The following is a 109,131-nucleotide window of genomic DNA, read 5'->3' on the forward strand; positions in this document are numbered from 1 at the left end:
CCAATATACTAAGGTCTTTTGGACCCGAACCTGCCACTGTACCCATCGATTAAGATGGGATATGTTCACCAAAATAGCAAAGCTTATTACTCTTATATTTGGGGTAACATGTCTTTTTGGTTCTCGAACATTAATATTTTTGGTTTGCAGAATTTTTTCATGTCTGCTGTTTTCTGCAGACTTCAACCGTGTCTGGTTGGAATAATTACTCCAATGTAACAATATTGGCAAGAAATTGGAATATTATTTAGAATACTATTTTCGTTTTCTAATTTGATGGATATGAAGTCATTTTTTTTTCCACTTCCTGTATGTCATCATGATCATATGTAGATCTCACAAGCCTAGCAATAAGAAAAGGATTTCGATGCATTAGTATCCTTATAACAGTAAAATTTAAGTTAATAATGAATTATATCTTTAGATAGAATATAGTGAAAATATTATAATTAAGAAAATTAAATTTAAATTTATGTAAAATATAAAATTTTAATTATTTCACTTATAAGAATTTAATAAATTATTAAAAATTAAAAGTATTTTTATATCAAATAACAATTTAGTTAATAAATAATTAAAAATTAATAAAAATGATATAATATTTCAAATTATTTTTTAAAAATTTGCTAAATAAATATTTACACTAATTGATGATAATTTAAAAGATAATTATTATTTTGTATATCAAAATAATAATTATTTTTAATTCAAAATAAAAATTTTAAAAATAAAAAGATGAACAAAATGAACCTATAAAAGCTTGAGTGCACTATAATTTTAGAAGTAAAAAAAAGTAGGATATTTATAAAAAATAAAAAAAAAGATGAAAAATCTCGTCAAATCTCCTTCCCATGGGTGAAAAATTTTTTCCCAATCACGCTGGTATCATTGGCATCGGAACGACTGGTCACGATGCAATTGCACTAAATAAAGACATGTGCACTGAAACAGGATCTCAATCATATCCATGCGCTGCCTTAAGCTTGTAGGGTTTGCATGAGAGGGTATTAGGAGGGTCATAATCAAGTCAAATCAAATCAAATCCGAAATCAAAATTATAAACTTCAGAATTAGTATCAAATTAAACCTGATGGAGAAAACTTACGGTGAGAGCAAATTATTTTATTCTTTGTTTGCTGTTTGAACATGCCACCGAATTTCAACTTGTCGGACCACAATGTCGGGGCGTATTGCTCAATTCCATGGCACCTTTTTTGATTTGGGGTGAAATTGATGTTGTGATTTTTGTTGAAAGTTGAACCAAGAGCTAGTTCGAAGCCCAAACAAAAATGCCAAGAGATTTTTGTATAATCAGGCAGGTTCATATGAAAGATAAAAGATCAAGGCAAGGCTTATATTGGCCCGCGACAGAACGGTGAAAAAATTTGAGCAAGCCACATGACCCTAGTCAAGTTAGTTTGATTGATTAGGCCAGAATAAGGGTACATTTGGTTTTGTTGAGATTAAAAATAATAATAATTATAATTGTAATTAAAAAATTATAAAAAAATTTTAGTAAAATTTATTCGATATATATTTTTTTTCAAAACCTGCACTCAGACTAGCTAGAACTAATACACCCTCTTGATACAATGGAACAATTGCACAACACAGCCCGCATGCAAGGAATTCACCATTTCAATCAGCATTAAACATGAAGAACGAGATACCATATGCCCAATTGCCCATTTCATATATCATTTTCTGACAGTTTTTTCAGAAATAATAAGGAAGAGAAATGATGAGAAAGACACTGCCATAATTTAAAGAGTAACAATTAATACAAGATTTTTTTTTTTTTTTTTGGAACAAGTGCTCAATGCCAAGAGATCACACCCAAGGCTTACAATGAAGAATTATACAAATATTCAAGACCAAGGCCAGCTCCCTCCTCACTCTAAAGGGTCTGATTAATATTCCAGGCAGCCTCTCCTATACATATCTCACAGGTCATTCTACTAGTTTAGCAACCATGAGGAGCTCTTATTCATGTGGCTGCTTCTTCACATTCTTGTTATTGTGCATCCAAACCTTGAAAACCTGCCTTTTCACCCCAACCTCAGCACAAACCTTCTCCACTTCTTCCTCATCTTGTTTATTGATCCTCCAACCCAATTTCTCCGCAAACTCCAACATCTTATCCTTCTGCTCCTGCGTAAATTTTGTCCTGAACCTCTTCTTTGACAAAACATATGGAGGCGGCGGCCGTATTCCCTCAGCGTTAGACTGGAATACATTAAGATCCTCGCTTGAAGACTCGGTCCCACCGCCACTGCCAAAGGCCACATTCATTGGTGCAATCATTGCACTTGAAGGACTTGCATGAACTGAATACTTTTGATGGTGGTGCAGCATGGTTGGAGATGGCAACGGTGGAGGCAACTGAAGAGGGTTAAGCATCAAGCTTCTTCTACTGGAATTAGCCCCGAATTGGGTCTCTCCATTAACCTCTTTGCGGTGGAAATTGCGGTGACAGTCACAGGCAGCACATTTCAAGGCCTCGAGAGTTCCTTCTTCTCCACTAGGCATGAACTCACCACAGCCATCGTAAACGTTTCCACCGATGCTGGCTGCGTGGTTCTTGAGACACTCTCGATATCTGATGACGCTTGATGGCTTTGTGTTTGAACTAATTGAAACGGGTGTAACAGCTGCACCACTGGCAGTGACCCGATCCGGGTGGGCAGATCTTCCTTGGCCAAGTGATTGCGGTCTCTGCAGGCGATGAACATGATCTAGGGTTTGAGTGCAAGTTAGAACAGAAATACCGTTATGATTCCCATCTCTCCTCTCTACTCCAGGCGAGTGATGACCAAAGCCTGAAGAACCTGGCGTTTTAACATCGTGTTCTTGACCTCTAACTTCCATAATTTAAGAGGTAATTGATGAAAAAAGAAAACTTTTTATGATCTTTTTATGCAAGCTAAACGAAGCTCACTATTCAACTAATCTTGAATCTTTTTCGGTGCTTTAGTGCGTAGCTTGAAAACTTGAAACGTTTCAAAAGAGATGATGCAAGTTGCTTATATATCTTGTTGTTTTCCCCTATCCTCTCGACATTCAGCATTATGCTGCCAAAATCCACCGACCCATACCGCTAATTTCAACCGTTACACGATCCGTAAGCTGAGATAAAAGAAGAGAGAGACTGAGAGAGAGTTGTTATGGTAACGAAAAGATATGAGAACTAACCCTCAAATAACAAATACATTAAAGTTGAAATGGGACCAAACTCACAGACCTAAACAAGAGAGAGAAAGAGATGAGCAAACAGCAGCAAACAGCAGCAAACAACAGCTAACGGCAGCAGGAACAGGCCACCAGCTTTTGCGCCTTTAGCACACCATCAAGGGGCCTAAAACATCTGTGATTAGCAAGAAAGAAAAGAGGAAATAGATTTGCGTTTGGGTTTTTGAGGTTTTGGGGTTTGGATTTGAGTTTTAGGAAAAGGATTTGTGTGCTTCTGTGCTTCCAACAAGCCAACTACATATCCAACACGAGACAGTTTGGTTGCTTGTGGTGAGGCCGGAAAGATAACAGTCAATCTCTAGAGATAGAAAAACAAAAAGAAGAAAGAGATTCTGATGAGATTAAGGGGTCTTTCTCTGTACAAAACAACCGACAATGTCATGTTCATCCCCCTCCCACGCCCTGCCACGTTTGGGTCCCACTCTTACCCTTCATTATTGCCCCTCCCCTCCCTATTTTCTTATCTCAAGTTTTAATCCACTAGACCCGCATCTCCCCAAAATGACCAAGCAGATAAGTTGTAGTACTCTTGGCTCTGATGCGACGTAGCTTTGCTTCTGCCATAAACCTCAACTTTTCTTAATAAAAAAGGTTTCCATATACTAATAAAGACTCCATTACAGGCTAAAGAAAGATCTTTAAAAACTGCTACAGATCTTCAAAACTCAAAATAGAAAAGAGTAAGAATGGAGTGAAAAAGTGAAAAAAGAGAAAATTAGGGATGGTCCACAGTGGAGTTGTTGTCCTGTTGCTGAGTGTATGGATCTGAAGCATCAAAGCCTAATGTGCGCATTCTGCAACTCTCTGGCAACACCACACCTGCCCCCAAGCAATGTCTTTACCTTTCCGTGATGCAACCGAAGGCTTTATTTGTCTCTCTGCACTTTTCCACGTTGTTTGCTTAGGTACTTGGTTGCTGATCACTGTTCTTTTTTTTTTTTTGGGGTGCAGTACAGCTTCAACCAATGGCATTTCCAACTCAAGAATCCTCACCAGGACTTTTATCACATATTTGTTTCATCACGTCAGCCGCTTTACCAGTCTGAAAATTTCCCCTTATGCTTCATATCATATCATAATTTCCCAATTCAATCACCCCTCCAGCTCCTTCATTTATGTCTACTCTTGTCACTCACTCACTCACTCCCCCATCCACCCATATTTTGAACTGCTTGTAGCTTTCTTTGGCAAGCTTTAGCAGAAGAGTCACTCTTTTATAGTATTTTAAGCCAATGTTGCCATGCAGGTTAACATAAGCTTTCATCATATTCGGAAAATGTGCATTCATAAAATGTGTACAAAGAGTAAAACAAATTCATCTTTCTTTTAAGTTACTTAAACTGCTGGTTATAATAATATTTTTTGTGTTAAAATGCAATGTTTCAGGGTCAATTTGATCAATTTTAAAACATTGAGAAAAATATTACCTTTTTTGTCTCAAAATTAATTTTTTAATCAAATAAATCAAATTTGACCATTATTTTTAAAAATAAAAAAATAAAATAAAATTTTCAAAAATTTGTAAATTTTAAGTGTTAAATTTTTTTAAAATTTTAATTCAATATACTATTTTTAAAAAATTATGTTCGTTCCAAAAAAAAAAAAAAAAAAAGCGCAAACACATAAAGTAAGATAGAGGGAATACTTAATATAACAACTTTAAACAATGTTTTTAAGGTAATTGTTAGCAAAATTTTTCTTTTAACTTGATTAACCAACAGTGTTTTTAACAAGTAATCCAAACTTATTTTTTATACAGTGAAGTTTACATACTTTTTATTACAAATAAATCATAAAATTCTTTTTTCCCTTAATAAGATAATAGTAGTTATATTTTTTTATTGGTTCCTTCATTAATAAAATTAATTGGTTCGAATCATTATTTCTTCTGAATAGTACAGCCATGAGCCAATGACTCGAATTAGTCAACAATTTGCTTATACCTTCATTAATTGCAAAGTTGAATCGGGCCTCAAGAACCTCGTAGCTTATCTGAACATAGATCATGTTATGTTGCGTTCATATTTGACTCCTAATCCTAAAAAATAAATATTGGGGGTGGAGAGCATAGGAAAAGAAATTAAATTAAGTTAAATAAGTGTTTTTCTTTCATACTTGGAATAATTGAATTTGAAAAAAAAAAAAATACAAATCTAGTAGTTTTATTTTTCTCCTCTTATTTCCTTTCAATCAATAGAAGGAAAAAATGAAAAAAAAAATTTTTTTTCTTCCATACTCTTTCATGATTAGGGCAAGAAAGGTAAGTGTGGTGTTTTATTTTTCTTCTGAAAGCGCAATTTTCAGAAAAATAAATATGATGATGCAAATATAATTTTGGTTCAAAAATCAATAAAAAAAATGATAATATAATGACAAAATTCAACCAAAATTAAAAATATAAAAACAAAATCCAATCAAATCAAAATACAGTAATAAAATTCAAGACCGGTAAAATTGCTCTTTATCACTAATAACTAGGATATACTTTCAGTTAGACCCCCACTGCTGGTCCTGGTAGACCTAGTTACTCTGACCCAGCAAAAATGGGCCGGGCTGACGCAGCAACCTCTTTTGGTTTCTTGTGTTTGTTATATGTGTAAATAATCTATAAGACTTGTGTATTCATAGCTTGTCCTCTATCCATTTAAATAGATGGTAAGATTAATTTTAATAAGATTAAAAATAGTAATAAAAATTATCATAACTGTAATTGAAAAAAATTTCATTAAAAATTTATGCTAGATCAATCTTACTCGAGTTAGTATTTGGATTCAATAGGTGATACGATGAGCTCAATTGCACTACAATTAATGTGAGGTTAGCGTGGTAGAATCCAAATCCCCAACTTATGATTCATTTGGATGGGAGATGAGATTGATTTTAGTAAAATTGAAAATAATTGTACAAATAAGATTAGTAACTATAGCGATAAGATTAAATATTGTAACGGTAAAATTAAAATCAGTGATAAAATAATTATTTGAATGTAAAAACAGTGATGACGGTGAAGTGAAAAGAAAAAATGACTATTAAAGATATTTGAATAAAACTTATATTAACAAAAATTTTAAATTATTTAATATTTATAAAATTAATTAAAATTTTATATTATTTATTAATTTATTATTAATAAATAAAACTTATTATAATAAATTAATAAATTTATTTTATAATTTTTTTTAAAAAAATAAAAATTTAAAGTATAAAGATAATTTTATCTTTGTAATATAAAATGAAAGATAAAAAAAAAAAATAAAGTCCAATGCATTTTTTTAACCGGAGCTAAATCCTCCAATAAAGAAAAGCAGATAAACGTGAGGAAGCTTTGATGTCCAAACGGATATTAAACATCAATGAGTACAAATTTGGTTAGTAACTATACCTCGCTGGAGGTACGGTTGAAACCAAATGAAGCCTTAGTCTAGTATAGCCGTCGGTTCTTCCCATTGTTTCTAGAGCTTATTACAACAGCTAATTGCCAGTTTCTTGATGACTGATCTTCAGGGTATGTTTTAATCTAAAACTTTGCTTCATGTTATATATGCTCCTGCTTACAGGCCAAGAGTTGCCACTTAATCACTTGCCTATAATAATTTATTTATTCTATATTAGAAGTTGAACTGCATCTAGTTGAGATTTGGAATGCAAATTTGAGAATCTTACAAAGGAGTTGTTCCTTTTAATGATGATTTGCAGAAGCTGTTTTCAGACGTCAGATTCATCCATTTCTATCATAACTTAGATGCTGGAAAATCGACTTCCTACAATTAGCAATGACAAATATATGTATATTTTTATTACACAGACCATAGATACTATTATTCACTCCTTAATTCTCTCCCTTGTCGACGATCTCAACGAAAAGGATGCAAAAGGGCCTAAAGCACATTTCTTTGTTACACTATTTTGGAGCACAAGCAAAGCATAACATCCTTGTCGTAGATAGATTTTTAATGCTCTCACAATCGAGACAGCCATGGGCGACCAATTGAAGCACTTGAGTGTGAAAAAAGAACCTCATCTTTCTCTTCAGCTGTCATGGCTCTTCCCTCTTCATCTTCTCTACCTCTTCCATTACGTGCAAGTATCATTACACTGGGGCATGGTAATAATCCCCCATTGTTATCAAACTTCATGTCCATTAAAATATTCATTTTACCTCTTAGAAAATTGTCCTTAGCTGCCCATCTTTGAATTTTACCTGAAGTGGTTTTCGGAACACTTCCACTCTTTACAAGAACTACCATCCCTATTTCGACTTCTTCTTGATTCAAAACAGCTTCTCTGATTCTTTGACATATGTTCCTCAAAATCTTATTATCTTTTTCACTCCTCTGCATCTCTGCAACAAGAACGATCATTCTTGAAATATCGAATGCAGCGAGACAACCTCCTCTAATAAACTGTAGGCAACTATTATAAGCTGCGGTCTCTATGTAATGAGGGTGCATATCTTGACCGTTTGTGAGCTTAATGACGTCAAGGCAACGACCTGTCACGAAGAGAAATCTTTCTTCCCCTTTCACAATTCCTCTATCTCCTGTTCGGACATAACACCGGCTAACCTTGTTGCTCAATCTACCTTTAAATATATCTTGAGTTAAGGAAGGATGGCCTAGGTAGCCAGAGGCATTGCTTGGAGATGAAACCCAAATCTCACCCTCAATTCCATCCTCAACAGGCTCATGGGTGTCCTCATTTACGACTATAATTTGCATGTCCTCTTCTTCTTCATTAGCAAGTAGTGCACTTGGTAAGAGCCTGTTATGAGAAGGAAAATTAGGTAAACTGGAGTTTCCAGAGTTGTCATTGTTTCTCCACGCTGTGGAAACAAATGTGCAGCTCTCTGCTAAGCCATAAGATGGAGAGATTGACAATGAGTTTAGTCCAAAAGGCTTAAACACAAGTAGAAATTCTTCAACTGATGCCTTGTAAATCGGCTCATTGATGATAATGAGATTTCTCAAGCTCCATAAATTAATAGGTGACTTCCTTTTTCAACTCCACCACGCTTCACGACTAGTGGCAGGGTGAATGATGGAACTGGAGTACAAGTGGCCTTGAACTCTGTAATTAGCTCGAGCCATAGCCTAGGCCGGTTAACAAAAGCTCCAGGTGATGTTAACACGCATGTTGCACCAGAGACAATGGTCAATAACAGAAACATTAGGCCACAATCATGGTACTGAGGTAACCAAGAGACAATAACACTATTTGGATGCAAATCATAAGCTTTCCTGGCTGTCCTAACATTGTGAGCTGCTGATCCAGCTGTCAGAAGTACTGGCTTTGGGATCCCTGTTGCACCTGAGGTGTATTGAATCAAGCAAATTTCATCAGGTTTGCAACCATTATAAAACATACAACCCACTCTTGGATCTAAATTTTTATGTTTGACATCTCCAGTAGAAGTCCACCTCATGTTTTGTAACATCTCTGCAAGCCTCTTGTCTTTAGAGGGCAAAGAGAGATATTGCTGAACCCTTGTGATATAATCATGGTGAGCAATGGCAGCTTTTGGCTTTGTCTGGGAGAGAACTCTGACTAGGTGGTGATAGTTTTCTTGGCCAAAAGAAGGGTCTGGTGGGAATATGGGCACGCTCAAAAGGCCAGCTCTTTGACACCCAAAAATGATCTCAACAAGCTCTAGCCCAGGTGAGCATAAAATGATTACGGTGTCACCTCTTTGTAATGAAAGGAGTAGCTGAAAAGAAATGGACTGCACTGAATCATTGAGTTGAGCATAGGTAAGTGTTGAGCCGTTGCTTACATTGGTCGAGCCATCTTCAGGCCAAATGAAGGCTGGCTTCGACCTAAAGGCTGGTAGGCTAGCCCATATGGGAAGGTATTGGTCAACAACTGGTAGGTCTGGGAGAGAGGGATCGTAGTTTTCATAATTCATATTTTTCTTGTTCTGTGTTTCATTGATAGTTTGTCTACCTATTAATCCCACTTTTATAGTGAGGCATGCTAGGTCAGCGTTGGGGATAATGTGTCAATTTTGTCCCCAGTGAAGAACATGAATACTAAAAGAGAAAAGAAGAAAATATTCTGCGAGAATATCCCAGTATGATCCTCCCACCTTTCACTGTCAATTAGTAAAAGAATTTCACCTTATCGACGTTTGTTTGTACATCATTGTCATTGTGAATTCATCACATTCCAGGTGGCTGTTTCTTAACTATAATGCGAGCTTCTGGCCTTCTCCAAGCCGTCCTGGACATATGTGGATTAAGAATGGAATATTAGGAGCAATAATGCGGCTGGTGATGGATACTAGAACAATTTAAAAACATATGAAGAGCTAATGATTGGTTCTTAAAAAATCTCCTTAAAGGTTTTACCAGGTAATATGGACTAGGTCAGGAATACACTTTGCGGAAATCCCCAGAGCTTGATAATTGCGAGGAAAATGCGGCAAATAGATAATGAAAAAACAAAAGCCTAAAGGAATCATTTTGCTAGTTCAGATCTTGTTGGCCACGGCATCATGCCGCGAACAAAGTTCTTACACGATAGAGTTCCAAAGGGTAGCCGAGAGAAATGAAATGTAGAGAATTGTTTATAGCTCCATAGATGACTAAGGTGATGGTAGAGCACCTGCTCGCATAAGTGAACCCATCTTGGGTCCCAAATGAAGAGTGGCTTGGACTTAGAGCTGGTTCGCCCATATGAGAAGATATTGTCCATAACTTCTTGTTTTACCATGATTGAAAACAGTGGTAACTTCTTGTACCATCAGCACTTGGAGTTACATCGGCTCACCATCTAATTAGAAGACATGGATTTGCTGCAACCTTGTCTCACAGTTCAAAACTTCCATGTCAAATTGACCAAGGCACCCCCATAAAAAGCAGCTCCTGAATATCATGTCCCATACAAATATCAACGTCATCCAATCATAGGAATGACAATCAAACTTCGGGTGCCAACGGTACCAGTTACCAAGTGTCCATGGTTGTCCCTGCTATATTAAACTTGGAATTTCAGGTAATCATTCTTCGTCTAGATTTTCCATCTTTCCGGTGTCAATATCATAAAGCAGTATTCCATATAGCTCTAAAGGGAGTAAGACAGGCTTTAGCATAGATGGTCATTGATTAAGAGAAGAAGACTCTGACTTAAAACATGTGCAGCAGTTAAGAAAATTTACAAACATGCAGCCAGAAATCAGACAGTTCAAGAGACGCAAAGCCACAACAGCAGTGAATTGCACTCTATTAATGTCCTATATGAGACAGTTGACAACTAAAACTGGTGTCCTTCTACAAAGACCAAAGAACTGGGCAGCATGTTTATTCAATCTCAAAGAAGATTTACGAGGCCAAGTTAATAGCTTTCAGAACAGTAATTTCACACGAACATTTTCCTTTGAAGTGCCTGCCCTTCAAGTTGATCAATGGATTGTAACAAATGCCAATCATTGCCCCCAAGCACAGGCCCTAATAACATAACAGACAGAAAAATCATTACAAAAGCATTGTAAAGAATTGTTAAAACCGACAAAGTCCAAACTTCAATTATGTAAAAGGTAAAGCGCCCACAAAAAAATAGAAAAAAGAAATAGATTGCATCCAGGGATCATGAGCATGCACTTTCAGAGAGGTAAGTGTAAGAAACACAAGATCATGGATATAATCTCGTGGTGATTTTTGTAGCTTACCATGTAAATCTGGATCATAATTGACTCCACAGAGAATCCCAATCTACTAATTTATAAGTAAGTGGAGGGTATGACTTAGGTAGATTACCCATATATGTGAACTACTTGGCAGAAGAATTTCATATTATCCATTTGCCAAAATCAAACCATTTAAGAGTCCTTGCTATAAGGTGAGGGTGGGTGTTTGGATCAATATAAACATGAATGAGAGAGAATACTAAAAAACAGCAAGCATAAGCTTACCATCATACCATAAGACAATGATGAATGTAAACTCGGGGTCATTTTTGGAGTTCACCGATAAACCCAAAAGAATCCCAAGAAAATGCTACTGGGCCACACATGTTTACATTTTCTCCACTGAGTCTTTTGGTCACAAATTTTTTAGTATGGTAGGAGTATCAAACATAAGGAATAATCTATCTCTATTCATATCTCAATATCAATTAGGTCAATGGTGAAAATTACTTCTTTAACTAGGATTCCACATGGAAATTTAACTGAACTTCTTTAAACAGAGGTTAACAACAATTTAAAAAGTATAGAAAGTTTATGACATTTGGAAACCAGTACCTTGTTCAAAAGTAAAGAAGCAAGATAAGAAAATTTCCTTAGACTAATCCTTATTCAGGGTTTTTTAACTTAAACTAGTGAAAGAGATGCACCTTCACAACAATCTAAGAATATAATTAAAGGAAAGGTGCTAAAGTGTAGACTATCAATCAGCAACAAGATTCTCTAAACTTTGCATGAAATTCTATCAAGTAGAATGGGAATCCAAATCCTGAAGATTCCAAAATGAACAACGTTAGAGAGCTAAAGCAATGGGCAATATCACACTTGCATTGAAGATTCTACTACAATTCCCAGCAATGTAACAAAAGAGTTTCAGGCACATAAAACATAGAAGGCCGAAAAGCATATAAAGATAGAAAGGCTCCACGTGCCATTTATCTCCAACATAAACCTTGACTTATACCATTCAGTACACAAGAGGACCACCCACATGGGATCAAGGCTAGATATGGCACAAGAGATCCATGTTAATTAACACTCGTAATATAAACTTCTACGATGAAATGATCGTGGACACAAAAATATTTAATCATAAAACACTGGTTAGTTTGAACATGGAATCTAGAGTATCACAATGATCCCAATTTCACACCCCAAACAGATCCTCCTCAAAGGTGATGCAACTTGCACGTTCCACTTTTAGGCAAACTAATATCTACTGGTACTTCCGTTTAACTCTATGTGCAATGATGGCCAAATTCTTTCAAAGTAGAGGCTAGGTCTACCACATGCAGTCCAAACATCTATTCACATTGTCTTGTTTCAAATGCAAAAAATTGACTAAATTATCTTCAAGGTGTTTTCCTCCCAACATGACCATATATCTACACATGCTCTCCCTATTACTATCTCCATATTTGATATCCAGATTTGACTCTTTTAAATAGATAATATATAAACTATTACTCAAGTTCCAAGCTAAAAAATAAACAAGTTAACTGGATTGCCATAGCATGCACATTGAAGGAATATATGGATGAGAATGAAAATAGAATTGGCTTTACTTGCATAACATTCTACTCAATGTTAGTAAAACTATACCATCAGCATCCTTTTAATGTTCAATAAAAAACATATATCCTTTTTCTTCTCGATGGAAGGATCCACCCGTTTGTTGTCTTTCTAACTTTCTTTATGAAGTGCTCTACAAATTAATATCACATTTCAGAACGCTTTTCAGATGTTGACGCAAATCCTGTAAGTTTCCTAGAGTTAAAAGAGGCTAGTTCCCTTTTTCTCAATTTATTTCCCCCAGGTCATGATATCACATTGCAAGGTATGTATAATACCCAAGTGTGTAAAATTTAGTCCCTTAACAGGAGTTCAGATTCTATGACTTCAATAACTCTTTTAAGAGCTAAAGACAGCAAAGTAATAAATTTCAAGTCTAACAGATAGCACTTCAAATAAATGCCTTTTAGTCACTATCAATCCTACTTCAAAAGCACAATGTTAAAATGAATCTTCTACAGGGCACAAAAAGTAACAACAGGTAAGCCGTTAAAATAGATAATGTCATATGTCTCCTAATTGGCATCAACCCATCAACCCAGCTCCTAAAAAGCAAGGAAAAACAAATTTTTTTAATGAAATGCAACTAATACTAATAACACCAAAATATGCAAAGAAAACTTTTTGTTCCAAGAAAAAAGATCATACCCAAGGTTGAGAATGCTATTAATGGGGTCGAGAAGCTGGGGTTGCTGTTGATGTTGTTGCTGCTCCTCCTGCTGAGGCGGAGGAAGACTAGCACCAGCAGCAACCACGGTAGCACTAGAAGGCGCTCCTTTGGCCTCCACAAACCTCCAAAGATACCATGAAGCAACTGACCTGTACGGCCTCCACTTCTCACACAACTGATCCATCTGCGAAGGCCTCGGCAACTCCTCCAAATTGTAGAGCAATTGAACCCCTTTCCGAACCCCGAGATCATTAATCGGCAAAACATCGGGTCTATGAAGCGAGAAAATCATAAACATATGAACCGACCAAGAACCGATCCCATTTACCATTGTAAGCATGGTAAAAAGTGATTTGTCATCCATATTTACAATCGCCGGATCCGATAATATCCCCGTCTGGTATTTTCTCGCGAGATCATGAAGGTAACTCGCTTTTCGTCCCGAGACACCAATTTGTCGGAGTTGTTGAGGGGTTAAGGAAAGAACAGTTTCGGGAGCGACACCGTTTTCGCCCCCGCAGAGAGCGATGAAGCGACTGTAGATGGAAGTGCCGGCTTTGAAAGCCAGCTGTTGGTAGAGAATGCTTCGAGTGAGAGCGAGGAAAGGGGTTTGGAAAGTATCAAAGGTTGGAGGTGGATGGAGATCGATTAAGGAGGCGAGAAGGGGATCGGCGTTGCGGAGGTGGTGGATGGCGTTTTCGACCTCACCTTCGCAAGAGAGGGACCGGGCCACGATTCTTGGAACCACCGCTAGGGCTCGATGTTGAGTGAGTTTTGTTTTGGGAGTTTTGGCGACGGTTTTAGGCGGTTCCGTTACGGATGTTGAGGGAGTCGTTGCTTGTTGGGAGGCATTAGGGTCAGAGTTCGGGTCTGGGGAGAGCTTCCGGATCTTTCTAGGACGCAAAGGGATTTTCGAAGCAGGGGACGAGGTTGGGGGAGGAACGTTGGAGAGTTCCGTTGGAGCAGGGGCTACGACCGCGGAGGTGACGGTGGTAACGGCGGCGATGGAGGTATTATTCGGATTTTGAGTTTGGGTTTGAGCTTGCGTTTGGGCGGAGGAAGAGTCGTTAGAGGGCTGAGATTGAGCCTGTGGTTGAGACTGTGCCGGGGTTTGTTCGCCCATGTGAGATCGATCAAAATCTGAGTTACAATTAGAAATCAGTGATTGACTCTGTTAATGACGACGGTGTTGAAGTTGGCAGTTGGCTGCGGGGCTAGGGTTACGGGGAGAAGTAGTGGGAAGAAGACACCGGCGAATGGAGTGATTATATGGAGTGGAAAGACTCGAAACAGAGAAAATTGGAGTGACTGACTCTTTTTTTATTTAATGTATAAAAAATCTGCACCTGTCAATCTAAACTGTGTTTTATTCGCTTCTCAGTTTCGTCCCAACAAGTGCGAAAAGTTTGATCATTTATTTATATTCCACGCTCGGTTACAGCGCGTGTGTAGCATCTTATAAAAGGTGTATTGAAAGATTAGTGTATTTATATAAAATATTAAATTTGGTATTTATATTATTTTTATATAAAAATTATATTTTTTATTTTATATTAATATAAAATATACAATTTTTTTTTTTAATTTTTTAAATTTATATATAATTATTATTAAAATTTTAAATTTTATTTATTTTTATATTGTATTCGTATGTATCATTATGTTGTACTTTAAATATTATATCGTGCTTTATATTATTAAATGTTAAAAAAGTCTATCCTCTAGCTCAATTAAAGCAGGCCAACTGGTAGCCCTACTTCAGCACCGTCCGACGGGTCATAGTTCAGCAAAAGGGTCTACCAGTCTAGCCCAACCAAAGCAGGCCAAGGGGTAGCCTTAATCCAAGGTCCCAAAAAAAACTACCTGCAATTAAGGCAGCGGTCCTCATTTTGGATCCTCTTCAGCTAACTAGGAAAAAGGAGCAAGTCGATACTTTCAGAATGGACTGACCAGTAATGGAACGTTTGGTGTACACATGTCCCACATCGAAACTAGCAGTAGTTTCGTTACCAACAGCGGCCTCGTTTCCTCGTCAGCTTTCTTCATTCATATTTTTCACGTGGACCGATTTAAATTTCTGGTGCAAAGATTTCAAAATCAGACAACCTTACCTCAAACAATGCCAACTCCTTAGTTTCTGTTGATTCGCTTTTACAGCGAGGACTGTTAGTTGGAGTTCCAATCAAACAATTACTCTTTCGGAACCCATGTTTTTCACTTTTCACTTATAAACATGGAATGGAGGTACATGCGAGTCCAGACATTTACAAAGAAAAGTTACAGACAACTGGGATTTTTATTTTATTCTATTTTATTGGTTGATAGGATTTCCTTTGTTGGATATAATTATTTGGCAAGACAAAGCTGAAAGCGTTAGTCTATAAATGTATGGCTTATATATGCTACTGATACATCATCACGATAATATATTAGAATCTGATTAGTTTAATTTAACAAGCAAGCAAATTGTTGTTTAACTTGCTTTCAATGATTGAACTTGGGCTTCCACCTCATAAAAATACTAACAAAAGGGCTCCTTCTTTTCTGTCTGGGTGATCAGAGAGTTTTTTTGTTCATCGAAAGAGACTGTTGGTACAGAGAAAAGAGGGACAGATGAGTTTCAGGGATGATTCTGAAGATGCGAGGGATCTACGGAAGCCGTTTCTACATACCGGAAGCTGGTATCGAATGGGTTCCACGATGGGCTCCAGTATGATGAGTTCATCTCAGGTTATACGCGATAGCTCCATCTCTGTTGTAGCTTGCGTTTTGATTGTTGCTTTGGGTCCTATTCAATTCGGTTTCACTGTAAGTTAACTTCCTTTTCGCTTGCGTTGCTTCTTTTCTGATTTGGCTTTAAGTTTGCTATCATTTGAAATGACAAATGGAAGTTCTGAATTGGGTTTAATTTGTTTGTAGTCTGGCTACTCTTCTCCTACACAATCTGCAATCATCAAGGATCTTGGACTAACAGTCTCAGAGGTAAAATTATTATTATTATTATTTGGTTTCGTTAACTGGCTGTTCTCTTTGACTTAACTCAGCTAATAAGTCCTATTTTTGGGACAGTTTTCTCTATTTGGTTCTTTATCAAATGTGGGTGCGATGGTTGGAGCAATAGCCAGTGGTCAGATAGCGGAATATATTGGAAGAAAAGGGGTACTCCAGTCACTGATTTAGCTTCACAATTTTGTTTCTTGTTTTGATTTGGATTACTAAGTTTAGTATCTTATTTTCATTGCAGTCTTTAATAATTGCTGCTATTCCTAATATAATTGGATGGCTTTCTATATCCTTTGCAAGAGTGAGTTTCTAATGATTATATTATCCAAGTTTCATGTGGCTACTTTGGTATAAGATAACTTGATCATTTACACCTACAATAAAGCCTTCTGCATTTTGCAGGATTCATCTTTTCTTTACATGGGAAGGTTGTTGGAAGGTTTTGGTGTGGGAATAATCTCTTATACGGTAATGGGGAACTATGCTTTGGTTACTAAGATCAAATTTTGTTGCAAAGCAATGCTGAGAGTATTGATTGTGTTTATCATGTATAGGTGCCTGTGTATATTGCTGAGATAGCACCTCAAGACTTGAGGGGGAGGCTGGGTTCAGTGAATCAGGTTGGCTCTTGCTCTGTTTACCTTTAGTGTTGTTGATGAATAATTGAATATTTATAGAAGGGTTTAATCACTTGTTAGACTGCTCAAATATACATGTTATACTGTGTAGCTGTCTGTCACACTTGGAATAATGCTGGCCTATCTGCTGGGGCTTTTTGTTGAGTGGAGGATACTTGCAGTTTTAGGTAATCATCTAACTGCTTAATTCTCATGACTGCATCATTTGTTGAAAACGGTTTCTTCTTCTTCTTTTTTAAAGATTGGTGATCTGTTATTGTTGGAAAAATGGATTTCTCATGTACATCAATCCTGGTAGACAGTTAGCAGCGTAGCAGAGCAGTTCTGGACCCTATCCCATTTGTCGAAAAATTCATTCCAGTTCAGACCTGGTAGAAGTTGAAAATTTAAGTGTTTTGACTTAAGAACGGAAAGAATTCCAGTTGTTTGCTCACTTGTTTCATTTATGAGTTCTTAGGAAGGATTTCAATTTCAAAGAATGTTCTCATATGGCTTCACTATAATATAACTTCTCCAGCCACTTCTTTTGTTGTGATGATCAACTTTCTCCTCAATGCTGCTGAAACCAACAAAATTTATGAGATTTGAGCATTCTAATCCTATTACCATTCATTTTCAGTCTACTTGAAGTCATTACTTCCTCTAAGAATGGGGAAAAGAGAAAAACAAAACTTCGGACTTTTAAAGTTACTACTTACTGGATGATGGCAATAGGAAACTATTCAAAATTAACTATTTTTACCGATGGAAATTGCTAATTTTGTCCTTGGGCAGGAATACTTCCTTGTACAATTTTGATACCTGGTCTATTTTTCATTCCAGAATCGCCTCGATGGCTGGTAAGCTTGAGAAGTAGGTTTTACTCAAGCATGCTTACATAGATAGTTATGATCACTGGATTCAAGTTTCCTTCCCTATTCTAGGCTAAAATGGGTATGACAGAAGATTTTGAAACTTCTTTGCAAGTTATCAGGGGTTTTGATGTTGATATTTCTATTGAAGTGAATGAAATCAAGGTAATAATAAGCAGTTAAAAAGCTTTTCTTCAATCTATGTTTGCAAGTTCTTGTTCAAAACTTCTAATTTATTTGTAGGTTATTCTTCCCCCTCCCCTCCCCTCCCCTCTCTGTCCTAAAAGTACTATTTCAGTTATTTATATTATTGTTTTTTAAATTCACAGAGGTCTGTAGCATCAACAACTAGAAGAACTACAATTCGGTTTGCAGAACTCAAACAAAGGAGATATTGGTTTCCGTTGATGGTATTTTTAATTGCTCACAAGTTTTATTCTGTCTTTCCATTCATCTGAACTGTTCTAGGTCTTGATAGAACCAGGAAGAAAAGGAACCTAATTGGTTTCATGGGCCAATATCTTTCAGGTTGGAATTGGACTACTTATGCTGCAACAGCTTTGTGGCATTAATGGTGTTATATTCTATTCCAGTACCATTTTTGAAGATGCCGGTAAGCTTAAGCTTGTTTTACACATTATGGAAACATTTGCCAGACAAGAATTCTTGAATTCTTTCTATCATTATTGTTGGTTATTTTCTATGTACTGATTAGAAGTATGTTAGTATGCTTCCTCTTTTTCATTTATGTTACACAAACTCAGACAACCTAAGATTGCTCCTGTCTCTGCCTGTGTTGCAATATTAATATGCTTTGTTTTACTATATTGTTTCCTTGGTGTGTTGTCATACAAGCTTTCCGCAGTTTGCTGATGCTTTTAAACTTCTAATCCTTATGTCAGTCATATTTGTTGGCTCTACCTGACTATTCTAGTCCTCTTCTTTTTATATCACAGTACATACCTTGAGTTTGATATTCAATTTAAAAGGCTTAACTAGATGATTTTAACCTTGAGCAGGGCTTAAATCAAGCAATGCAGCTACCTTTGGAGTTGGTGCCATTCAGGTATATCTTGAAGAGATGCCACAGCCTTTTCTTTTCATCAAACTTTTCTGTCAACAATGAGAACTTTTGAAATTTTGTGATCATTGGAATTATGCACTGTTAGGTCATTGCTACTGCTGTAGCCACATGGTTGGTGGACAAAGCAGGGCGCCGGCTTCTGCTTATAGTAAGTTTACTCTAATTTTATTTGCCCTATTTCTTGGTAATGACTTTTCAGCAAAAGAGATTATTGTTTGCCCTTTACTTATTTCAGGTCTCCTCTACTGGAATGACTATCAGCCTCCTAGTTGCTGCAGTCTCATTCTTTATAAAGGTAATAATATTGTGGATTCTGTTGACAATACCCCCTGCGTAAAAAAAAGGGAAAAAAACAGAAGTAAACTGAAATCTGTATATGATTCAATTATATTGAAGTTTCTATTTCTTTATCACGATTTTGATAATTGATCCAGGATGTTGTATCAACTGACTCGACCCTTTATAGCATTATGGGCATCTTCTCTGTAGTTGGAGTTGTGGTATGTTACTTTTCCTTCTCTAATTCTGAGTTATTGCTTTGAATCTTTGTTGGAGTAATTGTCTAACTTGTTCTTCTTTCAGGCCATGGTGGTTGCCTTCTCTCTTGGAATGGGGCCCATTCCTTGGGTTATAATGTCAGAGGTATCAAACATGTTAAATTATTCAGTATCATCTTTCATCCACTGAGTTGATGGGCTATGCTTACTTTTGTCAAATCTGCAAGCTTTTGCATAGGTGATAACTTCTTTATTTATCGAACCCAACCCAATCGTTTTCCAGCAAAATTTTGGTTTCTGATGTTTTCACTCAATGTCCAGTGATCTAGAATTTGAGACGAAGGAGATTGTTTACAAAAGAGTCATTACTCTTCAACCCTTGCTAGTTTTCTATGGTTGAGCTCCAAAAGAATGGTCATTGTTAGACCAGACTGCTGTCCCTAACATTGACTGCTAAAAATGATCTTAATAAAATGCTGGTTTTTAAATGACTGTCAATCCATTTCAATCATTTTACTGCTTGAACTTGCTCTTTTAGGAAAATCTTCGCTATGGAGTGCTGATTCTTACAGCATAACCTCCAGTATGGTAGAAAATGATAACCATGATCTCCCTTTAAAATTTGCACCTTGTAATTTGCTCGTGTCCCATTGCAGATTCTTCCAATAAATATCAAGGGTCTTGCTGGAAGCATAGCAACACTTTCCAACTGGTTCATTGCTTGGGTGGTTACAATGACTGCCAACCTGCTTCTGGATTGGAGCAGTGGAGGTACCTTTCCTTCTCTCTCGTCATGCACGCATGCATCCACATCTATATCCCCATCATATGAAGTTGATAGTATGACAAAAAGCAAAAGCCAGAATATCAAAATTAGGCAGTCATGTTTAGAAGATTATTAAATCTCACATAACTGACATGGACACCCTAACAGGAGCCACGTTATTATTGTTTTGGCTTCCTTATTAACTCAAGCTCCCTTGACCTTCAACAGGAACCTTTACGATTTACATGCTTGTGAGCGCTTTCACCATCTTATTTGTGAGCCTTTGGGTCCCCGAGACAAAGGGAAGAACACTGGAAGAAATCCAAAGGTCTTTCAGATGAACTTTTCTTCTCCTTGTTTCATTGTTGTTTAGAAGAATCCAATTCCTGCAATTTCCATTTTGTAATGATCTCACAGATCACTAGGTGTAAAATTTTTGTTTGCGATTATCTTCCTTTGGCATAGAAAACGCATATTCTCTGGTCAGCATCTTTTTGTACCTGGCTTGAATTTCTGTATGTCTCAAATTTCATCCTCAAACAAATATCTGTATTGTCTGCTTATTCGAGTGATGAATTGATTTATATTCTTTCGATGGGGCAAATCGCTTTGGCTTTTATTTTGACACTTCATGAGAACAGATTAAGCTGTTAGAATACAAGAAAAGGTTTAGAAACAGTCTTTAAACAAAAGGATATGATTCATCTGCTGCAAAGTGATCGTATTTGGATTCATTCATGAAGGTTAGCCGGTGCTTTTGCTATGCCACAAACAAGCGGTCAGTGATTACAGTAAGTTATTTTCCTTTTTGTGGCATTGTAACATTGACCTCAGATCAAGACCAGAAAGATCAGTGCTACGATCACGCTCATGCGTAGAATCCGAATGCAAAAAGGAACTCAAACTATTACTCCATGATTAGATTTTTCAGTTTCAAGAAATGATATCATTGAACAATTCCCGTGATTGTTTGTCTCCATCTTTTGATATGCAATGTTGAGTAAGAGAGTGGTTGTCTGATAGCAGACCGATGTGAAAAGACTGAGCAAGAATACGGGAAGCATTCCTTGAAGAAAACTGTTGCGAAATGGAGATGCTAGATACCCTTCACCCTAAGGCAGGAAGCATTAGACTTTAGTAAAGAGTAACTATTATGCTTTTAATATAAAACCTAGACGGTGATGCCAGATACCAATACCATTGGCTGGTCAAATTTTCTGCTATTAAGACAGACATAGATCGCTGGCCAGATGAGTACCTCACTCATTATTGCTTCACGAAGAAAACATGTTTTGACCCAAAAAGAAACTGCAGGAAAGCAAGGACCACTAATCAAGTCTTGACATTTCGGTGCTTATCACTTTTAGCGGCAGCACAAAGATCTTATACATAAATGATATCTGTAAAAAACTAATGTCCACTCAACAATAATTTCAATAAATATTTGTTTCCACAGTAAAAAAAAAAAAAGGAAAAAGAACTCAAGGGAAAAGAAAGATGAAATGCTATGATGGCACATTGATGAAAATTTCAATCAATAATAGTCTCAAACAGGTTAAAGACTAGTAAATAAATGGAGAATTATTGTACAAAATAAGCAAGTTTCACATGATAGTACTCCAGACATACATGCAAGTGCAAAAAAAAAAAAATGAAACACAAAGGTAATTAAATTTGACAACATGCTGAGACTAAAGAACACATCAAGAATTAGATAAAGCAAGTTCTAGCGGTCTGCCTTCCAATGAAATACTCTGTCTGAATGTAGAATCTAACTAAAAATGTTGCTCAGTTAGGTACTTATTTTCACAGGATAGTTATCAATGCAATCTTCCCAAGGACCATTACAAGATGGCTTTACATTTCGAAGTGCTTGCCAGACTGCACTATTACATTTGAAACCACTTCCAAATGCAATTTGCCAGACACGGTTGCGCTTCCGCATCCTACCCTTAGCCTCAATGTACGCCAATTCATACCAAATGGAGCTTGAAGAAGTATTTCCAAAACGATGGAGAGTCATTCTAGAAGCCTCCACATGTATCGGTAGCAGCTGCAGATTCTTCTCCAGCTCATCAATCACAGCCCTCCCACCAGCATGTATACAGAAATGATCAAATGCCAACTTGAAATCTGGAATATAAGGCTTGACACTTGCATTGAACAATTTCTTCACTAACAAAGTTGAGAAAAACAAAAGCTGCTCACTGATTGGTAGCACAAGAGGACCCAACGTAGTGATATTGGTCTTTAGCGCACCTCCAGCAATTGCCATCAAATCTTTAGACAGCGAAACACCCGTCTTCCCTGCATCATCCTGTTCCTGATACACACACCTAAACGCCTTATCATCTGCTCCACGATGAGTCCTCACCACATGAATAAGCTTATATTTAGCTCGCCTCCTATCCTTAGACTTATTCGAAAGCAAAACAGCCGAACCCCCAACTCGAAACAAACAATTGGGTATCAACATAGACTTCTTATTCCCAAAATACCAATTCTGAGTAATATTCTCAGTACTCACAACAACAGCATACGTGTTCCTATGCACCTGCAACAAATCCTTGGCAAGATCTACGGCGATCACCCCAGCACTACACCCCATCCCACCTAAATTAAAACTCCTAATATTTCCCCTTAGCTTATACTTACTCACAATCATAGCCGACAATGAAGGCGTGGGATTAAACAAACTACAATTCACAACAAGAATACCAATATCCTTGGGGTTGACATTCGTGTTCCGGAAAAGAATATCCAATGCCCCAAACATAACCTCCTCAGCTTCTTCCCTTGCTGCCGCCATAGACGGCGTGGGAGGAATATTATGCATTGCTCTAGGAACATAAGTCTCTTCTCCGAGCCCCGAGCGCTCCAAAATCTTGCGTTGGAACTCGAGAGACGATTCATCAAAATCACCGGTCAACCTAGAGTGCTCCATGAAACGACCATATGGAGCTTTAAAATGGTCAGGAGCACGGTAACAAGCATAATCGACAAGGTAAACTGCTCGGGGTCGGGTCATGATATAGACTGTTAACCCGAAGACTAAAATAGCAGAGCAAATGATTATGCTGACGAGATTGTATTGAAGGTGAAGCCATAATTGACGTAAATCATCGAGATTCATTTGAGAAACTTCGATTGAAATCACCGCGATTAAAGGGACAAAACAGAGGGTTAAAAGATTGGAAATCAGATAGTGGTAGCCTAATTTTACGTACTTGAGATTGACGCTTTGAAGGAAATCCGGGAGCCTTCGGGATTGCTGGATCTGAACACCGACTGCGCCGCTTCCCGAGCCACCATTTTTGGTGGCTAAGCCCCCTTGGTTCATGTTGCCGATCTGCTCTGTAAACAGCAATGATCCGGAGGATAAGGCAGGGTTTGACGGTTATGTAATGGTAGCTGTTTTGGGGACTGACAAAATCTATAAATAGATTCACAACTGGTGTTCTTCAACTTTTACTTTTCACAGGAAAAAAAGGGGTTAAAGATGGGAATCTAATCTAAGGTGTGCCTCTTGAAGGTTTAGTGGACTCTTTGACGTGGGTTTTTTTTTTTTTTTTTGGTTTAACATGGAAAAATGGATAATGGGGAAGGAAAAGGAAGACTTTTCAATTTTCATCATTGTTAACAGGTTACTTTTAGTATTAAAGTTTGTTTTTTTTTTCTTTCACTAAAAAAAACAAGATTGGATTTTTTTTTTTGGACATTTTCTGTTAACATCCACGTGAATGAAATTGCCCGCTATGAAAACTGGGTCGGTAATTGTATGGAAAAGCCATTTGCCAACCGGCGAGGGAATGGGTACGTTAATGGGATCGTCTACGACCAGCTGAGAAGCGTCAGAGATATACAGCTGTCGAGGTTTACATGGGCGTTGTCTCCGACCGTTGACATTGTTTCTGGTATAATCTAAATAAATCACGTGGCCAGCTTCAAAAGGACGGTGAACTATGAAAAGTCAACCTTTTAGTTTTCGCCTTACGTTTGTGGGCTATGGACACGACACGTTTCATGTTTGATCAATTGATGGAAGTTTCGAATATTATCAAAGATGCCAGAATTTGGTACGAGACTATTTGCTTCCTGAATCGTTCGTCTCGGAAGTCAGAAACGCCCTGGAAATAGTTTTGACAGTGATTTGATTAAGGAGCCATTAGAAGGTGGTCACGGGCTATGAGGGCTTTGACCGGAGCTTAAGGTTTTGGGAATTGACACTCTGGAGGCTGGAGCTGTCAAAGATTCAAGCACACCAGCCTAGCTCAATGTCCATTGGCTAACGATGCAAACATATTTCACTTGCCTAGGATTTGATTGGCTTCAGGCTGGTTATTGGAATAGCTCGCAAGACAGCTTTGGATGGACCTCAAGTGGCATTAAATTTAACAATGGGTACCCTTCTTTACAGAATGTCTGCCGTGGAGTAACTTTTAGCATCAAAAGTAGTGCGCAATTGAGGTGGCTATAATTGACTTATCAAAAGTTCAGAACAGTAACATTCGAGGCAAAGTAAAATGTCTAACACAGACTATCAACTGAAGTGAATAATAAACGCGAATAAGTTCCAACAATGGAATCAAATGATGCGGCTCCCAGAGAGCTTTCTTTATGAGTTTCTCCGTGAGAGCTTTGGGCAAATCCCATCACACTGTCTGTTGTCCCTACCTGCAAAGATACCAGACGGCATCTTATCTACCCCTGATGTCAAAAAATAACTTCTCTTTTCCTTTCCTTTCTTTTTCTTTTACTAACTTCAATCCAAACATAGGTTTAGTGAAAATCCAGTAGCTACCATACTACAAGATACTGTTCAGATTGGACGCGTGCACAATTGGAATCCAATCCAAGGTTACTACTTACTAACTGCTTTGAGAGTTTTGATTTTGAAAAAGGTTTTGTGTGCTGTCAAGGCATTTTATCAAGCTATTTCCCATGGAAGCAATCATGAATTGCCTATGATCATGTGTTGAAGTTAAGCATGTTAATTTTACAAAAAAAAATGTAGAAAACTTGGAGCAGGAATCATATTCACAAATTCTTACTCCAAATTTTACAAAGTGGCACATCCTACAGCAATGTAAACTATTTGCTGATTTGTTAGTTCGTCAACACATGATTCACAGAAATAATCAAACTAACCATTTGTTTAACATATGGCTTTATCAAAGGATGCTCGATAATCAGTCCTCCAAACAACAAGAAAGAAAACAGATAAAGAAAATTGACATTGCTCATGCAATAAGCAAATGAAGGGGGAAGAACCAAGAAGAAAAAAAACTCTTACTAGCTTCCCAATGACCTGGTAGTTCATGGAATTATATCCGCATGGCATCAAAAATAATAACAAAAAGTAAGTGTTAAGCCACATTATGAACATGCTTTTGTCATCCTTAGGTGCTGTCACAGTTAAGTGCCTACATTGAATTTGCATAATTCCAGCTTCCAAGGCATACATAGTGCAGATCTCCTGACTGACTTTTTTTACCCCTTTGGGTACATGATGAATATGGCGACAGAACATGCAGATAGTAAGTAGAGTAAAAGATGTCGTTTATTACTCTTTCATATGCATTTATTGCTCTTTCAGTGGCTACCATAGGTTGACGCAAGTCTTAATAATTTGACCAAGAAAGCAGAACTATAGCCCACACACACACACACACACACACACACAAGGACTGAAAAGAAATTGGAATGAGAGTGGGGTTCACACCAAAACATTTTCAGTCTATAGTTCTATACATTCATACTTGAAAACAGTGTTACAATATGTCCATTGTCACATATACTAGGGTTCTTAAAAGATATTTTTCTCCTGATGAAACCCCTTCACTTGGTACTTGACACAGCTGGGAAAGAACATAAATATATAATGAAATTACATATCACCACATCATTTAGTTTATGTTGCTCTGATCCATTCATTAACATCATAAAATTTTGGTAATTCAAGCAGGTGCTAAGACTTCTTGTTTGAAAAAAAATATTTAAATAAAAAATGAAAGCCATTAATACCTCCATTCTATCCCATTCTCCTTTTCTTAATCCGGTTTTAAAGTTTGTAACTAGAACAGATCCCACAGTTGCAGCTTGCCAACCTGAATAGCCTGCACAAATGGTGAAACAGTAAACTTGAAAGAGTAGAACAGTAGAGATTGGATTGAGAATATCAAGACAAAACTTTTATAAATTCACATGGTTGTTTCCCATTGGCTGGTATTTCCCTTAAAACACCTTCATAGACCACCACCTTCAGATCATTAACAATAACAGTAAGGAATAAAAGTAGAAAAGTTATTTTTCCTACAACATGAAAAATATTAAATATGTCTAAGCTTACAAGCATGAATTATCACCAATTCACATCTATGTTTGAGGATCCATTGTGCAATAGCATTTAGGCACACAAAAAATTAGTGCAAGATATGCCCACACAGCAGTCCTGCATATTCTGCAGACTATCTGGTTTATTCCACATTGAAAGCACTTTTAGCTCAAAGGAAATGATAAATCTGGTTAATTGTGAGACAGTGGCCCCTTAAAAGTATTGAAAAATTACAGTCAAAAGAATTCACACTAATTATGAAACGGAACTCATCCATTGCAGCATCTATTTAAGGAAGCACTAAAATTATAAACACCTGGTTAAAGGTTGAATGGGGGAATTAATTGGCCTACATATGGTTTAGGCATTAACTTTCTTCCAAAGAGCCAAATAACATGTATAACAGAAATAAAATAGATATTTCTGAGTAAAGAAAGGGATTATGGTGGCAATAGATAACTTATGAACTGTTCTTCAAAAGTTTGACATATGCAACAAAGACTGTATAGAATAATTAAACATTTCAGGAACTCTAAAGCTTATCCAAGGAATAGATTTATACTTGGTCAAAAGTAATTGATAATGTTGGTTCAGCTTCCTTTACGTAATCACCAACGGAAAGCATGTGTAAGAAGGCTTAAACGGTTCCGGTTCCCTTATTTAGGCCTACTTTTTTTACTCTTTTTGTAATACATCTACCAAGGATCACAACTAGCATTTTACGAAGAGAAATATGATTCAAACAAAGCAGCCCATTAGACTTAAGTTGCAATAAAAAACATGAAATTGGAGCACCAAGTAACACTAATGCCACTGATATTGAATCAGATTTACTTCCTCCAAAAATATATCCTCAGGCCATAGTTGGTATTTCATCGTTCTCTTGATTATTGATAGTTTGTAAATGGAATCAGCATGAGATGCCATTCACACTCAAATCAATAAAAGAAACAAGAAAAATTCCCTCTCCAATTTACAATATGAAAAAAAAAAAAAAAAAGGAAAAGAAACACTGATCAAAGCAAATAAATATAACATTGATTTTAGACTCTAAAATTTTTCTGTTAATCAAAACAATCATTCCAAACAAGCACTCCAGGATTAAGTAAAAACAGAACCTTTGCTTCAGCAAGAGCCATGACCAACTCCTCTGGCATCTCCTTTCTGATACCCTTCTCGTCGACATCTGCACTCTGCAAAAGCAACCAAACTGATAAAATTTTCTAATATATTAACATTTAAATTGAAATTTCCCAAAGATATGAAAATCACCATGAGCGTGAACTACTATTCCATTTCAGCTAATATTTTAAGCCGAGCCATGGACGATTACCCCCAATATTATCTGCATTACAACAACTATTAATCAGTTAAATTTTCAACAGAGTTCGAAACAATGATATTTTTGAGCAAGCGACGGTTTTGTGCGTACCTTGAACTGAGAAGTTTTGTCTTCCTTTGTGTCTTTTCAGTTTTGTCTTCGCAAGAGTCGAGCTACCGAGCTAGTATGCAGGAAGAAACCGAGTCAGATAACGAAGCAAAGAGACAGTGATAGTGAGCGTGTTTTGTACGCGGACCCAAATAGGACTCTGGTCCCAAGCCCTAATTGCCAGTAAGCCCACCAAGGCTTCTCATAACACCAAAAAAAAAAAATTGTTCTAAAAACTCAAACCCATAATCGTTAAGAATTAAGAGAAAATCGGAAATTTTTTATGAAAATAAAATTATTTTTCTTAATCATGATTTTTTTTTGGCATAATTTGTATTCTTATTATCCAAAGAAGCAGGGGATTCTTGTTATCATAAGTCACAACATAAAATTACGATTAGAATTTGAGCTTGAAACTCTCCATTCTATAATCAATTCTATTACTATTAAATTATCAGCTCATTCATCATTCATAAATTTAATAAACGAATATTTTTCTTTCCTTTTTTTTATTTAATTTAATATATTAATGTCATGCATTACTTTTGTCTTCTTCACTTCCAAAATTGGTTTGTCTTTATTTGGTGACAATGATGTATAAATTAAGACCCCAAGCAAGAATAAGCAAACAAATTCTTTTTCTCATCATATAAGCACTGTACATTGCCTTTCTTTTTAATTTCTTGTCGTGCTTTTTGTGAAGTCAAAATTCCTGAATCATAATCTCTAGTTTCCTTAAGGCAGGATTACTCCATGGGATAATATCTTTGCTGTTAATTAATTTCTAAACCATTATTCTCAGAGCTAATCAAGATTCTCTACCCTTATCTTTTCTCATCTTCTCTCCTTGTATAAATGTATGAATAGTAGTAAATGAAGTCTTTCTTCAAATCAAGTACTTGGCAGTGGCTTGAACTTGATAATATATAAAATTAATGGCAATCTTCTCACTTTGTCAGCGAAAATTTTCAGCTCCCACTGAGGGTGGATGAGATAATTTCTTTTTTTTTTTTCTTTGTAACTTTAAACTTCCATATCTGCTTTAAGGCTATTTAATTTCAAGAATATATATATGGTCAGATATATAGAAGACAAAAACATTAATTGGAGGATATTTACTGAAAACAGGAGCATACAAGGAACTTTGAGTCATGTACCAATGCTACGATCAGTTATGAGTCATGCAGTCGGTACAATATTTAACGAAGCACATATAAGAAAGAAGTACAACAAGGTACAACTTTGATCTGGAATGAAAATGAAAAAAGAGCAATAGATTTGCTGCTTGCCTGCTCAGGGCTGCATTTCCTTTATTAATGTTCAAGATCTTTGTTTCTACTAGTTCTGGTTCATACTTCACTGACGCCTGAGATTCCTCATCCTGCAGGAGAACAGAAAAGATCAGTCTTTGCCATGGGGAAATACCACAATACATACCAAAAAAATGCTTGAAATTAACTTGTTCTTTTGACTTATGGCTCAACCACGTACCATATAACTAGCAATTAAGCAGTATAATGATGTTAAGCTAGCCTTGCACTTAACTAGTACTGTATATACCTTTGGTCTTCATACCTCCTGCTTTCCTGTAAGGAGGTATGGGCACATGGCCAGACTCAATCTGCTTAATGTCTTCGACAAGATTCTCGTAATGCATCTTCACTTCCTCCACGGTTTTCCCTCCAACTGCCCTGGCTAGATTACGCCAGCGGTCTGGAGTATCCTTGTCATAGATAGCCAAAGCATTCTCAAACAGCTTGTTTTGCTTTGGTGTCCAGCTCGAACCTGAGGCCATTGCAGAAGCTACAGTGACAATTAAAGGGTTAGAGAAAACACAAAAAGGAGAAAGGGATATAGAAGATTGTATGTGCAAAAGAGACTGCCAATGCTGCTCTTTTTATAGTTGCAGGAGGAGAGAGAAAAGAAAGGGAGAAGGATGGTTGGAAATGGTAGGCCGGTTGGATTGAGTCTGGTACTTAGCTCTTGCTTTCCTTGCAAACAGCGGGACATTGTAAAAATCTAAGTGGTTTTACTTTACTGTCCAGGTAATTGCATGGGTTTGCTGTAGACTTAAACCTCTAGAAGCTTAATTCCTGGTCGGTTTTTATTTATCCAATAGCATTTCTTCCCATTTTACTCTCCTTTTTTCCCTCACTCATTAATAACAGTTACTAACCAACCATAGATACCAGTTGGCTATCTGGGATTTTGTTTATACAGTGGATGAATTCAGCCTGCGGTTGCCACAGGCTGGAAAATTTTACTCATGATTGCCACATGATGCACCAGAAGTGTCCCTTATGATACATGTGCTCCAAGTTATTATTTTTGTGGACAAAATTTCATAGAAAGGATCAAAATAAAAGTATTTAAGGGTTTCGGCTACAATTAGTTTTTTGGTTGAATATTGTGTCCAAACTCCAAATTCTAAACCCCTTTTTCCCAGATTGGGTACTAACTGATTCCTCATTCAATATTATATACTATTAACTAAAATTTATGTACAATATATTAAACTTGAGTTCAAAGCAGTAATTATAATTCACTTTATTATCTGCCATAAGGTTCTCAGATTTCCAAAATCAGGTTTGAATGAAACTTGTTAAAACATTCAAGTAATGGATACCTATATCAAGAAAAATCTCTTCCAAGTAATCAAAAGTACTTCACTAGGCGATGTAAAGTTAACATAGCAAGCACAGTCCGGTACGCCAATAGCGCTGCATACAGAAGTAAGCTACAGCCTTCATCAGGGTGGGTCCAGGTGAATCCAGCGGCTGTGGTCTTTTAGCATTCACGGGTGCACCATTGCTGCTCAGTAAAATCTTCACGTTGAGAGTGCTGCCGAGCTGTATACAGAGAGAGAGAGTAATAGTCCCCCCTTTTATTATTTTTTTTCTTATTAGGCGTTTTCTGTTTTGTGATTCAATCTTAAAACGTGACAGACGCTGCCCTTATTTTTTGTTGTTACTCTCTTGTCAACAACATTCCAAGACCTTTTTTTGCTGGCTGGCTGATCTTTTCGTACAGTTTTTTGTACTTGTTCATGTTTTTTCTACCGAGAATAAATCAACAGGTGTATCTCTTTTAACCATGTAAAGCCTTGCAGCGTGCTGTAAAAATCTGTCAGGCCCTAAAAATGGAGTAGTAAAATTCTTTTGCCACTTTATTCACTTGTTTGTTTGTTCGATTATTTAGATTTTAGACCAATTATTGATGCAAAAGGAAAGAAATTTCAAACTGATCCTTGGAGTTTATGGGTTTTTGGTTGCTGGAAATGATAAACATCCCAACGCGAGGTTTCATTCAAATTAGCAGTTCTGTTTTCACAGGCTGCACTCGAATTTCCTGAGCAAAAAATGTTTGTTAATTTCAAGCAGTCTCTACTGCTGCAACTCAAAATCACAAGAATCTTTGCATAATTATTGACATTTTCTTCTGTCTTCTAATGCATATGCCGAATTAGTAGCTACAGTTTAGCTGTCATGCCTGGTGATTCTGAAAGAACTAATTTCGCATTTGATACTCGACAGTCCACTATCTCCAGCTAGCTTTTGGCTTCTGGGTCATACGCCGAAGCTACCAACTGATAGTGTGTGTGATGAGATAAGACATAAGAGTAATATCCTTGTAGTGATTGTACCAAGCAAGTCATGATTGTCCGTAGTTTACAGTGTCAATGCTGGAACCAAACCCATTAGATGTGTTGGACAGATCTTGTGCCTAAACCCCCTGGAAACCATCATGTGGTCCCATAATTAATCACTCATGTTCATCTAGCCTTGGGGAGGGAGCAAAGGCTAATTATAGATATTTGATCTCAAGTTCAGTAATTGCTGGTAGTGGGCCAGGCACATGTTTCACTTTTGAATAACATGATCCTGGAGCAAAGTGAGGGCAACCGAAAGTAGCCACTTGATCATATGTCGATTTGATCTAGGATGCAGGATAAGCAACCTCATAATACTGTATAGTACTATATTTTAGCTTGGAAGAAAAATCTGGAGTCAGGATTTACAAGACCATTAGACTGCAATGGTATTGGCCAGAGAGCAATGCTTGCACCCAGACCCGGTACATCTTTATGGCTTTCTATCAAGCGTGACAGGCTGCTAAATCGTACTGTCATTGTAACCCAACAACTATTTTAAACACAGCACTACAGCAAAGATTCTTCAAAAATCAATTTATCATGAAATGTTTAAACTTCATTCGTACTCTATTTTGCATGAAATGACATCTCATTTTAAATGCGAGATAGAGATATGAATTAGCAATAAAGTCCTATATTTGGTCATGGGATTAGCCTTGCAGCTCATACTTCCCCTTGTTACTACCAAAGAAAAACGTTAGAATTAATTGATAGATGGGCTTGAGATGTGTTTGCACAGAAAAGTGTTAGTACAAAATTTACCCATAGAGAATCTATTACTGGAGGTAAAGGCTAGATGAAAATTGATCAAGGGTTCAATTTGTCCTTACCCAGTAAAAATTGATGAACATATGGGTTATGAACCCATCATGCTTCCACTGCGCCACTTTGATACCGTGTTGAAAGTAAAGAATGGAGAAAAAGGGGAAAGTTTACCAATGTGTTAGTCTCCTATGTATTTATATTATAAACTTAAATACAGAAAAACTAATATACTCTTAACCTGAATACTTAACATAAGCCTCCTGTGTTCCTGTGAAAAGCTAGGCAAACTTCAGATAGTTATTGTACATCGTGGCTCCTTTCTGAACATTGAAAAGGATTGGTTGTATTTATAGTAGAAAGCGTTTTTTACTTTAGTTTGTATATCAACCGGAGCAAAACAAGCGCTTATGTAGTCGACCATGGCGTTTCCAACTTTTTGCGGAATATCTACAAAGAAGGTCCATTTCTGGCACCTATCTCATTTATGATTAGAATCCTTATCATCCACGTCCACTGCAAGAATTTTATTTTTTTTTCACTGGATGCATTTCCTTTCTATTTCAAAATCTTTAAGGCCACCATTTCCCTTTTTCCTGGGCAGACTAGCATTCGTCTGCAAGTTGGGGGGCTTGGGGCTACGGAATCCACGACTTTATATCAGTAAAAAGATCACAGTACTTCTTGACCTATCAGAATGAAAAGCACCTAACCTGTAATATGTAAAGGTGGTCCTGTTTAACTCAGGAAGGAATTTCGTATTGATATGCTTGCTGAAACCGGGGAACCATGATTACTGCAACATTAATTCCTTAATAAGTTTGTCAAGGACATGCTAATATATATTAATTTAAAAGAGTTTATATTTGATGTACTGTAAATGTATAAATAATTTATCACAATCAGTGAATATTATGATGCAAAATCTTTAATGAGAAAGCATAAATATTTATAAACCTTTAAAAATAAATATACAAAAGTTTTACAAGCTCTTAAAAATAAATATACAAATTTTATGTCTTCTTCTCAATTATATGCATCATATGTTAATCGACATTATATCAAATATAAACCCAAATTAATTAACCAGGTTCTTTCTTTGAGAACAAATGTCAGCACCTGAGAACTTTACCCTGACCTCTCAAGTTGATGTTAACCTTGTTAACATTCACTAATTTCATGCATTGTAAGTTGTTTGAATACGTAACAGGCAAGTGTATGCTATGGCTTTTGTTTGAAATGTAATGTGCGACAATCTCCGGTTCGATGTCCATACAGTTCAAGTATATGCTAGCTTAAACCTATGCTGTGCAGTTCAGGATCAAATTTATGGTGTGTTCCTTTAGTTAGACCGGATACTGGCGTTTGCGACTCCCTATGCCAGAATTCAGCGTTCAATTCTATATATAATCAGGTGGATATTGATTAATCTTGCAGAATTCTTGGAATTGCAACATCCAACAAACAGAAATCTGAGCATTGGCCATCAGCTAATAAGAGATACTTCTTTTTTCTTCTTCATCTTCTCTCTCCTTTGTATTTCATTCTTTGGACCGGGCAGAGGAGGGGGTTATCTTTGGCATCAAAATGGGCTAATACTGTCTTCCACTGGTTTAATGGTTAAGGAGATTTTATGGGAATATAGAAGTCCTGGTTTCGAGCCAAAATCTCTTCCCCTTTCCCCCTTTAAGGAATTTGCCCTCCCCTGAACCCAAAAAAATAAAAAAGGCTGATACTGTCCTGGACGATGAACAGTGTGGTGATCATTTGTTGACAAGTGCATCTGGAATTTTTTGATATATCAGGCTACCGAAATTTTGGAATCCTTATCATCGATGTCATTTCCACAATAAAGTGATCTCTAGATTCTCTACTGTTTTTCCCCTATCAATAGCTTTGAAGGACTTGAAAACAATTATTCTCTGCTGTCCCTCCTTTCAACTTCAAGCGCTAGCTTTGCCATCTCGGGCTCGTTATGGTTTGAAATTGCAAGATGTGTCCGTTGGATTCTCGAGCTAGCCAGATCTGGGGAGTCCATTGTTTCGGCTGAATCTTTCGTGCTTATGGTCAGGGAACCATGAATCTGCTATCTGCATAACCTTTTTCCAGGGCTAATTGTCCATTGTGGGGACCTAACTGAAGCATCCAACAACCAAAGAAGCTCTTGGAGAATATTTGAGGAAAAGGAAGAAAAACTGTATGGAAAAATTCAAGGTTTGTTTATCGCAGGCTGAAAGGAAGTTAGGAAGGAGACTAGTGATGGGGATACGTAGACAAGTACAATTCCAATGATGACTGAACGAAGAATGGAACTTTCCCCAAAAACTATTGCAATATATTTGGAGAAAATGTAACTCTTGGAACTGCAGAAGGTAGAGAAACTAGTAACTCGCGTATGAAAGGATTGTTGATCAGGGTTGTGGGGACCTAACTCTAAAGAATATAGATAGTAAAGAATATAGATAGGCATAGGCATCCATCTTTATGAATCCCACTTTGGCTGAGCAAATGAAAGTTGGATCGTCCAGTTTTTCTTGATATCACATCAGGAGATATAGTTTGGCTGAGTGATAAGAGAGGCAAATTCTGCCAGACGGTATAAGATGAGCAGAATATTGAGATTCATGGAGTTGATAACCAGGGATCAAAGACTCAATTGGACTTTACATGCGATATGGTTAGATGAAGATTCTTGTTCCTTTATACTGTTTTTTAGTCAATGTCATCAAATTAGAACATAAAAATTCCCCTGCTTCATCTGTGAATCAGCAGCCTCAGAACTCGACGTCATTAGCCATTCAGGCAACTGGACTAGGTAGTTTTGACAAGGCCCATCCCAGTCCAAATAGAACCGAAATCTGCAAACATTATTAAGCAGCAGCCCAATTCGGAGTAACTACAGTGCAATTTCATTTCCAGACAATTTTGTCTTGGGCTAACAAGGATCATCCCTGTGCTTTCTATTGTCTGCTTGAACCACTGCTCACCTGATACATAGATCACCCAACAACTCTAAGAATGAAATGACCAATTTGCCTAATCTCAGCAGCCCCAAGATACTGTATCGAAAGGAATTGTAAGCTATTCTACAGGTTTTGGCTTGTTTCAAGTAACAGGAATTTGTTTCTTTTCTGACAGACACTAAGATTAACTTAGGTTTGGAGCAAACTATAGGTGTGTTAGAACAACTTACATCACTTCTGATGAGAACTCGTCATTATCTCTTAGCTTTTCGTGAGACCAAGTCAATATACTCTCAGCTTTTCGTGGCTGCTACTGTAAACTTTTCAGCTAATAAACTAGTGCCACGTCGATGCTGTGATGATTCAGCCAAGCTTGTCTCATTACCAAAGTTTGGTTGGACATGGTCCTTGGCCAAGTTGGACGCGAAACTTTATTATTTTCTTTTTTTTTTTTTTACTTCAATGACATTTTAGACATGTAATTTTCATTGCTTTCTTTTTCTTATTTTTTGCCATTTTCTAATTATTTATTATTGAAATCAGATCAAATCATGTTCCCTTCCAGAAACTAAAGTTAAACCATTTCTAATTGTAAGAAATATTAAAACTTTTTAATTTTGTGGATGTAATTTTTTGTCCAATGTAGATGAGGGTTGTTGAAGGCTAAATTAAGAAGCGTTTCAGATCTATAGTTTAAAAAAAAAAAAAAAAACCCAAGTAATATTTTGAGATGTATTTGAATTTTTCTTAAATAAGTTTATATTTTTTTATTATATCTTAATAAGTTTTGTCATTTTATTTATATTTAAATAAACTCTTACATAAAAAAATTTATTTATGTTAAAAGTTTATTTAGATACAAATTAAATGATAAAAGTTTTATTTAAATACAAATAAATGATTAAAAATTTAATTAAGTGTAAATTAAAAATTAAAAATTTATTTGAATGTAATAAAAGTATAAAAAAATTATTTAAGTAAAACAATAAAATTTAAGATTTTTTTTTTGTTATTTTAAATAAATCACAAAAGAAAGTTTTAAGTAGGGATAAAGAAAAGAGTATTACCAATCTCTTTTTTATACTTTTGAATAATGATGTGATTAATCGGATAAATGATTGTTTGTTATAAAATCTTGTGTTGCGAACTTAAATTTCATCCTTAAATTAATAAATATGAACATTATTTATGAATGATTTAAAATAATTATTAATTAATACTTGTAACAAATTATTTGCCGTTCGATAATTTAAGAACAAAAATTAAATAAAGTTTTTAAGTAAAATTAATAAAAATTGTTTTTAAATGATTTAATAAAAAATTTAAATCGATAAATTAATAAAATTTAATGTAAAAATTAATAATTTATAAAATATTATTAAAAATATTATTTATAATTTAAATTTGATAAAAAATTTTGAATAATATTTTTATTAAAAATATTTGTCTAAAAAATATATCAAATTTTTTTAAAATTTTATACATTTAATCTATATAACAAGATTTTTTAATTTTGATTTAATGATTTTTAATAAAAAATTTTATAAAACTTCGCATAAAAAATTTAAATAAAATTTTTCATATTTTAATGGTATCTTTCACTCCCAAATCCAATCATAAGATTGAATTTTAGACTGTTTCAAATGATGTCACACGTAAGCTGATCAGTGTCTTCTTTAAAGATAAAGACAGGAATAATAGAGTTTAAAAAGGTTTTTCCAGTGGCAAGAAAATGATATAAAACGCGTTGGCTGTCGGGTTCCAGGTTGGAATCCGCGTCGTAAATTGCCACGTCAATCACTATCTTTTTTTTTTTTTAGTTTAATTAATTTTCCATCTCATTTCAGTCACTATAGGCCAATGCAACAAGCACTTTCGTCTGTTATTGTTGGATGAAAAGTTCCATCTTGATTAGACGTTTGACCATAAGTTGCTTTATGCTTGCATTTTCCATGCATAAAATTCTAATTTTGCTTTTTTTTTTTTGGTAAAAAAAAAATCAAAGCAAATCCATTTGAAGTTTCTATGGTAACATGCAAAATTTTTTTTTTATCAAAAGTTTAATAACAGAGAACGTTATCTTACTTATAAGATCCAATTAAATCGATTAAATCATAAAGATTCGAATTTATAAATAATTTATTAATAACAAGTTATAAGAATTTAAATTTAAATGGGTTACTTTTAAATTTCAAATATTTGTATCAATTTTTATTGATGGTTGCTTGCAAAATTCAATTATTATTAACATAAAACAAGGAAAAATGAGAAAAATATGACTTGACACCGAATATCAAATTTAACAATGAATTGGAGCTTTAATGTAATTGATATTTAATAAATTTAAATTTTAATTAAAAAAATAATATATTTTGTTTTATTTTCAACGACAAAATGAACATGAAGTAAATGTTGCTCTAAGAAACAAACTTTATAAAAAAGAGACAACTTGGGATTGGTGGAGAGTGGGCCAAAAGAAAAAAAAGAAAATCAAATCCTTGGAAAAGGAAACTTTCGATTTGTCCTTTTATACCCAATCTCATTCCTAGTAGCACACTTCTATTTGATTGATTATGAAATAGGCAAATGACATGAAATGAAATGAAAGGATCCCTGATTTTCGTATATTCACAAATTTGTCGTTTACCTCAGCGGGCTTTCACGACCAAGGCACAATCTTTTTTTCCCGGTTGCCAGGTCAATAAACCAGGCATAAAAGTCCACCACCATTGAAGCTCTGCTTCAACCGATGGCTCATCTGAGTAGTGGTAATAACAACGAATAGCTCCGGTGGATAGTGAAAGCGACGCACTATTGGCAGAAAACCTGGCGGTTTCTCATTAATATAACCTGACCGGGCTGACCCCCCTCTCTTAAAAGCCCGTGCCATCGTTCATTCATTGTTCTCTGGAAACAGTAACAACCCTTTTTAGCATGATAGCTTAAAGTTAGAGATTAACGTCGTACATCTTACATTTTTGTTTTGTTTGGTTTTTTTCTGAACTTTAAACGTGTGCAGTTCAATTTAAAATTTATTCTTGGTGAAATTATTAATATGGGGTCGGTGGTAACAAAGGAACAACATCGAATGTAGAATCAAAGCTCGTGATTGGAGGTAGAATTTACGAAGAACAAGAAAATTTTATATATTTTTTAATATATATTTTCTCTGTATGAGGCAAAGACTTAGCCTCCATAGAGCTTCATGAACATCAGCTTCACGTGACCAATGGATGCTCAAAGAAGTGTGCTACAAATATTATTGTTAGCTGTAATCTTGTTCTTGATCCAGTGCGTGGTAGCTCAGAAAGTTTCGATAAGTTCTCCTATCGAACGGCGGGCATTGCTCGATCTCCGCTCATCATTGGGTCTACGAGCCAAAAACTGGCCCATCAAGGCCGACCCTTGCACATCGTGGCTTGGCGTCCAATGCCAGAACGGCGCTGTCAGGAGCATCAGTGTTTCCGGTTTAAGAAGAACCAGACTTGGACGACTCAAGCCCCGGTTCAATGTTGATTCTTTGGTTAATTTGACTCGGTTAGTTTCCTTCAATGCTTCCGGGTTCCTGCTTCCCGGGTCAATGCCGGATTGGTTCGGAAACCAGTTGGTCAACCTCGAGGTTCTTGATCTCCGGTCATGTAATGTCTCTGGTTCAATCCGTGGTTCACTCGGTAACTTGAGTCGACTCACTTCTTTGTATCTTTGTAATAACAATCTTGCTGGTTCAATTCCTGCTACTTTGGGACACTTAAAGAATTTAAAAATTCTTGATCTTTCGGTTAATTCGCTAACTGGTTCAATTCCTCCAAGTTTTGGCTTTCTTGGAAACATTGAAAGGCTTGAACTTGCTTCAAATTACTTATCTGGGTCAATTCCACCTGGTTTAGGTTCTTTACAAGGTCTTCAAGTGTTAAATGTCTCGGATAATAACCTTTCTGGTTCAATTCCTGTTCAGTTTGGTGATCTTTCAAGGTTGGTTGAGCTTGATCTTAGTAAGAATTCTTTGTTCAGGTCGTTACCTGAGGAATTTAAGATGTTAAAAAGTTTACAAAACATGGTGATTGGGAACAATAAGCTAGAAGGACATCTGCCTGTTGATTTGTTTTCTAATCTTGTTGAGTTGCAAGTTGTGGATTTTAGTAGGAATAAACTTGATGGTGCTCTTAATGGTACATTTTGGTCAATGCCTAATTTGCGATTCCTTGACGTATCTAGCAACAATTTTACAGGTCCTTTACCTGGTCCTCATTCTAATAGTAGTGCTGCTACAGCTGCGGAGTTCAATCTGTCGAACAATTTTTTATATGGAACTTTGAATTTTTCACTTGGGATGTTCAAATTTATTGATCTCTCTGGTAACTATTTTCAAGGCAAGGTAATTAATGACAGTGAAAAAAATGCTACTATTGACAAAAATTGCCTTCAGGCTGTGCTGAAGCAGAGGAGTTTGGAGGATTGTAGACTGTTTTATACAGACAGAGGGCTAAGTTTTGATAATTTTGGATTACAAGACACGATACAGCCACCTCCTGCAGATTCTAGTTCAGCGAGCAGGAAACAATGGATATTTGTCTTGGCAGGAGTAGGTGGTGGACTTGGCTTCATTGTAATTTTGGTACTGGTGCTAGTGCTGCTCTTGCGACGGTGTGATAAGGGCATTAGAAATCAAACAGGGAGTGCAGATGTAGGGCCTGTTCCAGAAGGGGATAGTCCTCAACTTCCAAAAAATCCTACAATCTTAGCTGGTTCTGGAGATCCATTTACATATGAGCAGTTGCTCCATGCAACTGGTAATTTTAGTGAGACAAATCTTATTAAGCATGGCCACTCAGGAGACTTATTTCATGGTATCTTGGAAGGCGGGATCCATGTGGTCATCAAAAAGGTCAATTTGAGTTCTTTCAAGAAAGAATCATACGTGATGGAATTGGATTTATTCAGAAAGCTCACTCACTCGAGATTTGTCCCACTCTTGGGGCACTGCTTGGAGCATGAAACTGAGAAGCTTTTGGTCTACAAATACATGCCAAATGGAGATTTGGCCAATTCCTTTTACAGGGCTACCAACATGGAGGATGATAGCTTACAGTCCCTGGATTGGATTACAAGGTTGAAAGTAGCTACTGGAGCTGTCGAAGGCCTATGCTACTTGCACCATGAATGTAACCCTCCCCTTGTTCACAGGTGTTTGGGACATGCTTTTGGCTATTTTTATTCTCGTTTCAGTAAAATGATAGTTAGTATTCAATGATAGTATCTAGAAATGTCCAAGTCTGGTACTAAAGAATGAATCTATATGCTAGTAGTTACTCATTGCTGTCCCTTTCTCCATTTTAATTATGCTGCTCATCTTATTTTTGTAACTTCTCACTAGCTTTATGATTTCATTTTCAATAGCATCAATCTTTAATGCTTTATTACTTTGGTGGTTGAAGGGATGTTCAAGCAAGCAGTATCCTTCTTGATGATAAATTTGAAGTCAGACTTGGAAGCTTGAGTGAAATTTCTCGCCAGGAAGGGGATACACACCAAAATGTGCTCACAAGGTTGCTCTGGAAGCATCAGTAAGTATTATACAAGCTAATCTTTTTTACAATGCCTATTTACCATGAAGCATTATATTAGTTTGTGTATCTTTTGTTTTGGAATTTTTTGAATTAATCCAGGAATAACTTAATAGATTTACTTGGTTTTTGATAACAGACTTGATTTATTATCTGTTGTTTGTCTGTGGTTTGGCTATTCTCTTCAGTCCTCAATGGTTCAATTGATTTAAAACAATTCACTTTCATTACCTTCTTATATTTTTGTCTTTTAGCCTTGAACATAATATATCTGGTTTTGTATCTTTCAGTTTGCAGTCCTGGCACCCAAATGTTTGATCAGCCGGCCTTTGGTCTTACAATGAAAGCAATTAGTATCCATATCATATTGCTATGCATGCTACTTTTGACATAGTTAATTTGATCTGAAAGGGCTATGGCCTAGTGAATTAAATCAACTAGAATTGGAATATACTGGTTTGCTGGTCTTCTTTGACTTAAAATGGTAGTTTTGATACTAAAGAAGACTTTTCTTGTCAGAGAGTCCACCTATGGGCTCAGGCTGGGGCCAATTGAGGCCAATATATTGGAGGCAATACCTGACCAGCCACACACGATACCCAACTCAGTGAAGCAATAGAAAAGAATTATAAACCATACAATAAAACACAAATTCTTCCCAGGGGCATTGGAGTGATGGAAATAGGTTAATGGATAACAACAGCTTTGCGCAGCTGATACAACTTTAGATTCTAACTTTTTTCGTTGTAGCAATAGTTGCATTTATAGATTATTTGTATTATTCATTGATATTTGATCTTTTATGTGGCCTCATGACATGTAAAATAATATGCATATGAGCAGGAGATAAGTTCTTTTTTCTGTTATTGTATATTTGTTAAGTGCTATAATAAATTTTTCTCTTGGTTATGTGCAGGACCTCCGAGCCAGGCCCTTCAGATTCAGGTAAGTAAAACTCGATTTCATGGTTGTTAATATTCTTCATATTACCAATTACCATTTGTCAACATGTCAAATTGAATAGTAATAATTCACTACTCTGTGGGGATTCACTTCATTGATTACCATTCTTAGCCTGGAAGGGCTGGGGTTGAATGCCTTGGTTGAATTTGAAATGTTAAGCAGTTATTATTCACATGTACACTGTTGTACCTATGTGCTAACAGATGATATCCATTACTAGTTTCCATCACTGAAACTATAGATTTTTTCCCACCAACATCAATATATCCTTTGTCGAAATTGATCCAATTCGCTCATGGGACTATAATTATCTATAAAAACTGTAGTTGGGTAGGGGAGGTTCTGGAATATAAAACATACAGCATTTTACAGGCTTTTTTTCTGCATCAGTTCTTACTGGAAAGAAAATCATAAGTCTTATAAATTTCCTTGGAAATGGACAGGCTCTTCTCCGACTAATTGTGCTTATGACGTGTACTGTTTTGGAAAGGTATTACTTGAGCTTATAACAGGCAAGCTTGGAATTGGTAAAGCAGAAGATGCTTCTACAAAGGAATGGCTTGAGCAAACCCTTCCTTGCATCAGTATATACGAAAAGGAATTGGTGACTGAGATCATGGACCCATCCTTGATTGTAGATGAGGATCTATTGGAAGAGGTATGGGCCATGGCAATCGTGGCAAAGTCATGCCTTAACCCAAAGCCTTCCAAACGACCCTCAATGAAACATATTCTTAAAGCATTGGAAAACCCTTTGAAAGTGGTAAGGGAGGAGAGTTTTAGCCCTGCGAGACTAAGAACATCTTCGTCTAGCAGATCTTGGAGTTCTGCCTTCTTTGGTAGTTGGCGACAGAGCTCATCAGAGAGCGCCACCAATTCAGGCCACCCAAACAGAGAGGGTTTTAGTGGTTTTAGGCAACCAGGTAGAGTAGGTTCTCATTGCAGTGCGGGAATGGAACACTCATCTTCACATAAAAGGTTGTCAAATGAAATCTTCCCTGAACCGGTGGAAATGAAAGACATTGGAGAGATAAGATGAGAACTAGCAGAAAGAGTGTTTGATGTTAACCATTTTTAGCCGGGGCTTCTGTGTAAGTACCTGCTCAACCATTCTATACCTGTTGTTTTTAGTTGTGCACCCATTGGGCTCAAAAGCTATTTTATAAGGAAATCTAGCAGGCTATCCAATCTGCTGCATCTCTACGCCTAACGAAAACGGCCGAAGTCAGCCATGAAGAAGAGACGGGAGACCAACTGCATCCAGCATGATTCTTCCATATTTCAAAAGCTTGTTTGCAGTCAGTTGTCATAACAAGCAACAATTTTTCATTGTAATTGGCACTTTCTCTCACATATCTTAACATGTAGAGTGTAAAATTGTAAAATATTAGGACTCCTTGCTGCATTATTAAGTTTACTTTTTGTTAGTGGCAATCCAAGAACGCATTAACTGTACCTGAAAACAAATTTTTTTATTCAGAATTCAAACCTAGTGATACAAATATTTGACGTCCCAGAAAATTCTCAACATGATTTTGCGGCTGTTCTACCGACCGCTTGTATCTCAATAACTCCAGTCCAGTAAAAGACATCGGGCGTGTGCTTTGCTAAGACAATGATGAGTCCCCAGCAGGGTTTATCATCAACTACTTTAGTTTAACTGCTTCATGCTTGGCCACTCGACTAGAAAGACTATTTCCTATCCAAAGCAGAAAGAGACTTATAATCATGCTAAGATAAAAGAATTATGCCAGTAATAGTTTTCCAGAAGGATTCCACCGTTTTATAGCATAATATCTTATTAATGGCAGTAGAATACTAGAAAGTATGATCTTTCGCAATCCAAACATAGTTTCAGGATGGAACCATGTTCCTCGATGACGAACCATATAATGTTTCCAGGAATGACCCTCTGCACAACAAAGTAACTAATCAAATCAAATCAAATGAAATCTACTACTACCATTACTAATTGACCTCACCACTGAACTTCTTCACCCCAAGCTTCTTGGGTTTTGAGTCTCTTCCATTCTTTGTTGATCCAGCAGTTTTTTTAGAATCCCACCTCTTAAACATCAAGCTTAAGCCATTGTAAGACCCATCTAAGCCACGGAAAAGAACAATAAAGAAAAATACCACCGGGAAATTAGCTCATTGAAGTTAAATCCATAACAACCACAGCTTTTTAAAAAGGAAACAGAAAATACCGGTGATGTTGGCAAATGACCATAGATAACATTAGTAAAAAACATCGTAAAAAACATCAAAGTTTAGAAAATCACATCATGCCATGGGAAAGTGTGCATCCAAAGAAATACATCTACATATGGAGGATCAATGACTTAAAGCGTCTTTTCCATCAATTGAGAATACAAGTGAGCAAATCTAATTACAATGATGTCATCATTGAGGGAAAAAATGAAAATGAAGGGGGTTGAGGCTTTATTTTAAAAGCCTAAAGAAAAGTTATTTTGCTTCTTGGAACAAAACACCTCCTTCAGTTGTCAGTCCTGGAACTGATTTCACAACGGAAGAATATGAAATTCATGAGGCATGAAATCTTCACTAGGCCTATAGAATTTGTCTGGGGAATACAAGCTTAAGTTGGAGACTTGGCTAGTGTAAAGACAGGCAAATCTCTCAACCTGCATTGTGTGAAGATGTAAAGGAAATTACTACTATATTTCACTGCAATGGGATAAAACATTCTCGACAGTTTTTACCAAATCCTTCTAAAACTCTATCAAAAAGGACGATGGTTCAGTCCTACCTGATGAGCAAAGTGAGAGTTTTGATAGCCAGTCTTCATGAGTTGTCCCCAGATCTTGTGAAACTGTTTTGTGAACAAATAAAATAGTCAATTGTTTGTACACCTGACTTAAAGGTTGCTTAAAACTTGATAGGCCCCTCAGCAACTGAAATAATCCAAAGATGTGATTAAAAAAAAGTTCCTCTACCTTTTGATGACACTCCCATTGAGCCTGTTGATGAGCAAGTCGCACTTGATCCCTGTGTGACTGTTAAAAGAAACCATTGAAAATAAAATTATGAGAAAGCTTCAAATCATCCATCTTGCACTACATAAAATACATCAAGGTCTGACGGCCTAACCTCCAGTTCACCCACAGCGGAAGTCATTTTCTGCTTTTCATCATTACGAAGACTTTCAAACCCGAACAACAGGAATGCAACTCATTGTTCAAAAGGGAACAAAAGGAACCAAAGCGAAAAACAAATAACAATAACCAAAGTTGCTAAAGCAAAGCAGAAAATCGTCCATTTGTCCTCTTCAAATGAAGGCAATGGACTACTAATGATTTTGAAGTGATCAAGTAGAAATTAATAAGAAAAAAATAGAAGAAAATTTTTAAAAAGTCAATGACATTTGTCAAAGAAATCAAATCTGGGGTTAAAATATATGATTTTAGGGAACGGTAGTGATATGATAACGTAGTTTTGAATGATAAAAGAGGTACTTACTTGAGAGCCCATTTCAAATGATGAATTTGGTCTTCAACAAGATCACGCTCATTCCTCAACAACCTTAGTTGCTGCATGAAATTACTAGTGTTAGTTGTGAGGGAAATAAAATACTAGTGATCAATCAGGATACATGGTTAGAGCTCTCATAGACTCAAGATATAACAATTATCTTCAATGCTTTGACATTTTTCTTTTGCACAATTCCCTAAAAACTTATTCGACAATTAGAAGCACCATACGGAGAACACAGAGATAGAGATTATGGTAACAAATTGCCGTCAAGAGAAAAGCAACATGCAAACAGTTCATTAATAGAGTATCATCCAAGTTATGGCATTAATTGTTATTACAACATACTCTTCTTAATGAATTAAAATTTAACAATATATTATCCAAACAATATGATATAAAATTGAAATACCATGACCACTATCTCAATTTAACATCATATCCAACACGGATAACCCACCTTTCGCATATCTCTTAATTCCCAAAGCAATTCAACCTCCCTCTCAAGCTCTGGAACAACAAGCATTGTTCTCCACCCTAATCATAGATAAATTACGGAATTAAAAGCACTTACGCACCAAAGGAACAATGTTAACATACACATACAAAACTACATTAACAGCAATGATCACCATGCAACTATCAACAAAAATAATGATGACAGATCATAAATTTGATGACACAAGGAAGATTTAGTCCCAACAACACATTGAAATCATGAGAAAACATTGCATGCAAATACAGCAAATAAAACACTCCTAATATCATGTAATTCTTTCTGGCATAAATATTGTATTTGATTCTGGATATATTTTTACTGCATACTTTTGTGTTTCAGTTGTTTAACATAATTCATGAATACCTGTAGTCTTGGCAATATATATATATATATATATATATATATATTTACAGTCAAAATTCCATCTAATATTACTGCAAACTACAAAACCACTATATTTCATAGACCAAGATATATTAAAATTCTCCAATTCAGATATGTTCAAAGGTCCAATCTCATATGATTAAATTAAACAATAATGATCAATTTAAATGCTAGAGCAAACAGGAGGGATTGGGAACAAAGATATAAATTCATACCAAGAACCTTCTTGCTGCGCAAAATATCTCCATAGATATGGTCTCCAACATAGAGAACCTAATAGAAGCATGAAACTAATTAGATTATGAAGGACAAACAATGAAACAAAAGCCATCAATTAAACTAACTCAGGGACCAAAATATGTAGAGTATTTACTATGGAATTCAAGAAGCCAAAGATTACAATGATCCAAATAATACAAGTTCTGAAGTCAACAACTCATTAATGATTCACCTCATCAAACAAAGAATCACCTGTGAACTTGACTCTATAGAAAGCAACTTATGTAGATGACCAACACTGCCACCCTGAGAAGTTCAAAGAAATTTTTAGCTGTTATCTCATAAATCTACTTCTACCTTTGAAATAGTCTAAGATAAATCAGGCACAGCTTGTAACTCTATTTCACATATACTAAAATAGAAAATTCCACTATTTTTTACTAGATAATACTCAAAATACCTGGAAGACTCGGCAACTTTTGTTTAATCCCTTCAGCAGCACTTTTGGTGAAGTATTCCCCACCTTTTATCCAAAGATAAGTTTAAATCACCAAATAACCATCAGACAAGACCATACCATTGAGTGAATACAGAACAAGAATACCATACTTCACCCAACCTGAGGCATAGGAGTGCCATTGTCAGTATTGAGGAGCATTCCAGACTCAGTTTCAACCTCAAAAATGTTGGCATGTTTGCCTTCATGGAAGAAGCCAGGTTTTGCACTGTATGGATATTTTCATCTTCGACATCAGAAATCAAAGGATGTAGCACATATCATGTGCTATAGATATTAATGAAACCAAAAGGTAATACTAGGATCATGTTGAGCTTGGTTGAAACTAATTCACTAGTGCAAATGATGAAGGGTCAAAAAGCACCAAGATTTACAATCTATAATATGACATAAAAGAACATGACCTGCCAGTGATCACGACATCAAAATATTGAAGCCAATCAAAATTGCAAGTGATACCACCATCCGATGTACGGGATGCACAGAGAAAATTCATTACAATGTTTGTGTAGTCCCATAAACTGCAAGAGATGTAATAAAGTATTAACTGATTATTCAGAAAAGCCTTTTGGAAATGGAAGTCAGGTATGGTAATATAAAGATGCATATAAATATGAAACACTTTCAATTAAAAAGCAAAAACCTCAAGAATCACTAAGTATGAATGAAAAACCATCTGTAGCATTGATACCAATGTTTTCTTCCAACATAGGGCGAATTCTCTTTGAAGAAAAAAGGACATTGAATCCCATATTATTTTTCATGCCTAAACAATTAAGATTTGAAATCAGCAATAGATATATACCTATTTGTCACCAAGAATGTTGAACGGCCAGAAGCCCTCAGCATTTTGAGCATAGGTACTATAGAGGTGTCCTCATTGATATACCTGATAATGAAATGGAAAACAACTAAATGAAACACGGTCCAAATTGCATTATAAGAATATGTTCAAACAACCATCAATATGCCCCATTTTGCAAGCTGCCTGTGAATTTAAATAGAGACTCACAAACATTTTGTAATCTAAAAGCCACTTTTCGATTAATGCCACTTTTCAACTTACCTTTTAGGATTCTTTGCAACCATTTCCTTTAAGGTTCCATCCCGGTGGCACAAATCAACAGCAGCCCGAACATCTTTGTACATGCGAGAATAACTGAAAGCATCATTTACATAGGCATTGCTTAATATACAAAACCTGACAAAAGGAATCAGGATATAGATACCTAATAATCCCCACTGTACGCTATATTTCAGCATCAAACTATGCAGCATGTTTATTATATTAATGTTCAGCAACCATATAGTTCAATCACATCAAAATTCCAACCATGGTGAGCTACTTTCAAACTTAGATCTTCTTAAATGCTTCTACTAGCATGCAGTGACTTCTTATTGCACTGATAGCAAATAAATGGAAACCTAATTGATCGCAACTCCACAAACATTATTAGGATTTCTCCAACAGATGAGTAGAAAGAAAATAGTAACACAGAAATTTAAAAAGAAAAAAGGTTCTTGAAGCAGTAACTAAATTTCTTACTCAGTACCCTGCGGAACTTTTCCAGGATTATTGTCCCTAAAGTCAACCAGTTGAGCAAACAAGTATGCTTCAGCTAGTGAAAACAGTGTATCAATAAGGGCATAATCTGGCTCATCAAAAGAATCCTGTATGAGTGTATTCCCATAGGTGCCAACTTTATCTTCCTTGGACAACTCTTTGAACCCATGGTACGCTACTTTCACATACTTATGTCGATCCATCTGTAAAAGACAACCATCAATACAAATCATATTCAAGCAAAGTACATAAGAGAGAGAGAGAGAGAGAGAGAGAGAGAGAGAGAGAGAGAGAGAGAGAGAGAGAGACAGTCAGTCAGAGACAGAGACAGAAATATTTAAGTCAAGTTGGTTAGGGAGAAATTGTAGCAGAAAAAAAGGGGTCAACCTTTAAGATGTTGCCTCTCTTTTTGTCTAGAACCAAGCCTCTAACCATATACTTCCAATCAAACGTCCACTCTAGTAACTGCATATAATTTTTTCCTTATCAGCAAGTCTCTACACATCACTTGAACTTTGGCAACATTCTTCCTCAGATGATGTACAAAATGTAGAAAGTTGACAAACCTCTTGTGGATAGCCCAACTTATACACCAATTTTCTGATTGTGCCTTCATATGCAAGGAACTCAAAAGTCTCAGGTTTGTATTGTGCCAAGGTATAATCCATATCAAAGCCAACAGCAATAATATTCTTCATATTCAGTGATCTGTTGCAGAAAATTTGTTTTCCTATATCAATTTTACATCCTCCTTCAGAAGACGACCATATATGTGGTTTCTCACCACCATTGGTGTTCACCGTGAGATGAGATTTTGATGCTTTGTCACCTAACATTGTCCTGGCACTATGGTCCATTGAGTAGTGAGAGAGCGACTGATTAGCCCCTGAATAAATGAGCAAGGAGAAAAAGGGGTTAGTGTTAATGGTAATAATAAAGTCCGATCCAATTCCTTAATCCATTAACATGTCTCCCATGACAACAACAGTTGTCATGTCCAAGAAAAATGACTATTACTTGCTGTGCTATAACTAGAATGAGTATAACTTTTTGATAATCATTTGAGATGATTAACTGCGAAAATAAAAAGCCAAAAGCCTAAGTAATTAAAATCAATCACATATTCACAACTCAAAAGTCATGCCATCTAAACGTTTTGGTCAGATTCATGTGAGAGTACAAATATTAGATTATAAAAACCAGCCGGATAACTTATCATACACAGCACCATGCATTATTCCCAACAAATTAGTACCAACTCGAGTGCCTTTCTGACTACTCAATTTATACAGTCAAGTAATCATAATAAAAACATCTATTTTTTCCTTCTCATGACAAAAAAAAAGAAAGTTAATAATAATCAAGAAAAGTAAACAGTAAGATTTTCCTAGAGACAATTAGACAAAAACCTTGACAACTTACCTCAGGTGTTAAATCAAAGATCAAACAGTGCACCACGTTAAGTTCCGAGCCTAAGAATCTTCCAACGTATGCTCCAAGTAAGACCTAAAAATCCAATTTCTCAATCAAAACTAATCCAATTCCAACTAAATTAATTTCATTCTAATCCCCAAATTTCTACCAAACAAATAGTTTCCCTAACCTCAACCACAACAACCAAACAAAGAAAATAAACTCCAAATGCCTCCTTTGTATACCAAAACAAACACTCAAAAAATGCAAATGTTAAATGCAACTACCAAAAAAAAGGAAAAAAAAAAAAACATATAAATATTAAAAGAGTAGCTAGTAACCTGCAGCGAGGATAGCTTTAATTTTGGCGGGAAATCCGGAGGAGAAGGGAAGAATCCGGGAGGAAAAAGGAGCGGGAAAGTCAGGGGAGAAGATGGAGAGGCCAAAGGCAACGAATTTCTTGGGAATTCCCATGGTGGAATTAAATAGGAATCTGGAGGAGAGAGCGAAGAAGTTAAGTGGAAACCATAAAAAGCAGAGAATCGGATTCCGGTGATGAAAAAATTGGGAATGTGGGGTTACAAATTGGCAATTAGGTTGCAACCGAAACGACGAGACGAGGAGGAGACATCTAACAACTAACAACTAAATTGAACTAAATCCTTTGTTTGGGTAAAGGGAAAAAGAAGGCTTCTTGTTCCCACATGGAATTGGAATCAGAACTGGATTATCCATGTTGGTTAGTGCGATCTGAGGAGAGCAAAATAGAGGGAATTCTTCTGATCTCGATTTTCAGTTTTGTCACATAGGCAAAAATTAAACGGTCGAGGAAATTCATTAAAAATCGATGGATTGACACATGGCATTATTACTTGCGTACCGGATCATAAAAAGTTATGCAGTGCGTTTCTTATGTCTTTTGTCGTCTTCTTATAACGGGAAACCGATGGACGGGAGGTTCTAAAATTTTTTTTAACAATTTTTTTTCTTCAATCAGCCCTGAAATTATCTTCTTTTTTTTATTATTCATTCTCATTTTTAACTTTTTAAATTTGTAAATTTCGATGTCTTTTAAAATTTTAAATTTTATTATTTTTTATATATAAATTACACATAACATAAAATAATTATTATCATATGTTATCAATCATCTTATATTACAAATATAATTTAATGAGAAATGAGAAATGATTTATTTTTTCGGTAAATTAATTTGAGATTTTTTTTTTTTTTTGTGGCTTTACTTTGCCTTGCTGATGCTGGAATGATAACAACATGAAGAAGTCCTTTCCCTCGGTTGGGTTGCAACTCGCAACCTTCTTCAGCAAATCCTGTCCAGTATTTTTAGATAATATTAGGACATATTTTCACGTGAAAAAGTCTAAATACATAGTGGCTTTTATTTATTATTATAAATTATGGATGAAATTTTTTTATTTTATAATTACATTTATAAAAATATCGATTTATTATTTATTTTAAGTATTAATTATTATCATAAAAATATCAATTTATTATTTATTGTTAGTTATTACTCTTTGTATTTTGAAAGCAAACTAAAATCCAAAAAAAATTTTTTTTTACAAAACTAAATTATAAGTTTTTTTTTAAATTTTTGATTTTGTAAACTTCAAAGTTGTATGATTCTAAACGAAAACATCACCATTTTTTTTTATATCAAATATTAACTTTTTAAATAAAACTTTAAAAAATTACTAATTTTAGATTATTTAAACGTATAATATTTTAATAAGATAAATTAAATAAATAAATATTGAGATATTAGAAATAGATTAAAAGTTAAAATGTATATTTCATTCAATTCTTTTCTTAAATCTTAATAAAACAATATTTTATTTATTAACATTGTGTCCATGACATAATATTTTTTTAACTAGTCAAAACACAAACCAACTAAAAGTAAGCAATAAAATTAAAATTTAAAGCTTCAACTAATCTTAGATAATTATGTAATTTTTCATGAGATTAGAACATAAAAATTAAAAAATTTTAAATATTAAAATTTAAACTTTAAATTTATTAAATTTTAATAATTATATAAATAAATTGAATCAAAATCTCATTCAACTTTACAATTTAACAAAATACAAAATACTACATATATCCCCAAATACGTAGGCCGTAACTTTTATAAAAAATTCTTTACGATAACAAATGCTCTTCATGACGGGAAGGCCATTAATAAATATAAAATAGAGAAAGAGTGAACCTTAACTAAGCTTAATTTAGATATAATAATTTATATATTTATATTTATAAAATATTAAAATTTATGTATTTATATTATATTTTATATAAAAATTATATATTATATGGATATAAAAATATAAAATATATTTTTTTATTTTATTAAATTTATATATAATAATTATTAAAATTTTAAATTATAATAATTTTATATTATATTTATATTGTAGTACTATTAAATCTTGAAATGCAGCTGAACCAGAGGGCATCTAGACAGGTGAAGGGGAAAGCAAGAACGGAGGGCCTTTAAGTCTTTATAGGCAATAGTTAAATTACAAATTGGCCGTTAAAAATGATCGTTTACATTTCCCTGGGCTTGGTCGCTGCTCGTGCTTACTACATTCAGCCATGCCGCCACCCACACTCCGCCTTATCTCTAGCTCCCCCGTCTCCACCGTCACGGGCTTATCACCCTTCCCTCCCCAGCAGCCCATTTCAAATCAAAACCTCTCCGTTAACCCCAATCAAGAGAATCGACGGAAAGGACAACGCCACCTTCAGAATCAAATCCAAATCTCTCGCAGAGACGCCGCGTTTCTGTCCCTAATCTCTCTCTTTCCTTCCCTATTCCAACCCTCTCATGCTTCTGCATTCTCCATTGGAATTTGTGCGTAACTCTCTTTCTCTCTCTGACTCCCTCTTTTTCATTTCTTTTATTAACCGCTGTTTGTTGATATGCGCAGCAGGACCAAAGGATTGGCTTAAAGAGCAAAAAAGGAAGTCCTCGAAATTCCTCTTGGCCCCAATTGATGCTTCTCGGCGAAGCCTTCGCTCTGCTTATCTTTTGCTCAGTACGTTCTATTTGTATTCTCTTCCATTTTCTTCTGCAATTATGCGAATCTGTTTCTTTTGTTTCTTTGATTAATTTCGGTTGTTTTGATACTTTTGAAAAGTGGATGAGGAATCAACTAATTCAAATAAGGATTTAGAGGAAGTTCAAAAGCTCTTGAAATCTGCCGCTAGGGATTGCGTTGTACAAGAGAGGAATTCCTTTGTTGCATTTCAAGCCAATACCGGAGTCGAGGTTTGTTCTAGTCCTTATTAGAACTAAATTAAGATTAGAATCTAAATTTCTTTCGCACTTTCCATTGATTCTAAGTGAAAATTTGTTTAATAGTTACTGTCTTCGTTTTATTCACTAAATTTGAACTCAAAACAAAATCAAACATGATGAAATGAATGCCCAATATTTGACCTAATTTTAGGTTATAATTTTGTAGTTCGAATTTCTATAATTCACAGGTTTGCACATTCCGGTTGATTGTGAAGAATGCTTCTTCCTTGCTTGAGGATAAGAATCCTGTTAAGCTGGAAGCTGAAGCTATGCTAGATGATCTTATAAGGTATCTGCTCTTTTGAACAGATAAGCCTTATGCTCCTATTAATCTTTTTGTAATCATGGTATACTTACCTTGATTGCTTGAAATCTAAAAATGTAAAACATCATTTGGTGATTTTGATTTATCAATTCTGGTTTCTAATTTGCTATAAATATAGAAGGAAATTTTCATGATGTTTCTTTCTCCACATACATTGTTGCATCTTTTTTCTCTTGGAAGAGTTTTTTTAGATGTTTGTTGGAAGAAACATTGATATCCAGATAATTTTAAAGCGATTTTCCTCATTTTCCTTGTGTTTCCCCGAGATCCAATGGCTGGTAGTTTCGGAATAATGCACTCATGTGTTTTACTGTCAATTGTTGATTCATTATAGTGTCATTATAATTTGTTTACCTGCATATTTTGTTAATGCTTATTGTTATTTTTTTTCTTGGCAGCTTGTTTACCTCACTTAATAGTTTGGCAAATGAAACTGATATTCAAGTTGCTTCCAGTAGGTATGCTTTTACAGTTCAAAGTTCAAACCCAACGTAATTAATGCAGATGGAGTTCGTTTCTAGTAACATGCATTGATGCTTTTCTTCTTTCAGTCATAACTTTTATTATTACCAGATAAGGGTTGCTGATTACTTTTTTTTTTGTTGGCATTTAAGTTATTTATTTATTTTTCCACAGGCAAAGGGTTGCAGATGCACTCCTGCATACCATAACCTCCCTTGACAAATTTGAGCAGGGGGTTAAGGATTGCCTCAAAGTATGACCATGCTGGCTTCCTTTTCTAATTGATTTTATGGTGTTATGTGATGGTTGGAGATTTTGTGGAGGCTTTAGTCCTCTGGACCTGGAGCATGGAAGGTTGTAAAAATTCTGAAGTATGTTATTTGACTTCATTTTTGTTGTAAATTTTGTTCTATTTCCCGTTTATGATGTGTTTTGTTTCATCGTTCCAGCATTTATTGACCATTCTTTGCTAGATTACATCATATGAGCACATTCTCCAAATTCATGTCATTTACCTCGGCCTTAGATCGAGAAAATGTTTATATACTTTTGCATCAAAGTTCTGGATGAATGCTAACTTTTACCATCTGTACCCTTCGACTAAACCACTTAGGCTACATAATTAAGATCACACATCTAACACAATGAATAACATCCAGGTTTTAACCTGCTGAATTACCAGTTATAATGGAAGCTTGTGAGTTCTGAGATCTTAGTTCTTATTTCATTTGCTTTATGCATCAAAAAAGATTTCCAGTAGATACCAGATAGTTGGCAAGGAGTACTTGTCACTGGAGAAAATTCTCCATCTGTAGATTTAGGCTGAACATATATGTCTACCATTTTAACTGGTAGGAAGTGAGTGTACTATGATTCCTTTTAGTATTTGCTTTTCAGGGGCTATACCAGGTCAAAGTTTGAAACAAAAAGAAGGGAAGGAAAACATGCATACAGTTTATCGTTACAGACTCAACAATAAACAAAAATTGTTTATGATCAATCAAAATATGAGTTTTTCTCTTAGACAAACTACAAAGGATGCTTATCCTCAACTATTCCTGCAAAGAGAAATGGTTGGTCAACTACTATGTGATATTATATGCTTATAAAATTTAAAGAATCATTATACTGCTTGAAAGTCATGTTGCTGCTTGTGTTTAATTGAATTTTATATTCCATGAGCAACACTAAAAATAATGATTCCTGCATCTACATTATAGCTACTAGTATGTTTGCGCATATGATCTCTATATACTACATTGGGATGCTGCTTAAGGAAATTGTTTGATTCGGTGAACCAGAAGCCTGCACCAAATATAAGCGACGGCATGGTGTTCCATCGTCCGGGTTGATTTCTATTGACCTTGGTAAGTTGCGAAGCTTATTGAACAAATTCAATGGATCATGCATGAGCCCGAAATGAGCATCTGGGTCACCGATTTGTGAAAGCTTAACATTAGCAAATCCAAGAGATGGCAGAAGATTATCAGGCCAATCACTATAGAAGTGGAAGATAGAACTGGAGAGTGTTGTTGATGCTTTATTCATGAAGTCTGCTAAGAGAACTGTATGGGTGAGGGTACACTTGTCAGCTACGATCTTCAGTACTTGCATGGCTTGAGAATTTGAGAGGTAGTAGATGATACCTTCTAGAACCCATACTGTATTTTTTTCTGGCACAAACCCAGATATCTGAAGCTTTTCAAGCCAGTCATTCTCTCTAATGTCAGCTGCTACTCTCGTTAAGGATTTTGCCATCAACCTAAGATGTTCTGTGGACTCCAGAGCTGCCTGAAGAAGGGCAGCTTTTACATGCAGGACTTCAGGAAAGTCTACTTCAAAGACATCACTTTCCTTCAAGCAGTTTAAACGATATGCCCTTGCGTCCATTCCTGCAAATGAAGATCATGCATTTTTTATTTTAAAATATTTCCAATGTTTTTGAAAATAATGTGTTCCACTCTTTTAATTTCTCTGTTCAGGAATGGAGAGCTTGTGCTTTACTTGGGAGGAAAGCCTTTCTGGATGCAAGCTTACACTGAGGCATGTAATTGCAATTTTTTACAGTATAAATGAATCTGCTTATTGGCTAGCATTTGATAAATTGTTACGCGTGAATCATGATGGTTGAGCAATCTAGTTCAGTAACTATCAATGTGACGGCAGGATATAAAGGGATCAGTGCCTTGCAGAAAGCGAGGTTGTACAGAGCTTCATTGCTTCTAATATGAATGCTGTAAGTATAGTGCATTAAACACGGGGTAGAGTGAATACTAACCTGCGCCAAGGAGAACAACTTGAGCTGCACCACCAAAGGAATCAAGAGCAGCTTCAATTTTTGAATCAAACCAAAGGGTTCGAACAGCCAGAATCACTCCCGAAATTTCTCGAGCATTGTTGTGGCGATCTTTCTTAATCTTCTCGTGAAGGTTTCTTAGGTATGTTTCTCCTGCAAGTACATCTGCAAGAGGGTCATGAATCACATGCTTCCACAGGGCTCTTCCAGCTGCCGTTTGGCATGCAGACTTTTTGAGGGAATCCCACTCATTCACAACCTTTGAATAGAGTTCGCGAACTGTTTTCGTAAATACTAAGTGCGGAAGCTTTAACTCCAGATCATGGTCTTCTGGCGAGGCATTTTCTTGTTTCGAATGGTCCATAACATCGAAATTTAAAGACTACTAATAGGAGCGAAGGAGATAATGCATGCAATATATAATACAAAGCGTTCATGGGAGGACCAATAAGTGTGCGCAGGGGATAAGAAAAGAGAGCCACACAAAACTAACGTTTAGGAAAACTGCTCAATCTTATTCATATCCGGCTTCCCTGCCTTGATGAAAATGAAGGTAACCAAGTAGTCCACGAGTGCTAACCATTTCTTTTACCTGACTTTTGCTTTTCTTGTCTGTCCTTTTGGTAAGAAAGGCAACAATGAATGGCTCCCACCGTCCCACCTTGAGAGGACTAGATATTAGATGTGAGGTGGCTCCCAAGTAGAATAGCAATTAAGAAGCCTAGTATCGTTGCAGGTATTCGCTTGTCCTCAGGTCACATATAGCAATCGTGATAGCATCCCACCCGTGGCTTGACACGAAAAGTGTCACGTATTGCTCTTTCCTTATATCGAAGTCTCGTTGTTACGTTTTACGAGTTAACAACCTATATTCGCATTAGCGTCTTGCATTAAAGTTTAAGTCCCCATTTGAATTTCACCATACTTTGGATCCAAATATTAATATCAATGAGGTTAAATCAATATAAATTTTTTATTATTTTTTAAATTATAATTATAATAATTTTTTTTAATCACAATTATAGTAAATTTTATTACTGTTTTCAATAATACTGGCTATCCAAATGAAGCCTAACTTGACTTGACTCACAAAATTGCTTGCAATATTTCAAAACACAACAAGGGGTGACATCCAACTCCCAGCATTAATCAACACCATATTTGCACAGAAACTCCGTGGCTCTTGTGCTTGAAACACTGAGGTATAACTCGAATGCTGACTTGCAACTAGTCAAGAGCCACACTAGGCTCAAAGCATCATCCACGCATATCATACTTTGGGGTCTTGCCCCTTAATTTTACATTATATTATCCGTGTCTTACGAATTACACGTTTTTTATATTAAATTACACAATCGTGTAACTCTGAAATTATTTATAATTAAAATCAATCTTTCGCGAGTTTTTTTTTTTTTTTTTTTTGAATAACTTATTATGATTCGAAGATTTCCTATATGATAACTTTATATGTCTTGGCTCATAGGGTTACTCGTAACATTTTTAAACTCATTGACGAAACCCAACTACTATTACATCATCAACCTGCAAGTCTCTAAGTGGCCTCGAGCACCAATCCAGTGTTTGTAGGCACTAAGGTCCTAAGCATAAACCCATTAGGGATTCATATGGGGCATGCAAGCTTGATTCTCATTATACTATCTCAATCTAGCATTTTGAGAACCCAACACTGTACCTGCACGCATCATTCGAAGCCCTCGTGTCTAGAATCGTAAGGCGCAATACTGTTGGTCAAAAGCTAGCCTGGAGCCACACTAAGCTTCTTTTATTAACCATGAAGCTTACATCTTAGGGCCTCGTCCCTTTGTCTCACTTTAGGCCACTCACACCGTGATGGACACCCAACATTATACCCATATTTCATCAAGTTACTCGAGTGTGTTGCCCCAATTGCAACACACCTCATACATGCTACCAAGTAGTCTCAAAGGTCTAGCAAGGTGCTTATTTACTAGCTCGCTTATCCTTCGGGCTCATTGATGCCTCTCCTACACAAACACCCATGTATGAACCTTGGTTGCTCATGATCCGACTCGATGAGAGAAAACCAAAGGACCTAGCAAATACTACCATCTAATCTTACGATTTAACGTAAAGGCACGATACGAAACTCGTCGACTCCATTATCCTTAGGTTTACCATATTCTGAAAAAACATTGTATCACACTCATGACTTGACCATGCTTGCCAACTTAGACATCACATGTGTTTAGAAGTAGCTCATTTTAAACCAGTAAACTCCCACTGTATACTAACCAAAGGGGTAGTGAAAAGTTGATACCAAACGCTCCCTATAAAAAGCAAAGGAGCTTTAACAACTATACTACCAAGAATCATAACAATGTCTGAAATGGTGATACTTTTCTCTCCAACCAACTAAAGGTCCAGTAATTTTCCTCTTGATCCCAATAATGCTCGAGTTCCACTCATTGCTTTATCAACCCACTTGATAGTGCCTGCACAAGGTTTTACCTAAAAGCACCCGACCGAACTAACAAGCTTCAGGGTGCCCACACAATGGCCTGCTGCAAGCATGATACACTTGCTCATGGATCACCATCCCATTGACCAGATCTCGTCTGCTGCTCGCATCGAGGTAGTCATGGTAAAATCAAGGCACACCAAGACCTGACCATGATATCGTGCATATAATAGACAATTAATGTTATGCTCACATCTCATCAAGTATTCGAGTGTGTTGCCTAAGCTATTTTATACTCCCAATCATGCTATTGAGTTGCCACAAAGGTCTAACAATCTGTCTGCTGTTAGTTTGTTCATCCCTTAGACTTGTTAAATTTCTCTTACTCAAGCACGACCTCATGATCTTTGATTACTCATTACCCCATTCTGAGAGATAAACTGAAGGATATAGCAAATGCTACTATCTAACCCCATAGCTTAATGCATTAGCATGACACGAGGCTCGCCAGCTCTGACCATCCCTAAATTTATCATATCCCGAGAAAATGCCACGCCATACTCGTGATTCACCGATGCCCATCCACGTATACACTTCATATGACTAGGAGTAACTCACACAGGCTAAAAAGCCTTCACCTGCCTACTAGCCAGAAAGGCGGTGGAAACCAAGAATTGTTGAAATGTCTGAAATGGAGATATTTTTCTTTCCAAATCCATCTAAAACCAACTTAAGCAAAGTCAAGGGACAACGTTCTTTTTCTTGATCCCGATGATAGTAATATAGAACTCGTTGCTCCACCAACTCACTCGAAGATATCCGCATGTGCTCATCCGAGAGCATCCCCACCAAGCTCTCAAGCTCCGGAATGACCGCAAGTCCATCGGACTCTAGGACTCATGCTGCTCGCCTATTACTCCAAGATTACCATTCCACACACAAGGTCTTGTCCGTTGCTCCACATTAGGTATTCATGGCAGGCCCAAAGCCTGCCTTTGACAAAAGGCTGTCGTTGCTTGATTCAGAAAATACCAGGCAAAAGGCGGTTCGGGTTTGATCGCACACCAACCTTTGTTTGCTCCAAAAACTGGAAACCAAGGAAAAGTTTAAGGAGAGAAAATTTAGATTAAACTCTTTAATCAAGCACAGGGATGGATCCAGGATTTTTCCTTAGTGGGGGCAAATTTATTATTTAATATATTTACTTAAAATTTTTTATTTAATATAGAGGAAATGTTTTCTAGATGTAAAATAGATTTTTAATAAAAGAATTTGAGATATTTCTTATAATATCAAATATATAAAGTTTAAATAAAAATTAACACAAATATAACAAAAACTTATAATATTAAACACATCAAAATTTTAAATATCAAATAAATACAAATATATAATATTGTCATTTTCTAAATAAAAATAGTACTGCATAATTGATTTAAATAGTTTTCATAGGTAGCAAATGTAGGATTTTTTTTTTCATTATCAATATTAAAATATATATAACTTTATTTAATTTAGGATATTTCTTTTAAAATTCACTTTCTCTTATTAATGATATTTGTCTTTGATTAACTTTAATCAAATACTAATTTAATTTTTCTATAGTTTATAAGATATAAGACAAGATATGAAAATACAAAATAGGACCAACAACATGCTACTTTTATACATATTTTAACTTTTTTAATAATTTTAAATTTTAGTTTTTTTTTCTAAATTTTAGATTTTATTGGATTACATTTCTATAAGTTTGCAAGGTTATATCTCTACAATATTATCTTACATCAAATATATATTATTAAAATTTTAACTAATATTAAAAAAACACCTTATCACATTATCAATATAAAAAAAAAAACAAAAAAAGAAAGTTCATTAATATGTTAAAAATAATTTTTTATATCATAAGTGTTTTTGTCATAATTTCATTTTATCTATTATTTATATTTTGTCATAATTTCATTTTACCCGTTATTTATATTTTACTATACAAAATTAGTTTAACTTTAATTTATGCTTATTTTTCCTTTATACAAATATTTTATTATTTTATACTTGACTTTGACATTTTTATAATAATATAATGATATTTCACATAAATAAAAAAAATGAAGTCTACAAATGGAAAAAAAAAGGAGAATAGACAGAGAAGGGGGCAAAAAAAATAATATTAGGTTGTGATTTAATTTAGCAAGAGTAAAGCTTATATGAAATAATTATTTACAAATCAAAATTTATTAATATTTATATGAAAAAATTATTTATAAATAAAAATTTATTAATATTTACATAAAATACTTTATTTTGAAATGAGTCCATTTTTTTTATTAAAGTATATTTATACTTTATAATATTTTAAAATCCCTCCCCCCTTTATTTTTTTTAATTTAGTGGGGGCAAAATGTAAAAATATTAAGATTTTTGTCTAATATCATAATATATTTAAAAAGGATTTTAGGATTTCAATGAACCCCCAGTTTAAGTCCGTTTCTGACCAAGCATGATTCCAATGAGACGTAGACTGTAGAAGCGGTGAAACAATACTTGAACTGCAATATTCAGAATTTATTGTAAAAAAATTGTCACTCTAATCCATTTTATGTAGTGTTTAGTTTGATCCAGGCTCGGAAAATTCTTCCCGCATTGTAGTCATAGTTATGGGCAGTGGGCTCATGGCCTACTGCAGATCCACCGCTGGGCCAGTAGCAGATCATATGTCAGTGTTTGGTCAGTGAAAAATTAAATTGGAAGAGAACTCGTTGGACCAGTCAGCAGGCTTTAATCAGCTGAGCGTAGATCGTAATTTTCTTCATCTTCCCACACTCGGACACAGCCACGAAATTTTACTGCATATTGTTGGGATTCTTGGGAACCAGAAGGCTAAGGCCCAGGGTGACTCGCAAACCTTATCCGCAATGACACCATAATATCTTTTCGCTCACGATCAAGAGTTCGGTTGCGTTTAACTCATACGCCGGCAAGAGTCCAAAGCTTGTTGGGTCCACTTTAACTGTACACAAAATTGGACAATGTTAGATGCACCCCCACAATGTGAGATATATTCCTCCATGCCTCTTCAAACAGTTGCTCTGGCCAAGGAATCTCCGGGAGATGCTTTAGCATCAAACTTCAAACCCCGTTAAAACTGTTAAGCCTGATTTAACACCTCAACCTCTTAACTATGATATTAGAATTTAATTTAAAATAGTCATAAAATAAGAGAAGTTTAGCCATTTTTTTATAAAATAAAAGGTTAGTCAGGAAAGACAGCTTGGTTAAAACGTAAGCAAATCGAAATATGCAGAGATGCGTAATCAAGTGGACATACGCTGGGCTGTAGGCTGTACGAAAATGCTGGTCAGCGTATGAATGCCATTTCCACAACCTTTTTCAAGTAAACCCAAAGCAGTAACCTGACCTTACACGTGAGCAATCGGTCCATTTCTTGAACTCAAGTTTCGACTTTTGCTCTATCCGATCAAAGTTCCTGGAACCCAAAAACTTGAGAAGGCAAAGCAACAGACAATTTCCTCGGCAGGTCACCAAGAATCCTATTTGCCGCTTCAAAGAAGAATTAAAGACAACAACACCAAGCACAGCAAAAGAAAAAGAGAGAAAAAGAAAATGGCTTCAGACGTGCCCTGTTGTGGGGCTGAATTCTTAGTGTATCTGCTGATAATAGTGGGTTTGGTGTGTTTTGCTGGGCTGATGGCTGGGTTAACACTGGGTCTCATGTCTCTGGGGCTCGTCGACCTTGAAGTCCTCATCAAGTCTGGTCGTCCTCAAGATCGTATCCATGCCGGTAACCATCTCTCTTTACTTTCTCTTTTAGATGAGTTTTTTATTGGGATTTTATTGTTTTTTGAAGTTTGTCCTTTTAATTTTGTTAACCCAATTGGTTTCCGAAATAACTAGCGATTGCGGGGTTTATCACTGTTGTATTTTATAGTTTGTCGGCGCTTTAAATAGGGATGCTTTGGTTGTTCTAGTAAGCTATCGGTGTAAGGGGGCTTGATCATATATGGTTTATGTTTAGTGAGTTAAGAAAAAATGGGGGGGTTCAGAGTTTCTTAAAGGCTCGGTTTTGGTTGTTATTTTTGCTGTTTGCTTTTTTTCATTTGCTTTTGACTATTCTGGATTCTGGAAGCAAAATGCAAAAATTACAATCATTTAAGTACCAAAAAGAAGTGACATCGGTTCCATGGAGAATTGGGTCCTGAGTCAACTCGTGAGGTTTGAGTTAGCATGTGAGTTGATCTTATGAACATATAGGTGAGAATTTCATTTAAAGTTTTGTTTTCTTTTCTTTTTTGCAGCAAAAATATTTCCTGTGGTAAAAAATCAGCATCTTCTGCTATGTACTCTATTGATTGGAAACTCCTTGGCAATGGAGGTTACTGCACTGAACATTGTTATCATTTTCTCTTTTAGATTTTGTTGCTTGTTCCCTTAACTTCTTTCCTTCCGTGTAGGCTCTTCCCATTTTTTTGGACAAGCTTGTGCTTCCATGGGCTGCAATTCTGATATCAGTGACTCTTATCCTCATGTTTGGAGAGGTTGGTTGTTAACAGATTGAACTCACCATCATTTCAAGGAAGTTGCAGTATTGTTGTTAATATATGCTTGTATGTCTGACTGCAGATATTGCCTCAAGCTGTTTGTACTCGTTATGGCTTGAAAGTTGGAGCAGCAATGGCACCTTTTGTCCGTGTTCTTCTTTTGCTTTTCTTTCCAATTTCTTATCCAATTAGCAAGGTGTAGTCATATTTGAATCTTCTGTTATGTTGTTGTGAATATTGGTATTTGCTGCATCTTGTGCTTTCTACTAGTTGTTATTAGACATAGTTGAATTTGGAAACTAGATTTTCTTGTATTATTTTCCTGAAACTGTGTTTTATGTTTCATATTTTCTTAATAAATGCCATGTCCTTCCTAGGTTTTGGACTGGATGTTGGGTAAGGGACATGCTGTCCTCCTACGGAGAGCGGAGCTAAAGACTTTTGTGGATTTTCATGGCAATGAGGTATTGAATTTAACTTAGTAGGATTTGAATTTTGAAGTTTAGGACATTGTGGCAATTATGTTCAAAGTCTGTTTTCTATTAGTTTGTACAAGAAACATCCACCTTGTGGCTTATGTTTAAATGTTTTATGCGTTCCGTAGCTTTTCTTTATCTGTCAGTATATATATATATATATGCTTTTTTTAGGCTGGGAAAGGTGGAGATCTAACTCATGATGAGACAACTATCATTGCTGGGGCACTTGAAATGACTGAAAAGACTGCCAAAGTTGCCATGACGCCAATATCAAATGCATTTTCCCTTGATCTGGATACAATTCTTGATTTGTGGGTTTGTGGATTCCAGTGTATTGCAACCCTAGGATTTACCCCTCTTTTTATGTTCTAAGCTTTCTCTTTCTCTTTCCAATTCAGGGAAACGTTGAATAAAGTAATGACAAAGGGTCATAGCAGAGTTCCAGTTTATTATGGAAACCCTACAAATATAATTGGACTTGTTCTGGTAATTTCCTTTTGCTGCATTTCTTGCTAGGATACTTTATATTTATTAGCCATTTGTTCATTTTTATTCCTTGGTCATGTGATCTAACCTCCCATTGTCCTGTCTTTATTTATGAAAAGTTTCGATGGAAATCTTTTTCCTTTATTTTAATTACTATTTTGTTGTTAACAAGGGTAGTCTGTATACTTTCTTGAGAGACAAGATGATGAATAAGGTAAGAACAATGGCAGTGAGTTGCAGTTGCATGACTAATAGCCATTGATAATCAAATGCGATTTTCTTTAACTAAAAGGTCATGACAGCGAAGTTGGTAGTCATGCTTTAAGGAAAGCCAAATAGATGTATGCATTAGTAATTTGAATTTGAGCTACAATTGCTTATTTATGTTACTTGTAATTCTTTGGGGTTAGAGAATGCCGTGATGCTCCTTTGGAGCTTTGCTGAAAGCTATGAGTATCTTGTTAACCATGCTGGAGGCGTCTTTGTTATTTACTTGCCTGCTACTATATCTATAAAATAGTGCTAGCAGTTCAACCTGAAACCTTTGGTTAAACAGTTATCAGCTCGCCCATTGTTTATTTATCCAATCTTGGGTATAACTTTTGAAAATATATTGTGTTTGTAATGTTCATAATGTATGATATTGATTTCTGTCACTTGAACTGTTGTATCAAATTCCTACTAGCTCCTGCATGGATGCACTTTTCTCTAATTGTCTGCACCTTTTTGTCTATTAGTTCCCCAACAAAGCCATTCTCCCATTTTATGCTCTAGACTTTATAATATAAATGAAAGTATTTTTGTTATTTTCTCTTCCACATGGCTTTACTCGAATTTCTTTTCTGTTTTCCTATCTTTAATGTGTGGATTCTTCTTCTTGGTCTGGCTTGAAATGTGTAGGTTAAAAATCTTTTAACAATTGATTCGGATGGTCCAGTTCCTCTGAGAAAAATGATCATAAGAACAATCCCACGGTACAGTATCTCCTTTTTTTTGTTATAGTATATTTTTTGGTATCTAAATAGGTGGAACAGAGATGAGGACATGAGATTTAACAATGGATATGTCCCCTTTGGGATATCCAGAATCAGCTTTAAAATTCAGTCAATGTAATTTTTTATTTTCTTTCCCTACTGCAAGGAAGGAGCTAAAATCTATTCTTCTATGCTTCTTATTCACCCTACAGGGTATCAGAGGACATACCACTTTATGATATCCTTAATGAATTCCAGAAAGGTCACAGCCACATCGCTGTGGTGTATAAGGATCTGAATGAGAGCAAAGAATCAGTGAAGAAATGTAAAGAGGGTGAACGACCTGAGTTTAAAGACAGCTGTAAGAATCGAAGGGATGAACCTGAGACATCTAGAAAAGGTGAGTATATACATGCTATGACAGAACAATTCTCTAAAGAAATTCTTTTAGTATATTGTTATAGCCACAATAACCTCCCTATCTTGGTTAGATCCACAAAGCTGAAGTTTTTTTCTTTTGAACTTAGTTGTAGGTTCATAGTATTACAATGTTGATGGGACATGTTATTTATACACTGTACCCTGTATCAATTATGATTTCATGATCCTTAAAGAATTAAATATTTCCATAGCATTTCGGCACACTGGTTTCTGAATTCTAAAACATTTTTGCTGTTATTGATGGACTCACAAGTCTGTTTAACAAATTTTGTTTATTTATGTGTTTATTTCTGAGTGGTATGGTTGAACCGGAAGTCATCAATATCAATGCATTATATGGTACAAATGGCTTCACCTTTTTCTTTGATCTTTTGTTCCATTGATTTCGTGCACAGTACTTTCCACATAAGATTTTCTTTGAAATGGCCATACAAAAGAAGATCCTATCTGTTCTCATTGATTTTGCCTAAGTTAACTATTGCATCAGTAACTAGTCAAGAGTGTCATGATTGATTCTTTAAGGTTGGTCAAGCATACCTTTATTAGGTTGCCTGATCTGGTTCTTTTGAAGTAAATACTAATCTTCATGTATTTCCAGATGATCGTGAGTCTGGTTTAAGTACCCAAGAATCAGGGCTTAAATTGAACTCACAAGATGTTCAGACACCTGTGACTAACAGTGATGGAGGTCAGCAGACAAAGAAGAGTCCACCGGCTACTCCTGCCTTTAAGAAGCGACACAGAGGTTGTTCGTACTGCATATTGGACATTGAAAATGCTCCTATTCCTGAATTCCCATCAGATGAAGAGGTTGTTGGTGTTATCACCATGGAGGATGTTATTGAAGAACTTCTTCAGGTAAATCTCTGAACCTTGGAAAACAGTGCATCGCATTCATTCATTCTGGGTGGAGTGCAGGACCAGCCATCTTTGGGACCTTCATATGGGTTTCTTACCTCCCCCATGATAATGATGCTGATCTACTTTCCTCTGGTAGTGGCCTGATAGCTAGGAAACCAGTATTCTAAAAAGGTTTATAGGAATTACAAGTTAATTTATTTTGCCCATGCTTCCTTATGACAGGAGGAGATACTAGATGAGACAGATGAGTACGTCAATATCCACAACAGGTATATTGCACCATTTCTCCATGTTCATTTGGTTTTGTGTCTTGTTAAACTTGATATCATGACATATGAATCAGGCTATTCAGTTGATTTCTGTCCCTTTCACTAGACCCATACTATGATTCTGGATTTCAGCTTGAAAAGATTATTATTTTTTTTTTTTTTCAAATTGGAAAGATTAAAGAGTTTAGTTCGGCACAGATCAATCTGTACACCGCCTGACATTATGTCCCATGCAGTTGCAAGCAGTGGACTAGTTAAGTAGCATAAACATCATAAAGTTAACATAACGACTTCACCAATTCTTGGCAATGCAGGATAAAGATCAATATGACTGCATCCCAGGAAAATGCTCCGAGTTTGAATTCAATGCTACCTTCTCCAAAAGGCAGTGGCATCCAGACCCCTGCATCACCAATGCTTGCAGGACATCTTCCACAACATTCCCCCGCCTCCCCTAACTTGGCAGCCCCTGGTCCCACACCAGCCCTTTCAGGTTCTAGCAGCACTTCAAATACAGCGTCACCTGCTGCAACACATCAAGCTTCAGGAGAAGCTTCATTAAAAGATAGGTGAAACTTCAGCTTCTTTTTTTTTCGTATGGCATGATAATGAAATATAGACTAAGAAAAGTACGAGCTCTTAGTTTAGTGACTTGTTGAGAACCAATGAAGGACCCTACTTAGTTTTAGGCAGATTGTTTGCTGGAGACATGCAATCATATAGAGAAAGGATTGTCTTTTGGTTTAATGGATAAGAACTCAAATAGACATCATTAGATATAGAATTATAGATTGATCATGAATGTTTTGTGTAAAGTCAGCATGAAATTATTATTTACATTTCATTTCAAAGCAATCTGGGCATGGAACTGGTAACTCTTTTTACAAGAGAATTGCATGAAGATGGCAAGTTGAATGCAGAAGAAATGTAAGAGTTTTTTTTTTTTGCTTTTTTATTTGTCAAAGTCATGCGTTAGATGAAATGCAATTTTGCAAACAATATCCCGAAGCAATTTTGCAAGCTGATTGCAAGAAGATCTATCTTTTGGTATATCGCTTAAAGAATCAAACATGTTAAAGCTTGATTTAATGGTATATTTATTTTCTCGATTGGAACATGTGTGCCATGATTAATATGGGCCGCCTTTCCAAGACCATATAGATTCAGGCCAACTTTCTGTTGCCCTGCACTAGCGAACCAATAATCCAATTTAAAGGGCTTGACTTGCGCTGCATTGATGAAAACGAACTCTAAACTCAAACAAGATCTAATAGGGGATGGTGATTATTGGTAGGGTCATAATCGTTCGGGTTGGTTTTTTTAAATATTTTTAACATTATATATTTTTAAATTTAATTTAAATTTGAATTGATTTTTTAATATAATTTAATTTAAATTGAATCGAATTTTATAGATTTAATTTATCAAAATTTAATTTTTGTTTTTTATATATAATTTGATATAAAATTATTATTTTATTTTATAAAAATTTAAAATATATATAAATTAATAAAAATATATAATTTGATTTGATTTAATTTTTTTAATTTTATCTCTCAATCAAAAATTCAATCTAAATTTATTATATATTTAATATTTAAATTTAATCTGAATAAAATAAAAAAATCAATCTAAATCAAACATAGAGATCTCGAATTAGGATTTAATTTTATCAGTTTTTTTTTTTCTCAATCCCTAATTATTAACAGGGTTAGGCCCAGAAATTTGATTAAAACGAGCCTAATTGGAGGAAAAAACAATCTTTTTTGCCCAGAATCTTAAATGCATATTTTGGTCTATTAAGGCCAAATATTAAATTCAGATTTTAGCCAACGATCTCCTCTCTTCATTGCACAAACTTACTACGTCGCCGCCTTCTTCCTCCACTTCACCGCTACGACGAGCACCCTCGACTCGCTTACTTCCCCGAAAGCTAAAACCCACTAAAAGCCATAACCAAAAAACTAAAAAAGAAAACAATAAATCCCCAACATGTCCCTATCGTCACTCTCCTCGCGCCTCACCCTCCTGGCCCTCCTCTCCGCCACCACGTTTTACTTCCTCTACAAATCCCGCCGCCGTAAACAACTCGCTCTAAACCCTAACCATAGAAAAGGCAAGCTCTTCTTCATCACCCAAACGGGAACATCCAAAGCCCTAGCCCAACGCCTCCTCAACCTCCTCACCTCCAACAACATCCATTTCGAGCTCGTCGATCCACAAAACTACGAGCCCGAGGACCTCCCTAAGGAATCCTTAATCCTTATCATTGCTTCCACGTGGGAAGATGGAAAACCTCCTCAAAACTCAAAATTCTTCGTCAATTGGCTCGCCGAAATCAGTACCGATTTTCGCGCTGGGAATTTGTTGCTCTCCGATTGTAAATTCGCCGTCTTTGGAGTCGGTAGCCGGGTTTACGGAGAAACGTTTAATGCTTTGGCAAGGGATTTGGGAAAGAGGTTGAAAGGGTTGGGAGCGACAGAAATGGTGGCAGTTGGGGAAGGTGACGTGGATGGAGGTGCATTAGACAGTGTCTTTGAAGAGTGGAGTGAAAAGGTAGTTACTGTTTTGAAAGGGGGATTGGTGGTGGAGAATGAGAATGTAATTGTTTATGAGAGTGATGTTGAAAGCCTTGAAAGTAGTGATGATGATGGTGCTGGTGGTGGGGAAGAAATTGTTGATCTTGAAGATATTGCAGGTAAAGGGCCATCGAGAAAGAAGGCAGTTAATGTGGCTGAAACTAATGGGAAATTGGATGGGAAAAGAGAGATGGTGACTCCGGTTATGAGAGCCAACTTGGAGAAGCAGGTAACTTTGAGTGGATATGAATTTTTTTGTTGATGAAGGCATTTCATTGTGGTGAACTGGTGATTGCTTAATGTTATTATATAATTGTTTCTTATGGTCAAATAGACATACTTTAACTGGTGGGTATTTACAGGGATATAAAATTATTGGTTCGCATAGTGGTGTTAAAATCTGTAGATGGACCAAGTCGCAACTTAGAGGACGAGGAGGTTGCTACAAGCACTCATTTTATGGAATAGAGAGCCATAGGTGATTGCAACTTTCTTTTGCACCTATTAAGCCTTCGATGATTATTTAATTAATTCTATTTTGAACCTAATTTGATATGGTTTACCCCTTTTTTTGCATAATTATCTTGGTTTCTGTTTAGTTACAATTTTCTTCACATAAATGTCTTACCTTTTTTATGGCGTGCTCCTTGATTTAGACTATAAGGATCCCAATATCATGTTTTATACTTACCGGAGGATTAATATGTTAGTATTTTCCTTTTGCACCCTCATTTAAAAAGAAGGTTTGAGACTAGGAAACATTCGTCTTGTTAGTCTGTAATTGGCTATTAGTTGCTCTCATGTGCGCCTCTTTATAGCAAGTTTGATCATTTTATGCAGTTCATAGTGGTGAAACCTCATTTTGTAATCTACTTAACTTACGTTTTACTAGGTTTGTTGTCCCTTCTGTAGTTGGTGATTGCAGCTATGAAACTGCAATTGATTTTAGTTAAACTTTGAATTGAACAGATGCATGGAGGCTACCCCTAGTTTGGCTTGTGCCAACAAGTGTGTTTTCTGCTGGAGGCATCATACAAATCCTGTAGGAAAGAGTTGGCAGTGGAAGATGGATGATCCTTTAGAGATTGTCAATACTGCCATAGACCTTCATACCAATATGATTAAGCAAATGAAAGGAGTTCCTGGTAAATGTGATATATTTGTTCTATACCATCCTTTTGGGACTATGGGATTTATTTTAGTTAACATTATCTTCTACCAAGTTTCTTCCACTAACATTTATTCAATGCACCTCATGTATGTTGTGATTATCCGGTAACAATTAATATTTGGCAGGATTAGAATATCCCCAAAGTTATTTGTTACAACTTAGATTCTTAGACATACTGTTGCAACAAAGATCTTTTTATTGCATTCACAGGATAATTTTAATCATTCTACTGTTGCAGGTGTTACACAAGAGCGATTGTTGGAAGGTCTATCCCCTCGGCACTGTGCCTTATCACTTGTTGGTGAACCAATTATGTATCCAGAGATTAATATGCTTGTGGATGAGCTGCACCGAAGGCAAATCTCTACATTTCTAGTTACCAATGCACAGTTCCCTGAAAAAATTAAAATGCTGAAGCCCGTAACCCAGGTTTGTTGGCTGTGAATTTATGTTAAGAAAGCATAGATGTCAAAAAGGTCTTCTGCTCTTGATTAACCTAGTCATTTTCATTTACTTATGCAGTTGTATGTGAGTGTAGATGCTGCAACAAAGGATAGCTTGAAGGCAATTGATAGGCCACTCTTTGGGGACTTTTGGGAAAGATTCATTGTAAGTATTTCATTCTTGAAATCTAAGAAAATTGAGCTAAAACGTTAAGGAAAGAAGTATAATTAAAAATTTCTTAGACAAAAAAAATGATGGATGGAAAAGTGGGATGATATGAAGTAGAAAGATGGCAGGCATCAATATCCTTGAATCCAGAATCTAGCAGGCTACATGAGGAGTGTGAAACTTCCTCTAAAAACTTGAATTAGTGTTGATCTGGAAGCTATATGGCTGCATTTGCCATGCTAAGGACAACATATTGGCAGATACCTTGAATCCCAATCTAAAACAGATTTCTTTTTGCATTATTGTGAAATGCCATTTTAAAAATCCTAACATGTCACGGTTATTTACTTTTATAAGAATGAACTTCTTCTTCATGTTCATAGCAGCTTGTACTGTGTAGAAATTTACCTATTACTAGGCAATTTTTAGGGCTTTTCTTTGGGCTGCCTGAAGTTCCTGTTTTCTTATTGGTAACATCCACTATTCAGGATTCCTTGAAAGCTCTCAAAGAGAAACACCAACGAACTGTATATCGCTTGACTCTCGTGAAAGGTTGGAATACAGAAGATGTAGATGCTTATTCTAAACTCTTTGGTATTGGGAAGCCTGATTTTGTTGAAATCAAAGGTGTAACGTACTGTGGATCGTAAGTCTTTTGGTCTTATTATTATTAGTATTGTTTTTTATCTGCAACACTGCGTTATCTTGCTTAGTCATCTTGATCTTTTTAACAGTTCTGCCACATCAAAGTTGACAATGGAGAATGTGCCTTGGCATTCTGATGTGAAGTCTTTCTCGGAGGCATTGGCTCAGAAAAGTGAAGGACAGTACGAGGTTGCATGTGAACATGCACACTCTTGCTGTGTCCTCCTGGCAAAAACAGAGAAGTTTAAGGTCAATGGCCAATGGTATACATGGATAGATTATGAAAAATTTCATGACCTGGTTAGTAACAGCATCAATTTCATCATTTTGTTACAGTAACAGCATCAATTTCATCATTCGGGTAACAGCATCAATTTTATCATTTGTTATAAACCTTTTGTTTCTTGTCAATGGTGCAGGTGGCCTCAGGAAGACCTTTCGACAGTAAGGATTATATGGCTTTCACTCCATCCTGGGCTGTCTACGGAGCCGAGGAAGGTGGGTTTGATCCTGAACAATCTCGGTACAGGAAGGAGCGACATCACAAGTCAGATCGCTAAGCTATTTGGAGATTTATATTAGTATTGCTACTACACGGTAAATCCATTTTTATTAGTAAACATCGGATTATCATTTTTTTGTATTTTATCAGTTTTGCTTCAGTTGGTATGCATAGGGGTTAAAAGGTCTGATGAATGGTAGTTTTCTGCCTGTAGCTTTGTTGTATTCATATTTTCTGAAACCAATTTTGATCCAAAAAATATCATTTTCGAAATAATTACCCTAAGCCTTAAGTTCAAAACGTATAAACTTATTTTGAGAGATGGGTCATTCCCTACTTGGAAATGGCCCATTTGTTGGAATTCCTTGCATGTTTTTGTCTCCCACTGTTATCACATGGCGAAGTGTCACTTTTCAATGACGAATTATGTAAAAGATGATTGCAGATTAAAGTGTAAGAGGTTGAATTCGGGTTTTTTTCTTTCTAAATTAACTCCAACATTCTCTTATGTCCTGAAGTTCTGACATAAAAAAATAAAAAACAAAAAAATAAAGGGTAGGAATAAGGCCTGTTGGTTTTTCACAATGTATAAAAAAAATATGCGTTTTTTTTCTTTTTTATATGCCTCTGTAATTAAGATTTTATCAAAGATTTACAAGAATCAGATTGGCTGGTGGCCCTTAAGTTGTTAAATCAAATCATTCAAACGTGTGACTGGATGACAGCAAGATTTGTGTTGGAGAACACAGGCCTCTGTGCAACATGCACTGCACTATTCTACTTACTACATATCTCTTACAAAACAGTGCTTAGCAACATCTCAATTCTCGTATCAGGCTTTTGCTCTTGCACTTGCTCTCGTTGACAACAAAATAAACAAAGAAAAATAAATATTGCAAAGTTTCAGTGACATTCTAGAGAATGAAAACAGCACTTCTTCCATTTTAGTGCAGCCAAGTGATTTTTACTTTTAAGAAATAGTTATACAAAAATTTGCTCTACAAGAATTTGGTAAGAGACTCTGTGACGGTGTCAAACCAATCAAACAGTAGCTTAGCTTGAGATTTTCAGGTGGGGTAGTTACCCAAACAACTTGACAAAGCTATACAGGGTACAGATAAGGAAGGTATCCATGGCAACAGCGCGTCCATGCAATGCGCGGTCCTGGGTTGTGGATGGTAGCAAAAACTCTCCACTTCTTCTGCTACTTCATTTTCTTACAATAAGTAGACAAGTGAATGAACAAAAGTTTATTGGTAGTCCAGACGTTTTTCTGCCAAAAGAAATCTGTCTTCCTTCTACTGTTACTTCTCTTTTTTTTTTTTTTTTTTTTTGGACTTTGTCCATTACCAGTGCCTCAAACTAAAACCAACTCCACGTCATTATTTCACTTGGAAGTCACTGTCACTCGAGTTTCGTGGTAAAGAAGAACCCCATCAGAATCAGAGATTGCCCTCCGGTGGCATTGGACTTACTGGGGCGGCCAGAGGTTGTGTTATTGATGGCTAGGGCGTGGCAATCACGTGCTAGTGGAAATGAGTTCGCAGCAGTCCCAGTTTTTTTCTTGTCCAGAGCAATTATAACTCCGCGTCTGTTCCTTATAAGGCAGAGCTGGCAGTGTCACCGGCTAAATACGTAACCTCCACTCAGTTTTTCCTCTTCCCCTCACCGTCAGATTTCAATCTGGCTTTCACTCACCTCACTCAATGCCACCAAACATTAAAAAATTCCTACATAATAGAGCAAAATAAGCAAAACCATTTTTTGGCTCGAAGTGTCTTTATCTACCGATATAATAGAGCAGCTAGCTAGGTTTTCTTTCCCTTTGTCGGGTGCATCTGACTGTTTAGTATTATAAATCACGAAAAAGAGTCAAATACAGTAAACTTGTAATAAAAAAGAAAGTCTAACAAGAAAATATGTATGCTAGTAACAACCCTAATCTTGTTTAATTCAAGTAATTAATGGTATTAGAATTAAAACGATTGAACAAAACGCCAAAGGAAATAAATAAACGTATAAAGCAACAAATTTGATGAAACCAATATGCTTCATCATCTTCATGTTAATCAAAGTGAAATGCAAAATCATTTTAAACTTTTGTTCCGGGAGAGGATTTACCAGATTTTATGAAGGTAAAAGATGAGACCCAGTAACGAGTTAAAGCAATATTAGCTGCTCTTTCTGGGTTTGCTTTTTCTTCTTGTTCTCCTTCTTGGAGGCTCCCTCTCCGCCACTGATTGTCCCTCTCCCTTCTTTAGACCTCCCATCGAAGCTGATGATGCCTCTGTCTTTGCTTGTAGCTTTTGCTCTTCTTCTTCTTTTACTTGCTGTGGTTGTTGTTGTTCCTCAATAAGTTTTACTTTCTTTGATTGGCCCTCCATAACTTCTGCTGCTTCCTCTTCTTTTATCTCTTCAGTTTCAGTTTTCTCAACAATTTTTCGTGGTCTACCTCTCTTTCTAGGAGTCTGAGCCTGAGGCTGTGATTGTTGATGCTGTGCCTGTTCTCCCGCTGATGAAGCCTCAGCTATTGCTACTGAAAGTTCCTTGGTCTTTTGAGGCTTCGTCTTACCCATCAATCTTTTCCTATCAATAAACTTTTATTCAACAACCAATAGCCAGCTATCATAAACCCAAACAAATCATCAAAATCTAATCTCCAATGACTTCTTTTTTTAATGTTTGCAGCTCTTTTACCCTACTGTATACGAATCCAAAAATTCATTCAAATATGCCCCTTGGTATTTTTTTGTATACAAGATTCTCAAGAGTCAAGACCCTAAAGCAACTGGACCAGTATCTTTGACCACTATCCAGATTTCGGAAACCCCATTAATACAATCTCTCCCTTTCTATAGCTTTGCCCCTTCTCTCTCTCTTTCTTATTCTATTCTATATATTCTATGACTCAATACCAATAGCAATAGTAACAGCTTCTATTTGCAAAGAATAAACAAAGCTCAAAAAGCAATTAAAATCACCTTTCCTTTTCTTTGTCTATCAACCCTATCCATCCCTATATATCGTATTCTTTTGCAGCAGAAGAAAAGACAAGCAGGAGGAAATGAGGTCGAAAGCTATCCTATTTCATTCACCCCAAAATTTTCCTTTTTATTTTGTTGAACACAAAAGGTCCAAAACTAAAGAAAACAAAGAGCCCTACTTCTATTTTCTTCCAGGAAAAACAAAAGCCCTACGTTTTCTTTTTTTTTTAAAGGTGGCTAAACACTAACCATGGTTAAACGCTTGGGTTTGTGTCTTTCTTTTATATAAGAAGAGAGCATTTGGATGAATTTGATTTTTTTCCCAGGAAGAAATATAGAACCTTAGTGAAGTTATGTCATATCCTGGATAGCCATTTCAGCATTTATCTAGATTTAACCCGAATGGCTTTGTTTGAAAAGAATCGTGGATTTGATTTATACGCGGTTAGAGGATTGAAAACTAAATTTGTGCTGTTTTTTTATTAAAAAAAAATGAAATCGTGTAAGTATTAAGTATTAAGGATAAATGAAGTGGACAAACAGAGAAATTGGTGAGCAAAGATGTTATTGTCGTTGTGCTCACAGGAATGGCTTAGATAAACCCTGGTTACAAGCTAGGGTTTGAATCCAAGTTATGTTTGCCTAAGTTATGTTTTGCCTTTCTCATCTACAAAAATAAGGGGCTTTTGGGTTTGATTTTTACGTGGTTAAAGGGTTGTGGTGTACTATATGACTCAGACAGTCAGAGCCAGTGTCTCAGTCTGACTCCCTTATGTCGCTTCGCTGGCTTCGCGACAACGAGCTACATTGCCCCTGCTTCAGTTTTCTAGTTTCCAGGTCCATCTATAACATGTATATAATAAATCATAACCATTTCAAAGAAAAATAATTAATCATTAAAGGCAGCTTTTATCAAGCTAATACGATTCTGCAATTCGTCAATATCATCAGCTTACAAGGTCATATGTTCAGCAGTGTTCAAGACCATTCCTCATGGTATGCAAGTTAAGCAAACTCTAAAATGCAGGTGTAAATGTAAGGTAAGCATGGTAGACAGCCAGCACAAATACATCTAAGACAGAACCAATGGATTACAACACAACAAATTTAGTATTATTGTTCATGTCAAATCAACCGCCGCTTCCATCACTTAGTTGAGGCCGTGACTCTAAGAATAGTCTTACAGTCGAGTGGATTAGAGAAGGTTCAGCCATTGCGCCATTCCCATAGTCCCCACAAGCTAGTCTCTTTTTGACAGGGGGGATAAGAGAAATTCCAAGCTCGTCAATTGACATGAGATGTTTTTCTGTGAAAGGGTTGCTCCACATGAACGTGTTCATAGCCGGTGCAACAAAGAGTGGCTTGCTGTAGTCCCATGCTCGTACAATGCAAGTTAGCAAATTGTCACATAATCCCCCAGCAATCTGCAATAGCCGATATTAAAAGATTCAAAAAAATGCTTAAGAGCAGAGTTACAATCACATTAAGCCATATGATCATTTATACAACAAACAGCTTCAAGAAATGGCAACATCAAAAGCGTATGACAGCAGAAAAAGTAATTCTCAGATACATAAATGCCGGCATAAGTTTATTCCTCATTAGTCATTACTGAAAGTATAAACTAGTGGTCAACCAAAAAAATAATTGACATAAAGCATCATATAAGTAGTATCTTTCCACACCAACATAAAGCACATCCTAAAAATTCAAATTAGGTGACTTTTAGGCATTCTCTCCATTCATTTTAAATGCTCTTTTGATTAACTTGCATGCCTAATATGAAGCGTCCCTTCGACAGTTAATGCAAGGTGTAACATAGAGGAACTAAAGTAAAACAAAAAAACAGCCAAATCATATTACTTTGCCAAGCGTGTTTGCTGACAATGGGGAAATGACCATAATATCAGCCCATCGACGAAGCTCAATATGAAGCACATTGTCACCAATTTTTCCCCAGCTGGACCATTCCTCCTCATCAGTGTAAAGATTTACATCCTTAGGAAGTGATGCTCTGTCAATGAAATGCAAAGAGGCTTTTGTGGCAACTGCTTTCACTTCTGCCCATTCAGAGAAACAATGGCATAGATTCCCAAACTTTATGGCAGCTACACTTCCACTGGCAGCAAGCAAAATCCGGGGTTTTCTTGGTGTAGTGTTGACCTGAACTATCTCCCTCTCTGCATTTTGAGGCTCAGGATATGCCATAATCTATGCAAAAAGCGCCATCATTTTCTTAGAACTCTTCAATTTCACAAAATTATACCTACAAATGAATTAGTCTATTTGTGCTGACAAATATACAATATAGACTATGCAATGATGTAAAGTAAAATAAAAGGAAACAAAGAAAGTCATCTAAAAAGAAAAAATGAACACGAGAATAGCCCCACAAGAAAAATCTTTCATTGCATGAATAAGAACCTTGCTATTCTAATGAACAGCATAAACCATGAACAATCACAATCTCCTTGAATTATGGGAATCCAATAAGCTAAGTTTCTATAAAGTATAGGACTCATAGACTGATTTCAAAGTTGACATAGCATACAAAACATCAATTTTGAGAACTAGAAAGTAGAAATGCAGCCCCCCTAAATAACAGCTACCTTGAGAAAATTGGCACTGCCATTAAAACAAGAACTAAAATGTAATTCCTAACCATTTTGGCTACAAAATAAATCATATTAACTGATACCGGTTACATAGATAATTTAACTGATACTGGTTACATAGATAATTTAACTGTTCCAGGTTTAAAATCATGACCGAAAAAAGTTACAATAAAAGCTCTAGAATTTTTAGTCAAATTCAAGAGCATTTCTCCCTACTCAACGCCAGAGGATCAATGACTCATCAAAAGAAAAAAAATGCTACGAAAATAATAACAAAGAAACAATCTTTTTACTGCTCAAAATCAACTGCCAGTCTTCTTTCTAATTCAACTAGCAGTTAATTACAATCCCACTAAATCGAAGTAAAACCCCAAAATCAATCCTCAGAAGAAAAGCGCTTTCTCCCCGAGAACAATTCAAACTTGTATTTTCTCAACTTGAAACTCAAAACCCACTTCAAAATTTCAGGATACAGATCAATTCGGCTTGAAGAAATTCAAGATTAAATAGAAAATAAGTAAGACTGCTAGAGTTTTAGAGCTTTTGTTTTACGTAGAAAAAGAAATGCCCACCTGGAATCCAAAAGAAGAATACAGGATCTGGGTCTGGGTCTGGTGTCAGATTTTCTTGAGACCCAAAAACAAAAGTAGACGAGACTTGTCGGGGAAAGAAGCGCGACAGTGGATCTTTGAGCTTTCAAAAGAGCCCCTGTTACAAAACAATTGTTGCCTGTTGGTGATCTGTAGCTCCTTTTATTGGTTTTTCTTTTTCTTTTTCTTTTTCATACACAGCAGAAATACTGGGATTTGGGCTTTCAGTTTTAGAAATTGGGCTTTTCTTAAATTGGTGCTGCTCTACTGACAATTGGTCTTGGACTCTTTGGTTAAGAGTTGCTGTAGGATTATTATGACTTTGTTTTTTATTTACTGATAATAAAAATTTTTAATTCCACTAACTAGAGTTAAAAAGTCTGTCAATTTGATTAGTTAAATGGGATAAGAACATTGAGCTTTGCCTTGATTAGACACGTTACTTTGATCTCAAATATGCCTATTGCAATAACAATTGTTAACCTGCATTGGAAAGAGATTTAATGTAATTTGGTGGTGGACCATTCAGCAGAAAAGTCATGACAATAGGCCTAAAGATCATTGAGCAAAAAAACCTTGTGCAATCGATTTATGTTAAAGGCCTGCTTTTACAAGTACCCATTAACGAGGCCCAATGGTAATGCAAAGGTAGCGCGTCTCCTTTAGGCTCACGATATCCAACCATTTGACACCATTAACCAGCACTCTACAATTTTAGATTTTCTGGGACAAGCCATTTCGGAGATATCAATGCAGGTGTAAAGGCTGGTGTGGGGATTGGTCTTGGCGTTTGTCTTGGCATTGGTATAGGAGTTGGCTTGCTGGTTCGTACTTACCAAGCAACTATTAGAAACTTCAAAAGGCGGCTTGTCTGATTCAGTTCATCTAAATTGCTATTGCTGTCGTACTGTATGCTCCCTTGAGATACTAAGGCATCCAACACCGTCTGGTTTACAAGGATGCATCGTTGACTGCAGATTTTGATTGAGTAGTTCCCCTGAAGTTAATATTCTTTCCTTTTTGGCTGTATTTTGCCTTTGCTTTTGTTATTAGCTTGTTAGGTAGTTTATTGTTGCAACTGGAAAAGTGAACGACCGTGAGGCTATACCTTTACATGTTGAAGTCCGTATGATTTGTATTTCCCTGTAAATAAACATGTTTTTGAGAAAATTGGGATGTGTTCTGTTTTCATTAACAAAAAGTAGGATTTACTTGGACTTCTTAACAATGCTTCTGCAAATAAAACTTTTACAACTCGGTTTGATGTGCATTGATGGAAAGAACTGTAATGAACGGTTAAGTCAAATTTCTACGGCTCCTGGCCTTCAACAGTGTCCGAAGGTCCCCATTCTGGCAGATTTCTTTTTTTCATTTTGCGGGTTAGTTCATGAATGGGAATATAAATAAAAAACTTGCTGATTAATGCAAATCAGCTAAGTCTATCACCCATGCCATATTTTTCTCAACCCTCTTGAAGGTTTATGATAGCATTCTCTATCAGATTCAACAATTGTATATGCAGCATTTTTCAATTGTCAAGCTTCCAAAATTTCCAAGTACGAGAACTGCAGAAATTTGGTACTTTGATTCAACTAAAAATCTAACCTGAATTCCTGGTCGGGCAATGTTAAACTAGTTCTACCACGCGGGTCCACAACATAAATCCACCAGCAACAAATGATATAAATGTTTTTTCTTCACCATCGACCCAAAGTAAGTGCAGTTTTGATTTTCTTGGTGTTCTTGCCGCCCTAGGATGGTTTAAAAGTCCTGGTTGGTCTCGTCTCTTGGCTCCAGGGTCGTAACGTCTACACCACGGCACAAAAGCGTTTAGAAATTTCAGCGTAATGAGAAAAGTAATGACAGAGTTTGAAGCCTGTTGTTGTTGACTCAAACCAACCAAATAATGGAGAATTTCAAATGTACCAAATTGTCAGATCGGCATGATTTTTTGGAGCGAAGCCAAGTCATCCTCATCTCAACATTGAAATGTATTTCTTCCCCCTTTCAGACTTTGCCAGTACACGGATGGAACATTGAAGTCTTGGTTGATTTGCTTAATTAAAATTCACACGCAATTCAATAATTCATTGAGTATTTCTTCTTATTATGGCTCACTTTGTTTATGAAAATACCCACTTAGTCTATTCTAAACAATTAATCATCAATTTATATCAATTTTATCCATATTTGATACTTTATTTTTGTGCTAATGATATCTTTAATGAGTATTAATTAAACAAGGTTAAAATAGTTATACTTGTGTTTATTAAATGAATTACCTAACAATGTAATTTTGGTTTTTGGTATTGATCATCCTTGAGAAAGTTCACTTATTTGTAGCTTTATAATCTTTTTCTGTCATTCTTTTCGTTTTATTTTCCTAAAAATAAAAAATCAGAAACCTTCAAAGCTTCTCATCATGTCTTTTTGCCAAGAGAGCCAATGATAATCTATATATATAGGCTATAGTACAAGAAATGTGAAAATTTAGATTTTGCTCGTCATGAAGTTGGAGTTGGTTAAAAAGAGGTAACAAAACTTTCCATTTATTCAACCAATTGAAAGGGGTTTGACCAGGCGCCGTGAAGTTTGCTTCCGGTAAGTTTCTCATTTGCGTATCTGACTATTAGCTCTTTTCTTACACGAACTTTTTCTTTAGGAATTTTGATTAGTCAACTCAGAGCAGAGGAACCAATTTTGGGCCCTTGTTGTCTATAAATTTAAAGTTGACAATCCTATTTTTTTTCCATTAATAGAGCCTTTGTTCTAATTTTCTGTTCTCATCTCTTAGAAGAAAAGAAAAAAATGGGGAAGGAGGATGGAACTAGAGGAGCTTATTCGGAGAACAATTCTGATACAGAAAGTATAGCAAGTGACAGGGCAGTGTTTAGTGGACCATTAGGGTTAGGTAGTGGCCCGGTCTCCAACAGAAGAGCTTCGAAAAAGAGTGCAAGATTCAATCTTCCACCTGAAATCACCATGGCCAAGACTAACTCCACAGGCAGCACTGCTGACAATGATGCCTACGTTGAAATCACCCTGGATATCCGAGACGATTCTGTTGCGGTTCACAGCGTTCAAGGTGCCGATGGAGGTCATCAAGACCCTGAATTGGCATTGCTGGCTAAGAGAACTCTGGAGAACAAGTCTGCTTCTTTTCGTTCGTCTTTGTTCAGTAACACGTCGGCTCAAATTAAGCAGGTTTCTCAGGAACTGAAACGTGCCCTTTCAAGAAGACCTTCTAATGCAGGCAGGAGATTTGATAGGACTAAATCTGCTGCAGCTCATGCCTTGAAAGGACTCAAGTTTATCACCTCCAAAACAGGGGCCTCTGGAAATGGATGGTCCTCTGTTGAGAAGCGATTCAATGATTTAACTGCATCTACTAATGGCCTTCTTCACCGTTCCCAATTCGCAGAATGCATTGGTACGTATTTCATGATCCAAACAACACAACTTAGCGTAGTTTTTTTTTTTTTTATCCTACTCTGGAAGGTGCATAAAATCCGAACCATTACAAATTTTCTTCTTCTTTCAAATACAGGGATGAACCAGTCTAAAGAATTTGCCGGTGAGCTGTTTCAAGCACTTGCTCGGAGGCATAATGTAACCGGAGACTCAATCAATAAAGTGCAGCTCAAACAGCTCTGGGATCAGATTTCTGACGAAAGCTTTGATTCTAGACTCCAAACTTTCTTTGACATGAAAAGTTTCCTCCCTTCTTTTATTCAAAACACTTTTAATTTTTACATGATTTCCTATCCCACAGTTTTCTTCCTGTAAATTCGATCAACTGAAAAATCTCTTTTTTTTTTTATGTTAGTGCTTGTTTACTAAGTGTAATTTGCAATTATGCAGGGTGGACAAAGACGCTGATGGAAGGATCACCGAAGAAGAAGTCAGGGAGGTAGGAATCTGTTGCGCCTGAAGCAATAATCACAACAATACAGAAGCAATAGACAACAATCAATAATCAAATGCGCAGGAAAAATAAAGCACTCCAAGATTTACGTGGAAAACCCTCCAGTGTAGAGGGAAAAAACCACGGGCCACCAGAAAAATCTTCACTATCAAATAATAGTTATACAAAGTTCTTCTCTAGCTAAAACTAGAGCTAATCAAGAACTAGAGAAACAATTGGAGAAATCTCACCAAATAAGTGACTCAACAAATACACCCTGGATTTGTTTCTAGAGAGCTTCAAACCCGATCTTCACCGTTCAGAATGTAGAACTCTGAATCATAAACCTCCTGACAAGGTTCCAACTCAATCGGACCACGGATTGACTTCCGTTCAACCAACTCTCCCTTCTCCTTTTTCTCTCTCTGCTTTTCCTGGCTTTTCTTCTTTTTCTGCTTGGTTTTCGACACACACCTTAAACAACCCCACCTCTTTTTTATTAAGTAGCTAGGGCTCTGTGTAAAATAAAAGATCAAGGCCCATGGCCTTTACTTGGTCCAAAACCACTTACATGGGACTGGACCCCATTTTCCTAACAATCTCCCCCTCCAGTCCCATTAGAAGGAGATTCATCACCATAGCAGTTTCATTTGGAACTTACCTTGGCCAGGGAACTCATTCCGGCCAAGTTACTACAAATCTCAAGCTTTTCCCTGGAAAGTATCTTAGTCAACATATCTGCCACATTTTTATCAGTATGGACTTTCTTCAATAGCATCTGCTGTTCTTCAATCACTGAACGTAACCAATGATATCTAACATCAATGTGCTTTGTTCTAGCATGGTACATGGTATTCTTACTCAAATCTAAAGCACTCTGGCTATCACAAAATACCACATACTCTTTCTGATTCAACCCTAATTCAAGAAGAAAACGTTTCATCCAAAGCATTTCTTTACATGCTTCAGTTGCTGCAATATACTCAGCCTCTGTAGTTGATAAAGCAACACACTTCTGCAACTTAGACTGCCAAGATACAGCTCCTCCTACAAAAGTAAACAAATACCCTGAAGTAGATTTCCTACCATCAAGATCGCCTGCCATGTCAGCATCAGTAAACCCTTCTAGAACTGGTTGTGAAACTCCATAAGTCAAGCACATTTTTGAGGTACCCCTCAAATATCTAAAAATCCATTTCACTGCTTCCCAGTGAACCTTCCCTGGATTAGAAAGAAATCTGCTCACTACACCAACTGCATGAGCAATGTCAGGCCTTGTACAAACCATAAGATACATTAAAGAACCGACTGCAGAAGAATAAGGAATACTAGACATAGCTAGTTGCTCTTCCTTAGACACTGGACAAGATTTCTTACTTAGGTGAAAATGGTTGGCAAGTGAACTGCTAACTGATTTAGCATGTTGCATGTTGAATCTACCAAGCACTCGTTCAACATACTTTTCCTGTGACAACCACAGCTTTCCAGCTCTCCTATCCCGGATAATGTCCATACCAAGAATCTGCTTTGCTGGACCTAAATCTTTCATATCAAAAGACTTAGACAATTGTTCTTTTAACCTGCAAACCATACTAGCATCTTGTCCTACAATCAACATATCATCAACATATAATAATAGGATAATGAAGTTACCATTAGGGAATTGTTTAACATACACACAAGAATCCGCTGCTGTTCTTTTATAGCTATGACTCACCATAAAAGAATCAAACTTCTTGTACCACTGTCGTGGAGCTTGTTTCAAGCCATACAAGCTTTTTTTCAATTTGCAAACTAAGTGCTCTTTCCCTTTCACTTCAAAACCCTCAGGCTGATTCATATAAATGTCCTCCTGCAAATCACCATGCAAAAATGCAGTTTTAACATCAAGTTGCTCAAGTTCAAGATTCAAACTAGCTGTCAATCCCAGTACCACTCGAATAGAACTCATTTTTACAACTGGAGCAAAAATCTCATCAAAATCGATGCCTGGTTTCTGAGAAAAACCTTTTACTACCAATCGAGCTTTGTACCTCACTAGTTTGTCACCATCTTTTTTCAACTTGAACACCCATTTATTCTTTAATGGCCTCTTTCCTGTTGGAAGTTTAACAAGATCATAAGTACCATTCTTTCGCAATGACTCCATCTCTTCTTTCATTGCTTTTAACCAGTGCTCTCTATCCGGAGTAGCCTGCACATCTTGAAAGCTTTCTGGCTCCCCTTCACTGGTAACTAAAATAAAATCTGAACTTGAATACCTGGTAGATGGCCTGCGCTCTCTAGTAGATCTCCTGGGCTGAGACTCTACATCACTTGATGCTGAAGGTAGCTCCCCCTGCTCAACACTCTCAGGTAGAGAGGATTGCTCCCCCTGCTCAAAACTAATAGCATCTGGCTCATCACCAACTGTAGCTGGCTCATCCATATCCCCAAGTTCTGTTTCTAGCTCATTTTCACCATCTGTGGCTCTTTCCTGTGAAATCCCTGTCGGTGTTGAAACATCACACTCAACAGTAACTCGTGTAGTCTTCTCATTTTTCTCAAGATCTGCTATGGTTTCTTTTTCATGAAAGACCACATCTCTGCTTCTGACTGTCTTTCTCTTTACTGGATCCCATACCCTGTAGCCAAATTCCTCATCACCATATCCTACAAACACACACTGTGTAGCTTTACTGTCAAGCTTTGATCTCTGCTCTTTCGGCACATGCATGAATGCTTTACATCCAAAAACTTTCAAGTGAGAGTATGAAGCATCTTTCCCTGTCCACACTCTTTCTGGAATGTCAAAGCCCAAAGGAACTGATGGTGACCTGTTAAGTAAATAACAAGCTGTGTTGACTGCTTCACCCCAAAATGGCTTTGGTAATTTTGCCATCCTCAACATACATCTGACTTTTTCCACAATGGTGCGATTCATTCTTTCAGCTATACCATTATGCTGCGGTGTTCCAGGTTCTGTCCTCTCATGCCTGATCCCATGCTTTGAGCAATACTCTTCAAAGCTTTTAGATGTGTATTCCCCACCATTATCAGTTCGAATACACTTCAAGGGTAACCCTGTCATCCTTTCAACCATGACATGAAATTTTTGAAAATTCTGCAGTACCTGACTTTTATATTTCAACATATACACCCAAGTCTTACGTGAAGCATCATCAATAAAAGTAACAAAATATCTGCTACCACCTAATGACTCAACCTCAATGGGACCACATACGTCAGAATAAATTAATTCCAATCTATTTTCTTTTCTCTGAGAACTTTTACGAAAAGAAACTCTATGATGCTTACCAAACAAACAATAATCACATGAATCGAGAGACATACCTTTGGTCAAGGGAATGAGAGAGTGCCTTGCCAAAACCTGTAACCCTTTTTCACTCATGTGTGCCAGCCTCCTGTGCCACAAGTTTGCTGAAGCATCATTTTCAACGGTATTTATCTGGTTACCGTTCAATTGCATCCATGTCTTATACATTGTGCAGCATAGTTTTCCCCTTGCAACTACCATAGATCCTTTGAGAAGCTTCCACTGTCCATTCTTTTGTCGGCTTTCATATCCCTCCTTATCAAGGACATTAATAGCAAGCAAGTTCATTCTCATATCTGGAATGTGTCTGACATCCCTTAAAGTCAACATGCAGCCTGTACTAGTTTGTACACCAATATCACCAATCCCAACAATCTGCGACACACTCTTGTTTCTCATCTTGGTACAACCAAAGTCTCCTGCTTTGTAAGTTGTAAACAACTCTCTCTTAGGAACACAATGATATGCCGCTCCTGTGTCAACTATCCACTCAATGCCGGGATCACTAACATGATTACAATCACCATGTGTACAAATCAAAGTAACTGAATCACTATCTGAATTCACTGCTGCAACATTGCCATCATCTGAACTCTTGCCTTTCTCATCTTTTCGCTCTTGCTTCAAGATTCTACAATTTCGTTTTATATGACCAGCCTTACCACAATGGAAACACTTCACTTTACCTCTAAACTTAGATTTATGTTTAGACTTACAAGTTGCAATCTTTTTAACAAGCATAACTTTATTCATACCTGTTTTTCTCTCATACAATGCTGCCAATTTTTCCCAAACAATGTGAGCATCCGATTCCTGCGCTACATGATGGAACACGCTGATATCAACCCATTTTCTGATTGTAGCCAGCGTCTTTCTACCTAGCTTCTTCCAGCTTTCATCTTTCATATCTGCTGGTTTAACCGAATCACCCAATACTGGCTCATACAAATCTTTGCAGTATAGATGATCCTCCATCATAGGCTTCCAAATTGAATAATTTGATGCTGTCAATTTTATCATGGAACCTGTATCACCTTCCATGATCTCAAACAGAATTTACTTCTATCCTGGGTTGCTTCTGTATCGATGTCTCAAAATAACCCTCGCTCTGATACCACTTGTTGCGCCTGAAGCAATAATCACAACAATACAGAAGCAATAGACAACAATCAATAATCAAATGCGCAGGAAAAATAAAGCACTCCAAGATTTACGTGGAAAACCCTCCAGTGTAGAGGGAAAAAACCACGGGCCACCAGAAAAATCTTCACTATCAAATAATAGTTATACAAAGTTCTTCTCTAGCTAAAACTAGAGCTAATCAAGAACTAGAGAAACAATTGGAGAAATCTCACCAAATAAGTGACTCAACAAATACACCCTGGATTTGTTTCTAGAGAGCTTCAAACCCGATCTTCACCGTTCAGAATGTAGAACTCTGAATCATAAACCTCCTGACAAGGTTCCAACTCAATCGGACCACGGATTGACTTCCGTTCAACCAACTCTCCCTTCTCCTTTTTCTCTCTCTGCTTTTCCTGGCTTTTCTTCTTTTTCTGCTTGGTTTTCGACACACACCTTAAACAACCCCACCTCTTTTTTATTAAGTAGCTAGGGCTCTGTGTAAAATAAAAGATCAAGGCCCATGGCCTTTACTTGGTCCAAAACCACTTACATGGGACTGGACCCCATTTTCCTAACAGAATCCACATACTTGATCATGCGGACCTCGTTCAACTAGAAATGACAAAAATTTTCTATACATTGCATAAGTTTTAACATATTTTCTAACAATATGAAATTTATATTGTAGATTATCAGTCTCAGTGCTTCTGCAAACAAACTTTCTAACATTCAGAAACAGGCCGAAGAATATGCCGCTTTGATCATGGAAGAATTGGATCGTGATAATGTTGGATACATCATGGTAAATAGATCACAGCAAAGACGAATTTATCTTGCTTTTGTCCTATGCTATCTTTATTTCCTAATATTACTGGTTTTTGGCACTGAACAGATTTATAACCTGGAAACTCTCCTATTGCAAGCTCCAAATCAATCTGTCAGGGTAGGAGATAGCCGCATTCTTAGTCAAATGTTGAGCCAGAAACTCAAACCTACTCAGGAGAACAACCCCTTAAAAAGATGGTATCAAAAGACTAAGCACTTTATAATGGATAACTGGCAAAGGATCTGGGTTATGATGTTGTGGCTTGGCATTGTGGGGGGTTTGTTCGCTTATAAGTTCGTGCAGTACCGGCACAAGGCTGTGTTCGATGTGATGGGATACTGTGTTTGCATTGCTAAAGGAGGTGCAGAAACTCTTAAGTTCAACATGGCTTTGATTTTACTTCCAGTGTGCCGGAACACCATCACTTGGCTTAGAAACAAGACTAAATTGGGTGTTGTTGTTCCTTTCGATGACAACTTGAATTTCCACAAGGTAAATGATACTATTAACCAGCAATTTCTACATAATGCTCAACATTCTCTAATGAAAATCTTCTCTTACATTTTGGTATGGTGAAATTCTTCTATTAATCTTTATCTGCACTTGCAATTCCCCTAGGCTTCGGCTTCACTTTGTATCAAAGCTTCTACATCTGAAATTAGATTGTTCTTTTAATGCAATGTAATATTCAGGTTATTGCCGTTGGAATCACCATTGGGGTGATCCTACACGGAGGTGCCCATTTAACCTGTGATTTCCCTCGGCTTCTTCATGCCACTGAAGAAGAATATGAGCCTATGAAACCATTTTTTGGAGAGAAGCAACCTGAAAACTACTGGTGGTTTTTGAAGGGAGTAGAAGGTGTAACAGGCATTATAATGGTGGTGCTAATGGCCGTAGCCTTCACACTTGCCACTCCTTGGTTCAGGCGTAACAAGCTCAACCTTCCCAAGTTCCTTAAGAAGCTTACCGGATTTAACGCATTTTGGTATTCCCATCACCTTTTTGTTATTGTCTACACTCTCCTCATTGTTCATGGTATTTACCTATATCTCACCAAGAAATGGTATCAGAAAACAGTAAGATTTTTTCTTTTCATTTCTGTTCCCTGTCTTAATTCATTGTATATATCATTAGAACAATGCCGTTGATGGTGGTCAATCTCTACACCTTAATTGCAGACATGGATGTATCTAGCAGTGCCAATTACTCTTTATGCTTGCGAAAGGTTGATTCGAGCTTTTAGATCAAGTATCAAGGCAGTTAAAATTCTCAAGGTATAGAAGCCTATATATAATATCCTTCAAGTATTTTACATTCCATCCAATTGCACTAAAAGTTTTCACTTTTCACATTTATTTGAAACATACTGATATATATTATTTTCCTTTTTCTTCACAAATATGGAAGGTTGCTGTATATCCTGGAAATGTATTGTCACTGCACATGTCAAAGCCCCAAGGATTCAAATATAAAAGTGGGCAATACATGTTTGTCAACTGCTCTGCAGTCTCCCCATTTGAGTGGTGTGTACATTTTGGTCCTCATTTCGATAGCTTTCGCTTCATAATCACGCTTTGTTTCAATTCTGATATTTATTTAACCAAACCAACCATTGGCAATTGCAGGCATCCATTCTCCATCACTTCAGCACCAGGAGATGACTACCTTAGTGTTCACATTCGAACTCTGGGTGATTGGACAAGGCAGCTCAAAACTGTTTTCTCTGAGGTTAGTTAATGATGCTTTCTCCTCTAAGTTAAAACTTGAAACTGAAATCAAGTGCCTAATTGTTTTTGTTCGTATCGGATACTAAACAGGTCTGTCGGCCACCACCAGATGGGAAGAGCGGACTGCTCAGGGCAGAAGGAACCAACACAAGGTAACATTTCCTCATCCTCCTATCTGAGTTATTGAAGGAACCGACAATAATGTGTCATGCGTATATTGAATTGCTTTATAGGTTTTGCCTTTTTGCTTTCTTGTGACGATTGTATTACGATGCACAGCTTCCCAAAGATTTTAATCGATGGCCCATACGGAGCTCCAGCACAGGACTACAAGAAGTACGATGTGGTGCTGCTGGTGGGGCTTGGAATTGGTGCCACCCCCATGATCAGCATTGTCAAGGACATCATCAACAACATGACAATGGAAGAGGATTTGGTTCCAGGATCTACCTTGGAGAATGGAAATTACAATAACAAGAACAAGAACAACAAAGGGTTCAGGACAAGCAAAGCCTACTTCTACTGGGTAACAAGGGAGCAAGGCTCGTTCGAGTGGTTCAAAGGGATAATGAACGAAGTAGAAGAGATGGATGAGAAGAGGGTGATCGAGCTCCACAACTATTGCACCAGCGTGTACGAGGAAGGAGACGCAAGATCAGCACTCATAACTATGATTCAATCTCTGCACCATGCCAAAAACGGTGTGGACGTCGTCTCCGGAACTCGTGTTAAATCCCACTTTGCCAAGCCAAATTGGCGTCAAGTCTACAAGAAGATTGCTCTACATCATCCTGACGCAAGAATTGGTCAATTTCACTTTCACCTTCACCTCTTTTGTCTATCTACGGCTAAGGTTGAGTATTTACTTACCACACGTTTCCATCAATGAATTCAATAATGCAGGAGTTTTCTACTGTGGGGCACCGGCACTAACCAAAGAGCTAAGACAATTAGCTTTGGATTTTTCTCATAAGACCTCCACAAAGTTCGAATTTCATAAAGAGAACTTTTAACAAAAGCCAGACTGATGCTTTTTCAAGTTCAATGATTTCTAGAGAATTTCGTATACGGGGAAAACATTTTTAGATGCATTCTTGTTAAATTGATCTAAGTGGATATAGCTTTCTTTCTTTCTTTGGTTCTTTTTATCATTATTTTTAAAAAAAATTCTTCCAAATAAAAGTGCCTTCTTCTTCTAAGAATTGATGGATGACTTTCTTCATTGGCTGCCACCTAATGAGCAATCATTTCGGGTGAAACAATCCATATTTGTTTCCAGCTCTGAATCATACTTATATTATGCAATTTTTCAATTATCATCAATTTTCTAAATCAATCAAAAACAAAATTGAGAAAACATAAATTGGATAGGAAGATTGAAAAGCAAGTTTACATAATTCCATAACATAGACGGCTTTTATTACAAGGTGGCTATGATATTTCTTTTTGGCCACTTTTTGTGGTGCACCAAAGCCTAAATGTGATCATGAATATAATCGTACAATCCCAAATTGATCAACTATTGTGTTAAAATAAATGTGAACAACAAAGAAAAGAGAAGGTGACCATTTGTTTCTCTAGTTGTATTATCATTGTCTTATCCGAGTCCCTAGTGTTCCAATTTTTCAGTTAACAATAACAAGGGGTTCCAAACGGGTGCACATTGTTTAAATAAATGCAAAGAAGACTTTATATTGGATTTGATTCAGCTAATAAACAAAGCCCGAGAAAGTCAACCGCTTAAACCATGACACGGTTTATCAGCAAATAGGAATTTCAAGTTGATTTCTCATCAGAAAATGATACTTTTGACTTATTTTCTCTCTACTAGATATAGAAGGGTAAGCCGGTGACAAGGTGTACATCTTCAGGGGAATGACAGAAAATAATTTCCTTCGAGTAGCAACAAGCTGAATGTTTTTCCTACCCGATGCATCACTTTCAGCCCCTGTTAGACAAGGTCATGTCATTGCTCAATGTGTCCAGCTCAGATTCAGTTACATATAACAATTTGTTACATAATAAGCCGAGGGCAGGTAGATCAACTGGCAAGTGGTGCAAGGCAGACAGGCTCTGTAGCAATCTCGGGTCCAGAGTGTCCATTGCCAACAGATTGGAGTTTATCATCAAATCCCCACAAATTGGCAGATTTGATATCATCCTGGATCATTTGTTTGGAGAATTCTTCATGGTTGTACTCCAACATGGCCTTTCCTCCAAATTCGGTTGGTAGATTTTCCTCATCAAAATATGATCTCATGAGCTCCACACTGTCTTTATTCTTAGGGTACACAAACTTCACCTTTTGGAAGGTTTTAGCATCCAGAAAATACTTAACAATCTGCAGAAATGAAAGAAAAGCAACTTGATTAAGTTTAATACATCAAATCAACATGAGCAGCAGTTAACTTACAACGCTTAATGCACCAATGTTACGTCATTTAGCTTCGGAAAACTTGTTCTTCACATTGTTAATTATTAAACACAATTATGCCTTAGCACAAGTCTAGAGACATTCAGCACTCATTTTAAGAATCAGAATGTGGTTAAGCAGATAGAATTCAAACCTTCCAAAATGCTTCAAAAATTCGTGGGGGATTATAGAGAAATGCTATAGCCAGCCTCTCTGGGTAGTGGTTTTGTAATATACTAATAGTGTCGTGAGCAGACTTGATGGGCACACTTGTGCTCAATGTCCACCCAGTGAAGTCTATCAACCAAGCCATCTGTTCTTGACCCTCTGGAAGGTTCAAGATAGCATTCTCTATCAGATATACCAAATGGCGGAGCTGATTGTCCAATGATGTCGTGTTCTGCAACATTTTTGGCCATGTTAGTTTCCAGAACTTCCAATAACTCAAGGATTTTGGTTTTGATTTAATTAAGCATATTACCTGCCTTCCTGGTCGCAGTATAAGAACAGTCCTACCATGTCGGTCATGAAAATTTGCTCTATAGACTTTTCCAGTCTCACCTTCTACAGTGACTTCATGCTGAAAACAAAATGTCTAATGTGGTTAGGAAGAAATTATTCTCAACAACCTCATTGAGGAGCTACTTGTTACTATTATATCAGCTAACCAACATATTAACCCTCTTTGTGAACATTAAAAAGAAGAAAATATGTTACCCAGCATATTTCCTCAGGCTTATAGGTTGATCTCCATTTCAGTGTCTCCTCCAGCATTTTCTTTGATTTGTCAACATTCCAGTTTCGTGCCTCCAAGTATCTCCTCAAGCAAGCATCAGTACAATATTTCAAACTGCACCCAGATAGTGGTCCAAGTGCAGCCCTAAGCTCCTTGACCTGCTTGTATTTTGCGCATAAAGCAAATATTAACCGACTAGTAACCACAATCTAAAGACAATAAAATTAATTTTCAAAGATATTATTAGTAGGTAGATGAATCATATTGGTAATACTTACTGCTACAAGATTTCACATGATAAGAAGCAAAGGGAGATTTCAGTAGACAACACAAAAGTTTTGCCATAGTTAAATAAATTCACTAACTGCTCCAATTTTATTACCTTGGATTCATGCTGCAATGAATCATTCTCTTGGTTATGAGAATTGCTCCATCTACTAAACATTATGACCAATACTAGAATCTGGCAACCTAGTGCAACCTGCATAACATTGCATAACACTTGGGATTCATTATTCAGAATTAATCCACTGAAATAGCTAGTAATATGCTTTTAGACTAAACATTGATGCGAGAATGGGAAACTAGGCCCTGTACACCCTAACCGTCAAAGAAATTGCATAGAAAATATGCTTCCTGTTTCTCCTCATCACAACAATAACCAGACAATTAGAGTCTATGAAGAAACACAAGAAACAAGCGGACATCAAATCACGTCCAATAAAGGACCAAAATAGCACATGAAATATGAATTAAATCTAGAACTTCAGTGCAATGTACAAACACAATCAAATATAAGCAAAACTTAATTACCAAAGGCAAAAATCTTCAAGTCAAGTTGCTAACACAGCTGCATCATAAGAATCAGCAGTGAATTACTGCTGCAGCTATGTCATTCAATCGAGATAAGGGGTAAAAAAAGATAGTACTGCAAGATAACATACCGTAGGAACACAGATGAGTCCTGGGACATAAGCCAGAATCAGACCTAAGAAGCGCCAAATGATTGCATTTCATTTAATCAGATTAGCATTATATTCATCAAAATCACCATCAAATTGCCATCATAGTCGTTTACTATGGCGTCAATTCCTCAATAGTTACATTCACATACAAAAGCTGTAACGGCAAAAGTTGGTCACACAATTTACAAGTTAAATAAACGGAAGAAGCATGATTCAACAACTGCTAAAACTTTCCAACCACTAAGAGCAGAAAAAATAGAGAAGCATCCGATGAATTCTGATCTCATAAAATACCAACAGTCTTTTAATATAAATGGAAAAACAAAATAAAAAAGTATAAGATTCTTTATCCAACTACGCATTAATGAGGGAGAAAAAAAAACATGACTTTTACACCGGCTAGTGCGTAAAAGTAAACACTTGGGCTGCCTGCCCCTGGCCCTCACTCCGTTGTACCACTAGTTTGACCAAGCCGAGTGCCTGTTCCATTTACACTATAAAAGCTTTTATTTTTTTCCCAAATAAAAATGTGCCTAATTTAACTCGGATAACCCTTGAAAGACCAGAAAAGCTTCTGCATTCTTGAAAATCACTACAATTAGGTTGTCAAAATTTCGGCAAAAATCCATTCTGTGTAAGAATGAGAGATAGACGAATCAATACAAATAAAAGGGTAGTCAAATAAGTGGAAAAAAAAAAAAAAAAAAAAAAACTAAGTTGCAGTCTTGCAGAGATTTTTCCAGGGTTTGACATCTGAAATAAAAAAAAAAAGACGTACCTCCTTCAGTCCTTTACCTGAAACGAAAGAGGCAAAGAAAAGGAAAAGGGATGATCTTGATCATGAAACTGCGAAACACGACCAGTCAGACCAAAGAAAAATCGAATGTGAAAGGGGAAAGAGTTTAAATAACTTGATTTTGGTTAGTTACCTTTTGGCTAATAGTGAGTTGGTATGCCTTAGTGGTTAGGTCCAGATATTTTTGAAGTGTAGCAGACGTTGTACATTTTTTGTGGTTTGGTCAGTCTGGGTTCTGGTTTTTTTTGGGACAGTGGTAATGCTATAACCAGATGCTGTTGTCGTTTTGTGAGAAATTGCAGACCTAATTTGATAGCAAAGAAACTCTCATTTCAGGTTCAGACAGACAGAACACTATAGTTTTTCACAAGAAAATCTGGGTTCTATACTTTGTTGCTTCTTTCCAGTTTCGTTAGACGTGCATTCAATAGTAAAATCTTGAAGGATTTGCTGTCTTTCAATGGAATAAACAGGGACAGACGGAAGATAGAATCCAGAACTTACCTTGTTAAGTTTAAGACAACTGCAACAACAAAATTGAAAATAAAGTATCAGTTAGTAGTAACAATTTTTGAGAATAATATCAGAATAAAATCTTTTTGGTTAAATAAAATAGAATAGCTTTGTTTCAATTCAAATAAACATTGATTTTTTTATTTGATATGCGGACAAGTCTAGATGTGGTTATATTTTTAATGCAGTCAAAAATCAATTAAAAATTAAAATATTTAGTCAAAAAAATAGTCTTGTGACTCGCGTGTTTTCCCAAAAGAATGTGAGTGTTGGCAACTGCTGAGCGCATTGGCAAAATCCCCAAAAACATGTGGCATGCGACAATTCTTTCAAGTCAATTATTCCGTGCATGCTTCACTTATTTTTTCTTTATTTTCCTGTCCTTCCGCGTTGATTTCCATGCCATTCTGGAAGCACCAAAGTTCTCAATGTCGTTTAGCGATCGTTAATTTCTGTCGAGTTCAAATGATAAGTTCAATGGAATTTAGTTCATAGAAGTTCTAAAACCCCCCTGGAATTGAAGATAACATACTCTAATAGATAATAAAACAGATCAACATAAAAAAACACCCGGCGTCAAATGATAACGAAGGCTGGGGGCCGATAGTGGTCTAGCGCCATCCACTCTAGAGTTTAGGACAAGGTGGACACGATGAAAGATGCGGAAAAGCCTAGAATTACCAACCACATGAAAATAAAAATCTTATAAAATTTGAATTTAGATAGAATAAGAATGTTTTGATGATGTGGTAAAGGTATCAGATTCCATTGAAAGGAAGCGCAAGGCGTACTATAAAATGCGTTGGAAACACATATTTATTTAACAAAGTAGCCAATCCATAGCGCATATTACCAATGGAATCTGCTGCGAATATGTAACACCCAAATCAACGTGAGTGATCAGCCTCGTAAAAGCCACACCAAAGTAATAATGCAGCCAACTTGCTGTACATCGCTGGTGCCCAGTAGGCATCACAATTCACATATCCTCCTGATCGATCAATAACAGGATTGAGCAGTAGAGCAACAAGACTTACTACTAAGATCCATACCCCATATGCAGTCAGCCAGCTATTAACATTTGCTTTCAAAAGGTTTGACGGCATTGACAGAAAGAATGCATACGTATACTAGAAATATAATTAACTATAATGAGAATTAAAACCAGCGGGGATCCAGGTGGATTCGAACCACCAGCCTCCCAAACCTCAATGTTTGAGCGCTCTTCCAATTTTGAGCTTATGGATCCATATCAGGTTGACAGATACAGGCTCTAATTCCAACATCCAGCATCAGGTGTCGCCCAAAAGTTTTTGAGTCGAAAACATTCGGAATAGTTATAAGGCCAGAAAATTGGGCCTAAGCCTACACCAAGCCTTTGAACCTCCCAAACCCAGCCTCCACCAAACCTTTTTTTTAACAAGAGAAAATGAACATCTTTTTGACTTCTTAATGCTCCATAAACGGGCTAAAACCAAATTATTTTAGGAATATAAAAGGAGTAGTTTCCATGGGATTAGCCGACATCTCACAAACAGTACCTGCCTACCTCTGAAACTTCAACGTTCTACAATCATTTGATCCTTTCTTATTACTCTGTTTTTACTCTTATCACCCAACGAAAATACCAATAGGTTCAAGGAAACCGCTTATATATATTGATGATTGAAAACTTGAAATCTAGTATAATCAAGATACCATTAAATAAAATAAATTAAAAATTAAAAAAAAAATAAAAACCCAATATAAACCAGAATGAAAGAACAAATGAGGCAGGGTATCATAAAGTTAAAACCGGAGGCAGCAAAGAGGATAGACAGGAATGGAGGGAACAATCCAAAGAACTACTAAACTAAGAGAATAACACTCGTGGTACAGGCGCTAAGAACTTTAAAACAAAAACAACTATAGATCTACATTAAAGGAAACAGAATCAAAGCATCAAATAATGCTCAGAAGGTTTGCAAATCATCTAAAACTTGTCACTTGTCATGCCTGATCGCAGTGATGTCTAGAATGATCTTTGGTTATATAATCAGAGTAACACAAGGACAGAAGTGATTCCTTTTGCAGTAATCGTGAAATTAAATTGTCTGTTATGTCTTGACAAGTCCCTGCCATGATTAGGCAAAATGTAGCATTTTAACTGAAACATAGGCAGAAACAGACTTAATATTTAGCAATCAGGTATGTGAAGTTTCAAAGAAAAATAAAAACTATCAACAGAACCTTTTTTTTTTGTTTATTTATTTTCATTCATGCCTAATGGTTTAGTGTTTTCTATGCATGTAGAGTTGTAGACTGATAAAGAAAAGACAGTCACCGTGGTGAATGCATTTGGACCAATATTTATTTACAAGCAAATGTTCCTGCATAGGATGATCAATGACCTATTAAAGCTTTCTAAACGAGGGAATTCCAAAAGAGTCCAGCATATAGTCCTGCAAGGCAAATTTAACGAGTTAATGCGCATGCCATCAAAGAGAAAAGACTAACTAATGTACATGCACTAAAAATCCAAAAACTTGCTCACCTTCCACAGGGCATTGCTGTATTAGAAAGAAGGAGACTCCAAAAACAACTCTAAGCTGCTTCACCAATACACAGTTACCATCCATAAAATCTAGACATCAGCCTCAAATGTAAAGGACGCCAACACTCGTATCAATAGTACATATTCATAGCAATGCTACAACAAACAAGAACAAAGCCCTCCTTACAAATTACAAGACACCAATCACCACTTCTCTTGAAACAAATTAGAACAAACTCTAAGACAGAAGAATAAGATCCATGGGTTACAACCAACATCATTCAGTTAGGCTCATGCTGAATCAAATGGGAGCAACCACAGGCTGAGTAGCATCTATATTGATTTCAGGGGGCTTTATTAAACATAAAAATAAGAGCACGTAAAGTGTATGACAACCTTTTACAATAACTGAGATTAATGTGTGCTCAAGATAAACTTAGATTAAACTCAATTGTTATATGGACATATAACATAGCTTTCAAAAAATGGTGTATCAAATCAAAACCAGGCACAGGAAGTAAGGGATAATGTTGGTATAACAGAGTTGACTAACCTACAAGTCAAAAAGGGAACCTTTTTAAGTTGAAATTGTAATGAAGGAATATACCTTATTAATTGCAATTTAAGTTGAAATTGCAATGAAGGGATATACCTTATTAGTTGCAATTGCGGTCAATGAAGACCATATGACTGGAATTGTGTTGATATCTAATTTGCTATGATTGGGAGTGGTAATGCATGATTGGCATAATGAAATGAATCACAAACAAGCAATCGGGGATGCGGGAGAAAAGTAAGAGGAAAATCAATGAAGCCAAGACACAGGGTGGAGAGCCGGGAAAAAATAAAATATATATCTCCCATGCCATCTCCCCCTAAAAAACCAAGAAAATTAAAATTTTATTAGGGTTTTTGACCTGCCATGCAAGCGCACCTGTCATGGCAAAGGTCAGATAACACCAAAAATAATCACTCTATTTCTTTTCCCTCAACAAATTGTTCACCTATCTTATGTCTTCTCAGCACACAATTTTTCCTCACCATCAATTCTTTCAACTCACAACAATGTCTAGCTCATCAGACTACAATAAGGATATCGATAGACAGAACAATGACTATCTCATCCTCTACAATAAAGAGATCCATATAACAGAACAAAGTTAAATCACTAGATAAATAAAAAGCTCACAAAATATCCAGCAAACCCTTTCGCAGGTTGTTCTTGCTCGGAAATACCAACCTATCCACCGTCACAATCGTCATTGAACAACAAAGCAGTATCAAACAGATAGCTGCATGCGACAGTTAACAAAATTGGATCCTTAAATCAGTACCACAATTCCGGATTCTTCAAAACCGATCTGAACGATATTTCCAGATCTAAAATGCCAAAGGAACGAACCAGAATAAGCAATTAGGGAAGCAGCACATAGACAAAGAATATAAGGATTCAAGCTTAATAGCTCAGACAGATTTCCAAACATGACGAATTAGCCTTTTCAGAGAGGAATTGACTTGAACTCAGCTAAATCAACAAAAGCAGCCTTCGAAAAGAAGATAAGAGCAAAATTCGAACTTAGAATATCTATGAATCGAACAACCGACTTAGCAATTAATAACAGAAAATCATTGACTTACCTCAGTAAATCTCTGAGAAGAAATCGATTCTTATAATCGTGTAAGCGACGAGCAAGTGACGATGCCATGATTGAAACGAAGCTCGTCAAACGATCAGAAGATTTCAACCAAATTGAAAGAAGCAACCGACGGTAGAAAGAGACCTCGAGAAGGACGTCGCGAGCCACAAGAGCTATAAATAGAGATCACAATTTTTTTTGGGACGGATGAGGAATATCCAACGGCTTTGATTGTTTTATAGTTGATGAGATCAAGGGTTGGATATACGCGATATTTTTCCCTAAAGATTTTGGTTGTCCGTGGAGTAAGGCAAGCCAGGCATGAATGGCTCTAGTTAGCGGAGAGGGTTCTGGATGCTGGGCCTTGATGGAGACTTTTCCATGCCACGTGTTTTCGTCAAGGGAACAACCTTATTTGGGCTAGTAGGCCGGGGATTAGTTGTTTAGAATGAGGCCCAATGGAAAAAGAAACATAGACTGTGGAAATATAATATTAGGCCTACCATGCACTTATAGATAAAATTGTTCATAATTCTATTTTAATTAAATTAATCGATCAAATAAATTATTTATTAAATAAATTTTAATCAGTTAATAAAAATAATTTTTAAAAATTTTAATTTTTAATTAATTCAATTCAAAATTTAAATTAATCAAAATTTTGATCGAATTATAACAAAATTCAAATATAAAATAAAAACTATATAAAATGAATCATTTTATTTTATAAGTTGTTAAAATTTTTAACATAATATTTTATTATTTTAATATTTTATTAGATAACTTATTTAATTTGTTTAAATTATAAAAAATTTAAAATTTAAAATATAATTTAACATAAATATGTTTAATATTTAATTAAGTAAAAAATTAATCTAATCAATTGAATTAACTTTTGAAATTAATAATTTTGATTCAGTTAATAAAAATAAAATAATTTAATTTAATTAATTCAATCGACCAAATAAACATCCGATGGGTTTGGGTTTTTTATTTAATTGGGCTGAACTATATTAGGTTTTGACGGTTGTTGGTGGCCCAATTATAAGGATCGCTTTATCTAGCCCACCATCCGATGGCTAGCTTTTGCTTTTTGAAGGTAAAGAGAAAACTCGGTTTGATACGAAAGGAAAAAGGAGAAAAAAAAAAGGAATGAACGATTGCGGTACAAAATAACATTGGTTATGAATCTCAATCGTTAAGTTAAAAAGATTTTTACTGACCAAAAAAATGAAATAAAAAATTTTTCATCCTATCCACTTATTCTTTTTCATCTTAAAAAACAAAACATAAACTATTATAATTTTTTTTGTATTCAAGGGAGGGCATAATCGAAAGGAGAAGAAATATTAGCTCAAAATCGAAATCTCTATGTTTTCGTAAAACTTCCTTAACCACTAAATCAAAATATAGAGGAAAAATTATTTTAAAAGCAAGTTTTAATTAAATAACAAAATAAAAAAATTGAGGTGACAATTTAAAATTTTAATAAATATCATAAATGAATTTAGTAAAAATAAAAAATATTTTTTACATTTGACATATTAATACAAGTTATAAGATAATTTTTTTTATTTTATATGTATTTAACATAAACTAAATATATAAATTATCAAATATACTTGTTATCATTATTTACTTATATAAGATTCATTTCTAAATTATAAAATTATATTTATAAATGATAATTAAAAATGTATTGAAAAATAATTGATAGCAAAATCTGATAAAAATAATGAAAATCTTATAAATTTTGCTTAGCATTGAGTAAATTATGATCCCTTAGAGGCCTATAAAAATAGATCCAATATACATTAAAAATAATGACAATCAATCCAATTCATCGTAATTTTATACAACTGACAGCTTTTATTTAAAAAAAAATAAGATTTTAAACGGGAAGCAATTTAAACAAGACATACTACTTTATAAAAAAGAATATAAGTTACTTCCACGGCACATCATAAAATTTAATGTGTTTAGAAACCCCAATCACATACGCATTTTTGCAGCCTGGGAAAGACCTTTATTTAACTAAAATGGTGTTTTGTCTTGCAAATTTGTATATCTCCTGTTTTATTTCATCATTAAGATTAGCTACTTGACACCCCTCCACCCAATTTTTGCTTCATTGGTAATGGTAGGGTTAGTTAAAAGCCTCTAAAAGAATGGTCCCATCTCCCACCAAACTCTCCCTTCTCAGATCGCCTTTTCAAAAGCCTGCCACCCTCATCTTTCTTTAATTTTATTCTCTTATTTTCAACCATAAAATATTAATCAAACCGACTGCTTCAATGAATTTTCAAACCAAAGAAACGTTAAAGATGGTGAAAGTATGGGAAGGTAGCTTTTCCTTTAAAATTCCAAGTTACTCCTTATCTTATAGTCCGCATTTTTTTTATTAAAACATTTGGGATAGAATTTTAGATTAATTCACCCAGTCTTAATCCAGTATACATATAAAAAATGTTTTTTTACTGTTTATTTAATTTTATATTTTTTATATTTATTTAATTTTATATTTATATTTAAAAATAATATTTTATTAATCTCAAATTAAATCGAAACAATTATGATTTTATACATATAAAATTAAATCGAATCAAATTAAATTTATATATTTAATATAAAAAATTAGTTCAGATTCCAGACGAAAAAAATACATCTTGACCTGACCGGTTGTCTATCTCTAGTTACTCCGCCAAATGAGTTTCTGGGCGCTGGGATATGCCCTCCCTAATGACGTGCCTATGGGCAAAATACTGCCTATTGACCATCAGTTTGATGCAAAGGTTAAGGTGACTTAAGGGAACGAAGAGCGAGTGAGAAAAATAAAGAGGAAAGATGCTGGTAGAGAAGGCTTGGCATGGAAGCCCTTTGAATGAAACTTTCTGCCATTGCTTGGATTAGAATCAAAGTCGGGGATACTCGTGATGTTACAGAGACCCTCCAGATAGAGAAAGAGAGCTAACGTTCACGTCAACCTATCTAAGATAAATTTTCGAACTCCATTTTACTGCTACGAGACTGGACTTCCCAACGCACCCAACTTTGAAAGAACCACCTCAACTAGAAAAAGAAACAAAAACATTCTTGTTCCCACCTCTAATCTGTGAACATGTAAAGGGAAAAACGCAATGTAAAGAAATTCTATGTTTGTTCTGGCTCAAAGAGAGTTGAAGGTACCTTGTTCGAATTGAGAGTACCAATATGGCCAAGAGATCAGATTTTGCACAGAAGCTGTTGGATGACCTCCGGTTGCGGAAGGAACGGATGGCTGCCTCTCAGAACTCAAAGGGTGCAAATTCAATGGTTGCAGGTGAGCATTTCCTGAAATCTCTGCAATAAACACGCATGGTGGAGATTGCATCAAAGAATTACAAGTTTACAACATCCTTCAACATATCAGTTAAAACCCTGTAATAAGAATTTTTGTGGATTGTGATTCTTGTTCAATGTCTTCAAGACATTAGAAAAGCAGGAGACATCACTTACTAATGCACATTTCAAAGCTAATTAATGCTAATGAAAAACACTCAGACAAATACACAACTCACAAATCATGCACATGCATTCAATTATTGAAATGTGTCGCCTGGAGATAGATTTTTCCCCTGCTTTTGTCCATGTTTGAAAGCAATTATTAATTAAATTCTCTTACCTGACAAAACCAGCCGCGTGACTAAGCAATAATTCTTTGCTCTCTGGAGACATTGATGGAAGAAGCTAAGAGTGTAGAATTGAATTGTTTGAACTTTTCTTTTAAAGCAATCTAGATTTGTCTGGTATAGATTATAAAGCATAACTGCTCCACTCTGCTACCCTCCTCGAGATTAATCATCTCCAACTATGTTTTGGAAACATCGCATGTAAGTAAAACTTAAGAGATGACAGAACCATTTAATTCATATAAGAACAGAAAGGAATGAATTTGTGGATTAGTTTATGTTTAATTAAATAAAGAAGCAGGGGAGGTAAGACATAGAAAGATGATATCTGAAGGTAAAACACAGATTTTCTTTTAAATATGCTTACTTGGAAGGACTTTCATGAGTTTGGTAGGGTTAAGTGATTGAACCTTGTGTCAGGCTAGGCTCATGACAATAGAGCTTTAGCTAGCTAGCAAAAGCGGTCAGCATGCTCAAATGAATAATTTGCTCTTGTTCCTTTTGTTGCGTGTTTGAGCAGATGCACATGCTTACACTAAGACAACGTATAAATCATCCAGGGAACCAAAGACGCTCAAAACTGTAAGTTTCCAAAGCTCAAGTAGAAGTAATCAGTTCATACAACAGATTGATTAGATATTACAATTTCATTTAGTTTTGGCTTCCTGCAGACTGGTTCTAGAGCTGGAAGCACCCAAAACAGGCCTAGTGGAGGCAGGAAATCAGTCACCACTGGACAGGTATCGAATCAGATTGTTCCTTTTGGGAGAGGCCGGAAGTCAGAACAAATAGGAGATCTGTCAATGGCCCTGGCTTTTGCACTTGAAAATGGAGGAAAGCTAAGAACAGATTCTTCAGGCAATAGTTCAATGTTCAGTTTTCTGCATAACATTGGTAGTAGACAGATGGACTATGGGAAGATGGAAAGAAGAAACAGTGTAGTAAGTGGGCATCAACCTTCAAGGAGCCAACTCCCTGCTCTCTCTCTTGTCCATATCGAAGAAATATCAAGGTGTGCACAAAAGTTAAATCAGATCCTCAGAGCTTGCTCTAGTGGCCTCAACTTTGACAGATACTCGATAGAAATTGGACGGGAACTACTGAAAGGAGCGATGGATTTGGAGGAGTCTCTAGGGATGCTAGTCAACCTGCAGCAAACTTCAGAGTACTTGATAACACCACAGAGAAAAAGTCGGATAACATTGCTGGAGGAGGATGAAGATGATGACGAGAACCCTGTCAAAATGGCTGATCAGAAGCAATTGGTTAGGCCAAGATTTTCTTTTGACAGACCCTCAAGAAATTATAATGACATTCAGGAAGTTGCAAGGACTGATCTCAAGCTGAGGCTGGCAGCTCTTACCTACTCTTCAGAGGTTACTAATTCCAAGCATGAGAAAAAAGTTCTAGCTGACTCAAAATCACATTCTCACAAACGATCAGTTAGCTATGGTCCAGAAATTAAAACTCTCACTGCATTCTCAGAACAAAATCGCTCAAGTTCTTTGCAGTCCAAACAAGAAAAGTCGAGAATTCCAAATGTAATTGCGAAACTGATGGGAATTGATATACTTCCAGGAAATGTAGATTCAAAGATCACTGTAAAGACACAGGCTGGAAAGCTAAAAGTAGAAGAGATGATTAGAAAGAAACCTACACAGGAAAGTACCAAGAAGGCTGAACAAAGGACAAAAGATTCTGCAACCCTGGTTCTCCCACCAGTAAAACAGGAGGCAACACTAGCCAGCAAAATTCCATTGATTCAGGATACAATTACATCACAAGCAGGAAAAACTTTGACAACTAGAAATGGTAGCACAAGGGTTGCTGTTTATAACAAATTGCCACCTCAAAAGGACTTGGAAGACATAAAACCAGTGATAAGCTCGAGAAAGGCTTCAATCAAGATAGACGAACAACAAAGTGGCATCATCCAATTGAATCATAACTTTGGAAGTAAAAAAGAAATTCAGGACAAGGGGAGAAAACAGGATCGTGTAAAGCACAGGGAACAGAAGAGCGCTGAAAGTAGTGAAATCAAGGAACCAGTTTTCAAGGATGAAATGCAGCAGATGATACCATATATGCATAAAAGATCAGAAGCTGCAGTTACATTGCAAGAAAAAACAGAGTACAGTGAAAGCATGCTTCATGGGGAAAACAGACATGCAAACAAGCTTCTGCTAGGTGATCAACAAAAGCTGAAAATTAATCATGGATTTCAACAGGTGCACATGCTCCAAAAATCTGAGCACCAAGAGAAAAAGCGAGTATCAGAAGAGAGGCAACAACAAAGTACTAAACAGAAATTGCAGGGGAATAAACAAAAGGGAAATGAACCAATATCCAGTAATTTCTCCAAACCAATGTCTGGTGCAACCAATTTGCAAAAGAAGCCACAAATGAACCAAGCAGCAACTAGTAGGAAAGGCTCCACCGAACATATTGATGCAGTACAATTCAATGGATTCCAAGATGGTAGACACCATGAAAATCCAGCTGGAGATAGGAGTTCAACAAACTTAAATTTCAAAATTAAAGATTCATTAAACAGAAACTCCAGTTACTCTCAAGGAGATCTAGAATCTGAATCAGCAAAAGCTCTCATCCTGTTTGCCGTGGATGAGAAACCTGTCCAAGTTCAAACGACAATGAAGAAGAGAAGCACAAAAGAGCATAAACTTGAGGTCCCTCAAATCAACGAAGTAATGACTAAAAAAGGTGCAAGTGTTTATAATTTGCCAAGGACGCCGAAGCATCAGAGTTCCATTTTGCAAGAGAGGAAACTGACAAGGCAGGAGAAACTTGCTATTTCAAGAGAAGCTGATCAAATGAAAGCCAGCAGGTTTAAAGAAGTAGAAGCACAGATAATTAGATCCAACAAGTCCTTAGCAAGCCTACAATCATCAAGTGTAGCACAAGTGATGCAGAAAGCAGCACAGCAAAATTCAGTTTTGTGCAGTCCTCTAGAGGATGAATGCGAAAGCCTAAATGAACCACAAGCTTTAGTTCCAAAAGATACTGTAAGATCACCATTACTACAATCATTAACCAATTATATTAGACAAATGAAGCCACTTTCACACTTCTGAGTGGAGGCCAAATAACTGTTCTGATCTTATGCAGGGTCAAAATACAGTGCCAACGGTTACAAAAGAACAGCAAGATCAAGAAACTGATTTTGGCAGAGCCAAAGAAAGCAAGTTTAAGAACAGTGTATCTGATCCACTACATGGTAAGTACAATTTTGCATTTCCAAAGTTTTCTCCCATATTTTCAAAAGTTGACATTTTCCCCTTACAAATTATGAAATGCTTTTTCATTTAACTAAGGGTATAGAAAGATGAGCTTACGCAAACTTCTACCATTTTGAAATTGGTGCTTATGCACACAAATAAACATGCATAATGTGCCCCACTTTTAATACATGGAGACTGAACCATAAAAAGTTGACTACATATGTATTATACCCCCCTTAATTTTCTCCTAATCTTCCTAACAATTAAGGCCATAGTAATGGCAGCATCGGGTGTTTTCGTTTTATATTTCTGGCGGAGTAGGTGGTTTGGAAAAAATGAAGCAGAAGAAACTTGTCTGCTAAAGTTCATTGTTTTTTAGGAACTCATGGAGAGAGCATGGAAATCTCTGATACCCCACAGCCGCAGAATCAAAGAACTTACACATTAGAGATGCCAGAGCTACTGACGGAGAGTGAAAATCACCTCAAGCAGATACTTATGAAAAGCCAAGTATTTATGAACACGGCAGAGGCGCTTTTCAAACTCAACATTCCTATCAGCATTCTTCGTGCAAATGGTCACTACTATCATGATCAAGAGAGCAAGCTCGTTCTGGACTGTGGCTACGAAGTAATGAAAAGGAAAGGAAGAAGGCAGGAGCTAAGTGTTCACCCATTTCTGAAAGTACCCATCACTTCAAACAAAGCAAAATCCTTGGACGACTTGGTCAAGCAAATGTGTAAAGACTTTGATAAGTTGAAGCAATGCGGAAGGGACGGGAGAGAAGATTCTCCCTTAGAAGACTACCTACCAAAAATGCTTGAGGCCGATGTCAACAACAAGGAACCAGATGTGAATTGCATGTGGGACTTGGGTTGGAACCGCATGGCGTTTGCATTGCTTGAGAAAGATGATGTTATAAGGGATGTGGAGAGGTATGTGCTTAATGGGCTTCTAGATGAGATCACCAGAGATCTTTTCATAGGCATAAGTGTTTCAGTTTAACTGTAAAACACAACCCCCCCCCCCCAACAAAAAAAAAAAAACCGTAGCTATTCAAGCAGAAGGGATTTAATGTTTCTGTTTGTATCAGTGAGAAAACTTTTCCATAGCATTTCCCCCTGTAATGTACCAAAAACTGTGATTCTTATTTGCAAATTTCAAAATTTTTAATTGTTTGAATATAATTAATGATTATTTATGGAAACTTGCATTCAACCTATAAAATATTATCTGTTTTAATCTGAAAATGTCATGGTTTTCTCTCACAAAAATCACCAGTAACAGGAGCTAATTGCTACATCAGAGCCACCTCTTAAATCCTGTGAAAATTAAGTGCTACATGATGGGAGTCACTTTTAAAATCTCAATATCTAATGTGATCTGGTTGTTTAAAATCCTAACATCAAGTGTGTTCGTGATTCTATGTGTATATTGGACTTAAAAAGACATCAAATTTTAGCAGAAAGATTGTGATGCCCTAAATCTCACGACTCTTATTGAAAAAATATAAAGATATGATTCATATGTAGAAATTTAAAATCATACTTATAAGGCACTTTTTGTGAAACAAAATAACGAGACTTTTGAATTAAAATGGATAATACCTCAAAAATTAGATACAGTCTCCACGTTATTTCAGCTCTCTCCCAGGAAACCATAGATTTATCTACTTCTTCATATATTGTAAGGCAAAATTTATTACTAAATGCGCATTATTAGCCTAAAAAACGTTAAGATCGTGAAAAGAGTGCATTTAAGAAAAAAGGTTCATATAATAAAATTAAAGGAAAGAAGCACATAAACAGAAAATGGTGATTGGTAAAGCTTACCCGATCTTGATGTAGTGTTTCGAATGACGAAAATGGAAGACTGATATTCCGAAGAATCAGCGAATGTTCGACTCCCAATTGCGATAACTGATTAATGCTTCGGTTCTTTGCTGAGGGATAGCGAAAAAGAAACTAAAAATTCGATGCCAATTTCAGTTCCAAATTCGTAACCAAATCAGTCGGAGAAAAAAGAAGGTAAATTCTTTTTTTTTTTTTTTGTGTTCTCGGGACGGGAAAAAATGCCCAAAACTGGATTGTTCCTCTTTCGGGCTAGGCCGTTGTCAAAGCTAATTAAAAAGCGATCTATGTGGTTCAGAATTGGGCCTCTAAATGGGGCCTAAATATGAAATGAAAAGACGATATTTTCTTTTTTCTTTTTTTTTTTTTCCCAATGAAGCACGCCAATAATCTTTAAACTTAATTAAAAAATAATAAAATGGTTCTCTTATATAAAACTATAATGACACCCTTGCTTTGGGGAATTTTTAATTTGTATACAAATTTATTTTTATTTTTTATTTTTTTTATTTTTTATTTTTTTAGATTTAAAATTTTTTTTGAAAATCTTATATCTAAAGTTTTTTATATGATTGTTTTGTATTAATTGGTTGTTGTAAATTTTTTTTTAATTTATTAAAAAATCTCAAAGATAATATTTTTAGTTTTTAACAAACATTTTTTTAAAATATTTAAATTTTAGATCTAATAATTTTAAAGAATTTTTATAATTTTTTTAGATCCTTTAGTTGATTTTCATGTAGATTATTTTTCAATTGATTATTTTTAGTTGCAATTTTTTTGTCTTAATAAGTGATTGAAATTTAATATGTTAGTTAGTTTTAATATTTTGAAGGTTTTTTTTTTTATAAGTTACATATAATTTTATGGATTATTTATTATCTATGTGCTTGTTTTTTTATTTACAAAAGTATTGGAGGATATTATAATTGTCAACAACACATTATCATCCTTATAATCAACTTCTATTGTATTTTTTATTATAATTATAATTAAGCAAATAATTTTTTTTGTTTTAAAATTTTTCACATGATAAATAAAAAGTTCATTCAATGTTAGCATATTAACTATTAAAAATACTTGAAAAAAAAATAAAAATAATTAAAAAATAACATATGGCAAGACTTGCCACATGTCACTATACCATCTTTAAGAGATAATTTTTATATATAATATAGATTAGAAATACAAATAAAATAAAGAAAATTCAAAAATAGAGATGAGTTACATTGGTCAAATACAAAAGTAAAAAAAAAAAAAAATCCGTCGAGTAAATTTTTTTATCTTATTGCGAATAAAATATAAAAAATCGATAAAAGAACTAAAAAAAAAGAAAGAGACCCGCTTCCAATAACAATAAAGCTAGCATAAAAAAAAAAAATAGTGTGTCAGATTCATTAAGCGATATTTTTTATATAAAGCTATATTGATAAGTAAATAAAAATGCTTCAAAAACTTGTATAGTACTTTTAAAAATTTTTTAAATAAAAAATCTTATAATGTTG

General features: G+C 36.0%; 15 protein-coding genes, 1 long non-coding RNA gene and 1 pseudogene across 75 annotated transcripts; 7 read left to right on the forward strand and 10 right to left on the reverse strand.

Annotated features, from left to right (window-relative positions):
- Positions 1 to 1,739: 1,739 nt before the first annotated feature.
- On the reverse strand, positions 1,740 to 3,696 carry LOC111314811 (zinc-finger homeodomain protein 2 pseudogene; annotated as a pseudogene). The gene is made up of 2 exons (XR_016330605.1): positions 3,242 to 3,696; positions 1,740 to 3,126 (listed from the first exon to the last, which is right to left on the reverse strand). The product of XR_016330605.1 is annotated as a zinc-finger homeodomain protein 2 pseudogene (transcript).
- Positions 3,697 to 9,678: 5,982 nt separating this feature from the next.
- LOC111315076 (alkylbase DNA glycosidase-like protein mag2) lies at positions 9,679 to 14,559 on the reverse strand. The gene is made up of 2 exons (XM_089749124.1): positions 13,148 to 14,559; positions 9,679 to 10,691 (listed from the first exon to the last, which is right to left on the reverse strand). Exons 1-2 carry the CDS (start codon positions 14,290 to 14,292, stop codon positions 10,670 to 10,672), a joined length of 1,167 nt encoding a protein of 388 aa, XP_089605250.1. The 5' UTR covers positions 14,293 to 14,559; the 3' UTR covers positions 9,679 to 10,669.
- Positions 14,560 to 15,283: 724 nt separating this feature from the next.
- LOC111315346 (sugar transporter ERD6-like 6) lies at positions 15,284 to 20,612 on the forward strand. 6 transcript variants are annotated; one of them, XM_089749121.1, is made up of 19 exons: positions 15,429 to 15,555; positions 15,730 to 15,977; positions 16,089 to 16,151; positions 16,239 to 16,328; positions 16,414 to 16,473; positions 16,575 to 16,640; positions 16,727 to 16,792; positions 16,902 to 16,977; positions 17,585 to 17,649; positions 17,734 to 17,826; positions 17,991 to 18,071; positions 18,190 to 18,274; positions 18,681 to 18,727; positions 18,831 to 18,893; positions 18,981 to 19,040; positions 19,180 to 19,245; positions 19,328 to 19,387; positions 19,899 to 20,013; positions 20,237 to 20,612. In XM_089749121.1, exons 2-19 carry the CDS (start codon positions 15,783 to 15,785, stop codon positions 20,347 to 20,349), a joined length of 1,464 nt encoding a protein of 487 aa, XP_089605247.1. In that variant the 5' UTR covers positions 15,429 to 15,555; positions 15,730 to 15,782; the 3' UTR covers positions 20,350 to 20,612. The 6 variants fall into 6 exon arrangements, with proteins under 6 accessions (XP_089605245.1, XP_089605247.1, XP_089605246.1 ...); XM_089749119.1 differs by lacking the exon at positions 15,429 to 15,555 and adding an exon at positions 15,284 to 15,413 and having other exon boundaries at positions 19,899 to 20,288; XM_089749120.1 differs by having other exon boundaries at positions 19,899 to 20,288.
- Positions 20,613 to 21,530: 918 nt separating this feature from the next.
- LOC149513013 (3-ketoacyl-CoA synthase 4) lies at positions 21,531 to 23,855 on the reverse strand. The gene has a single exon (XM_089749118.1). It carries the CDS (start codon positions 23,346 to 23,348, stop codon positions 21,801 to 21,803), a length of 1,548 nt encoding a protein of 515 aa, XP_089605244.1. The 5' UTR covers positions 23,349 to 23,855; the 3' UTR covers positions 21,531 to 21,800.
- A 608-nt stretch (positions 23,856 to 24,463) lies between these two features.
- LOC111315345 (protein RADIALIS-like 1) lies at positions 24,464 to 29,694 on the reverse strand. 6 transcript variants are annotated; one of them, XR_016330607.1, is made up of 7 exons: positions 29,332 to 29,681; positions 29,061 to 29,152; positions 27,775 to 27,844; positions 27,615 to 27,687; positions 27,461 to 27,535; positions 26,033 to 26,124; positions 24,464 to 24,682 (listed from the first exon to the last, which is right to left on the reverse strand). XR_016330607.1 is itself a non-coding variant. In XM_022916990.2 (2 exons), the coding sequence occupies exons 1-2, from the start codon at positions 29,564 to 29,566 to the stop codon at positions 29,148 to 29,150; spliced, it is 240 nt and encodes a 79-aa protein (XP_022772725.2). In that variant the 5' UTR covers positions 29,567 to 29,678; the 3' UTR covers positions 28,857 to 29,147. The 6 variants fall into 6 exon arrangements, 2 of the variants coding, with proteins under 2 accessions (XP_022772725.2, XP_022772726.2); XR_002693279.2 differs by lacking the exon at positions 24,464 to 24,682 and adding an exon at positions 25,724 to 25,866; XR_016330608.1 differs by lacking the exon at positions 24,464 to 24,682 and having other exon boundaries at positions 25,724 to 26,124; positions 29,347 to 29,694.
- Positions 29,695 to 38,245: 8,551 nt separating this feature from the next.
- Positions 38,246 to 43,188, forward strand: LOC111315348 (putative LRR receptor-like serine/threonine-protein kinase At2g16250). 2 transcript variants are annotated; one of them, XM_022916992.2, is made up of 4 exons: positions 38,246 to 40,332; positions 40,584 to 40,712; positions 41,629 to 41,657; positions 42,119 to 43,188. In XM_022916992.2, the coding sequence occupies exons 1-4, from the start codon at positions 38,378 to 38,380 to the stop codon at positions 42,712 to 42,714; spliced, it is 2,709 nt and encodes a 902-aa protein (XP_022772727.2). In that variant the 5' UTR covers positions 38,246 to 38,377; the 3' UTR covers positions 42,715 to 43,188. The 2 variants fall into 2 exon arrangements, with proteins under 2 accessions (XP_022772727.2, XP_089605234.1); XM_089749108.1 differs by having other exon boundaries at positions 42,166 to 43,188.
- Positions 43,127 to 50,574, reverse strand: LOC111315349 (uncharacterized). 10 transcript variants are annotated; one of them, XM_089749115.1, is made up of 19 exons: positions 50,105 to 50,574; positions 49,773 to 49,856; positions 48,917 to 49,236; positions 48,738 to 48,815; positions 48,340 to 48,553; positions 47,853 to 47,925; positions 47,592 to 47,675; positions 47,191 to 47,307; positions 46,889 to 46,994; positions 46,730 to 46,792; positions 46,522 to 46,575; positions 46,266 to 46,323; positions 45,628 to 45,704; positions 45,156 to 45,226; positions 44,787 to 44,838; positions 44,633 to 44,692; positions 44,446 to 44,508; positions 43,658 to 44,320; positions 43,127 to 43,587 (listed from the first exon to the last, which is right to left on the reverse strand). In XM_089749115.1, the coding sequence occupies exons 3-18, from the start codon at positions 49,205 to 49,207 to the stop codon at positions 44,198 to 44,200; spliced, it is 1,584 nt and encodes a 527-aa protein (XP_089605241.1). In that variant the 5' UTR covers positions 49,208 to 49,236; positions 49,773 to 49,856; positions 50,105 to 50,574; the 3' UTR covers positions 43,127 to 43,587; positions 43,658 to 44,197. The 10 variants fall into 10 exon arrangements, with proteins under 10 accessions (XP_089605241.1, XP_089605242.1, XP_022772731.2 ...); XM_089749116.1 differs by having other exon boundaries at positions 43,658 to 43,777; positions 47,853 to 47,945; positions 48,333 to 48,553; XM_022916996.2 differs by having other exon boundaries at positions 47,853 to 47,945; positions 48,333 to 48,553.
- A 1,648-nt stretch (positions 50,575 to 52,222) lies between these two features.
- LOC111315352 (uncharacterized) lies at positions 52,223 to 56,488 on the forward strand. Of its 6 annotated transcripts, none has more exons than XR_016330804.1 (8): positions 52,223 to 52,638; positions 52,715 to 52,822; positions 52,925 to 53,055; positions 53,274 to 53,374; positions 53,809 to 53,868; positions 54,047 to 54,243; positions 54,756 to 54,945; positions 55,174 to 55,504. XR_016330804.1 is itself a non-coding variant. In XM_022917006.2 (6 exons), exons 1-6 carry the CDS (start codon positions 52,380 to 52,382, stop codon positions 54,129 to 54,131), a joined length of 744 nt encoding a protein of 247 aa, XP_022772741.2. In that variant the 5' UTR covers positions 52,249 to 52,379; the 3' UTR covers positions 54,132 to 54,312. The 6 variants fall into 6 exon arrangements, 1 of the variants encoding a protein (XP_022772741.2); XR_002693281.2 differs by lacking the exon at positions 54,756 to 54,945 and adding an exon at positions 55,855 to 55,988 and having other exon boundaries at positions 52,249 to 52,638; positions 55,174 to 55,239; XR_002693284.2 differs by lacking the exon at positions 54,756 to 54,945 and adding an exon at positions 55,855 to 55,988 and having other exon boundaries at positions 52,249 to 52,638; positions 54,047 to 54,226; positions 55,174 to 55,239.
- Positions 55,024 to 56,682, reverse strand: LOC111315351 (Leucine carboxyl methyltransferase). Its single transcript, XM_022917003.2, is given in 3 exon segments — positions 55,024 to 55,144; positions 55,146 to 55,764; positions 56,151 to 56,682. Coding segments are annotated over 3 exon segments (1,026 nt in total). The 5' UTR covers positions 56,533 to 56,682; the 3' UTR covers positions 55,024 to 55,119.
- A 5,234-nt stretch (positions 56,683 to 61,916) lies between these two features.
- On the forward strand, positions 61,917 to 67,532 carry LOC111315353 (DUF21 domain-containing protein At1g47330-like). 2 transcript variants are annotated; one of them, XM_022917007.2, is made up of 12 exons: positions 61,917 to 62,410; positions 62,925 to 63,001; positions 63,081 to 63,164; positions 63,250 to 63,363; positions 63,545 to 63,631; positions 63,818 to 63,957; positions 64,045 to 64,132; positions 65,033 to 65,106; positions 65,319 to 65,506; positions 66,146 to 66,405; positions 66,631 to 66,677; positions 66,992 to 67,532. In XM_022917007.2, the coding sequence occupies exons 1-12, from the start codon at positions 62,233 to 62,235 to the stop codon at positions 67,248 to 67,250; spliced, it is 1,596 nt and encodes a 531-aa protein (XP_022772742.1). In that variant the 5' UTR covers positions 61,917 to 62,232; the 3' UTR covers positions 67,251 to 67,532. The 2 variants fall into 2 exon arrangements, with proteins under 2 accessions (XP_022772742.1, XP_022772745.1); XM_022917010.2 differs by lacking the exon at positions 62,925 to 63,001 and having other exon boundaries at positions 62,269 to 62,410.
- Positions 67,533 to 68,376: 844 nt separating this feature from the next.
- On the forward strand, positions 68,377 to 72,471 carry LOC111315354 (S-adenosyl-L-methionine-dependent tRNA 4-demethylwyosine synthase-like). The gene is made up of 8 exons (XM_022917011.2): positions 68,377 to 69,485; positions 69,619 to 69,734; positions 70,226 to 70,401; positions 70,666 to 70,856; positions 70,950 to 71,036; positions 71,528 to 71,685; positions 71,774 to 71,984; positions 72,104 to 72,471. Exons 1-8 carry the CDS (start codon positions 68,670 to 68,672, stop codon positions 72,242 to 72,244), a joined length of 1,896 nt encoding a protein of 631 aa, XP_022772746.2. The 5' UTR covers positions 68,377 to 68,669; the 3' UTR covers positions 72,245 to 72,471.
- Positions 72,472 to 73,094: 623 nt separating this feature from the next.
- Positions 73,095 to 75,583, reverse strand: LOC111315356 (uncharacterized). Of its 2 annotated transcripts, none has more exons than XM_089749158.1 (2): positions 74,308 to 75,583; positions 73,095 to 73,916 (listed from the first exon to the last, which is right to left on the reverse strand). In XM_089749158.1, exon 1 carries the CDS (start codon positions 74,760 to 74,762, stop codon positions 74,358 to 74,360), a length of 405 nt encoding a protein of 134 aa, XP_089605284.1. In that variant the 5' UTR covers positions 74,763 to 75,583; the 3' UTR covers positions 73,095 to 73,916; positions 74,308 to 74,357. The 2 variants fall into 2 exon arrangements, with proteins under 2 accessions (XP_089605284.1, XP_089605283.1); XM_089749157.1 differs by having other exon boundaries at positions 73,095 to 74,028.
- Positions 75,584 to 76,043: 460 nt separating this feature from the next.
- LOC111315355 (phosphopantothenoylcysteine decarboxylase HAL3a-like) lies at positions 76,044 to 78,537 on the reverse strand. 3 transcript variants are annotated; one of them, XM_022917012.2, is made up of 3 exons: positions 78,358 to 78,537; positions 77,034 to 77,381; positions 76,044 to 76,594 (listed from the first exon to the last, which is right to left on the reverse strand). In XM_022917012.2, exons 2-3 carry the CDS (start codon positions 77,376 to 77,378, stop codon positions 76,301 to 76,303), a joined length of 639 nt encoding a protein of 212 aa, XP_022772747.1. In that variant the 5' UTR covers positions 77,379 to 77,381; positions 78,358 to 78,537; the 3' UTR covers positions 76,044 to 76,300. The 3 variants fall into 3 exon arrangements, with proteins under 3 accessions (XP_022772747.1, XP_089605281.1, XP_089605282.1); XM_089749155.1 differs by having other exon boundaries at positions 77,034 to 77,414; positions 78,358 to 78,496; XM_089749156.1 differs by having other exon boundaries at positions 77,034 to 77,436; positions 78,358 to 78,496.
- Positions 78,538 to 81,118: 2,581 nt separating this feature from the next.
- Positions 81,119 to 90,409, forward strand: LOC111315357 (respiratory burst oxidase homolog protein D-like). 5 transcript variants are annotated; one of them, XM_089749126.1, is made up of 12 exons: positions 81,122 to 81,805; positions 81,923 to 82,157; positions 82,237 to 82,285; positions 87,409 to 87,522; positions 87,613 to 88,038; positions 88,239 to 88,625; positions 88,728 to 88,823; positions 88,957 to 89,072; positions 89,175 to 89,277; positions 89,367 to 89,428; positions 89,556 to 90,082; positions 90,180 to 90,409. In XM_089749126.1, exons 1-12 carry the CDS (start codon positions 81,184 to 81,186, stop codon positions 90,287 to 90,289), a joined length of 2,847 nt encoding a protein of 948 aa, XP_089605252.1. In that variant the 5' UTR covers positions 81,122 to 81,183; the 3' UTR covers positions 90,290 to 90,409. The 5 variants fall into 5 exon arrangements, with proteins under 5 accessions (XP_089605253.1, XP_089605252.1, XP_089605251.1 ...); XM_022917015.2 differs by having other exon boundaries at positions 81,123 to 81,805; positions 81,923 to 82,082; XM_089749127.1 differs by lacking the exon at positions 90,180 to 90,409 and having other exon boundaries at positions 81,119 to 81,805; positions 89,510 to 89,647.
- A 543-nt stretch (positions 90,410 to 90,952) lies between these two features.
- Positions 90,953 to 99,016, reverse strand: LOC111315358 (uncharacterized). 26 transcript variants are annotated; one of them, XM_089749149.1, is made up of 13 exons: positions 98,871 to 99,016; positions 97,233 to 98,612; positions 97,023 to 97,140; positions 94,691 to 96,813; positions 94,320 to 94,490; positions 94,169 to 94,236; positions 93,370 to 93,413; positions 93,239 to 93,275; positions 92,808 to 92,906; positions 92,407 to 92,583; positions 92,171 to 92,269; positions 91,844 to 92,089; positions 90,953 to 91,617 (listed from the first exon to the last, which is right to left on the reverse strand). In XM_089749149.1, exons 9-13 carry the CDS (start codon positions 92,868 to 92,870, stop codon positions 91,318 to 91,320), a joined length of 885 nt encoding a protein of 294 aa, XP_089605275.1. In that variant the 5' UTR covers positions 92,871 to 92,906; positions 93,239 to 93,275; positions 93,370 to 93,413; positions 94,169 to 94,236; positions 94,320 to 94,490; positions 94,691 to 96,813; positions 97,023 to 97,140; positions 97,233 to 98,612; positions 98,871 to 99,016; the 3' UTR covers positions 90,953 to 91,317. The 26 variants fall into 26 exon arrangements, with proteins under 26 accessions (XP_089605275.1, XP_089605272.1, XP_089605271.1 ...); XM_089749146.1 differs by having other exon boundaries at positions 93,370 to 93,544; XM_089749145.1 differs by having other exon boundaries at positions 93,370 to 94,020.
- Positions 99,017 to 101,461: 2,445 nt separating this feature from the next.
- Positions 101,462 to 107,884, reverse strand: LOC111315360 (uncharacterized). The gene is made up of 3 exons (XR_002693288.2): positions 107,609 to 107,884; positions 107,384 to 107,499; positions 101,462 to 102,208 (listed from the first exon to the last, which is right to left on the reverse strand). It is a non-coding gene; the product is annotated as an uncharacterized LOC111315360 (long non-coding RNA).
- LOC111315359 (uncharacterized) lies at positions 101,971 to 106,889 on the forward strand. The gene is made up of 5 exons (XM_022917025.2): positions 101,971 to 102,188; positions 103,058 to 103,119; positions 103,209 to 105,560; positions 105,664 to 105,772; positions 106,156 to 106,889. Exons 1-5 carry the CDS (start codon positions 102,080 to 102,082, stop codon positions 106,779 to 106,781), a joined length of 3,258 nt encoding a protein of 1,085 aa, XP_022772760.2. The 5' UTR covers positions 101,971 to 102,079; the 3' UTR covers positions 106,782 to 106,889.
- Positions 107,885 to 109,131: the final 1,247 nt, after the last annotated feature.

Source organism: Durio zibethinus, chromosome 20 (genome assembly GCF_047325235.1).
Source record: "Durio zibethinus cultivar Kanyao isolate XHJ-2024 chromosome 20, ASM4732523v1, whole genome shotgun sequence".
In the NCBI taxonomy this organism is placed as follows: domain Eukaryota; kingdom Viridiplantae; phylum Streptophyta; class Magnoliopsida; order Malvales; family Malvaceae; genus Durio; species Durio zibethinus.

What these genes read in the sequence shown, in the direction of transcription:
- LOC111315346 (XM_089749119.1), top strand. Translation starts at nt 15,783, where the DNA reads ATGAGTTTCAGGGATGATTCTGAAGATGCGAGGGATCTACGGAAGCCG. An exon ending in GAGGATACTTGCAGTTTTAG is followed by an intron (nt 16,978 to 17,584) that starts GTAATCATCTAA and finishes GTCCTTGGGCAG; the next exon opens with GAATACTTCCTTGTACAATT. An exon ending in GGCGCCGGCTTCTGCTTATA is followed by an intron (nt 18,894 to 18,980) that starts GTAAGTTTACTC and finishes TACTTATTTCAG; the next exon opens with GTCTCCTCTACTGGAATGAC.
- LOC111315354 (XM_022917011.2), top strand. Translation starts at nt 68,670, where the DNA reads ATGTCCCTATCGTCACTCTCCTCGCGCCTCACCCTCCTGGCCCTCCTC. An exon ending in TATGGAATAGAGAGCCATAG is followed by an intron (nt 69,735 to 70,225) that starts GTGATTGCAACT and finishes TGAATTGAACAG; the next exon opens with ATGCATGGAGGCTACCCCTA. An exon ending in GGTGTAACGTACTGTGGATC is followed by an intron (nt 71,686 to 71,773) that starts GTAAGTCTTTTG and finishes TCTTTTTAACAG; the next exon opens with TTCTGCCACATCAAAGTTGA.
- LOC111315353 (XM_022917007.2), top strand. Translation starts at nt 62,233, where the DNA reads ATGGCTTCAGACGTGCCCTGTTGTGGGGCTGAATTCTTAGTGTATCTG. An exon ending in CTGGATACAATTCTTGATTT is followed by an intron (nt 63,958 to 64,044) that starts GTGGGTTTGTGG and finishes TTTCCAATTCAG; the next exon opens with GGAAACGTTGAATAAAGTAA. An exon ending in ACCTGAGACATCTAGAAAAG is followed by an intron (nt 65,507 to 66,145) that starts GTGAGTATATAC and finishes ATGTATTTCCAG; the next exon opens with ATGATCGTGAGTCTGGTTTA.
- LOC111315348 (XM_022916992.2), top strand. Translation starts at nt 38,378, where the DNA reads ATGGATGCTCAAAGAAGTGTGCTACAAATATTATTGTTAGCTGTAATC. An exon ending in AGGTTGCTCTGGAAGCATCA is followed by an intron (nt 40,713 to 41,628) that starts GTAAGTATTATA and finishes GGTTATGTGCAG; the next exon opens with GACCTCCGAGCCAGGCCCTT. An exon ending in GCCAGGCCCTTCAGATTCAG is followed by an intron (nt 41,658 to 42,118) that starts GTAAGTAAAACT and finishes GGAAATGGACAG; the next exon opens with GCTCTTCTCCGACTAATTGT.
- LOC111315357 (XM_089749125.1), top strand. Translation starts at nt 81,184, where the DNA reads ATGGGGAAGGAGGATGGAACTAGAGGAGCTTATTCGGAGAACAATTCT. An exon ending in TATCCCACAGTTTTCTTCCT is followed by an intron (nt 82,158 to 82,236) that starts GTAAATTCGATC and finishes GCAATTATGCAG; the next exon opens with GGTGGACAAAGACGCTGATG. An exon ending in TCATCCTGACGCAAGAATTG is followed by an intron (nt 90,083 to 90,179) that starts GTCAATTTCACT and finishes TCAATAATGCAG; the next exon opens with GAGTTTTCTACTGTGGGGCA.
- LOC111315349 (XM_089749109.1), bottom strand. Translation starts at nt 50,237, where the DNA reads ATGGGAATTCCCAAGAAATTCGTTGCCTTTGGCCTCTCCATCTTCTCC. An exon ending in TTTGAAATGGGCTCTCAAGT is followed by an intron (nt 44,846 to 45,153) that starts AAGTACCTCTTT and finishes TGTTGTTCGGGT; the next exon opens with TTGAAAGTCTTCGTAATGAT. An exon ending in ACTCTCACTTTGCTCATCAG is followed by an intron (nt 44,321 to 44,445) that starts GTAGGACTGAAC and finishes CACACAATGCAG; the next exon opens with GTTGAGAGATTTGCCTGTCT.
- LOC111315355 (XM_022917012.2), bottom strand. Translation starts at nt 77,378, where the DNA reads ATGGCATATCCTGAGCCTCAAAATGCAGAGAGGGAGATAGTTCAGGTC. An exon ending in CAGCAAACACGCTTGGCAAA is followed by an intron (nt 76,595 to 77,033) that starts GTAATATGATTT and finishes CGGCTATTGCAG; the next exon opens with ATTGCTGGGGGATTATGTGA.
- LOC111315358 (XM_089749144.1), bottom strand. Translation starts at nt 92,912, where the DNA reads ATGCAGGTTGCACTAGGTTGCCAGATTCTAGTATTGGTCATAATGTTT. An exon ending in CATTGCAGCATGAATCCAAG is followed by an intron (nt 92,584 to 92,807) that starts GTAATAAAATTG and finishes AAATACAAGCAG; the next exon opens with GTCAAGGAGCTTAGGGCTGC. An exon ending in TACTGCGACCAGGAAGGCAG is followed by an intron (nt 92,090 to 92,170) that starts GTAATATGCTTA and finishes AAAATGTTGCAG; the next exon opens with AACACGACATCATTGGACAA.
- LOC111315345 (XM_022916990.2), bottom strand. Translation starts at nt 29,566, where the DNA reads ATGGCCTCAGGTTCGAGCTGGACACCAAAGCAAAACAAGCTGTTTGAG.
- LOC149513013 (XM_089749118.1), bottom strand. Translation starts at nt 23,348, where the DNA reads ATGAACCAAGGGGGCTTAGCCACCAAAAATGGTGGCTCGGGAAGCGGC.
- LOC111315356 (XM_089749158.1), bottom strand. Translation starts at nt 74,762, where the DNA reads ATGGGTAAGACGAAGCCTCAAAAGACCAAGGAACTTTCAGTAGCAATA.
- LOC111315359 (XM_022917025.2), top strand. Translation starts at nt 102,080, where the DNA reads ATGGCCAAGAGATCAGATTTTGCACAGAAGCTGTTGGATGACCTCCGG. An exon ending in CTTTAGTTCCAAAAGATACT is followed by an intron (nt 105,561 to 105,663) that starts GTAAGATCACCA and finishes GATCTTATGCAG; the next exon opens with GGTCAAAATACAGTGCCAAC. An exon ending in TGTATCTGATCCACTACATG is followed by an intron (nt 105,773 to 106,155) that starts GTAAGTACAATT and finishes ATTGTTTTTTAG; the next exon opens with GAACTCATGGAGAGAGCATG.
- LOC111315076 (XM_089749124.1), bottom strand. Translation starts at nt 14,292, where the DNA reads ATGGGCGAACAAACCCCGGCACAGTCTCAACCACAGGCTCAATCTCAG. An exon ending in AATAGCATTCTCAACCTTGG is followed by an intron (nt 10,692 to 13,147) that starts GTATGATCTTTT and finishes TTATGTTATTAG; the next exon opens with GGCCTGTGCTTGGGGGCAAT.
- LOC111315352 (XM_022917006.2), top strand. Translation starts at nt 52,380, where the DNA reads ATGCCGCCACCCACACTCCGCCTTATCTCTAGCTCCCCCGTCTCCACC. An exon ending in TGCATTCTCCATTGGAATTT is followed by an intron (nt 52,639 to 52,714) that starts GTGCGTAACTCT and finishes TGATATGCGCAG; the next exon opens with CAGGACCAAAGGATTGGCTT. An exon ending in CTCTGCTTATCTTTTGCTCA is followed by an intron (nt 52,823 to 52,924) that starts GTACGTTCTATT and finishes ACTTTTGAAAAG; the next exon opens with TGGATGAGGAATCAACTAAT.